The sequence below is a fragment of the Ascidiella aspersa genome, chromosome 7 (assembly GCF_963924565.1).
Source record: "Ascidiella aspersa chromosome 7, kaAscAspe10.2, whole genome shotgun sequence".
In the NCBI taxonomy this organism is placed as follows: Eukaryota; Metazoa; Chordata; class Ascidiacea; order Phlebobranchia; family Ascidiidae; genus Ascidiella; species Ascidiella aspersa.
In genome coordinates, this window is record NC_139453.1 from 20,445,817 (window position 1) to 20,584,998 (window position 139,182).

Below are 139,182 nucleotides of genomic sequence, written 5' to 3' on the forward strand. Positions count from 1 at the left end.
GTTTTCTAATGGGCACCTACGTCATGAATTTAGCTTAATTTATACACATGCTCACGTAAATTCCTATAGTGAATGTATCTTAGACAACCTAAAATATGACTGACAGCTCAAAGAAACAAAAGTGAAGACAATATGTTGTTACGATTAATATAATACTTTACTGTAAAGCAAGATAAGGAGGGCGATATGAAATAATATGGAGCCCAAGGGGGCACTGGAGTAAAAAAGGTTGGGAAACACTGCTTTAGATGAAGATGATGCTTCATTTTCACCTCGAAGAGCCTGCTTATGCTTCGTGGTTTTTAAATGGTCTTAGAGGCTAACACTACCTTTGTTTGCCACAGAAATAAACGTGCCATATCCACAAGTAATGCATTCAGCTATGAAATTAATACGTCCTTTTCTGAAACAAGAATACTTCATGCGTAGCCCATCAGTAAACAGAGTTTTCCTCTTCGGGATTATAATTTTTAGCTTATTTTGTTTTATGGTTGTCTAAATTTAAAGATGATAAAGAAAAATGACTATAGACCAGTGGTTGGCAAACTTTTTTTGTCGCGGCACAAAGCACTGTTTTCAAAGCTATTAAAGGCCTACAACGTAAAATAACTACTAAACAGTGGCGGATTCAGGATATTTGATTTTAGGGTAAAATATTTCACGGTGCATCTTTTCCCAAATCACTGGTATATCATGATGTAAAACATATTATAAAACGAAGAATATAAGCGGGAAGCTAGAATTTGTTTTCCATTACATACAGTTTAAGTTGGCAAAAACTATAGTTCGACAGGCTCTTAGGATCACATTTGGCACGTAGGCCTTTCCAAGCTGAGCAAATTTAAAAATTCTATACCACACAAACTTTTTAAATAAAGTGCAATGAACTATCACGCGGCCCACAACTACATTATATAAACACTAAGCTATTCAAAAGTAACTCGCGGCTCACTAAAAATGGCTTTTCGGCCCACATTTGGGCCGCGGCCCACAGTTTGCCGACCGCTGCTATAGACCAGGCATAGACTAACTATACAAGCTTCTGTAAGAAATAAGAACCTCGCCTACCATATAGTAACACTGATAATAGGCTAGGCCTACAAAACTCAAACTTTTGCTTTATTAATAGGCCTCGATCTTTACATGTGAGGTTTGCTTGCAATTTTTCTGGCGCAATGTTTAAACCAGCAATTCAGCATGTTTAATGGCTACAGCAATTTTTCGGAAATAAATACAACGTCTCGCCTAAAAGTCTTTTTGAAAGTATACGCAACTAACTCGAAATGCGAAAAAAGAGAACAGTCTCTACGGGCCACATAAAATGTTAGAGAACAAATGTAAATCAGGCGGGCCCCGTTTTTTTTTTGCACTGTGTTACATTTAAGGAGGCAGTAAATTGTTTTTTCGAGTCCACACCTCGTCATCAATACTGCTAATGAAAGTGTAATAAACCTACTTCGAAACACGATAAAATAGATAGCGAAAAAAACGAACAAGAAAAACCAAATCAAAATAGTGAAGCTCTCAAGCAGCTAACGACCATTTACTTTTGTGTTTTGTCATACTTCCTCTTTTTAAAGACGAATATCGCTCGGAAGTTCGCACAGAAGATAGCAACAGTAAAAAGCGTAACATAGTCGGGACAGTGTCGGCATATTTACATTAATAAATAACATATCGCGCGCATAAAAGGGCACAATTCACAAATGTTTTGCACGGTTCGTTTTTGTGCACTCCAAAGAGTAATTGCTCGCGGGAAAAAACACTCGATATTCGTAGTTTAGTACTTAACCACGCACTCACGTTTTCCCAGTATAGACCGTGGCCTTTTTGCAAAAAGTACATTGGTTAGATTCGGTTTTACCGCACGAATAAAGGGAGTCATTTGTAACATTGCACCCTAGTTAAACTTTATCTGAAAGCTTCTTAGTTTGTTTTCGATTGTTGAATTGTAGAGGTTGCGGTAAATTTTCTCCCATGGCAGACGTGCACTGCCGCAATTTAAGGTCCAGTGCCATTTTAATTGAGCTTTTGGAGGAAAGAGAATTGTTGTTTGTATTTTTTCGTAAACCGATTTGGTGGAGTTATACTGCTGGATAAATAAATTTAATGTTTGGGTTCTATACGATCGGAACGTTGTTGCGCTACCCGAATCCCATTCTTCTGGGAGACTCGATATTAATTTTATGAATTGGACAAAATCTGTGTTGTTAGGTGTAAAGTTAAATTTATTTACTAATGAGTCATATTGTAGGTATTGGCCGTTTCTATTCAATAAATCCTGGTGAAAAATTATATTGGAATCTATAAGTGATGGCATAAAAAAAACATTTGAGCGGAATTTTACTTTTTTGTTTAGCCAAAGCGGACGGCTGTTTGACTTTGGATCTATAATTTCCAAGAGTTGTTTGCACGCCGTTATTGCGCAACGTAACGTTCGCATAGGAAGTATACGCCTTGTGATTGCATTGTTTGTTCCTATGTTCCCATTAAGAAGCGCTTCTAATCTGTTACCTTGGATAAAGGGGCCTTCGATTTGTTTCCAATCAGCTTCCGCGTTTTCGTCAAGTAGTTTAGAGATCCATTTCGTATGTAAGGCTAACAAGTAATTATCTAGATTGATCATTCCTGCCCCTTCCCCCCCCATTTGCAATACTCGCACTCAAAGTCTCTCTTTTCACCCTCTCCCATTTGGACCCCCATAAGAATGTAAAGAGGATTCGTTTAACTTTTAACTGAGATAAAGCATTTGGGTATATTAACCGGGACAACACTCATTTTAAAGGTTAGGATTGGAATCATGAGGGTCTTGATAACTGTTATTTTTCCGAGAAGAGAGAGACCCTTCGCGGACCAAATATTTGATACTATTTTAATTTTTTTCACAAGTGGTGTGAAGTGTTTTTCAATTAGATCGGCGTCGTTACTCGAGCTAGTGGGAATTTCAACGCCTAAGTATTTAATAGTGCCTGATGGCCATAGACCACTTTGTTCCATGGGTTTGTGACAGTTTTCACGATTTGTTCCGAAAAAAGGGCGTTTGATTTGGACATGTTGACCTTGCAGCCTGAGTTAATCTAACTTTAATGGTTAATAACTTTAATGGTCAATCTGGGCGCACCTGGCGAGCGAAGCGAGCGCAATTCTTTTTTTGGTATACTTTTTTTGGTATATGTTTAATTTCTTACAAGTTTTTATACAAAAAAAATTGCCAAAAATACTAAATAGTTAAAAAATGTATGTCCAATATTTTAAATTCGTTTTCCGTTTGTCCGCGGCGCACTTGTCAGCCTTCCCCGCCACAACGGTAAAGCGCTGTTCTACAAAAGAGCATCAAAGCGTAAACAAACCGAATGTACAAAGATGATTCGCGCGAAGCGCGACACTTTTTCGTCCTTACGTATGGGTAAGTAGTCAAAAAGTATGAAAAATTTAAACATGTCTATCGTTTGTCAAATAGGCGGCGGGCCGGATGAACTGCATTTGAGGCGGATCCGGCCGTAGGTTTGCCTCATTATTATCGCTGATTGGGTCTGGATTTAGGCCGTCACACAGCTAGTAAATGAACTGTTTCGTCACACAAGCAAATAAATAGCATTGTTACGTCACATAAGTAAACACATAGAAAGCAAACCAAGTTTGTCGCTCTAAAACAGTGGTTCCCAACCTGGGGTCCACGGACCCCTTGGGGGTCCGTGAGAAAGCATTTGGGGGTCCGTGATTACCTTGATGAATTTTAGGAAAAAAAAACGAAAAGCGATATTTTTACTTTAGATGCACATGTGTCAAGTTCAAGCCCGCAAGAATAAACTGTACCGGTAATCGGTATGCATTAAGATAAATCTATGCTGCTGCCTACAGTGTGTATACTGTACATTGACCTTACACTACAACACTATATCAACCACAACGCATGTCGATTACAGTCAAATCCGGATTGGCTCGTCTAATACGTAGTACAAAAGCATGCGGTGCAACCAAACTTTGCCTCATAGTGGCGGGAACGACACCACTGCTTGTAGTTGGAGACTGCGCTGTACTGGTAGGCCAGTAGATATGTACCGATAAGCATATAGGTAAGTGGTATGCATAGTTATAGCCAAGCGAGCCCACCTAGGGGGGAGCCAAGAAATTTTTAGGGGGACGCGAGCTCTACTTTAATATTTATTTTTTTTGCAGTGATTTTATTCGTTTTGTTTGGGTTGGGCACCACTCCTACAGCTGTACCATCTTTGTTTTTGTTGCCAACTTTAACATTAAAACTGCAAAAAAAATTCGCGCATCTCACTTTTGTTGACATTTTTTTATAGCAACAGGGGACTCGATCTTTGTTGCGCGAATCCATAATGTTTTTCCAATATTGCCGTTGTATTGTGTATCGTCACACCTTTTGAATCACGATAACGCAAGGATTAGTTTTTGTGCTTGACATTTTTATTTGCGTTCAAATTCACAGCCTTACAACTGTGGAGTATTTGCCCTCACAACACGTTTGTCAATACCAGCTCGAAAAAAATCAATGTGTATAGCACGAGCAATTTGTTGTATGCCCAATGCGATAAGCCTTCTTAAATTACAGTTTAGCGCTAATTCATCTAATAAAATTTTTTTCGCGCTTGGCACGACCCATAACAGACTTCACTACTTTCAAGTTGTGTCAGTGATATTTGCTTAAAAATGCCAAATTACTTTTCGTAGGGGGACACAATGCATAGGAAAATTACCAAAGGGGACGCAGCTGAAAAAAGGTTAAGAACCACTGCACTAATGGGTTTACGCTCGTAGACAAGCAGCACCTGGCAGCGAAAGATTGTTAATAATTATGTCAATTGATGCCAATGGTGTATTCAACTTTTTTTCGTTCTTTCTTTCTTCAACAACAACAACAATTTGACACAGCGCTGTAGTTGAGTAGCTTAATTATTACAATTTAGGTAGGGGTCCGCAGAATTAATAATTTGAATAAAGGGGTCCGTGACAACAAAAAGGTTGGGAACCACTGCTCTAAAACAATGTATGATCAATTAATCATTTATGAGTGTATGCGTACCAGCACAAGCCAGGCAAATAGCCACTTCCTTATTCCTTTTAGGAAATAGGTCCTTAAATATAGGTAAAAATAATATTTGTAATTTTAACCTGGTAATGAATTAAAATTCCCAAGATATGGAACGAATATCCCCAGATCCCAAGACTCGAGGGCCTAGGCTGAAATCCCAAGATCTTGGGATAAATCCCAAGGAGTAGCAGCCCTGGCTGTGCCTCTTCTCAGATTACAAAGTTCCATACACTGCACTGTATTATGCGTGCCTTTTTCTTTCACAAAATCGTCCATAAAACACATCTTCTTCGTCCAGCTCGAATGCCCACATAGTACGCGTACAGCGACTTCTTGCAGTGTAAAGGATTGTTTTTTGTTTATAAAATTTAACTAAAATAGGGAAGATTTAGTATCTTAGCTGAGCGATTTTTTTAAAGTTGAAGTCATACATAAAGGAAGACCCTGTTCTATATTTAAAAGGTTTACATCATACGACAGGACAAAAAACTCTGCGCTTAAAAAAAATCGTCTTTTTCTGCTTTCCTGGTCTCTTGTTTTTCAATTTTTAAATTAATGTGAAAGAAGGCTGCTAATAGTACAATACCGTTTTTTGTGGTTGTTGAAAAAATTATTGTAAACGGACTTAAACAAATGGTGCCTCACCATGTAAATAGGAACCTCATCGCACGTCACAGGTAATTAGTTACGTCAGCCACCCACTTTCCACCACCAACCGACTTTGCTTTCCTGTGATGTGCGTAATTCGATTTTTCTGCTTTATAACGGCTAAAGAGACTCGACTAACGCCATGCTAAAGTGTCTACCGAAAAATTCAAGCTAATGATGAGAGTATTTCTTCCAATTTACGTGTTGATCGCGTTTCAATGGAAAACAGGTAGGCCTTTGTGTGATATAATCAGCGAAATAAAAAAATAATAACTTTACGAAATCAAAATTGTTTGGATTTCATTCAAATTAATAAACCAACTGTATATCAACAACAGAATAATAGGAAGCAAAATTATAGAAGATGGCTTTTTAATCTGGCTTTATATTTAAAATAGATTGTAGGCCTAATGGCATCGGTCTATCAATGCAACGTTTTTTAGTAGTTCTATTTCTTGATAATCCAAAATGTAAAGTACAGTATAGTGCACCTGAAAACTAATGAAATTATATATTTTGGATTAATATCATTTACAAGTTTCAACGTTTATAACTTCTTCATTTTAAGCAAATTCTCGCCGGATAATCACCCAATGGCAATTTGATTTAGATCAGAGGGTCCCAACGTGGGCGGTACCGCCCCCTTGTGGGCGTTGGCGAGTTACGAGGGGGCGTTTTGGGTCTTTTCATGATTTGGGGTGCGCTGAACGCATATAAGGGGCGTTACGTGAAAGTACTTACTGCAAAGTTTTATAAACAGTTCACATAAAAATAGTAACAAACCGCATTGTAATACGTAACATTTAAGCTTAAATGGCAACATTGGTACTAAGAACTTGTAGTTTTTGCACCCATTGTTAACTTATGACGTAACAATTAGCTTTTTTATGTAAGGTTGTTGGTTGTTGTTGCCTTTCACCGTTTTATACGCGGCAAAATGTTTGTTTATTTAAAGCAGTGGTCTGCAAAATGTGGGCCGCGAGTTACTTTTGAATATCATGTAGTTGTGCGTGAAAGACGTACATTCATTGCACTGTATTTCAAAAGTTGGTGTGGCTAAGAATTTTTATATTGTCTCAGTCTTGGCGTGGTTCAGGCCCGCGTGCCAAATGTGGCCCTGAGTGTCTGTCAAACTATATTTTTTGCCAAATTCATATTTGTAAACGAAATCGAAATCATTTTTTGGCGTTTTGTGCGATAAACTTGATTTAGTTGCATAATCCCACACCGGTTTGTTTGAGAACAACGTACGTTTCTTTATATTTATGTACTTTTTTAAGTCTAATATTAGACAACAATTAAAAGACAGCTATCTATTAAGCTACTACAGGCATACATGTAATACCGTATCAGTAAAGCAAGATGGGGGCGGGCGATATGAAATAATATGGAGCCCAAGGGGGCACTAGTATAAAAAGGTTGGGAAACACCGAATTAGATAAACAAACTTTTATGATTGCTTTCGAGAAAAAAAACAATAACAATTTAACTAACAATATTTTGCGATTAAAATGCACCGAAAAAAAAATACACATGCCAGCAACAAGATTAAAGTGTTAAAAAAATACAATGATCACTCTTTTCTCTGCTTGTAGGTGGTGCCCTACTCGATGCTAAAACCGATAAGAAAGTCTACAACGCAACCGAAGGCGAGTCTATTGGTATTTACATAACCGTAAACCTGACTGGTTCACCTCTTACCCTTCAATTAACAAATGAAAATAATGCTGCATTTTTTACAAATGTGAGCATTGGCTCCAATGGAAGCGGAATCATAACGATTTCCGAAATCAAAACACATGATTCCGGGAATTACATATTAATATATGAAGGCACACAAGTCGGATACTTCAGAATACACGTCAATTGTGAGTATTCCGCGAAATAAAGTTCATAACTATTCTAATGTGTGCAAATAGTTTTCTTGCTGTAATAATTAAAAATTATTGCTTGCTGAGGAATTTTTTTTTTTGCTAAGGAAATTTCAAACAAATGTTTGCCATACAAGTGGTATTTTTACTAGCTTTTAAACAACAATTGTTTTGTAAACGTATTTTATTTTAATTAGATTTATCGGGCATCAGCTTTTACCAGCTGACCAAGGATAAATTTGTGGAATACGTCAAATGTGAAGCAAGCGGGTTTCCAAGACCTGAAATAAATTGGATTGTGTCAAATAGTTCTTGCTATTCTACAGGTAATTTTACTTTATTTATAGGTGGGGTTTATGTAATAAAGGGTTATATAACGCAGCTGGTCGGGTTTCTGAAGCCATAACTTATAAACAAACATCCCTAACCAACTATTACTAAACCACATTGCAATCTTAAAATGAGACACGATTTTTAACATTACAGGGAATTTTACTGAAGAAGCAACTATTTACGGAAACTTATCGGACTTAAGTTTTGTTTCAAGTCGTCTGATAAAATTTACTTCTTTAAATAAAAGTCTAACCGGAGAATTCGTGTGCATTGCTAACAATGGAGATACTCGTAACCGATCCTTGCTGCTTCAAGGTATAGTTTGATTTCACTTTACAACGTTTTAACATTAATCTCAACTTCACTCGAATGATAACTTATAAGATGTGATATAATTAATTGTTGCGGTACATTTTTCAGGTAACGTTGAGATCACAAAACATTTATCCACAGTTTTCATTAGCTCAACAGATGCCAGTATTGATTTAAAGGTTATTCCTCAAATATCAGATTCTACCCTTTTGAGGTTCAAGGTTTGTGCAATAAAATCGTATTTATACAGAAAATATATTTTTTATTCTAACAACCAAAACAAAAAAATTCGCCACCAACCATATTTAAGCTACATTAGTGTTTTTTTTTACATCAGTAGTATGTTTTTGGTATAGCGGATTTCTTTTGAATTGATTACTATTTGTTTTTTGGATTGTTTTTATGTCTAATTTGGATTCGCAATGCGCAATTTTAGTTCGGATATTTTAATAAATTAGTGGTTGTTTTTACTAGACGTCCGAAACTGTTAATTTTAGGTACATTTGCATTCACGGCTTCAACAGTCAGTTTGCGTGGACCGAGAATATCTTTTGCTTTACCCACAATTTAAGGTACAAATTTCGGATATTTGCAAGGGAACTTCTTATGATCTTCAGGTATGCCATATGCCATTTGTGGGTTTATTGGTAAGAAAAATATAAACTACAGTATTACGGAGTATAACAACGCCAAAAAAGCATTTTACTATTTAAACTTTTTTTTCTGTAAATTGGTTCAGAATCAAGCAATTTATATTTTTCCAGGTTAAATTGGCAACGGATTATTGTCCTGAAGTGACTGATGTGTTATATAACGATACGATTTTCTTAGGTACGTGAGACAGAAAATACTATTTGTAACTTATAATCTTTATTAATTGAAAAAAGCTTTTTTTTCTATTGCGATTTGGTCCGTTTTTGAACTATACCCACTGCTACAAATATCTTTTTGAAACGCAATACCTTGTTAAATGACCGAAAAAAGTTCGTAAATTAGCCCTTTTTCAAACGTTTACAGATTTTTTTTTTTAATTCTTACAGATTATTCTGATAAAGTTCCAGGAGGGACAATTGCGTCAATTGTACTCTCAGCTTTACTAACATGTCTTCTTGTGGTATTTTGTTGTACCAGGTGAGTTTGGATTACCTAATAACCGATAGTTATAACGAGTATAGGTCGTTTACCCTTTTGTTGTATGCATTTAACGTGTGTTGTTTAACGCACTTATCAACATTTTTGACCTTTACCAATTGATTATCATCAGGATTAGAGATCAAAAAAATAAGAGGATAAAGGATTTTCAGTTCCTTCCTAATATTTCTGCATCTCAAAACACTTGGCGTGAGAGTTTTGCGCCGTCGGAACTAGCATCAAGCGTAATAGAATTACAGGACTCCGCTAGTGTTCACAACAACATACCGGGGCAGTTGCGGACTTCCAAACAAGAAAGTCTTTACCTGGCAGCTTCTGACGTTCCATCCCCCAAACGCGAAAGTCTTTACGTGGCAGCGTCAGATGCTTCCTCCAATAAACGTGAAAGTCTTTACTTGGCTGCTTTAGATGTTTCGTCTCCCAAAAGAGAAAGTCTTTACGTGGCAGCTTCTGACGTTTTCTTACCAAAACGTGAAAGTCTTTTGGCTGCAAGAGGTGTCCAGACACATCAGCGAAGCAGCATGTACAAAGACAAAACCAGAGAGGAAAACAACGTGAAAAAGGTAATTTAAAAGTAACCAACTGTGGAAATTAGTATGTCTGTGATCGGGCCACTAGGTATACATAAAGAGTAGACCGATTCCATCGCGAATTTTTATACTACAGTTTTCGTAACAAATATATTTGGTTGGCCCTTTCGAAGGTATACTCGGTATAATATTCATAATTATTCGATTTGGCTGTTCACCATAAGTTCATTCAGGGATTTTAGGGGTTCACAGAGGTATAAAGGTTCACACCAGTGCAAAATTGTTTGATCCGATTATCAAATATGGGATATACTGTGAATCATTTTTACATATACTTCTTTATATATTTATTAAGTAATGTCGGTAATATTTTCCATATTCTACGTTTCGAAGCGACCCAATTTTCGAGCAGCATACAAACAAGAAGATTTATGTTTGCGTGTTTAGACCAGACCCGATTCACGTAAGATTCAGATCATCCGTAGTGACTCGGATGGTGATTACGCGATCCCCTACACTCCTCCAAAGGACACAAGAGCAAGATCTTTCGAGTCTCTCGTCCCAACTGGACTTGACAGTCAATCAATCAGATCCAACTCTATGTTTCTTATGGACGGATCCGGGTACGCTGCCGCCGAGTTTCGTCCAGCTGCTGAGCATGACGTCGCTTTACGACCTGGCACGTCAAGGAACCGCCCGGTGTCGATGTACTCGGGCCAAATGCGAAGGACCAAACGAGGTGATTACGTCACCATGCGCAAAGCTGTGTCCACTGGTGAGCGAAATATTGTTGATTTGTCATACCATTTGAATTGCATCAGAACGTTTTCCTTTTTTTGCTAATTTATATAAACTTTTGCGAATTTTATATAAAGAAAGATTGCCTAGAAAAGAACACATAGGTATAATGTAATATTCAAGACCCTTAATTTAGATCAGTTATTTTGTTAATGCTTTCTGTTTGGTACTAAGGAGAAACGGCTTTTCACAATGTTAAAGAATATATGCGCTAATATTGAATGTTTTGTGACACCTGTAAACCAGGGCTGCGGAGTCGGTTAAAAATAACCCGAGTCCGACTCCGGCCAAATGTGAGATTTCGTCGTGTCCCGGGCCCGGCTCAGACTCTACAGCGGCTCAGACTCTGTATTCCGCCAATTTACGTAACGAAACAAGGTGGATATTCAGCAATCCACATATGGGTGTCATATAATTCATCCACTCACAATACTGGGTTGGAAAATATCCACCATATGCTATTCCGCCTTCATAATTTACAGTTGCCGGCCATATCAGTTTCAAAACTTGGTACTGCATATGCGCACGTCGGACTCAGGACTCGGGTTGTTTTATTAGATAATCTTGCTCGAGTACCGAGTCCGACTCCAGCAAAACAAACCGACTCCGACTCCGACTCCGACTCCGCAGCCCTGCTGTAAAGCATATCACAATAAATAATTAAAATTTGCATTTCAGGTGATCATTTGTGTCTTCCAAGCTCTCCACGACGACAACGTGCCAGACCATTGAGCCACATATAGAAAGAAATATGTGTTAATAGCAAAAATGAACTCTACTCTTTCAGACAATGTTGATTAAATTTAGTTTAGACTGTATTATGTTTGGAAGCTTGCACGGAATTTTAAAGAGTCGGATGTAACTTTTATTAATGGTCTTCATCTTTCACGTGGAAGGTTTACTTATTTGGCAATAGAACTAGAAAAAGTGGAAACGAATTTAACCACTGTATGTGTTTTCCTAAATGTTAACATTGGGTCATTGGAAGGGAATTCCGATGCCTGATATTTTGGACAAAAAAATATCGCGCGATTCAATTCAATACAAATGATGGCAAAATTTGCCTTTTACATAGAAATCATTGCGTATAGAAGCGCAAATCATGTCTAAAATTCCTATATTATTATTTTTTTTTTTTTTGTAAACTCAAAGCAAAAAAGGCAATAATAAAATATTAAAAAAAAAAAAAAAAATTTTTTAATAATTCCTATATTAATTGAGTGTCGGAATTTTGGTATCGGCACCAATACACCATATAGCGGTCATGTTCAAATGACGGATCGCGATTCGGTTCCGGATCTTTTCAACCTCTTGTGCGGATCTTCTAATGTAGCCTAGTCTTGAAAACATAAACTTTCTACAGTGTCTTATGTAAATATCTGTCAGTGTTGATGAATTTTGTAAAATATCAAGCATAGAACGAGACTTCCAAATTCTAATCTTTGTAAGTGTTTGAGGATATCAGTAAGCGACAGAAAGCCCCAATTCGATGCTATTCTAAGACCTGGCCCGCGGGCCGGATGTGCCCCGCCAATGCAATTCATTCGGTCCGCCCCCTCTTTGACAAACTAGATACGAGTCCATTTCAAATACTTTTTGACTATTTTTTCTAAACAAAAACGTAAGTGCGAAAAAAAGAAAGCCTTTTTCGCGTTCAATATGTTGTAGCTTGTAGGGTACATTTACATAAATAAAGCACCATAAAAATTAAAGCGTGTCTAATATGTTTACTATTCGTATTTGGTGGATCATCATGTTGTCAGGTTTGACTGTGGTGGATCATGGCAGAAATCATTTGAACGCCCCTGCCCTATAGCATAGAAAGACTTCCGATAATACCACTTGGTATTGGCCATCGGCTCGCCGATCCGTTATTATCGTAATGCAGGTGTCGGCAACCCCTGGCATGCGTGCCACTTGTGGCACGCAAGGTGGTTTTGCATGGCACGCCAATTGATTTAACGCGCACGTTATGTGCAACCATTACATCACTACCACATCATTAACATTACTATTACATTACTAACACTAGCGCTAACTAAATGGTTGCACACATTGCCAGTTCGTGTCACAAATAAGTGTCTTAACTATGTTGTATTTAATATTATTTTTTGTGGGCGTACTTGTTGTTTACCACTACCCGTTCGTATTACGTCACAATGCAAAATGACTTTGAAATTTGCCGTAACGTTTACTACGTTAAAGCAGGGCATTCTACACCAGTGGTTCTCAACCGCCGGTCCGCGTCAACTTTCCTGCCGGTTCGCCCAATATATTACAAATTTATATTTCAATTGCAAAAAGCAAGATGTTGAAGGTGGCTTGTCCATCAAATTTAGAACTTATAAGCCAGTTCCATAATTTGCAGCATTGTGACGTAACATAGAGTTAATGGTCTACTTTGGACTTCATCTTACGTCACAATGCTGCAAGTGTTGTGCTCAACTGTTTTAAAGTAGGCTACAACTCGTTTAAATCCTAAACTTTAAGACCAGTTGTACGTGAAAAAAATCAATAGAACCACGTACAACACGTATGATATCAAAAAGACAGCAGCAAATTTCTCATTACATAGAAGTTTTCGTTATTTGCTTTCAAGTTGCATAATTTTGTCATAATTACATTTTGGATTGACTTTAATTTTTGAAGGTCCACCGGTTGGCAAAAATTGTTTTATAATTTTACCGGTTCGTAAGCTAAAAAGGTTGAGAACCACTGTTCTACATTAAAAGTAAGCACGTGTGTTTTTGTGCGACTGAGAAACCAACAAAAAGCGAAACTGATAGTTAACACTTCTAGGTATCGGCTTAAAAGCATCGAAGTGTATTTCGAAAAAGATACATAAATTAGATGTCAGATCACAGCACGGCTGCTGAGTCGAACTCAGGACTCGAGTAAGACCAGGTAAAACTACCCGAGTCCGACGTGTGCGGCATGCGCAGTACCAAATTTCGAAACTGATAAGGCAGCAAACTGTAAATTGTTAAGGTGGAATACCATATGCTCGTGGCATATTTTCCATAACCCTAGAGTGGATTGCGGTATATCCACCTTAATTTAGTTATATAAATTGGTGAAATACAGAGGCTGAGTCGGACTCGGGACGCGATGAAATCTCATATTCGGCCAGAGTCGGACACGGATTGTTTTAACCAACTCCGCATCCCTGATTGCCAGTGCGAAACCAAACATAGAAAAATGTTTGGCACGCGAGTTGTTAACATTTTGTCATTATTCATAAACTGGCACACTGCGTACGAAAGGTTGACAATCCCTGGTGTAATGTATAGTTTAAAATCGAGAAACAGAATAAAAACGAGAAACGTACACGGAGTCAGGCATTTTGTCCATATACAATAAATCACGAACTTCCTTGAAGATTAAAAACCTATAAAATATATGTTAGTTTCAATCGCGCATTTTATTATTTTATGAAAAAAGTTTAAAATTCCTCAATTTTCTTCACCATAAAAGTGAGGCAACTTTCACGACTTCGAGTGATCTTACGTTTTAATTTTAGGAAGACCGCATAAGATGCAATTTTAAATAATAAAGGTAACAGGTTTTAGGGAGGCTTCTGTGAATTTAACCATAAAACTGTTCTTCGATTCTGTGCCGTTTGTCTTTTTTGTTATACTGTTTGTAGGTGTGTCGCCAACTTTTTATAACCCTGTTATTGTGCCGCTTGACGAAAAAAAATATTGTGCCGCTTGACAAAAGTTTGCGGAGCACTAATGTTCGGTATATGTTTTTGTTTCCTGTTTTACTGTGAAGAGATATTCCAAACTTTGAAAAATATACATATTTTTTTTTTATATTCTTCCTACATTTTGTTTGTTTACGATTTTCTGAATCGTACGGTTATATCCAATATACTGTACATTCTGATATATACGTTTGACCATTATCTTGATACTGTAAATGGTAGTATTTTAACATGCAAAAGCCGCCTCTGCTTGTTACGGTAAGGTCGCATCGGCGTTTGCAATTCCAGTGAATTGTCATAGCCTTGTTTTTCTGATTTAGATATTACCCATAAATCATTATCCTAAAGCAGGCAATATGACTGCGTTTATACACTTCGTCTATTTCTGAAATTTATTTAGTTTTGTTTATTATTTTTGGCAATCTATATTTTGATAACGCACGAACCAAATGGAAATTTAAATATCGATTATTTTACAGTTTACTTGCGTGTGTATCATGTAAGACTGTAAACGTTTTCATTTTTTTGTTTTAATTTCCCGAGTCAAATTACATTGACGTCGTTAGGGTTTCTGTTTGTTGTGTGTTTAATGTTTACACAAACCGCGTGTTTGCCTTGCACCGGACTGCCATCGTTCGCGGTCAAACATTGTGGCTAAAAAAACCGGAGGAAGTGATTATATTCAACCCAACAGCCGTTGTTATTATCTATGATTTGTGTATTGCTGAGATAGCTATAGGCTGCCATTGCGACTGGTTCAAACCAGCATGGAGTTTTACACTCGAGTGGTCACGCAATCTGACGAAAATGAACTGAAACGTTTTCTTCGAATGTACACGGAAAATGAACCCGCAGCAAAATTTATTGGATTGTCAAAAGAAGATCAAAAAATTTACAATGACTGGGCGTTGCAGGTTAGACTTTTCTTTTGCTTAGTATTTTAATTGCAGTTATTTTCATAGTTAAGTAAACATTACTGTAATTAAAATAAAAGTTTTATATCTCGTAATGTTTCGTTTTTAAAAATCCACACAGGATACGCGTACAAACTTACGCTATACAAAACAGCAAATTATACAACTGAAGTCCCGTTTTTATAAACGACTGTTTAAATCAGTCCCCAAAGTACGCTAATCTTTATTTTTTTTTATTTAGGATGCGATTCCACAAGGTTTGTCATTAGGAGTCTTCGAGAAAACTTCGGGAAAAATGTGCGGACTTGCTATAAACACAAATGGGGATAATCGAATAGAACCTGTACATGAAGAATATAACAAACAACACATGTCCAAAAAACTTCAGCAGCTTAGTCGGGTATGATTTGTGGCTGGCGTAAGCATTCTATAAGCTTTTTTATAAGCCTAGTTTAACTTTATAAAAAACGAATTTACAAAAGATTTTCACACTTGTTTAACTTTAAACCAATGCGAAACCCTTTAAAACGCTATAGCCATAGTTTTGTGAACTGAATGAATCCGATCAGTGGTCATATAAAGTGTACAAATGCAAAAAGATTGCAGAACAATGTTTGACATGCCATTACTGATTTACTACAAAGTCTACTAATGCAACGAGTTTACAAAAGCTTCATCTATTCGATCAACAAGTAAACAATATGCTCAACGAATTTGGAACACGAGCCCATAAATCTACTACGTTAATTTCAAAGCATGGGGTTAAACTATGCTGGTTGTAAAATTATGATATACAACTGTGGTAGGGAATCCTGCGTTATTTGTAATTGTTGTTGAGCGGCCTGCAACCGAGGTAATTCCACTGAAGCGTCACCATTCTCAGCCAACCCCACTTTTGCCGCCATTGATTGCAGTCGCCATTGTATAATGGAAGTATAATGATTTTTTTAGTTTGATGAACACATGGAACAAGCAATTAGCGAACGATTTAGAGACGAAAACCATCTCATGCTTGAAACAATTGTCATTGACCCCATGTTTTTGCGGAAAGGACTTGCAAAGCAACTGCATGTGAGGTATGTTGTTAGGCTAACTTTAAACTGAAGTTACGGTATATTTGCAAAACTAGTTTATTTTACCGTAGGCTACATATGTATTTTTAATAAAAAACAGCGTTAATTAAGTGTGATATGAAAAAATCCCCTATGGTTGGTTCAGATGTCAATTAAAAATTAATAAATTAAGTTGCGCCTTATGACTTGTTTTGTAATCCAACGCAGAGCTTTCCCTTTTAAAGCTTGCTTTTAGAAAATAACTTTTTAATAGTTGATTAAGTTTCCAAACACCAATGCAAATTTTGCTTAAAAAAATAAATTTCCCCCGATTAGCAAAAAAAACAACAAAGGTCATCCATTCACTTTTAATACCAACAAGGTTAAATTATTTATAACGAATCAGTTAATTAAGATCAGTAGAAATCAAATCACAAGCTTGTAACATATCACAAACAAACAGCAAAATTAATGATGATGGAAAAGTAGGGAAAAATATGTTTCGAACTAACGTAATCAATTTTTATGTTTTTTGCGTCACGCTCTTCTAAAAAAAGAATCGACAGAATCTAGTGTTTCAGCTAAGCTTGAGATATCTATCATGACATTCATATGTTATGTATGACAACCAGTTGCTTCTTGCCAAAATTAGAATGTTATTATAGGTTGATAGGCCTAGTGTTTGTTGTATATTTTTAAACCATTTAAGACTGTAGGCAATGCGTACAAACAGCATTTGTAATAAACCATTTACCCTTACATTTACCCCAATTTGTTGGTACATTTTATTCACCTTGGCCTGAACCATTTCCACTTCAAGAAACTCTGTTCTAAACAAAGGTGCTTAAAACGTATAAACAATGTTTCGTTTTAGCGTTGAAAAACTAGCGGCGGTAAAGGGATATAACCTTTTGATAGCAGTCGGCAACTCGCACTACTCACAAGGACTTCTTCAAAGTTTTAACTTCAAACCAATAAAGACAGTGCTTTACCGGGATTACCGCGATTCTGATAATGATGAGGCAATATTCCGGGACATTCCACCACCCCACACAAGCGCCATGTTGTGTTACAAGAGACTTTTTTCATCTCATCTATAGTGATATATCTGCTTAACAATTTATCTTCTGTACGTTATTTATTGTGTTGCGTTTAAGTGATGTCGATTCAGTTATGTGAAAGATGTGCTATTGTTGGAAGCAAATAGTTTCCTAACATGCATAAACCTGATTTACGTTAACACAATACGTTCTTTTCAATTTTCCGCTTTCTAGTAAGTTTGAATTATAAATTAATTAACAGTACAAGCAGAGTAACGGGGAAAAATCGCATAGTAATGTTTGTTCCTGTGATTCTATTACCGAACTGGTCGACCGTGAGTCAAGTTAGTCACCTCTGTTTATTGCGACTATAGCTATGCACAAAAGCAACTTTTAAGTATATGTATTGTACTGTATCCAATGAACAACGAGAAGTCTACCACAAACCAATATTTTCTTGCAAAAATTCTAAAATGAGACACGAATCAAGAAATGTAAAAATAAAAGTCAGTCTTTTTAACATTTTTGGCGGTTAAAAATGACAAAAAGGATGAAAATATGTTCAAAGTGAAACAGACGGCTAACCTAAAATACTAACGGGTCAAAAGAATGGTAAAAAAACTAACACAAATGTATTACATTTTATAGTAAGGTATTGACTGACTACAAGTAATCATTTTAAAACACACAGTAAAAATTGTTTCATTCTTTAGTCCACATAACGATACACTAGTGGTTTTTAAAGTGGGCGATATCGCTTTCCTGGGGACGAAAGAGAAACTATGGGAGCGAAAACAATAGCGAGGGTTGCAGTAGGTCGATAACGCATAGTCAAGTTGTTTTAACCCAAGAGACAACCTAATCTGAGCATCCCTGATCTGCTAGGATGAGAACCCAAAACGGCGTCTATGTCAGCAAGCTCTCGGCTGGCCGTAATGCTAATACCTTGGTAATAAGCAGTTTGTTATAATATATTTCAATCAGGGACTTGTTTAAAGTTAATTCGTTCACTTGTATATTGCTGCACAAAAATATAGTGAAAAGTTATGATAAAGCACAAAAATAGTAAATTAATCTTGTTAAATTTTCTTGATTGAACTCGGAGAGGTGTTACTTACGTTAGAAATGAACATATTGTAAATACGTTAAAGTGCACAACTTTTATTTCGCAGACGTTGCATGCTTGAAAATGTTTGGATTCACAAAAATTCATGGTCACAAAGAAAAGGCTGTAACATAAACACTTAAGGGAAGCGAAATAATTGTAATTGTTACTGTTTTACGGTTTCTTCGATTAGGGCCGATATACTTTCGATGTTATGTCACATTTAACCACACGTATTCACGCAAAGTGCGAAAAATACTTATAGACTATGCGTTGGCAAAAACTTTCATTGATGACTGTTCGGTGGTGTACGTCACGCCCGGCTGTAAGGTTCTTGTAAACTACACGAACAGTAAAATAAGATTGACGAAGAGCGAAAAAATGTAATATAGCCAAAATATTGCGTCGTGCCTACATTGGAAAAGAGGCGGCGGGTCGAATGATTTCAGTTGTCGCGCCTCGGGCCGTAGGTTGCCCAGCACACCTGATTAACCTATATTTAGCATTTTCGGCCAGTCTTGAAGTTTTTTATTATGTCTTTAAATTATATTTTTAGCAAAAACACAAAATTGTCTTAACACGCCTTAACATCGTGCAATGTGCGAAAGATTTTTATGGGCTTAAGAATACGTTACGTCGACCTCTAATTTAAAAATTTAACCGATTGAACATTAATAAGTTTTATGATATGAGAAAACTTTGCGAAAAGCCACCCAAAAGTTCCTGCGCCTGCGAATCGCAAAATTACAGCATCACTTTACATTCCTCTGAGACGGATGTGCATGGTTTTGCTTTCTGGGCGTCGGGTAGCAGGAATCCTGAATTTCCAATAGTCGTCTGATACGCTACAAAAGAGAGAACAATAAATGTTCTCTTTTTGTTTTTACTTAACACAAACGGTATTACTTATTTTCTTTGAAATTAAAGCATTTGTTATCGATTTTAGTTGTACTTTTGTTTGGTTGCACATTATACAGAGCATTTTAAAGAGCACAACTTACTTTAACACAACTTACTTTTTTCTCTGGTTTGTGAAGATACTTTTACCCAACAAGCCCGCCTGATTCACAGTTGTTCTAACATTTTAATAACACAATTCTTAGTTAACATTTTGTTCGGCCCGCAAAGATCTTTTTGAGTTTGGTTTTGGCCCGCGACTAGAAAAAGGTTGCCGACCTTTGCTGTATACTATATTTTCTTCAAGAAAATAGAAGGGCACACTGTACGGGAAAATGCAAACCGCAAGGTTGAAAGCCATTTGTTTGGGGCTATATAGGCTATCGAATACTTATGGTAAACACCCGAGTATTCTAGCTTGCCATCGCTTGCATAAAAGCAAGGTGTTTGTAAAACGTCAGACCAAGCACGTAGATACTCCATCAAAAGCGCTCGCACCGCGTCCGGATACGACACTGTAGCCTCTGGTGTCCATGGACCGGCTGATGCATACCCTCGTTTCTTTAGCGTCGCAATCATACTGCCATTACCTAATACTGGACCCTCGGCCAAACGTTCAATAATACCACGTCGCTTCAATATGTCCATATGTTTTTAAACAACTTTAGGCCTTTGATTATACTCAGATTATACTAATGCCACCAGCTGAAAAGTTTGTTAAAGTATTATTTGCTCAGTATTTTCCAGAAGTCGACATGTATCTATACAGTGGATAGATCTGTTTTTTTATTTATTCTTTTTTCTTCTCGTTGGTAGTTGAAAGACAATAAGCAAGACAGTCAAAGATAGTTATTTGCGAAAAAAACAATTCTTCAAAACCAGATTGTATTATGGGTGAGAATAGTTCCACAAAAAAGAAATCTTTAGGTGTGGTCACGCACCTGTTCTGGGCCACTTAAGTTTGCTTAGTCAAGTTTTAGGAAAATGCGTTTTTTTTCTGTTAAAGCTTGAACTTAGGTCCGCTGAAATGTACCACATTTATGCCAAACAATGTTATGTCCACACAATATCTTCTTTCTCAACTTGAAGCTTCACGCACCCCTTAATTTGCTCTAAACGAGCGACTTTCGCGGTCAGACATGATTGTATAAATTTGAAAGGCAAATAAATATATATTTAGATACACTTTGCACAGATCCTTAATGTAGCTTGCAAATGAAAAATAAGTATAGAGTGTACTGATTTTGATTTAGCGCGAAACAAATTAGGTTAGCGCCTTTTTACCTGTATTACCAACCCTGCGATTATAACTATAGTATTTTGCTGTTGTCCATAGTTTATTCTGGTTCACATATATCTAAGATTGTCAAATACAACAGTGTTAACAGCTTTGATAAAAAAAGTGTGAAGATCTTAAAATGTTGTTTCAATAATAAAAGTCTAGTTTACAAGAAAATACCGGCATACATCATGCGCGGTCGGCGGTCGCTTCCGCTTAGCTTGTTAGGAGATCCATCGAATTTACAAAGATCTACTGGTGCGCTCATATAAATAAAACAGTAAATAAAACATTGGAAAACACTCGTCTACTCTATTCGAGAACGTGAAAACAATTTTCATACAAGCCTACAGGGACATACCGTAAATTGAGTGAGCTTTCAAATCTTCATATATGCTTACAGCTGTACAAAAATCCCAGGAGAACACTGTCGATCCCCAGCGGACGGTGATGGTCAAACTGTGTGTCGAGGCACACCAGTCTCTAATGGGTTCAAAAGAGGTCGCAGAACGTTTTTGTCATTTCGGAAAACAGCCTATTTGTATCAGAAACCGGCGTACAGGGGGAAAGTATACGAGGCTTTATGAGTGAATATACACTTAGTGTGTACATCTGGTACAAGATAACAGATAATTTTCGATAGATGACTTTGCTATGCAGTTTTGGTGAAGTTATTAGTGTTTTATTTGCATAAAGTTTTCAAAAGCCAAGGCCTTATGGCTTATGTCATGTCGTAAATCGACATCACGCATTTTAAAAGGAAGATACTTTATAACTATAGGGCGATAATGTGTAACCTAAAACGTTTAATTTTTGACCCATACAGAAACTTTTTGTGACAAACTTCTGACATACCAAGAATACATTGATTTAACAACGCATTGCTGTTTAAAAGCTGTGTTTAGTGCTCTATATGTCGTCCGTCTCTGGAGGTAAATGCATTTTATGGTGTTTTGCTGACGGCTGTTGGATGGCTAATTAGTTGGTTTCGCAGGTACCTTATATGCAAAAATCCTAAAGCTTTCTCACGTAAATCTGATTTTACTGTCGTGATTGATTTTTACGGCTTAAAAACATAACAAAAAGGAAAAAAATGATTTTTTACGAAAATGGGTGTAGCCTACGTCAGGGTAAGAAGAATGACAAAAATAACAGAGACCTAGCATATTTTGTAGAAGGAAATGAGCCTATTGCAAGTCACCACCAAAACAACAGAGGCAAAACCGCTTAATAAATTTATCCAAATTAAAGATACAGTACTATAAAGCTATGGTATTCAGCCGGTTAGCGCGAAACGGTTGTTAGAAGGTTCGTATTTTAAGAAGACAAAATGTTTCTAGAAACTGTTTCGAACTTTCTTATTTTTTCCTTATATTAGCCTACTCGCGCGGGGTTACTGTCGTTGATGTTAACCGAAGGTGCTAAACGGCATAAAGTAACGATATATTTTAATTAGTCAGTATTTTATGGAAAATTTTCGTACATGATTTGTATAACTATCTAAAGCGGATTTATCGATAATGCCATAGTATTTTAGTGGTAGGAATCAACAGGTTTGCACCGGCTCTTACGAATCCTTTCCTAAAAGTAAAAAGTTTGCTAAACTGTTTCTTTGACAAATTCCTAATAGTAGATTTAGTGATCCTTACATGCGTCCAAATGCGATATAATTGTTTAAATATCAACGAATTTTATCGTTTATCCAAGTTAAATTTTTTTCGTTTTTAAAACTTTTATGTGACTGCGCCTCGTATGCACAGTGCCTTTGGGCTAACACGATTGCCTCCCAGACAGCAAGCTAAAACGCATTGCCAAGCTAAATGGGGACATTTTTTGTGTTTAATAATAATATCACTCATATGATAGGTTTTGTCCTAAACAAATAAACCTACTATTTACTCTTGTAGAAATGCTTGCTACGTCGAAATCGTGCATGTTGCATACATTTTATTTTGTTATTGAAATTATTTTGTCCAAATGTAAACATTGCGAAGCCTGAAAAACATTATTTACTGAAAAACATTAGGAAGTACAAAAGTGTTTGAAACGGAGTTCTTCGTTAGGCTAATACAAATTTACTGTAATGTTAAATTTGAATACACAAATAGCAAAATATTTAAAAAAGTATAGTTTTAGTGAATCATGGCCTGGTGCCCGCTTTGCAGTTAATATCATATTCACACTTGAGGCTTAATCGTTTAAGTCAAAGCGTGAACCAAAACGCCACACAATAAAACTGCTATGTTTCCAATAAAACTGCTATGGATTCCTTTATGATTCCAATGTGACTGCTTCTAATAAAAGTACAGCTATATACCACTTATTGTCGGTGTTTCGGTATTTGCGCAACTTTTGTGACAGCATTTTCCTATTCCTTTAAAAAATAACGAAATTTGTTTTTGTCAGACGCGAAATATCAAAAAAATGCTATTTAATATTGTTGCCATCTGTCTGTGCTGCATGGCAGTGAGTGACGGTCAGCGATGTAGCTACGTCACAGTACCAGTCTGTGAAACCGACGTCACCATATCTCCCGGAACGTTGATGAACACGAATGGAACCAAGGGCGACCGGGGTCCACCTGGACCGACCGGAAACCCCGGAAAACATGGCCCCAAGGGAGACCCCGGAATAGAAGGGGCGAAGGGTGAACCGGGGGACGACGGGCCGATTAACGAGCAAGCTGTTGAAAAAGTTTGGACTAAACTAAGAGGTACTTTGCGACAATCTCTTAAAAAAGTGTTCAGAATATCCTGCCCGTTGCAATCAGTTTACATGATCGTTATGTTTTGTAATTTTTGTGGTTAAGGTTCGGCGTAAAAACACAATATTTTTTAATTGAACGTTTCAATAAATACTTCGATCGGAGTGCGACTTTCCACACCTTTTCTTGGGCTAAACTCAGAGGTACTTTGCGACAATCTTTAAACAAATGTTTGTACAGAATAGCTTGTCCGTTGCAATTACTATATGATCGTTGTATATTATAGATTTTAGAAAAGGTTCGCCTTTGAAAACGTAAAAACATATAACTTAAACGTTATATTACTTAATTAAATCCAGGCCTTGTATTTTAGCAATTAAATCAACAAGCCCTTTTCGGTAACGATTGGTAAGCGTATAAACGTAAACTTTGTTTTTTTTTACTCTTCTATTGTGTTGAGTGCAGTTGAAACATTTGTATCCCTGGCACACATCAACAGATGTATAGAAAAATGGAAAAGGCACAAATCTTTGTCACAAGCAAACGCATATTAATTCAGATTTGGAGATTCAACTGACGACAAATACAAGTTGTGCTAAATCGTCTATGAACGGAAGGCAAACATTTCGCGGAGGCTTGGAAGCTTATTGCGAAGATGGGTGGACGGTACATATCATCAATATCATAGTTCTTTATACGCGTTTTTTGAAATACCGGTAGTTTTAAAATAACTTGTTCCACAGGGTTTTGTCAGTTGCGGATTTTTTTGCTTTAGGATTTTTAGCTTTAAACGCAAAAATGTAGTTTGTAGTTAATTAATGATTTGTGGGTGGCGTTTGCATACCTTTTCGTGCATTTTTATAAGTGACCGTAATAGTAATAGACACTACGAAGCTAATGCACTTACTTTACGAAAGTTTGTCTTATATTCATTTATATTGTGATTTTAATCAATTGTGTTTAGTTTAGCAAAGCAAATTAAAAACAAATTTCAAAACGACAACTGCTAACTTATTACAACTACTGTTGCCTTCAGGTGTTTCAGAGACGATTTAATGGAATTGTCGATTTCAATCGCAACTGGTATGAATACTCAAGCGGATTTGGAAGTCTTAGCGGGGAATTTTGGCTAGGTTCGAGATACTTAGAAATTTTATATGCAAAATCATTTAAAACAGTGGTTTTTAACTGCCAATGCGTCTGAAGTTGGTGTTGCAAAACTATGTTTTTGGCGAGGTTTGACTGCGTAAACGCAAAAAATTGCTCGATTTCTATTGCCCCTATTTCATGCTAAATTTGGGGGAGTATTTTGAGCACAATAGCACAATCAGTAGTTCATCGCACTCCAGCTTTAAATTATAATGTATATACCTACTTAAATGACGTTTATGCCAGAATTACAATATCTAATCGGTACCTAAAGCACTAAACTAAAATATTGAACAACTCTGTATAATATTGCACAGTTAATGTTTGTTTAAGAATAACTAGCCCTATAGTGTCTTCAAATTTTTGGTTGCCGTTCCGTAAAATTATTCTATATTTTTACTGGTCCGGGAGTGTCAAAAGGTGAGAGGTGAGGAACTAACGGTAGGCCTATTCAACAATTTAAAGGTTTCACTATTTAACGTTTCATAGGTTTAGAAAAACTACACCAACAAACCGCCGCTAGGCAATGCAGGCTCCGGATTGATTTAACGGATTTCGATGACAATGAGGCATTTGCGGAATACAGGTAATATGTGAAGTTTACTGTCGGTAAATTAAACTAAGTTATCAATTTCACTATTTTAAATCACATTTTGTTGCCACTTTTATCAATATAAAAGTCAAATTTAAATCAAATTTTGTTGCCGCCGTTTACCAATATACTAAATGCTGCTTACAAAAGTCTGTACAACGTATATAAAAAGGAAAAAATAAGGTCCCGTACGGTATTTACGTGATTGAAAAAGAAGTAAAACTATGCGTTGTAGCCTATACTAGTCTTGTTAAATTTATATTATTTAAATAAGAAAAAGATTTTGAAAATGATTGTTAACCACATTGATCAAACAGAAATATTTAATGGGCCCTAATTGGGATCGATGGTAGACTATAGCCGCTTTCTAACTTTAAAATGGGCCCGCAATAGGTGTGCGGGTGGTTTTGGGTGAGTATACGTTTTATTCTTCTAATGATTTTTAATAATAATTTATTCAGCTCGTTTTCTGTTGAAAACGCGGAAAACAAATTCAGACTACATATAGCTGGGTATAGTGGTACAGCTGGAGACAGTATGATGCATTCGGCATCCAGCCTCAACGAAATGTATTTCTCAACAAAAGATCGCGACCATGATCGGTTAGTTGACAGAATATCATAATGTATAACATAGAAGTGTAACAAACGTATATAGTTATAACAATCCTATGATCTTTTATTGAGGGCATCGTTCACATTTCTTATAACTCGAGTATTGTGTAGTGGGGCTGGAAGTTGTGCTAGCTCGTGGAAAGCTGGCTGGTGGTTCAACGACTGTTCAAGAACTGATCTCAACGCTCCATGGGGAAGGTCAACTGGTGTCTGGAGCAAAATATTCTGGTTCACCTGGAGGGGCAACAGCCAATCGTTGAAAGCTACCACAATGAAATTCCGATGTGATTGATTGATAGTGTAGCCTACATCGACTGTATTCCCTGCGTTACTATATATAGGTTACAATGGAATCACAAAAAAGCAACGAAAATAGGAGATTGTATAGAAAACTGTAACAGAAAAAAACAGAATATTTTGATATCATTAGTAAGAGACAATTTTGTTTTATCCTCTGTTATCAATCGGTGGGTTTTCAAGGAATTTGTTTGAACAAATTGGCATTTTTCATCCGAATTATTGAAAACAACATTATTGAAACACGTGATAATAGAATCAAATTTAGTTGGGTGCACATATTCGTCACTTTCGGGTCATTTGCTTGATTCCTATAATCAGTAAATTTTAGTTAAGACTTGAAAGGATCAGCAAGCAACAGATAAAAATGTCACGCTATTTAAAACATTTGCTTATGTAACAAATAACGTTTGGTGTATATCTTTTTTCTACCAATTTGTATGCATGAATAATTAGGTTCGTAACATGACTTTATCATCCCAGTGGCCTTGGTTTAAATTGCATGACTTTATGTTTTCTTGTATTGCATTCATTAGATTTTATTTCGTTAAATCTAGGATCTGCTTTATTGAAGTGATATTTGCGATGACACATAACAGGGGATCAAATCTGGTTTAAAAACAGTTTTGTTAATAGATGTCTTTTCAAATGTAGTAATTTTGAAATGCACACTGGTCTTTAAATATTGGAAATTACTTTGCTTATGTATATTTCGTCTTATTAGCCAGCAAGCTATTTACAATGTTTTATTTGGGGTGAGGTGCCTATAATTGCCAATATAACTAAATGAATTATTTTAATGCGTGTTTTAAATAATACTTTGTGTGTAAATTGTTATTCAGATTTGTTGTTAAAGTACCAAATATTTCATTTTCATTTTTTGTGTCATAGTTTACATTATAACATGCTTAAAATATACTTACTTCGTTCTTGTTATATCTTGTGCATTTTACAACCCTAGGACAGCAAATAAATGGAGCGTAATCGAAACAGGCGAATCAACCATAACTGAGTGACAATAGGACCAAGTGCTGGAATTTGCAAACGATGGTTGCCTGAAAACTATACTTTTCATGCAACTACTCTACCAATGTTGGCTAAAGGTCCTGCCAGAAAACCCCGGCCTTGCTGCAAAAGCCTTAAAAACTTTGCTACCATTTCCGACATCTTACTTATGGGAGTCTGCAGGACTTTCTGTGATGGCATCAACAAAAACGAAACCGCGAAACAGACTCGACGCGAGGGACACGTTGCGGCTTTCATAAAGTTCAATAATTCCTAGGTGAGAGCATCCCGTTTTGGCAAAACAAGCTCAAAGTTTTCATTGAAAAAAAGTTGTAATTCCTTTACTAAACATTTGTTTTTTAAACGCCGGTCTGTGATAAAAATCCTAGTTTTTAACCGGTCTGCAGTGCAAAAAGGTCGCCGACCCCTGCTATATATTAAGAGGGGTGTAAACTATTTATACGTAATTTATGGAGCCATAAATATTTTATGGATTGTGTCAAATCTTATCGTTTGACTAGTTTAATTTTGATAGGGCGATATGTTCTCAAAATTGTGTTCATATCTGGATTAGAGTAAGCAGTCATGTGAAGTGCGAATAGATTCTATTAAATAAACGTTTCCCCATGACGAGTTAAAAAAACAATCAAAGCAAGAAAACATTGACGCCAAAGCGTTTATTTTTTAGCAAGAATTTTCCAAAAAAATTACAAATATATATATTTGGCGGAATTAAAAACAATGCTTTGGCGCCTTTGTGAAGCGTGATTCCTATTATTGTCACGTGTTCTCTAAACCAGTGTTTCTCAAACGTTTTCACCTGACTTATTTTCTAAGACCCAACTAAGTACTTATATAAATTACTGATAAATACATTTTTATGAAATGCTTTTAGGAAATTTATATATGTAAAGGATGTTGCACATACAACTTAAAACTTCCTAACGGTGACTTCCCCCAAATAAAATCAAACAGGGAACCCATGGTGATTTTTAAACAGTCGTTCTCAACCATGTGTCGCCCTTTGAATTGGTTGGGTTGACGACTGCACTTTAGTTCATATGGCTATAATTATATTGGTTTCGAAAAGTTAAAAACAGTAAAATAATAACTTTTTATACTGCTACGTTTAATATTTTTGTAAGCGCTTTCTTAAAACATGGTTTTCGATGAGCTTCTTAAACTATCAGACTGAGGTATAGCTTTTTGCATATTTGTGTGTAAACCAAAGCCTGTGGCCTTTCACAAGTCCATGACTTCTTACAGTTTTAACATTGTATTTTCGGTGTTCACAACTACTACGTCTGAACGCTAGACTTTTCATTGCCGCCTATAAAATCAAAATGTCTGGTTTTTCCTAAATATTCTATCCATGAAACAAGTCCATCATCATTTGTGTCGGTTTCCTCCAAAATGCTTTCAACAGCTCCTATACACAATGCAAAAAAGTTTTTTTGTTTATGGTTGTCATTAAGATTGATTGGTTAACACTGAGGATGTCCAAAAATTTTCGATACCAAGACAACAGAGCATTATGTAACAGGCGCGGATCTAGGATTTCAGTTTGGGGAGGGCCATGCATTTTTTTCAGATATGACGTCACAATGTTTTGAGATATGACGTCACAAAAGTATACCATTGCGTGACGTCATAATAGAGGTAAAAATAACATCGGATGGCCGAATAAACTAACTCCGGCAAAATAACGCGAAAAACAGAACTTTTAAAAGCACGAAAAAGTAATAAGGTTATCCTCTACAGTGGGCCGGTTTCCTAGTTTGACCCGGTAGGAAGAATATCGCTGAAAGACGCTACCATGTCTATTGTCTACACATCTTGCTTTTTCCCGAAAAGGCGAGAGCAACCGCACATGCCATCGAAAAAGCGCCGAGGCCACGTCGCAATAACACCATAGCGTTGTCTGCTGCGGTCAACTGTGGTTCTTTCATGACAATTCTCTCAATTTTTAAGTTACTGTAGTTGGTTTTTGCCAAATAAGGTTGCTGGAATGAGCAAAACTCTATATTCAAATCCTTAAACAATAAGGGTCGACAACCTTTGTGTACTAGTCGCGGGCCAAAACCAAACTCAGAAAGGTCTCTGCGGGCCGCACAACATATGTTAAATGAGATTTTGTGTTATTTCAACAATTGTGAATCAGGTGGGCCTTTTGAGAAAACGCGATAAATTTTATAGTTAATCTATTTTAGTGTTTGTTAACCATTTGGGGCAAACTTGGCGAGCGAAGCAAGCGCGATTTTTTTGGTATACCGGTATTTCTTTTAAATTTCTTGTTTTTGTTACATTTAAAAAAAATGGTTAAAAAATATTTGTCGATTATGTTTGAATACGTTTTCCGTTTGTCCGCGACGCACTTGGCAGCTTTCCACAGCGCAACAGTAAAGAAGCGCTATTCTATGCAAAAAGAGCATCCAAACGTAAACACACTGGATGTATGAAGATCATTAGCGCGAAGCGCGAAAATTTTTCGCATTTACACACTTAAAATAGTCAAAAAGTATTTAAAATGGACTCGTGTCTAATTTGTCAAAGGGGCGGCGGGCCGGATGAAGTATATTGGCAGGCTGGTTCTGATACAGATTTGCACTAACAACACAAAAGCTTTTAATTGTACTTGGATTTAAGTTAGTTATTATATAGTCGAGGTCAGCGTACGAATTTTACAATTTTTTTGAAATATTCATTATATGGCGCCATAAGCTCGTACACCACTACAAAACTTAAAAATATGTCTTATTTTGGCGAAAATAGGCCATACTACCTAGGGAACCGCGAAAATAAGCTGCCTATTAAGTAAAAAAAATGTACATATTTTTTAGTTTGGGGGGGCCATGGCCATATCGACCCCCCACCACCCCCTAGATCCGCCCCTGTTATGTAAGTTGGCCATTTACAAAAACAATAATAATGCACCAAATACAAGTGTAATAAACCAATGATATTTTGTTCAAGCTTGGTTTATCCATTGTTGCGTTTTGTTTTTAGTTATACGTCATAGTTGTGTCGCCAAATTAATTACTGCTGTACAATACAAAGTCTGTGAAGTCTGTGAAACGCATGTAAAACATGTTCCAAAGCACTGGAATAAATTCTTTCACTATTTTAGTTTATAATAATTTTAAATATATTTTGATGATAATAATAATAATTAATATTTTTTCGTGTGGTATATGGAACTTAAAACAGGTTTTGTTAATTTTAAACAAATCTTGTAGGTTTCAATAGTTTAACATTTTTGCGCTTTCGAATTTAGCAATTAATAGAGCTAAGTAAAATAATTGATGAAGGTTTACCGTCATTTTTGTGTAAACAGAAAACTTACCAATTAAATACTCCTCTGCGGTTGAAAGTGTATAATTCGCGCCCCCTTTCTCAAAAGATGCCTCACTAAGCGCCATAAATAGTTCGTTTCCGTCTAAACTTCGGTCTTTGTTGATATCGTGCAAGCTATATTAATATACTATCAAAAATAAAAAATAAAATGATTATGTATTTTTTATGTGATTGTATTACCTGAAGAAGTAAAATTCCATATGTTCTTTACTGATGTTGTCAATGGCCAAATCAATTAAATTTCCCAATTCTTTCTGAAGGTGTCTGAAAATTAGGTATCGGCTAGATGCGAATGAAATTGACAGACGAAAAACCACGGGAAAATGAAATACAAATGCATTTTTACATAGCAAACAAATTAGTTTTATCAACAGTTAGCATGTTCATTATTTTTTTAAAAGGCCTATATGATAGCTAAATATTTTGTTTTAACTATATGCCGATAAATTTTAGAAAATAACCCAATGGCATTACGTACAATGCACTCAAGCAGACTTGGACAAGTAGATTTATTTTAGCTTTTTAAGATTAGATTAGAATTAAAATTAGATCGTTTTGAGTTTTCTCAAATTAGAGTAGAATTAGAATTACCGAATTCCTAAAAAATCAAATTTCAATTAGAATTTGAACTAGAATCACATTTATTTTTTAAGACCAATTTAATTTAAGCGCAATTTATTCTTATAAGAACGTGAATGGTAAATATGTGTGTGCTAATTTTCATGCTTTTTAGACTGTAAAATTTACATAGCCTACAAGTCGTTCCAAATAAATTTAAAAATTCTGTTTTTGAACTGAGAGACTGAAAATGCCGTTGGACAAAGTAGCATTTTTTGTAAAATACAAATTAGACTAGAATTAGAATAAGCCACATTTTGCTCTAATTCAATGAATTAGAAAACTAGAATTATCTAGTTCTCCAAGTCTGCACTCAAGCATGCCTGTGATTTTGTTTTAGTACGTTGCAAGTTTAAATAAAAGTAAAAATAACCACGGTAAACGGTGATTGCGGTCGAGCCATCCATAGGAGATTACAAAAGCCCCTCCGTATCTTATCCACCAATATTGACCACGTATGTAAACAGCGGCCAAATGAACATTTAAAGAAAACAGGCAATTTTTTTATGTCGTTTGATTGAAATAAAGTAACTTAAAAATAGTAACCTAAAGTGCATTGATTTATGTCATTACAACACAAAGTATGTGTTCCAATACGAGTGCCCTATATTGTACACAAAGAATACGTCTTTCCGATAAAACTAATTACAACGTCATTAACGTGATTAAATCCCAAAATTTATGAAATTGAAAAATACAAACGTTTTTTTACCACGGTGTTGAATGATTTTACGGTTATATAAAGAGGTTAGGTTACCTTTTGTTGTTTTACTCTTTTCTGTCGAATTTTGCAAACGAGATTGAATACGCTGTATTGCATCAAACACGAGCTACAAATGCGTTAACATTATTCTGGTATTTAATTTGCACCCATTCTAAAATATAAAACTTCTCTAGGCAATGTACCGGTTTAACTCTATGAATACCCCACGTTAGTAACGACCTACTTTCTTATCTACTGCACGACCTACTTTTATTGCAATGCGTGCTGTACTTGAACTAACAGGTGCGCTAAGAACTAAGTGACACTTACTCTTTGTCTTGAATCAATTTGCCATTTTTCAAGCTGTAAGAGGTTCCAGTGCCAAAAGCTTGTTGCACATGAGCGAAGAACGCAATAATTAAAATCATTAAACTTAACATTTTACAGAGGTGAAGCACTATCTTAAAATGTCATTAAGCGCAACCAATCGTAAATTTGAATTGTTGACCGACATCTGCTGACTTTCCCACAATAGTTATTGTGAATAGAACAACTCGTACAGCTTCAAGTCACTAAAACATTGGAAAAGGGTTTAAGACAAATTAAAAGTGTGTGCGTTTTTTTTATCTAAATGTTATTTTGCATTCTAGTCACCTAATTTGGTTTTACCATTTTAGATTTTTAATTTGCAGCGATTGACGATGCAGTGGCCGGTTGCCACATTGATACGCATGATTGGTGACAGCTCTCTTTCTCCTCTCCGGCGCTCGTCAGCGCCATTTTTGCAGAGAAGCGCCTTCGTGTATTTCTTTTTTATGCTGATCTGCTGCGCCTCGAACGAAAGTTGAAGTTGTACAAAGAAATCAGCCGGCAATAAAAAAAAATTTACAATCTATTGCAAGTATGTTAGCCCAGAACATTTTTTAAGTCTTTTAGCTTTGTTTTCCAGTTTCCTAAGTTGTAAAAAAGTCAAAAAACGAGTTGTGTGTGACGAGCTTTGCTGGGCGCGCAGCGCTCATCGTCACAAAAGAGAGGGAAACGCCCGAGCGCCATCTTGCTCTCGTTGGAGAGAAACTGTTAAAATAGGGTGGGTTTTGCTTTCGCCCTGGGCAGCTCTCAAATTCCATTTTTAACGCCAACTTTATCCAATGGTTGATTAAGGAAACGCAAAAGAAAACTAAACATATTGTTTATTTTATTGCTCCCGCGAATTTTTTACCGTATAAAAAAATAAAAATAAAGACGTTTCAGTTTTCGTTCGTTAGCAGTGTGTGAATACGATTTCTTGTCCGCGTGTAAAGCGATTTGCCTCGTACCTAATGAGTATGCGGTGATGTGGCTGGCTCATGAGCTCGCCTACGCCGAGCGGGCATCGTTTTTAGCAAGATAAGAAACGAGGCCAGGAGCCAGCAGACAGAGGGGAGTATTGTCGTTCTGGCTTGCTGGCCGGGCGAGGAAGGAGCATTGTTTAAAGGAAACTGATGGGCGAGTCGGGGGAGCATCTTAAATATTCTGTTTTCGTTCGGAGATTAGCGCCTCTCTTCGGGTGCTCTGGCGAGTGTTTACTTCATTCGCGATGCACGTGGGTCCAATTTTTCAAACGAAAATTAAGGCGCGAGTTTGCCTGAGTTGCCATGCGTACGCTGTGCGAGGGACATCGCAACGCCAAAACACCGACAAATTTCATGCGTGCCTGTACTTTTTTACGCAGGCACGAATTTGCTAAGGAATGATGCTAGCCGGGCCCAACCACACCGGAGTCTACACCGTCAGTATCAACCCGTCTATGACGTCACACGGAGTGTCCCAGTCGGCTCCTCTTACTGTCCCGGCGCTAAACATCCAAGCTCCCACCCAACCGATGCTCTCGCCCAGACCAAACGCGCAGCCTCTCGTAACAACTCCTGGTCAACTGGTCAATGTCACCGCAGTTCGATCTTCGCCAATCGTCAAATCGCACGCTTGCTCTTACTGCCAAAAGTCATTTAGTTCAAGGTCAGCTCACACCAACTGTACTTAAGTCGATTGTTTGTTAATGGAAACTGTTATTTGCATTGTTTGTCATGTCACCTACATTTACTAGTGCCTTGAGACAGTTTGTTGTTATTAATCTTAAACTTGATTTATGGCATTATGTTATTATATAGTAAAAACACAAGCTGTAATTTCCTTTTAAGATAAACTAAGTAATAGTAAGATTGTATTATCCAAAACACCTTCCACACCACAGTTTTCCAAGTATTTAGAAATGTATAATAAAAAATACCTTACATAAACAATAACCTTCACACATTTTAGTAGTTCTAATGTTACATTTACCCTTTAATCTCCCAAGTGTTTCTAGTTTGTTAGTTAAGATTTTTTTGTCATTTAAGCCTAATATTATTTCTCCTAAGATACAATGTCAATCGTCATGAAAAAATCTGTAAACTCAACACAAATGCTCCAGTGGCAGAGGTTGTTGTGCAGCAGCAGTTACCACAACACAACAAGGAGAGTCCAGCTAAGATGTATATGTGCCACTTGTGTCAAAAAACTTTCACATCAGCTGATTCACTCAATAGACATCAAAAGAAATGCAAGGTACAAGTGTTTTATTGAAATAATATACATATCAAAATTTCACAACTGTTTTACACAAACTTTGCCTTTAAATAAATAAAACAGGATCAAAGGGGTATAGTTGGCTTGCCCCATTCTTCTTCTATGGGTTCTGGCCAGCAACGTCGACTTCATATTTGCAAGTATTGTGCTAAAGACTTTAGTACCAAATGGAATGTAATCCGGCATGAACGTCTTTTTCACAAGCCAGGAGATCCAATTGTTGTACCAGAAACCATCCTAAATGGAACCATTGCTGATGTACCAATCCCAGCCCCGGTTATTGGCAAACCAGAAAGGTAATTCGCTACAGCTCTGTAATTCCATCTTCTATATCAGGGTAGGCAAAAACAAAAAGGTTGCAAACCACTCATATATATGGAAGTTTTTAGTACTCCATCCATTTTGTATGTAGAAATGAACGCAAAAAACGGCAGCGCACATTATTTAGTTTAGGGTGTGGGATTGGGTTTGGGTGTTTCAAGCATTATTATTTATAATAAATAATAATACTTGACCCACCCACACCCAAACGCTAACCAACACCTTAACCCAAATAATGTACGTTGCGGTATATGCTATTTAGACCTTCTTTTGTGTTAATTTCCATGTACCAAATAGAAAGAGACCAAAGTTTTTAACTGTACAAATCGGACATATACAATCTCTATTAAAGTAATATACTTCCAATCAGTATGGTCGCCATGCATATCATTATATACTAACTTATTAGGTTACTCTTGCTTTTAAGTCATATTTTGAAAGTGTATATAATGAAATAAATGCCAACCAATAATGTTTATAACTCTCTAATTTCCAAAAGCGATACCTTAATATTGAATTCAAAAGTTTAAACCATGGTCATCCAAGATTGTCACCATCTGGTGCTTTAGTAAAGTAGATGTAGCTCCAAATAACAGAAAACATTTTATGCCTCTTGAAAATATATATATATCTCTATTGATAAATCAATGGTTGATACTTCTGCTGCAATTTTACATTAAAAAAGATTGTAACATTTCTATGATAAACAGTGTTCAGTTTCATGCAAAGTTAATACTTAAACTAGAGTTTTATAATGAAATATGTAATAAAATAAATGTTTAAATTTGCAGTACTGTATATTATTAAAAAAATGTATGTATTGGTTGAGAATAAATGAGAAACTTTGAAATGGGACCTTAAGAAATGTATTATGCAGAAAAGTTGGTAATAGTATTTCACGCTAGCCATTGTGTGTAATGTAACTTTCCTAGATATTATGAGGTAATCTTAAGGGCTAAATCAACGTACAGTAACGTTACACTAATTTTTTTGCAAGATTGTGGATAAGTTGCACAATAAGAATGATGATATATATATATATATATAGTTGTTAATTAAATAAGTTGATATGGTGTCTACAATATTGTTCTTCTGTTTTTTTCTTGATATTATTTCTATGTTCTGCCTATGATTTAGATATTGTCGTTTCTGTGGGAACTATTTTAGTTCCAAATACAATGCACATCGTCATGAGAAGATTTGCACCAGGATCAAAGATGGTGTGGAGATTCAAACAAGCACTCATAACCCAGAAGATTTGCAAAAACCAATGCAGGTTGGCTTTGATCAAACAACCCCTCATAAATACTTTATCGGTTCTATTGAATTTTATGTACCGGTACTATTTAAAAAAACTGTGAATAATTGAAAAAAAATCTAGTTTTAAAATTTGGAGATTTGTATATTCATAAGTTTGTACTATTAATGTGTTAAAAGTAGGGTTGGCAAGCCGGTCAATTGACCGGTCAAATACGGTCAATTGACCGCACTTTATTTAACTGGTCAAATACTCATATTGGATTCAAATGTTGTAAATTTTTGTTTTTGTGATTTGAGTTTTTAATAAACTTGATTGTAACTTTTAGAATTCAAATATAAAGTGGCAGGGTTTACCTGATTCAAACACATGTTCTGTGCTAATAACAAGTGTTTGTAATAGCAAATTAGATTTATTTTGTTTAGAATAAATCCAGGTATATGATGAATCGCATTTGTCATAAAAGGAAATACTAGTCGGGATCTAGAAATTTAGGAGAACCAAATCCCTTGTCTCCAGTGGACCCTGGTGATGATTTAGAAAATTCAGATAGTCGCAAAAGTATTTTTTTACTGATGCATTTACTTGTTGTTAAATTTCGTTAATGAACTTGTTGGCTTAACTGGTTTTGCTTTGTAAGATGGACATGGTTTTGCAAAAATTCTTATTAATAGTCATAAAATTATTGTTTTTTGTTTACAAACCATTGTACTTGAGCCAAAACGTTCACATATTTATTTAAAGTTAAAATCAAGGTTTATTTTGAACTTCAATTGCATTTTGATAGTGTGTATAGTATTTGACCTATTTGACGAGTATTTGACCGGTCAATTGACCGGATCTTATTTGACCGGTCAAATGCCCAACCCTAGTTAAAAGCCATATGGTATTTTAAAGGTGTAACCACGATGTATTGCAAACTAACTAGCACCTAGTTTTTAATTGTTTATTGATTCCAAAAAAGGGGTTTGTAGAAATCAAAATAAAAAAATCAATGCTCCTTTAGGTCGGTTGGGTTAATATTAATGGAAATAATTTAGGAAACCTGCAAGTTAAGTCTATGACTAATTGTACATTCATCGCCATGTTTATTTTTTGTGTTTTTGAAATGATGATTATTGTTTTTCAGAAATCCACATTTTAAGTTTTCAAAAATTTTATGATTTTACATTTCAGGTAATGTTCAGCACTGCACAGTCACCCCCTATTTCGCTCACACTTTCCTCGCAAACCCACCAGCTGCAGCAGCACACACCACAGCGCCAGCAGATAACACAGCAACAGGCACAGCAGCAGCAGCAGCAACAACAAATTACCCAGCAACAGCAACAACAGAACTTGGCAACACAACAGCAGCAACAACAACAACAACAAGTGCAGCACCAGCACACTATACAAACTGTGCAAGGACACCAATTATTGCCTCAGCAGGTACAAGTTAATATTTGCCTTTACAGTGTCATTGGCAAAAAAAAACTAAAATTGAAGCAAAATGTTTGGAATTTAGAAATTTTAATAACTCTATTAAATGTCATTAAATGACACTGATCCACCATGGCAAAATAGATATATACTTTTGTTGTTTTAGCATATCGGAAATTTTTGAGACAGGATTTGGTGTGGCACAATTTTTTTCACTTTTTACATTAACAGTCCAATCATTTTTAATGCATTTCATGTCAATCCTGTGTCATTAATTAATTATTTTGCTTTCGGTTTAGTGTGAAAACTTTCACAATTTTGATTACCAGAAGTACAACAGTTACATATTCGTCGAATTATTACTTAATGTTTTATAAATCATTTAACTCACAATTCCCATACATGAAAATCAATGAAAACCTAATTTCAAACTATAAAGCCTTTTTTTTACTTCTAAGTCGCTTTACTGCTAAGTTGCACACAGGGACATCAATTGACTTTATAAACTTATGTTAAACTATTAAGATTTACCTTTTTAAACCAAAACCACTGGCTGTAATCAAAACATATCTGAAGTTAACATTGTTTTACTCCACTTGTGGAAAAGATTTAATGGAGGGAGCCATAAGGCTGGACCTTACATTTTGTACATGAGAACCCAGCTGGATTGTGTACAGTTCGGAAGTCGGATAATGCTTGGCTATAAAACCTTTTTGCTTTATCAATCATTTTAATACTTGTATAGCTTTCGGGAGTGTTAAGCAAGCAATAAAGGATCTTGGAGAAAAGTATTTCAATTGTATATTAGTAAAAAGTCCAATATTATTTGTACAGACAATGCTGCTGATTGACCCTCACCACTTGCAGCCGTTCCATGTGTGCAAGTTTTGCAACAAGCAGATGAGCACACGCTGTGATGCCGTGGACAGCCAAACACTATCCAACGTCCAAACTGTAGCAACGGTCACTGGACAGCACATGCAGCTACCAGCTGGTTCCTCTGCGCAACTTACCAGCCTTATGGCTCCTGTCATGGCATCTTTGCCGCAAGTGGTATGTTTACTTCACATTTGTTTAGTTGTTGTAAGTAGAGTTTTGAGTACTGAATTTATTGTTTAACATTGAGTTTACATAAAAAAGTCAAGTAAAGTATTAAAACTTATCATGATTATATTTATTAAATTTGCTGGGTTCATTTAAAGATTGTTTAACATCCTTTTAAACCACTTATTTTTTGTCGGTAAATACAATTAGCCTTAGCATTGAGTAAGCAGCTAATGATCTAATATTTTATGCAATATTTAAAACGTTAAAAAAAATCGAAACTAGTGTTATAAATTAATATATGTTACTACTAATAGGCTCTGGTTCAACCTCATGGTCAACTGCCTATGATACAGCAACAAAGTCATTTGCAACAACAACAACAGCAGCAACAGGTTAAACCACAGCAATCACAACAAACAAACCAACTACAGACAAGTACTCGTGGCCAGCAAGGCTCCCAACAGCAACAACAACAACAGCAGCAGCAGCTAGCGCTTCAACAACAACTCAGCTTGCAACAGCACCAGACCCAGATGTCTCAGGGTCAACAGCAGATTACACAGTTGCAACCCATGCAGCAAGTGCAGACGCAAAATCAACAGGTGCAGCAGCCCCAGCAGCAAATCCAACAAGACCAGAATCAACAGCAAAACTTTCCCCATCACCAGCAACAACAGCAGCAGGCAAATGTGGAGAGGCCACATGCCTGTCGGTATTGCGACAAGCACTTTGCTACCAAGTGGTACCTGGACCAGCATGAGCGGATTCACACCGGAGAGGCTGACATGTGCAAGCAGTGTGGCAAGTATTTTGTCACACGCTGGCATCTTGAAAAACACATGCGTGTTCATCTGCCAGGCCAGGCTAGGAAAATGAAAAAAGATAGCCAGACGTCATCCTCATCAGCTGTTGCTGTTGTAAGTGAACAAACGTCCCTACCAACAGAAATAAAAGACCTCCCGTTTTCCCAGCAAATGATCATAGGCTCCAATACAGTGGTTGTGTCGGGCGATGGCCAACACATTGCATCCTCTGTCAGTGTGAGCAGTACCTCCGAAAGCATAAGAGCACTCAGTGAAAGGCCGCAGTCTGCCACATATGTTCTATCTGCAGATCATACACAGTATTTTTTACCTGGCCTGGGTTCGGGCACGCCACAAGTAGCGGTAGTTCCATCATCAGCAAGCCAAGAGCAGGATCATAATGACCAATCACAGCAAGCTTCCACCATTGACAAGAGCCAAATAAGCATCACTTACTAACGTAATTAGCATTACCTTTTGTGTGTTTTAATATTAGATCATGTTTTGGTTCAGGCCATTGAATTTGCACATTAAATCATTGCTATTGCCATGAATCATCTATTGCCAATTTATTGCTTGTTAGGGTTGCCACTAAGGTTTAAAAGAACCTTCAAATGTATTTTAATTGGTTTGCTTATTTAAATGTCTTTGAAAAGTAGTGCCACAGTAAAACAAATTTGTAAACAATTTGTTATGTGTTGAACATGGCATATATACCGTATTCAAAACATGTGGAGTGATTTAGGTGTTTAAAAACCTATTCATTCTTAAAAAGGTGTGGCAACCCTGGTATTTGTGGCTGAAGCCGGATTTAACTTCTTTGTATTGATAATAGCCGCTTAATTAGATACTTTCTGGTAACAATTTAATAGGTATAGGACAAACCATTTTTTTATTCTTGTGAAAAGATAAGGCTTCATTTCTCAACACCAATGTGGTGCTTTTTAGTATCACACCAAATAACAGTTTACACTTATTTTATTACTTTGTTGTAATCATGAGTTGTCTGATTGAACTTTGTTGCAAACTCAATTTAATATTTATCAGGTGCTATTGTAGCTTTTTTTGTAATTTTGTTGTAAATTTAAAGTGTGCCGGTGGTGCTGTTGAAGCAATCTAAATTCAAACAATTAAAATTAGGTTTTCAAACTTCGTTGGAACGTTATTCTTTGTTTGCTTGTTTTTAAGCAATAAAATTCACAAAAAGCACTGAATTGCTTTTATAGCGTTTTACATCCATTGTGTATTTAATGCAAATAAACATTGTACTGGGCTACAGCATGACTGTTTTTCTTTATTCAAGTGCAGATTTTAGAACTTACAAATAAGACAATTTAGTTTTTTTTTAATTGCGCTCAACAATCATATTAATCATGAAGTCCTTATCAAAGATTTTTTGCAATCTTTTTTTAACACCAAACACAATTGTTCTTCCCAGCCGTTCAACAACTTGCTCTTGTTTTGCTTTTGTGCATCCCAACACAAATAAAATGTTTAGAACGCCATTTTCTTCTTTCCACTCCTCTATTGCAACACTTGTAATATAGGGCATTTCGTCTGCAAGATTTTCAAGAAGGGTGGATCGCATAACACCTTTTGCAATTTCATAAGGGCTTTGATCTGTTTGAACCTTACTGTGAAAACGCCACTGCTCGGGCACAGCCTTTGACAGTAAATAACTTTTCAGTTGTTCTAGTTGTTCACCCTTTAAGGCAGACACTATAAACACTTGCTTAAAGTCTGGCCACCCACTACACTGTTTTAGCTCTTTTAGAATCCTATGTTCATTTTGAAGAGCGGTACGTATTTTTGAAACATCAGTTATGTGTTCGACATTCTCAAAAGTTTTGACAACCTCAGTTTTCAAGGGTGGTAACGGTAATGAATCAACAGTTACAGTATTGTCAGGGCCACAGGGCACTCCATCAACCATGCCATTTGTCATGGTTTCGATAATTGGTAAAAGATCCATTCGTTTGTAAATTCTGTCAACCTTGTTCAGAACCAATATTGAGGGTACATGCTTGTGTTTCATTAGATGAAGTAGCGTTTCTGCGTGTAGTCTTCCAGCACTTCCAACACTTGTGAGTAAATCCACAACAACCATTGACAAATGTGCATCTTCCATACACAAATCGGGAAGCTTTGAATGTTCATACTTAAGTTTATGCTTGTTGCAGTTGGCTTTACTTCGAATTCCCGGGGAATCGAAAAATTCCAGTTGAGTGTCCTTTGCGGTAAGAACAGCTAAAGTATTGTTGACTGTGGTATCTATTTTTGTTGATGTTGGAAGCAGTGACGTGCCTGTTAGGGCATTAATTAATGTTGATTTTCCGGCATTTGGTTTACCAACAACTGCAACCCTTAGTCGTTTCGAGTTGAGTGGGTTGTTAGGCTTGCTGGCAAGCAACGTTAGTTGCTCTGCTTCCGAGCTTGGAACGGTGGACTTGTAGTTTTCTAATCGCAGCTGTGTAGAAGTGTGATGCAAAAACTTCTTAACAATCTGAACCACATGTCGAGGCTTTGCCGTTTGTAATTCCAACCAACACTTTGTAAGCTTAGGAACAACTACCATTTTAAATTGCGTGATAAACAATAAAAAGTATGTGTATTATGTTATACATACACTTAACATGAGGTAACATCATGAACCATAGAAACCTTACTAGCTTGATTAAATTAACTTACACCACCACTGATTTGCACAAACCCAGGCGATTGTAGTAGTTATGTTCAACCTCAAATTGAAATTAATTATTGTTTTAAGGTAAATACCCTAGCAAAATAACCATTGGGCTGTTTATATAAAAAAAATATTAGCAATTTTTTTTCGTAAAAGAATTTGGTGCACAAAACATGATATGTGATAAAACATCAGGAATACCGGTACCTATAATACCATATAATTGTATCATTGATCCAATAGAGAGGCTAAAAAAAATGTGCACATTGTGCACCGAATGTGCAGTATTATCACTATAAGCCAAAGAGATTATAATCATGAGGACAAACTGTGACGTAGCCCATTGTTCTACTTTCGACAGCGTTCCGCTCTAATGCATAATAGTAAAACGTAAACATCTGGGCTTTACTTGCATGTTGGTGAGCTAAAATTTTGGAGCAACCGGCTTATATATATTAAGGTTCGACATTTCTGACAGGTTAAAAGTTATGTTTGAATTAAGTGTCAAACTTTCATTGCCGAGTTTCGTGTAAACACACTTAAAAATCCTGTAAGGCAAAAGTACTATATCATATGGTAACACACTCGTTGGCGCGCCAACGTCGTCCAGTTAATGACTGCGGAAGCGTACAACGCGTTGCTGTAGAGTAGACCAGTGGTTCCAAACCGAAGTGCCGGAGAGGAATTTACATTTTTTTATTATTACCAGTAAGCCTTTTGGTACAACTTTTTGTGTTCGCTTATATAGTACCACAATAAACAAAATTTTACAATATTGTTTAAAGTTATTTTTATTGCCCCAGTTTCGTTTATTTTAGCATTACAGTAAAACACTTATTAGAGTAGGGATCTTGTAATACATTCAATTATTTTTTAGTTTTGGTGTTAATAGGCTGCTTACAGCACAACAAATGGTAAAAGAGGGGAAAATTTGAAGGAATTTATTGTGTTTTACTCTTTAAATAATCTGCTCATTCTGTGACCAGAACTTTTCAAGTGGAGGTTCCCAATCAGTTTTCCAACCTGTATAATAGAAAAACAGTGTAACATACTAAATTAAAAAAATATTTTAAATAAATAAATTCTTTTGGTATGTTAATGTCAAATTATGTAACGCACATTACTTCAATAAATGCATGCCAAGGCAGAAATCGAGAAATGTTATTTTTTAAACTGTTAAACCTAGGTGGTCAAAAAGTTTAATATAATAAAAGAGGTCACAGCCTGAAAACTTTGGGTAGCCCTAAACTAGATAAACTTTACCCATGGACAGTTAGCAGTTTAAGGTTTTTTTTATAAGTAAAATAAATACTCTATTCTGTAATGGTTTGCATTATGATCTCACACTATGATCTCATTGTCACAATAATCTTACCAGAGGTTTGTTGTATCTTTCAGGAATAGACTGACTTTTTTTTTTTTCCCCCAGTGTACTGTTGATATGTCTTTAAGCAATGTCCAACATATTCCCAGAATGGCTGAATCACAGTTACAAACGAATATGTGTTCTTATTATAGTTCAACTAGTAACCAGGGCTGCGGAGTCGGTTAAAATAAACCCGAGTCCGACTCCGGCCAAAAAAATAAACCCGAGTCCGACTCCCGAGTCCGACTCCGGCCAAATGTCGAACTATTTTTTATCCATGTTTTATTTAATTGGATAACAGGCTGGCAACAGGACACTCAAACTTTTTCGCGCGAATCGATAATGTTTTTGCAATTTTGCTGCTGTTGTTGTGTTGTGTTATCACATCTTTTGAAACACGACAACGCAAAGTTTAATTTTTGCGCTTACTTTTTTATTTGCGCTGACATCGCAGCCTTACAACCCTGGAGTGAACACGTTTGTCAAAATCAACTCGTGCACGAGCAATTTATTATGTGTCCAATGCTAAAATCCTTCTGAATTTACAGTTTAGCGCCAATTAAACCCAATTTTTTTCGCGTTTTCTCGACCGACGACAAACTTCACTATTTTTAGTTGTCTCAGTGATATTTAATTAAAAATGCCGAAGTGCTCTTCGTAGAGAGGGGGACGCAAGGCACGGGAAAATTACCAAGGGGGACACGGCTGAAAAAAATAAAAATAAAATAAAAAGCAAAATATAAGCTATACATTATAATGTTAAAAAGGAAAACTCTGTTTATTGATGAGCTACGCCAGAAGTATCCGTGTTTCAGAAAAGGACGTGTTAATTTTGAAGCTGAATGCAATATACTTAGATATGGCACGTTTTTCTCAAACGTAACAATTCTACTTTCGTTTTACTTGCAGGCAAGAAAATGTCCTCTTTTAAGGTGCTGAAAATATGGTAGCCCTACTCTACAGCCTGTATTTTTGCCTATTTACGCAACTAAATTAAGGTGGATTTTTTTGCAATCCACTCATATTGATGTCATAATTGATCCACCCGCATTACATGGTTTAAAAATATTTCACGATTTGCTATTACACTTTTACAACTTACATTTTGCCGCCTTAACAGTTTTAAAATTTGATACTGCGCATGCGCACCTCGGACTCGGGACTCGGGTAGTTTTACGTGGTCTTACCCGAGTCCCGAGTCCGACTCCGGCAAAACAAACCGACTCCGTCGAGTCCCGAGTCCCGAGTCCGACTCCGACTCCGCAGCCCTGCTAGTAACTATGAGCAAGTTCTATAAAAATAAACCAAGTGGAGAAGTTTAACATTATAATAACATACTCCAATAGTGAGCAATCAAACATAATATAATTTGCAAAATTATTAACTGCATTCAGTGACATCTGGTAACTACTGATTCCTTAGAAATGCTAATTGTTTGCTTCACTCTCACCAACAGCACACCACCAATAATATTTGCTAGTTAAATATTACACACAGCAAACTGAGGTGCAAAAAATTTTCGTTTGAACGATGTTTTCAAAGAATTTGGTATTAATTTTCAGTTTACGGTATCAATTTCAATGTGTTTTAATTTGTAACACTGGAACAAGTATATAGAAGACTATTTAGAGCAGCAGTACGGCATAAATTTAATTTGCACACTGAACACTGGCATACTGAAGAAAAATTACTGTATGGAAAGTACATATTCTTTAGGATAAGGATATATTTGCGTGAAGAACATTTCCTAAATGAGCAATGGCTTTTACCATTTACCAAGCACAGCAAATTTGTTTATTTAAATTAAATTGGCATACAACCAAATATTATTCCAACTAACTTTATGTAAGAAAAGCTGGCAAATTACTAATTTTTAAGCTTAATTACCACCAAGGGGCAGACAAAATTTTTAACTTCAAAAAATTTTTCGCAAGCTGCATAGCACCACTGCACCCCACCGCTAAATTTGGGATCTTAAACAGTAGTATAGAAATAGATACATTTGTATTCCAATAGTAATGTAAGGCAGTGGTTCGCAAACTTTTTTGCCACGCCCTCGAAAAATAATTTTAATTTGCGGCACACTCATCAAATTTGGAATTCTGGCTTGCAATTTTTTCTAAAATTTGTACACTAAAGCCAATTCATTTATGGGTTTGGTTTACCAAAAGTTGCTTTTTCTGTAATAGGCTCTGTACAGTGTAGCCTACAATGAAAAATACCAATATCATTTACATTAAGAAGTTAACAATTAACACCACCATATAATTAAGTTTAATGAGTTCGGCACCTTGAGATTTACAACAAACTAAGTGGTGTTAATTTAATTTATTAGGCAATTCCTCACATAAATCTTAACGCCTAGAAGTGGAAACCAAGGCGCTCCATCGAATTGGTACGTAGAAAGTAACGCAAAAAAGTCAACAAATACCACAAACCGCAACGCACATTATTTGGGTTACTGTGCGGGTTTGAGTTTGGGTTGGTCGAGCATTATGATTAATAATAAAATAACAATGTTCGTTGCGTTATGCGGCTTTTGTAGACCGTTTTTTGCGTTACTTTCTACGTACCAAATGGAAAAAGCCCCGAAATCAACGACATAGCTCAATCGCGTACATTTTAACAGTAATACACCTTTCAAAAAAGTACAGTAGGGTCCCAAGAAAGTTTAACGCAACTTGTGATAACCTTGCCTGTCCTACCAACTCAATTTTGTAAACAGAAAACGGTTTAAATTAGGACTAGGGGTCATTAAACAACAGATTACGCCAAAAGCGTACATTTTTATAACAGGCTGTTTTTCTTATTGTGAATCAGACCGTGGCGGCTTTCGAAAGTAGAATGCATTGCTTAAAGGCAAAAGAAAAAGTGAGAGTTTTTCCTCATTGTTATAATCTCATTGCTATAAGCCAGCGTTTCTCAACCGGTGCGCCGTGGAAGGTGGCCTGGTGCGCCGCGAGGAAATGAAAAAATTATGCAAAAATTCTATATTAATTTAGAATTAGCAACTGAAAGTGAATTCCAACAATAAGATCTAAATTAACCATTAACGTCGGAATAAAACACAGTTCGAAATAGCTAAAAGTCGGAATAAGACCTAAAACATAGGACTTAAACAATGTTTTGCGTCAATCCAAAGCCCTCATAACGTCACCACTTACTCCCCCAAAAAATCCACTCTGAACCAAAATTCCATCCCTACCCTACCCAAACCTCTATCGAGGGCAAACAGTCCCGTGTCAAAACACCGTCCCCAAAAGCCGCCGTTTAAAACATGGAGCATGTAGGCCTACGTCAACACAACAACAGCCAATGCCACGTACGGAGGCGGCGCCGAATCGTCATAAATACTCATTCCCTGCGGATTTGGATATTATTTAGGCCACTTAGATGTTATGGGCTACCAAAAATGTATTGGGTTTTATGAGGGCGTTGGCCGTTGGTGTTATTAATATGGTATGATTTAACCTTCGAAAGATTTGTTTAATCTAAACTCTGGAATTCAAAATTGATGTATTTAAGTCACATATTCCAATACTTGACTTACTATTTTCTATCTATAAACACTGAACAATATGACTGGATTCGGGTAGCCCTTTCATTGAAATCCTATTGGCTGAGAAAGAGAAATAGTAATAATCAACATATCTAGCGGGATCCAGTCATAGGACCAAAATTAGAACAACATTAATGTCGGCATAAAAAAATAGGTCTTATACCTAATGGTCGTAATAGCGTTTGAATCGAAGTTCATCGGAACAAGACCCAAATGTCCAGAATCAGGTCTTTGCAACCTTTTATCCAACCCCAAACAGAGACAAACACTCCGGCATCAAAACAGCGGCTCTTTTGAAACTAGGGCGCCCAAACCTCCATACCAAAACGGCCGATGCCAAAAATGTTTGCCCCAACCGTCCCATTTCCTGTCCCTACCGTTTTGGGAGTTATTTTTTCTAGTTAGATATTATTCCGTTACATTTTGGACTTAATCCGACAGATTTAGGTCTTATTCAGACAATTTTAGATATCATTCTGTCGTGGTTATTTCTGCGTATTTGGCTCGATGTCGTTAGTCTTAATGCTATGGTTAATATAGAATATTCTGGTTAAAATGTTGTTGCTTTGTGAGTCTTATTGTGTGTTTCCATCCAGCTCTAACTAACATACTGTGTGTTTCCACAATTTACAGTCCAGGGCTGCGGAGTCGGTTAAAAATAACCCGAACCGAGTCCCGAGTCCGACTCCAGCACAAAAAATTAAACCCGAGTCCGACTCCGATCAAATGTGCGATTTTGTCGAGTCCCGAGTCCGGCCCGGACTGTACAACCTGTATTTCACCAATTTACGTAACTAAAATAACGTGGATATTCAGCAATCCACTTATGGGGGTGTGGTATAATTCATTCACTCACAATACATGGTTGGAAAATATTCCACCATATAATATTTCACCTTTACAATTTCCATTTGGCGGCCAAACTTGCCAGCAATCGAAGAGATATAACAAGATATATTTGACAAATTAGACACGAGTCCATTTCACATACTATTTGATTATTTTAACTAAGCAATTGCGCAAATATTTTTGCGCTTTACGCGAATGATTTTTATATGTATTGTTTGTTTTCGTTTTAATGTTGTGCTTTGATCGAGATCAGCGCTTCTTTACCGTTGCGGTGTGAACGGCTGACAAGTGCGTGGCGGAAAAAAAAATTAAAAAAATTGGACATATATTTTTTAACAGTTGAAAATACCGGTATACCAAAAAAACAAATACTGAACTAGATTCCCCTTAAAAGTTATCGCGCTTCTTCAAATTAGATTTTATTACACTTTTTATTAGCAGTTTGGATAACGACGTGTGGACTCGAATTTTAAACCACACAGACGTTTATTTCGCGCTATTTGCCAACATTTTACTGCCTCCTTAAATGTAATTAAACACGTCTTTAAGTGCAAAAAATATCCGAGGCCCGCCTGATTTACAGTTGTTTTAACATTTTAATAACGCAATTATTTGTTAACAAGGTTGCCGACCCATGCTCTAAAAAGTTGCCATCTTTTGACCTAAAACGTGAAACAACGCCATAATAGCGTAAAAATTATTTAAAAAAAAATATTTACGAAAAACAACTTGCATTACAATGTGGAACATATGTACGGTAGAAAAAAGTGTTTTTTTGATTTATCCTTTCTAATGACAAAACTTCTTAAGTCGCTTGTGTCTAAAACTCTAAATCAATGTTACTCAATGAAAAGTTAAACGAGGAATCTATTTCGCCTCAAAAATTGGCATCGTCAGTCACTAAAAAAAACAACACAATGCAAACCTAATATAAAAGCTATAGTAGGCCTACCATATGTAGTCTTTTACAGTGACGTGCGGTGACGTTCCTAGATGGTGAGGCACTAATTTTTTCAAGCCACGCTTTTCTTTAACAATCACAAAAACGGTATCGTACTCATAAAAATAAAAAAATTAGCGGCATGCTTTTGTGGGGCGCAGCCACAATGAAAAAATGTTTATAGAATGTTTGATGTTTACATTCTTTCATTGTGGCTGCGCCCCACACTTTCATGTTTATTACAAAAATAAAAATAAGAAACAGGGAAAGTATAAAAGGCGATATTTTTAAAGAACAGCCACCGGTAGCGTTGCCAGCCAAAAATTTAGGAAGGTGGGGTCTGGGCAAAAAGTTTAAACTTTTGTTGTTTAGCTTTTGCCATTGTATGAACTGCGTATCGAACACAAATAAATACGCTAGCAAACCGTTTCGAGCAGCAATTTACTGAGTTTTAGCGCAATACCAAAAAATCATTCAGAGAGCAAAAACAAAATGACTAAAAAGTAAAACTACACCAATAAGTAGCCTATAGCGAATTTAATAATAACTAAATCGTTTATGACGTAACAGGGCATGACAATTAAAGTTCTGGCATGCCTTTAATCGACTTTTGTGGTACTGCAAAACAAATATTATTTAGAGTACACAATATTTATAAATTTTTAGGGGGTCATGCCCTCTGTGGCCCCCTGGCTGAGCCTATTACAGTCACATCCACTCTTTTTTTTTACCAATCTCTTAGTTGCGTGTTATTTTTTGTCCAGTCGTCTGATGCAAACCTTTTAAATGGGAAACAGATTTGCCTTTATTTATGACTCTAACTTTAGATTGATGGAAAGTGTAAATTTTCCTCCATTTTAGTTAAATTTTATATAAAAAACAATCCTTTACACTGCAAGAAGTCAATGTAGAAATGCTTCATAGCTGGGATGTCACATTTGAGGTATGCCTCAAACTCAAATCCTAGCTAAATCGTTTATCATGTTTTCCGAGAGAATTGGGAAAGAAAAAAGCACTCATAATGCAGTACATAGAACTTTTGTAATCTGAAGAGAGGCACAGCTTGGCACTGCCTCTCTTCGCGTATTTCAACGATTTTGAACACTGATATGAATAACGCAACATAAATTGGAAACAATAATAACGCTTTAGGTATAAAAGTGTAAAATTTGCGGGAGAAGGAGTATGGACTACAGGAATCCATTCAAATTAAAGCACCCAAAAGCATGCAATGTTTACTGTACTTTAGCAAATAATATTTATTCTGTGATAAACATCTCTTTAATATACGTTTTGCTTTGCCAGATGTTGCTTCGAGGACGCTCAAAAATGCCCAAATGCCCTCTTTTTTCGCATTTCGTGTTAGTTGCTTACTTTCAACAAGACTTTTAGGCGAATACTGTAAAATTACTTGTTTAAAAAAGGTTTTCCAACAAATTGCCCGACCAGCCCTATCCTCTTAAATGTTATTGCAAACATTGCGCCAGAAAAATTGCCTATTAATAAAGCAAAGGTGTGAGTTTTGTAGGCCTAGCCTACTATCAGTGTCATTGTAACATTTCCAGAATTCCATAACCGTAGAAGTGTTTAGTGAACTGTTAAAGATTGCGCAATTTTACTTTAGCATTGTGGCCCATAATGCAAATGTTGAAGGCATTTTTTCTTCGATGCAGCCACAATGGTGCTAAGAAAGAGACAGCCTATTAGTTGGATCAGTTTCAAACATCCTGACGGTTGTATATAATTTCAATTATATTTCGTATAAACAATTTTACGATCTAGTTAAAAATGATCATTCCTTTTTGGCAAAAGTTAAGGGAACCGCAAAGTATTCATTGGCTGAATTAAAAATAAATAAATTTGATATGTTGTTTTTATAACTTTTGCCCCCAACTTCCAAGGGGAATGTGAAACATCATCAAACTCAAACGTAACACTTCTACTATCGTTTTACTTGCCGGTAGAAAAATGTTCTCTTTTTGGGTGCTGAAAACATTGTAGCCCTAGTTAAAAGTGTGCCGCGAAATCGTTATTTTTTTCGTGTGCCGCGAGTCAAAAAAGTTAAACCATTGCACTAAACTGTTTAGTCACTTATAACTAAGTGGTCTTCTACAAGCTCGAAAAATGTCTATAAGTTTAATAAGAATAAATGCAGTTTACCGGAAACTAGCAGACAGTCTGTACGAATTTTGTGTAATCGGCCCTCAGTATTACAGACACAGTAGTTTTATTCAACTATGTTATTAAAGTCTGATATTGTTGCAAAATGAGAAAAAAAACAGATAAAAAGATCATTAAACTGTTATTCAAGTTACAAGTCAGAGTTCATAAACGAGATTATGAGGTCATGAATGCTATCAACCAATGATACCAAGAAATGGAAAAATATTATAATTCCTTTGGAAAATGCTATAGAGAAAAGGAAGCAATTTCGTGTAAATATTATACATTTCACGTTAAATTGTTCATTTCCATTATTGCGCTACCATTTTGCATTAAAATGGGTTTTTGTAGTGATTGCGGAGATATGATTGATTTGCGAAATGCTGTCCGCAGAAATGGGTGGAGTGACCCTAGATTTCAGCAGGTAAGTAATAAATATGGGTTACTTTGAGTAGAAGCATGGACCACATATATATTTAGATTTATAATATATTGTAGACTATATTCAAATCCAGTTAAATAATATAACTATTTATAAATATGCTGTTCTGTAAAAAGGTATATTGGGCTACGTTAATCAAGGAAACGTTTGTATAGCGCAGTATTGTTGGTGTTTTTTGTAGGTCCTTTGTTGGGTCTACATGATATTTAATATTGTGACGCTGTTTGCTGTCGAAGTTCCATCGATACAAGGAGTGTGGGCTACTATTTTGGCTGCGGTAAGTGCACCTATGTTTTTTTATAGTAAACATTTCTTACAAATATTACGTTTTCGAAAGCATCAGTGCTCAGCAAGACTCCCAAATAATTGATTAGTTCAGTGCTTCCCAAACTGTGGTACCGTACCACCGGTGGTACGCGAGAGTCCTTCTGGTGGTACGCGACTAACTTCAGCATACGTAGAAATTTGCGCTAACTTTCAACTTTTAAAACTTCAACTTTTACATCTTTAAGAATGGGTAATTTGCAATGTTTCGTTTTGGTTACCTTTAATTTGAGGTTTAACACGTTTATGACGTAACACTTTGCTCAAGATAATAAAGCGCTAATTGTTAGCTGGTTTAGTATTCATTAACTGATAGAAGCAGCAAGCAGGGTAGCCAGCTGTTTAATTTATGGCTTTTATGTCTTTCTGGAATGACGTTTGTTAAACCTTAATACAGCTGCACGCTCATTTTCTTATCTATGTGCTAAAATAGTTATAGTTTGAGATATTCTAGTCGGATGTTACTTAGGTGGTACATGAACACTGTACAAAAGCTCAAAATGGTGCGCGAGAAAAAAAAGTTTGGGAAACACTGGATTAGTTAAATGAAAAACTTTTAGTTATATTTATGGTTTGACTTTGTAGTTAGTTAAGCAAATTCGTCCAATAAAAATGGAATGTTCCTTTTTAGATTGCTAGCGTCGTCATTGGTGCGTTCCTCACCCTGTTAGTGATCGTTACGTCATCGGACCCAACTTTTGACAGCCTAAAGCAAAATATTTACAAAAGCGATCGAATTATTCCCCAGTTTGTCCGATCGGCGACTCATCGTCATGTGGTGTCCAGAGGTTACTGCTTCGTTTGTTTTGTGTAAGTAATAGCAGAAGTATGGTTACCTGTATTTGCGATTAAAAGTTGCTAATCATTTCCGCTGACTTACAATCTATTTTTTTATCAAATTATATTTTGCTTTGGAACAATATTTTCCCAGACACAATGCAAAACATTGCAAGAACTGCAACAAGTGTATCCCTGGATTCGACCACCATTGCCCCTGGATCAATAACTGCATTGGTCGACATAATCACAAGTAAATCGAAATGTATATAGAATTAATTTATAATACTTATTTTTAGAAAACAAAAAAGGGAATGTTGCAACTAATTAAATATATAAAGCGCCTGTTTAAATTTAAGGGAGTTTACTAACAAATAACGCACTATATGGTTTTAATAAAATACATAGCATATTCTTTATATTTAATGTTGATTTGCATTATATTTTTAAGGACCTTCTATGGTTTACTGATTTTATGGCTAACCGCTAATGTTGTGATGCTTGCATCTTGTACCTTTGTCTTCATCAACTGTTTTCTAAAAAAGAACATACTGGCATCAGGTAAACATAAGTAGAATATACTGATATAGCCTAAGTTCAATGTAAAAATATTTCTTTTTGCAACCGTAGTCCAAAATCGGTTTTTGATGAGCGGTAAAGAATTAGGAAAATCGCTTTATATATCTCTGCAGATTTCTATTGGATAAGCTTTGAAAGACATATCGCTGAACAATTTATATTGGGATTCAAGATCGCTTTTCTCTTGTTGGTAACTGGTTACCTCGTATGCTGTGTCAAGTTTCATAGATATTTACGTAAGTAAATATTTCGTTCGAAAAAAATAAAAAAAAATAATAAAAAAAAAATAATATCCAATTCGAAAGTGCAAAATCACACTATTTAAGTCAGAAATCTTTATTTGCGCTTTCGTTTTGCTTAAACCGTATCTTAATCAACGCCTTATTTTATTTGTAAAATATTTTCACAATATAGTAAATGTTTCGGAATACTTTTCAAGGTTGTTGCAAGTTTGCTGTAAAGGTTTGCCAGACAATAAAACATATTTACTTTTTCCTTGTAACACCAATAGTGTTTGAATCTATTTTATAACGGCATAGGTTAAACAAATTTAAATCGTTTATTTTCAGTCAGGGAGAACCTCACCACTTACCGAGTAATCACGTCATTGGGAAATCAGGACGAGTATGTAGATGACGTTGTAGAGGGTGGGGCTAATCCCGAGCCGGTAACAGACTTAGCCGAGATGCGTTTGGGAGCGAGAATGTGCCTCCTCTTTCTTCTCAAGGCCACCGCCATTAATTATCTGGAACAGCTGACCGATCTGACCATTGCTTTCTCAGGTACTTACTTTTTGCTGTGTTTATTTAATGAGAATTGTTTAACAGAGGATTTTCGTGGTGTAAAACCGACCTAGTGTTATTAAATGCATTTGGACCTGGAAAGCCATTTCAACAGATTTAGGCTACTTGGTTTTACTTACACTACGGTATATCTTTTTATAATGATAACATTTTTATACGTTTACAGTTACTTTGCGGAAGTTTACGAGATTCTTTAACAAGAAGTGCAACCCTGTCACGCCCCTCAACACAGACCTGAATGTTTTACTTTCGAATTCACCCGAATAACTTGGACTTCCCATCTCACCTGCGATTGGTCCTGCGCATATTCTAACCTGTTGGTTATTGGATTGGGCAACAATTCGACTTGTAAACCTTGCTGAGCATTGCCCATTCTAAATCAAAACTTTCAAACTTTCTTCTGCCTATCAAATGCCGCAATAAGCATTGTTGCTTCTGGGACCATGAGATTTTAGTTATACGCAATTATTTAAAATAGTTCATTGAACTTTAATGTGAAAACTTGCGCATAGAAAAATTGTGACACAGTTTTTAATGTATCGTTTTAATTTCGCAATTTTCATGTGCTTGCAGTGGTTGATGTCCCGAGGTCTAATTCTATTTATCAAATATAGTTTACCTTCATTCGCCAAATAGATCGCCGAATTTCAATTTACTATCGTGATAATAAATGAAGGGGCAGGCCAGCATGTATTAAAGTTCCACCCATTTTAGAAAGCAGGGAGCATTGCTATGACGTTCGTGAACTATGTCGTCAGATTGAACCATAAGTCAAAAAAGCCTGAAAATTTTCTTAAAGGTAAAGCTTTTAGGCGTCAAGTGAATAACATCGAAATAGACCATTGCAAAGCTCTGTCAAATAATGCACAGCAAATGCTGTTCAATGCAATCGTTCTAAACTTAAGGACCTATTCCTAAAGCAAAAACGAATTTTGAGCGAAACATAAATGCGATAAACTAGGCCTGCGTGGATAATTTTTGACGTGTATACTATGTATTACTCTAAAGAAGATAATACAGTTCAAATTTTGTTAGTTGTAATTCAAAACTGAATTTGATAGGACTTTACCTCAACGAAAATTTTACAAACATCACCACAGTTTTTTGTAAATTTTGTAAACGATTTTTGTACATTTTGTATTCGATATTGACCAACAAAGACATTTTTCGTAATATGACTAGCGTGGCGCTGGTTATGACAATTTAGCAATGCTTTAAACTTCAAAATAATTTTTGTGGTTGGTGAACCTTTTCATAACGTGGGTCACGAACGAGACATTAATCATACATTAAATTACATGGTAACTTAAATGCTTAACTTGCTGCTGCATCGTTTTTTCCACATAATACTGTCTTTGGCTGGTAATTCACAAGTGGATTGAAACGATTTGATTTCAGTCACGAAAATAAGCATTCGCGACTCGCGTATTGTTGACAACCAAGAAAGTTAACAAAACCACAAGTATATATTTTAATGATATTAAAATAATTTGATAGAAAACTTAATTGCGTCAAACATGGTTTTAACTAGTGCCTTATTGCAGATATTTAGTAAAAAATGTATTAAACATTTGTGTTTTGGTTATTTTTTAGTTTGTGAATGGTTACGTTGATTTGAGGCTAGTGGTTCCGCTATCTACTTAATAATGTCCTTTAATAAATTATCTGTATTGAAGATTTTGATTTAATTTGCCGATTTATAGATTATATCAAAGAAGATTAGATATTTAAAATGCACGTTATAGTTATGCACTAATTTAGTGATTTCCAAACTGTATGCCGCGACACACTAGTGTGCCTCGCGAGATTGTCAAGTGTGGCGCGAGACTTTTTGTAATCTCGTAAGACAGAGTATTTGTATTACCAATAAGCACACACGAATAGGAATTTTAGACTTAATTACGCAGTATTCATTACAAATTAATAATTTTGAGATATTTACACAGCCTATAGTTTGTCGTGTGTTAAAAACGATTGTAAAATTACACTATTGTTGTTCAATGTATTTCTCTTAAAAACTTATAAATGTCTGACTTCAATTACGACAGAATAGTCAAAGATATTTTACTCCACATAATGTCATGGTGGTCATTTACTTTTAAGGGGAAGGAGCTTTCTACTTGTTTTTTGACATTTAATGATTTTTACAAAACGACTATAGGCATTCGATAATATAATATTGTAGTACAAGAAGGCAGATGAAGCATCAGCAGCACACGGTGTAGCTTACACCGTTGTCTAATCTTCGTCGTTGAAGAATGTTTCCCTGTAGTTACGGATCGAACGTTGGCGGGAAAAACGCTCTCTTGCCATCACGTTTATAGATGGCGGGGTTAGAAAGAGACCAGACCTGGAAGACAATGTCCAATAGTCGGGCTATATGTGATAACTTTAATGACAGCTCTATGCTTTATTGCAGGGGTCGGCAACCCCTCGCACGCGTGCCAAAAGTGGCACGCGAGCTGATTTTCCAGGGCACGCGAAATGATTTAACTCGCACGTTATACCGCCTTAAGAAAGTGCAACCATTCTATCACTACTACATCATTAACATTATTATTACATTACCAACACTTGCACCAACCAAATGGTTACACACATTTCCAGCTCGTGTCACGAATTAGTATCTTAACTGTTGTATTTAACATTATTTTTGTGGGCGTTAAACTTGTTGCTTACGACTAATAACGACTGGCCGTTCGTATTACGTCACAAGGCCCTAAAATTGGCGTGAAGTTTAGTGCGTTAAAGCAGGACATTCTAAATTAAATGTTAGAACATGTGCTTTTGTGCGACAGGGAAACCAAGCTTAAAGCTAAACTGGTAACACTTCTGACACTTCTGATTTGGCATTGCATGACAAACCTTTTATTTATGTTTATGTTATAGGCCTTCTGAACAATACATTGCTTGCAGATATGATCTGGGAGACATGCATTCAGAAAAATTATCACCCAATTCTAGTTTGCTCACTTGTTGCATTCCTCGGGAATTTGAGGTGCATTTGGATGAGGAGGTTTCATATGGAATCGCTGCAAGATGGTGACTGTAAAGAAGAACATCTCCATCTTTGCGATGTGCTCGCCAATGCAATTTCGGGCACCTGGTAATAAGCAAAAATCCGTCTACACCCACCAAGTGATGGCATTAAATTTGAACACTGAATACGGCATTATATTTTGTTTACCTTTTTTGTGAAAGACAAAGCAAAAGTTTTGTTTGGTTACTGGAAAAACAACGTTATTTTAGTCGCAATTAACAATTAATTGAGAATAAAATAATAATAATTGCTCTAAATCAGGGGCGGGCAACTTCTCCGGTCGGCGGGCCAGATATGGCCAAATGAAATACTTGGCGGGCCGGATTAAGTACTGTCAAAGCTTGCATGTTTTGTCGCATAATAGAGACTAACGTTGTACTCGTTAAACATGGCAACATTTTTTTGCCGACTTAAAGAATAAACTAAGTACAACTTTATAAACCGAAAATCGGTTTGTTTAGATGTTATGAGATAAATAATTACACGTTAGGTAAAAATTTCTCAAAATTATTTCAAGTCAAAAACAATTAAAAATGCACATAAATCGTTATACGCGAGCTTCCAGAATTAACCACCCTGTCCAAGTTTATCGCAATAGGCTCAGCTTCGTTTTTGCATTATACAGTTGTTTATTTCTGATTTGGACAAATGTATTGAACAGTATTTGCTGTTTTTTTTTCTCTTGACAACATTTTCTAAAATAACCAGCGTCTTTGCTTTTTCGGCAATTTATAGTTATTCGACTTTTTGCAATGACAAAAATATCAACTAAGGATTTCAATAATTTTGCATAAACCCGAAAAAATAGCTGATTTGTGTTCGACCGATATCAGTCAGTAAAACATCAAAAACGTGTTGCTGACGACGCTAAGACACTAATGCTGTTGTTTAAAATAATCAATATATTTATAATAGGTCAAAATGTTGTCAAAAAAAATATATTTTTAGGTCAAAATTTCTTTTTTTAGGCCAAAAAATAATCGCCCTACTGATGATGCTGTTATTAGCGAATTATATTTATCTCCTAACAACCAAACATTCTTTATTATCATTGATGTTCAACCAGAATCATTTGTTTTTCAACATTCGGATTTTGTTATTCAAAAGAAAATACTGATTCTTGCCGATTTGAGTGAAAAAGTAATTGGACATTCAATCATTGTTAAATTTGCGACACTCCTTCTCAAACTTACATTTCTAGGCAAATCCATATGAAAATATTTCTTGTAAATCCTTATATAATATGGACCCGGCCCGCGGGCCATATGTTGCCCGCCCCTGCTCTAAATAATAAGTGTTAATATCAGGGGAACAAATAATAAAATACATTCCATTTTCATGCAACTTGTCATTCAAAAAAGCTAAACAAACTTGCCAATAGAGAAAGGCAATAGTTTTGGCGATGGCTTAAACTTCCCATCCGTGATAAACCTTTCTGGTCTAAATTCTTCAGGATCTTCCCAAAACTGTGGGCTGTGATGTATAGCCCACAGATTTGAAATCACATCCGAGTTCTGGAGAAAATTCATTAACATGTAGTCCACAGGCAGAACACTAAACCAAGCATAAGTTCCTCTTGTAACAACAAGGTAGAAAGTTTATAAATAGTCGAAAAAGAACTAATGTTTTTAATAGAATAATTAAAAAATATTCACTTTAGCTTTATCAAAAGCAATTTAAGATTTTTTGACAGCATCCTATCTTGTTTATCAAACTATTTTAAACAGATTTTTTCCATCTAACGCGACTGTTTTAAAGAATAAAATTGGAAAATTATTGAAAGATTTATTTCATTGAAAGACGTAGTGTACTAGAAACTTCGGAAACAAAATGTAAATATGATATCCCTTAAAATTAAAATTGGGTCTATATTTAACGAAATAAAGGCACATTGTTCGCTTTGTGGAAGTCAGTAAGAAATGTCTTTTCGTTCCATGTGTGCAAGGTGTGGCTCCTTGCGGTTAACCAAGTAACAAATGCGGCTAATTGGTATCTGATTAGTTGGCCACTCCTGCAGTCCTGCTCTATAGTTATCAAACGACTTACGGCCGGAATGTCATATCCACTGATGGTTGAGTCGGCAATGGTGCGATGTGCAACACCTTGAGGCCCGGGAGTTCGAAACCTCATGCATTCACTGAACACAGCCTGAAAAACATATCCCAAATATTCTAAAACCATGAAAAAACAGCAAAAAGGACTAAAAATCTCAAAATGAGTTTTTGGCCATCACGATTTGTTTGAACAAAAATAATGTTTTTTCATGTCCAATCTGGAGATCTTAACATTCAATTCGTTAAGGTTCTATTGTTTACAAAATAATTATTGTAAGCAATATAATGTAGTGCATTCATTAACAAAAAGTTTATCAAGAAATACAGAGTTAATTGATATATTTTTTCGCTGAACAATAATTTATTGTTTTTCACCAGAGTATTTTTACCCTTGTGTAATGCATTTCCTCCAAGTGAATCATCTTTGGATGTCCATCTGGTCCAATCACTCTGTCAATTTCCTTTTGAATCTGGATTTGTAATTAATAAATATACATTTTGGGTTAAATAAAACGAAGCTTATCCCTAAAAAGGTGTTAGTATTGCTAATTTAACTAAAATTTATCGTCGAACGATTGCTACAATATTTCGTAAGCCTGGTGACATTTTCAGGAGAAAATGGCTGACAACTTGACTCGAAACATTTTTAGTTTATGTTGAAAATGAAAGAGTTATTCGAAACGTTCAAAATGATACCTACTTCTGTATGGGCTTTGATATTCTTATTACGTCTTACTACAACCTCCAACCATTATGCTCCAAAATTTTTAGTTTAACTTTGGGTTTATATGCAATTTTCCCATAAAGCAATCTTGTACTATAACTATACATACTGGTACCTTATTTTATAACAAATTAGCTCTGGTCTAATATATTTGTTGTTTTAAAAACGTTTATTGTTCTTATGAAGTTTGCGAGTCATTACTTGGAAACGCTACTTTGTAAAACGTTGAAAAAATTCCAAATACATTTTTTATTGGTCCTATGGAAAACATCCAGCCAAAAACGGTAAACAACACAAAGCATTACTTACTTTCTTTTGTACCACGGGCCGGTTTATAAGAAAAATGAAGGTCCAGCAAACGGTAGTAACCGTGGTGTCTGTGCCGGCAACGAACAGGTCTCGAATAAAACCGGTTAGCTCCTCATCTACCAAAGTATAAGTTGAGCACACCAGTAGCCTAAATACAACTTAATCTACGGGGAAAAACAATATCTCAATTAATACGGTAGCTTTTGCTTTTGACCTAACATACTGACACCACATCAGTGGTCACTTATTTTAGGGTGTACCTTAACGCAAAATAAAAAGGGGTTCTCATAGAGAGATTTGCGTTCCGACAGAACGGCGGTAACGTAGTTTTAAAGTGGCTAAACCCGCTTTGAAAAAAGGCGTCATCCTAATCGGTTTATACGAAAGGCGCTTCACGATAAAAAAACCATTTTACACACTATCTTATGTGCTATTCGTACGTTCACTTAAGCAAGTAAACCAGTACGAGGAAAATATTTATTTAAATGAATAAAATTGTTTGATCTTATTAAAAGAAAATAGGAAAATTACATATAAGCTCAAGGCCCGAAAATCCCCGCGTTATTTGCGTTTATCTAATCATCTGAGTAGTTTGTTCGGTTATGAGACAAGTAACCAGCGAGTGCAAAATTCAGATAGTAATTGCCTATATCTCCGAATATTTAGATAGTACTTGTGAACGAATTGCGAACCAAATAGATTGAAATTAACCTGTGAAAACCGAATGTTCCTTTTTCTTATCGATTTCCTGAATAAAGGCGTCGGCGAAATCTCTACAGTCGTTAGGATCGTAACTTTCCCGATGTTTTGCGATAAATCTTCGGACGAGTTTGTAAAGCTGGAATGTATCGAATAAAGTAATGCATTTTACGTGTTGTGATCCAGGCAAGTCATGTGGGGAACTTAAAAAGAATTCCGTGATCTTTTAATTAATGTGAACTGTTGTAAGACATGTACTTTTAATCTTTGTTTGTGGGGCACACCAATTTTCAGATATGACCTCAAATTTACGTCATCACGTGATGTTACAATTTATGTAAGAAGCTTGCTATTTTTTCGTTGACAAAATGCTTTTCTTTTTGTCAACGAAGAACAAGACCTGACGCATAAGCCACATTAAAAAATAGTCAATATCGACTCCACAGCTAAAAGAGGCAGCACCGTAGTCCCTTAAAAAGTTTGCATGAACCGCAAGAAGCATATATAACTTTTTTCTGGTTTAAAAATTAAAAACAACAAAAATAGGTCTAGTGATGAATCGGAAGAAATTAAATTTTGTATTATATCTTAGTCTTTTGTAAAGAGTTGTGCAACGCTAGTATGTGGAAACAGAAAGAGAGAAAACATTACATGCTTTTGGATGAAAATATTTCCTTGAAATGGACTAAACAAGGTACAGACAATCAAAAAAAACTTAAAACCAAAAACTGCATGCATGTATAGGTTATTTAAGTAGTAATGTTTTTTTTTTATATATTTTTGTGAAACAATGTATAAACAACTAATGTTTGTAGCAGAAAATTCTTGGTAAACGTTATACCTTCTCCATTGACTTCGTCATGCTTCCAACTGTACCAGCATAGGGAGGAATAAACCGTAAATAAGGAGCAAAGACCAGGGTCTAAAGAAAAACTTATGTTAGAGGAGTCGCTATATGTCTTACATAGAGTGCAGACACTTTCTGAACGTAGTACATAACATTTTATTAGTTAGCTTGTTTGCGTTTTTGTTCTTTCTATATTTCCGTGAGAAAATAGCAACGGGGTTTAGAAACAGGTGAATAAGAAGTTTGCGAAAAATTATGAAATATTTTAAAAACAATTAATTTAACAAGTCATCAGACACTCTGAACCGCATAAAATTGCGAATCCCATTTTCCTCAAAATAAGTTTGACACGATATACCTATTTTTCGGGTAAACGTTGTCCTACCATGAAAGCGTTGGAGTTTTCTGCAAACCACTCATACATGGCTTTAGTTCCCTCTCTGAATTCCTGATCGTCAAACGAATATCTTTCGCTAAAGCAAAGCCGACAAACAATGTTTGCAGAGAAATGCATTACCAGGTCCTAAACAAAAGAAAGATTTGCACAACAAGCATGTTTTTTTGAAAAAAAACAACCTTTTTCTTAAATTTAAAATATTGAAAAGAAACCCTTGTAAGGCATCCCCGCCTACTTACCCTTACCAGATTGTCAAAACAAGAACACATATACCACTATTTGAAAAAAATCACACTTTGCATTATGTATATTTCAGATCCTCATTTGACCGGCCCTTAATAACATTTTCTTTTTCTTAATAATATTCCCACATATGAAATCAAGGAAAGGGTATATTTCAAGCAAATACCTTGGAAATTGTGTTATATCGATTAATAACTTAAAACATTAAATCTTGGGCGTGCATTAAAGTTGCTACGTTCCATAATTGTATCATGGAATTACTAACACGCTCGTGATTATATAATATGTATGTATACCGTGTTTCCATTTCACTCACGTTTAGTCGGATTGACTGTTTTTTGTATTCTTTCAGTCTGTCACACACGAGCAGGGCCTCTTCCTGTTGTCAAATAAAACAACACGAAACGTTAAAAGTTTATCCGACCATTCATATGAGTTCGTCGTCCCGACTTTCATGTTAATCTCCGTGTTTTACGTTTAAAACAAATGAAAAACATTACACGCTAATGATGTGACTGTTGATAATAAGTATAATCGGTTGGTTGCCTAATAATGTGTTAAGTCAAAATGTAAAGTTGGGATTTTGCTAGCAATGATTTAAGATTTCCCTATTTTGATTATAAATCGATCCTAAACTTATTTTACTAACATATCAATCAGTATACGAAACGAAATTGTTAATTCGCGGTATGTCAAAATGTACCTTTAAAGTCGAAAATATACCTTTATATTTTTTTTATATTTTATCCGATTGCCTTCTCCTCTGATAGATAATGCTTAACGCTTGCACGTTTTAGGTTTTCGAGTGTTGTGCACAAGCACAAAATATAATCACATACTAATATTTTTTGATAATTTGTAAAAATAATCCTTACTAAAACCCAGTTTTCCATCACTTGTCCTTTAGTGCCTAACATACGAAATGCCGCCATTCCAAATTTCCGATTTTCCTTCCACTTCCAACCACTAGTTCCAACGACACCTGATAACAGAGCAGATTTTTAATTCAAATAGTTGACGTTTCAAATGGCAAAACTAAAAAAAATTGAGGACAAGCCTTTTTGTAAAGACTACTTTTGCCTGGCTTTAAAATTAAGGTTTCAAATAGAATACATTACTGTTATTATTGTCACGCTGTCACAGATCAGTGAAAAAGTGTGTAGCCTAAACGTTACTATTATTTAAACTACAATGATAAATTTGAGAATAATCAACCGATGGAACCGCTGAATGTGGTAAACATAACGGAATTGGGACGTCCGGAAAATTCCAATCCGTTTTTGACAAACGCCTGTGTTAGTGGTTCCGGATCACTGATCACAACTGTTAGCTTGCCAAATATCTTGACCCCCATCACAGGTCCGTACTGCCGACTGAGAGCCTAAATTGTACAGAGAATAAATGTTTCAGTAATCGTATTTATAGGGCTTAGCGTCATCATGTACATGGAACGTTCGCTGTTGTAATCGTTGCTTCTTAATTCTACAATAAATTAAGACAAACTATTTAGGTGTATTTTTTATTAGACAATATGTTATTGGGTATCCGGATTACACTTTCCGTATAAAAACTTAGACTATATTGTAGAAAAAGCGATATATCTTAGTGTTTGTCAAAAACACCATTATTTAACGCATATAAATGGCAATTACACTACACACATATAAATAGCTCTAATACATATCTGTGTACTACGTTTACCCTTCGAGCCTTATTCCTTACCATTAAGTCTAGTTCTGGTCGTGACGTCAGCATATATGCAGATCCAATGAGTGGTAGGCCGATGGGGCCGGGGGGAAAGTTCCTCGGGCGTCTTAGCCAATTTCCGATCACCCATATCAGGCAAAGCAAAATCGTAGCCGGTAAAATAAGTGCCTCAAACATTTTCTCGTAATGCACTGTCGTTCGACAAAACAACTAAACCAGAACTGCAAACTTATTTTACTTTACACTAACAGCCTATAAACCTCAAGCTTTAACAATATGCAAAATACAAGCTTCTGTTAACGTCGCCAAACGAGCAAAGGAAATGTCGCGGAAATTCTTTCGTACCAAAAACTGGGTTCCACTATATTTCGCCTTTTTAAATTAAAATAACCCCACCACACTCTTATCTCGTTTAAAAGTGTCGTTTCGACAATTTCCCGAAATTCTAGTAATGTAGCGATTTACGACTTTTATATACATTATATTTTTATCGTCTTCGCAATACTGAAATGTAAATTGGCTGTATGTTAGGCTTTAAATGTTACTTTATTCATAATTTTTTTTACCTTTAAACGATTCTATGGTCTTAAGTCCATCTCAAACATGTACTTTTCGTATTTTATCTAATATATTCGTTTTTATTGAAAAACACCATTGTTTCGTTTTATTGATTTTACTTTGACGTAAAATGAGTATAAGGATACTTTACGAATTGCGAAGAATTATAGGCTAAATACAAATAAAAAGATTTAATTTTATCTTAAACCATTTCATTTTTACCAGCATAAAAAAAAACTTAACTAACATATTTTGACACATCGCGTGTTATACAAAATATCCTCGGTAAAAATAAAGTGCTAAGCCACAAGGCGCAATGTGTTGTCCGAAGCAACGTTCTAATCTCATATAACAACAGTTGGTCACACAATTACTTTTCGGCCGCTGTGTAGCCGTACATCACCCGTCTTCAAACGATAGGCTTCACCGAACAGAAAGCATCATCTTTCCCAATAAAGCCCATTTTGTGGCGTCATTTGTTTGCCGTTAAAGTCGGAACACTTCCCGAACCCCACTTGCAAGCTATTGTGTCCACTAGGACAAAGATTAAAAGGGTAACTGACCAAACAGTAATGCTCTGTGTTTTTTAGGTTGGCTTAAAGCAGTGGTTCTCGATCTGTTTTACTTGTGCCATACTTAAAATAAATAAAAAATTCGCGGCACACTTTTTACAAAACCATACAACTATAATTTTCAATCACCCTTATCTAATTGTTCTAATGGATAGTGTGCATTCTCGCGTGTTTATCTACCATGCTTTTTTGTTAAACAAACAAATATTTTCCAGAATACAAGTTCCGTGGCAAACAGTTTGAGAATCACTGGACTAAGCAATTTAATAACTTAACATAATAAAAAGACAGACGTGTTATTTAAAAATACCTTGCTACTTCACGTCCAGGTTATCGGTAGACACCTCAATATTGGTAACTAAGAATAGTGTGAAGTCTCGCCAACTTTCCTGCTTACTAAGTCTCGCGTGGTTTGCGGCATATTGGAATACCGATAAGTTATTTTTTAAAATAGCTTATAGGGACGCAAGTACACCTATTTCGACTAGAGTGGTCTGATCCTGGTAAACCTAACAGGTTACACGCTTTACACCTAGGTAATGTATTTGTTAAAATAAAAACAACAGCCTTGTTGTCGACCTATGTAGAAAGTTTAAAAAATGTTGAAGACATAATAATGTTCCGGTAAAATTACTGATGAAAATTAACAATCTTAAAAGGTTGTATATACAATTTTTAGTTTAAAATGTAATATCTAAGAAAAATAACTTTTGATACATTACATCGTAAAAAATAAATAAAGCGCCACAAAAAGCAACTGTTCGACTAATCGCGATCGTTAATGTAAAATGCGATGCAACTTTTTGAATGACAATAACCCGGAAATAAAAGCATGTAATTATATTAAAAAAACAGAGGCATCACCAACATGTAAAACCGGCGACAACTGAGTGCACTTTATGTTGGCATAGCTAGAGTAAAATGGAACAACATTTTAGTCCATTTTATTATTTGTCAAAAAAGAACCCAGTTAGGAAAAAATGTTATAGACACGTTGCGTACATCAGCCAATTACGTGACATCGCGCATGTCCGGACATCCACATTTTATATTTCATTTAGCGTTACAGTTGTTTTGTTATAATGGTTTTCAACCTTTGTGTTGTCTTGGCCCCTTTTCAGATTAACCCAGGTTTTATCCCTTGTGGCCCCCTTCGAAAGGCTTTTAATTCTCGTGGCCCCCTAGATTATAGAAAATAGCTAAAGTTTGTGGCGGCATCTTTCTTTCTTCAGGGATGCTTTTTATCACAGTGATTTTTAAGTTTTTGAGGGTAGTAATGGCGCATTTAACATCACCACCGAGCAGTGCAGACACTGCGCACAATTATGGCCGTCTCGTCTAACTTTTGTGAAGCCAAAAGAGACGTAACTCTCGCACCATTTGCGAATTTTCGACATTTAATAACACAAAACCTTGTTTAAGCTTTGTGTAAAAACGTATTTTCAATAGTAAACCTCCGAAAGTAACTGCAATTCAACCTTCCTTCGTTGTGTTAGGCTTGCTTTGACCACTTAACACAATTAATTTTACAACAAAATTTATCAATGGAACAACAACAAATCTATCTCTACGAGCCAAAATGGTAGTATCGTTATTTGACGTTTTCTGAAAAAATGTTTAACTTGCTTGTATTAGTTTTGCTACCATTCTAACTTGCGGTTTACAAACTAATTAAAATGCTGGTTAAACGAAAAATTTTCGTGCACCATATCGCACGCTCGAAAAAAATCTATGACAACTTAAACAATATAAATGCGTATTTTTAGTTATGCACGAAACAGAAAAATATAATTTCAATAAAAATATAAAAGCCATAATATTTGATAAAAGCGACATTTCGCAATTTACAGACGTTTCAGCAATAACTCATGCCATCATCAGTGTAAAAATCAAGTGAAGATAAAAGCGACAAAACGTAAAAAGAAGGGAAATTATTTTTGTCCTTTTTTCCTTTCTTTTTACGTTTTATCGCTTTTATCTTCACTTGATTTTTACACTGATGATGGCATGAGTTATTGCTGAAACGTCTGTAAATTGCGAAATGTCGCTTTTATCAAATATTATGGCTTTTATATTTTCATTGGAAGGCCTTATTCCGATGAATTAAGGACTTATTCCGATGAATTTACAATGGGCCTTATTCCAATGAATTTAGGACTTATTCCGATGCATTTAGGCCTTGTTGTCGAAAACTGTTGTCGAAAACTAAAAAAAAGGGTTCGCGAGAACTAAAATGTTGGGAACCACTGATTTAGACTTTAGGGTAACACCTCTCCAACCTCAAACTTCGCTTTGTGGGAGTGAGTAAGAAATGGAGTGATAGGCTATTCTTTTCTTTACATGTGTTAGGTGTGGCTTTTTGCGGTTAACCAAGTAACAAATGCAGCTCTTGGTAACCGATTGGTTGGTCAACGCTGGTTTAGGCCACCCTACATGGGGTCGCGCCGCATAGGTTTGAGACCACTGGTTTTCATGACTAGATATATTAGGATTGATTCGTAGCTCAAAAATTTAAGAAACCTGCAGAAAGAATACAATAATATAGTGCTCATTTATTTATGTTTGACTTATTTATACTTTTACTTTATAGGAGTTTAGATCACCTCAAACTTAAAATTAAAAAAAACGGCTTTCCTGTGATACATACGCTTAGTCGCCGCAAAAAGTAAAAATACTGATTTATGATGGTTCGCCGACTGTTTATAATTGAGGACTAAACACAGAAAAAAAACGTTGCATTTTGGCGCAGGAAGGCCGGTTTCGGAGTGCCAATGGCAGCCCAATGTATGTTCGTGTGAGAAGGCAATAATCTCCTCGCAGAATTACGTCAATGGCGCTAACGGTCAGGGCGAGAGCTTCGATGCCCGAATTGCATAGCGGTTATTACATACCGCCCACCAGGGACAGCTACGGCGTGCCTTTCTGTCGCCTTTAAAGAGTTGACCGTAAAATTGTATTGAACGCGGATAATTGCTTCGCATGCTTCAATAAAAAGAAAACATTTTTGAATTGTCGATATGTTGTCCAACCGATAGTTTGGTAAGGTTATTTGAGCTAAAGCCAACATGCCTGTGTTGTTTCTTTTAAAATAAAAAACAGCTCCTTTGGTAATTGTGATTGTTTGTTAACGTTTGGGCAGCCTATGCAAGTCTCGACTCGACTTGCATAGGCTGCCCAAACGTTGGTGAAGAATTACAATTACCAGAGGAACTATTTTTGATTTATATTACTATGTCTGGTAGCAATAGTTTATAAGTGGTTGGATTTTGTTTAGTCTGTTTCACTTACCACTTTGCTGTGTATGTGAGTCAACATGAGCGAAAGTTAGTGAATGTGACTAAATGTGAGTGAATGTGAGTGAATGTGGGTGAATGTGAGTGAAAGTGAGTGAATGTGAGTGAATGTGAGTGAATGGGAGTGAATGTGAGTGAATGTGAGTGAATGTGAGCGAATGTGAGCGAATGTGAGCGAATGTGAGCGAATGTGAGCAAATGTGAGTGAATGTGAGAGAATGTGAGTGAATGTGAGTGAATGTGAGTGAATGTGAGTGAATGTGAGTGAATGTGAGAGAATGTGAGTGAATGTGAGTGAATGTGAGTGAATGTGAGTGAATGTGAGTGAATGTGAGTGAATGTGAGTGAATGTGAGTGAATGTGAGTGAATGTGAGTGAATGTGAGCGAATGTGAGTGAATGTGAGTGAATGTGAGTGAATGTGAGTGAATATGATTTAATGTTCGTGAAAGTGAGTTAAGGTGATTTAACGTGAGTGAAAGTGAGTGAAAGTGAGTGAATGTGAGTGAATGTGAGTGAATGTGAGTGAACGTGAGTGAACGTGAGTGAACGTGAGTGAATGTGAGTGAATGTGAGTGAATGTGAGTGAATGTGAGTGAATGTGAGTGAATGTGAGTGAATGTGAGTGAATGTGAGTGAATGTGAGTGAATGTGAGTGAATGTGAGTGAATGTGAGTGAATGTGAGTGAATGTGAGTGAATGTGAGTGAATGTGAGTGAATGTGAGTGAATGTGAGTGAATGTGAGTGAATGTGAGTGAATGTGAGTGAATGTGAGTGAATGTGAGTGAATGTGAGTGAATGTGAGTGAATGTGAGTGAATGTGAGTGAATGTGAGTGAATGTGAGTGAACGTGAGTGAATGTGAGTGAATGTGAGTGAATGTGAGTGAATGTGAGTGAATGTGAGTTAATGTGAGTGAATGGGAGTGAATGGGATTTAATGTGAGTTAATGTGAGTGAATGGGATTTAATGTGAGTGAATGTTAGTGAATATGGTAGAATGTGAGTGAATGTGAGTGAATGTGAGTGAATGTGAGTGAATATGAGTGAATGTGAGTGAATGTGAGTGAATGTGAGTGAATGTGAGTGAATGTGAGTGAATGTGAGTGAATGTGAGTGAATGTGAGTGAATGTGAGTGAATGTGAGTGAATGTGAGTGAATGTGAGTAAATGTGAGTGAATGTGAGTGAATGTGAGTGAACGTGAGTGAATGTGAGTGAATGTGATTTAATGTGAGTGAAAGTGAGTGAATGTGAGTTAATGTGAGTGAATGGGATTTAATGTGAGTTAATGTGAGTGAATGGGATTTAATGTGAGTGAATGTTAGTGAATATGGTAGAATGTGAGTGAATGTGAGTGAATTGTTTGTGAATGTGAGTGAATGTGAGTGAATGTGAGTGAATGTGAGTGAATGTGAGTGAATGTGAGTGAATGTGAGTGAATGTGAGTGAATGTGAGTGAATGTGAGTGAATGTGAGTGAATGTGAGTGAATGTGAGTGAATGTGAGTGAATGTGAGTGAATGTGAGTGAATGTGAGTGAATGTGAGTGAATGTGAGAGAATGTGAGTGAATGTGAGTGAATGTGAGTGAATGTGAGTGAATGTGAGTGAATGTGAGTGAATGTGAGTGAATGTGAGTGAATGTGAGTGAATGTGAGTGAATGTGAGTAAATGTGAGTGAATGTGAGTGAATGTGAGTGAATGTGAGTGAATGTGAGTGAATGTGAGTGAATGTGAGTGAATGTGATTTAATGTGAGTGAAAGTGAGTGAATGTGAGTTAATGTGAGTGAATGGGATTTAATGTGAGTTAATGTGAGTGAATATGGTAGAATGTGAGCGATAGTTGGTGAATATGAGTGAATGTGAATGTACGAAGGTGATATTGCTTGAATGTGACGTATGCGAGTCAAGATGAGCGATAGTTAATGAATATGAGTGAATTTGAATGTTTGCTAATGCAAGTGAATCTGAGTGCATGTGAGCGAATGTGTGTGATTTTTTGTCAATGTGAGTAAATGTGAATGAATGTAATTTAATGTGAATTGATGTAAGTGAGTGTGAGTATATGTAAGTAAGTTTGCTTGAATGTGTCGTATATGAGTCAAATTGAGCGATAGTTAGTGAATGTGAGAGTAGGTAAGTGAAATTGCTTGAATGTGACGTTCATGAGTCAACATGAGCTAGTAAGTTAAATTGCTTAAATGTGACGTTGAACGATAGTTAGGGAATGTGTGTGAATGTGAGGGTATGTAAGTGAAATTGCTTGAATGTGACCTTTGTGAGTCAAATTGAACGATAGTTAGTGAATGTAAGTGATTGTGAGTGAACTTGGGTGTATAAAAGTGAATTTGAGTGCACGTGAGTGAATTTGAATATGGATGAATGTGAATAAATATGAGTGAATATGAGGGTATGTAAGTGAAATTGCTTGGATGTGAAGTACATTACTGTCAATTTTATCTTCTCAGTCATCATCGCACAACAAATATGTAAAAAAAATCTCGATGATTGAGTGAATTTGAATATGGATGAATGTGAATAAATATGAGTGAATATGAGGGTATGTAAGTGAAATTGCTTGGATGTGAAGTACATTACTGTCAATTTTATCTTCTCAGTCATCATCACACAACAAATATGTAAAAAAAATCTCGATGATTGTATTTTTTGAACCGATATATTCGTGCTTCGTATTGCGAAACCAATAAAAGCTGTAAAAGCAATCGTTTTTGTGCTATTTGTTTTGCAGGTTACACACATCGGAGCTGATTTTATTTCGTGGATTATGCAGTACTGTGCTGAACCAAGAGTCTAAATTCGTAAATCACCCTGATTTATTAGTAAATCAGCCTGATTTGTACAAAGCAAAGGTATTTTATACCGGCAGGGTGTAAAAGTTGCTAATATAACAGGTTTACAAGTCTAAATTTTCCTAATACCTCTACAGACCCCTTCCATTACCAGTAGGTTACATTGTACAGTGAAAAACAACAGAACATACTTTTTTAACCTTGGTCGTTTTTATTTAGAAATGGGCAAAGGTTTTAAAACTAGCATGATGTAAAAAGACGCGTGCAAAACAAATGGACCCAAGGTATTATTGTTTAACTAAGGAAATTTTATTCCTATACACAATGTGTATTATCTGTGATCAATCCCTTCTGGAGTCGTACCGACTAAGCATAACGGTACACATAGTCGAGTACACATGATGCCTCCGGAATGTCTCACCGAAATCGATTGGCCTTCGAGATTCCTGATTAGGCCGACTGGTTTCGGAAAGCTCTGCCGAAAGCTTGATATGTGCATCCGCAGAGCTGCGGAATGGCAATCGGACGCAAGACTCGACGGAATCGGTTTGTTTTGCTGGAGTCGGACTCGGGACTCGAGTAAGACCACGTAAAACTACCTGAGTTGCTAGTCCGACGTGCGCGTGCGCAGTTTCAAATTTAAAACTGATTCTATCAATCGTAAAAATGTAACAGAAAATAGTGGAATATTTTTCAACCATGTGTTGTGAGTAAATTAATTATATGACACTCTTATGCGTGGATTGTTGAAAATCGACCTTAATTCAGTTACCTAAATTGGTGAAATACGTGCTGTAGAGTCGGAGCCTGATTTGGGAATCGGAACTCGGGACTCGAACTCAGGTTGATTTTAATGGCCGGAGTCGGACTCGGGAGTTGGATTTGGGTTAATTAATTTTAGGCTAAAACTAGTGTACTGGCATTTTCGACCAGCGTGCCACAAGAGAAACATAAAATGTCTGGGCAAAAATGGGACCTAAAATGCATATAATATTAATAAAAGCATGGTTTGAAAGATAGAATCTGTAATAGCATTGTTTTGTATAACTGATTAGATGAGAAAAAGCTAAGGTTACTTTATTACGTATAATATATTTAAAATAATATTCGATAAAAAATGATTCAAGGCCAATTTTCTGAATTTTTTTATAGAAAATAAGATACGGACTAAATAAAATGCTTTGCGGGCCAAATCCAAACTATTGAGCTCTATTTTGTCCAGGTCTGTTTCATGCATTCGCCAAAAACTTTAGCGAATATAAAGCATATTAAACTGCCCTTAAGGTCTAACCGGGGGTCAAATTTGGGCATTAAATTTCCCGCCCTATAAAGTTTCTTGTTTAAAAGATAATAAAGTATTTTTTAAATTGTCATGCTATTAGTTTTTTTATCGCCAAATCAATTATTTTTTTGATTTATTTTGTTTTACTCGCCAAATCTTTTTTTGATTCATCTTTCTAGCGTTGGCCTGCTTTGGTTTCGTCTTTGGTCTTTGGAAGTTTCGAAACGATGGTGCGAGTAGAAAAGGACGAGGCGCCAAAAGATACGAAATCTCTCTCCACAGTAGAAACCGTTTGCTACCTGATCTATCAGTCGTGAACCATTTTGACAAAGGTGCGCTTCGTTTTTAGTTTTTAGTCATGGTCCTGAAATGTTTTATCAGGCTTTTTGGTGTTGTTCCTAAAAACGTCTTTAGAATTGACTTGCGCATTAAAAAGTGTTTAAAAAGCCTGTTTTTTTTGTAAGACTTTGTTTAGAATAAAAAATGTGAAATTTATTTCTTGCACTTTTTAAGTTATGTTTTTATTTGTTAATGTGTTGGCCAACGCATGCATACTGTTGTTTTCCGAATTGCATTAAAAATACGTCAAATCGTCCGAATTTGAGTCCTAGAAAAACCCTTGAAAAACTTTAATTTAATTCACAGAAATGTGTTACAACTATGTTTGTTTTTTCTCTCAAGGTATTGTCATTTAAAATCGAGCTTTTGAACATTTTTTGTGTTGTAAGCAAGTCATTTTGAAATGACTCGACGATACAAGTTTTAAGCAATGATGCAAGTTTACTTATAAAACATAAAAGTTTTTTTTTTATATAATGAAATCCGATATCGATAATATAGTATACATATGTGAAAAAAAAATCTGCATTGGTTAACGAATATTTTGGTGATACTAATAGCAGTGGCCAGAGACGTAAAGAACATTGCTTTGATCTTTATTAAGATATACAAAACACTTTTTGTAGGTTAATATGATTTTTTATCTGATTTATCAGCCAAAAATCCATACCTGTACATGTTTGAATTGCCCTAACAGCAACTTTTGTCAATATTTTTCGAAATCTTATTCTCCGTTTTCCTATAATTATGGTTGGCACCCACGAATTTACGAATTACATGTTAATGTCCTTGATGTTTTCTTGCCTAACGTATTTTTATCTGCAAGTATATGTTTGGTATTCGACCCAGTATTGTACTTCGTTATTTGACTTTCTCGCCTTAACTGTAGGCCTATGTCACTCTCTTAAAAACATTTCGGTTAAAAAAAACTTGAATTAATACACAAATTACCCTACGTTAACGATAGTTATTTGGTTAAAGAACCTGTCTGCTGATAAAAAGTTTTAATTAAAATGTGTCAATCTCTTGACTCACGTAAACACACTCCTGTTTTATTTTTAGCTTCTGTACTTGCTTAGAAAATATTACCCATAAAGAACAAATTTAATACTTCAATGTAAAATAATATTTTAAAGTAAATTATTTAGTTCACTTGCTATTTCGGCCGACCGACCATCAGCGTTTTGTCAATCTAGTTACGATTTGATAAAAATAATAACTTTCCACACAAATAATTTGTAATTTCAACACTGACAAAACATAAAAACAGCAAATCAGTTTAACAAGTATTTAAATTAAGTTATATGATGTTTTTACTACAGTAATACATATTTTTTTATGTGTTTGCACAACTTAGGAATATATATATTGTTTTGGGAGTCTCCAAATTGGAAGTTACTTATAAAATGAAACTTGTATTTCTACAGACGAATTATCCATAGTAAATCATAAAACAATACAATTACGGTAAAATGTTTGTTTCACTGTTAGCATTCCACGAAAAGATATAATACAATAACCGTTTAAAATAGAAGAAATATAAGGATAATTTTCGTTTTACGGTTTAAACCACTATAAACCTCGATTATCCGACATTTCTGAAACGCGTTTCATATTTTATTAATTTATATTAAAAAAGACAGCTTTCATTAAACATCAATCATTTTATGATATTCTCCAATAATTGTCCGCATATTTGTTATGCTATTTCTCCAATACCTTGTCCACCTTTATGTGTTTCTATTTTACGGTCCAAGCATTTTATCTCGGTAACGTTTGATAGATTTGTCCCTTGAAAAGCGTTCTTTGAAGACAACCTTGTACTCAGGAGAGATCAGAAACTGTCCAGATCTAAACAGTATGTGTTACTGGTGATGGATTTTTCTTTGTAGTTAAAGTATTTTTATCATAACCTCGTGACATGATGAACCATCATGTGTACATTTATTTATAGTATAGAAAAAAGTCACGACTTCGCTCAAACAGACCAAAATGGTTAACTTAAAACGTTCATAAGCTGTATTACCATGTTTATTTTACAACGGGTATCCACTCCGATCCGCTTTATTATCAAAAATCCCTATAATAACTTAGGAAATCACTATTTAGATCAAATTAGTGCAAGACTTTTTCGTTGGCAGGAAAACCTATTTGACATCAATCAACGCCACAAGTGCTTTCATATCGGATGCGCATTTTTAGAACAGAACCAAAAATCCGTGTTAAACATTTTTTTATAGTGTGGATGGCAAGCTATACTTCCGTACTTTGAGCTCTCTTCGCTGACTGTGACGTTTGCCGATTCCTGATGTAAATGAAAACGCTGCAGGATAGAAACCGTGAAAAGGAAGAACTCCATCATTGCGATTGACTCTCCCATGCAGTGACGTGCGCCTATCAGTATTATTATGAAATAAATCAATTTACTGTATAGTGAATGTTAAAATTATGCAACTAAATCAAAAAGCTCGATAATTCTATCTGCCAAATTGATCATAGGTTGGTAATTAGTTTTGAACATATGCATATCTAATGTATAATATTTGACTACAAGAAAAGTGCAAGGCTGATTTGGGAAAGGTATCGACGTCTTAGAATACAGTGGATTCTGTTTTATTATTTTTCAGCGTAATTTTGTTTTAATTTGTACCCAAATTAACCAGCCTTAGTCACATCTGAACCATTTTTAAGAGCAAAATAGCAGTTCGTGAAGTGTTGTAAGTTTTTTAACCTGCTGAAAAGGCGAATGAGTTAGGTGAAGGCTCAAACACCCCATCCTCATCCAGGAATCTTTCTGGGTCGAATTTTTCCGGTTCTTCCCAAAGCTTAGGATCGTGGTGGATTGCCCACAGGTTAGCAATCACTTGGGTGTCCTGGAATGATTAAAATTTTCAAGAAGTAGGCTATAGGAGAACTTATAGTCTTACATTTAGATAACGTCAACTTATTAAGAGGTCGATGGTGCACATTCTTATTAATAATGTAGTGACAAAAATAACAGTTACTAACCTGAATTAAAACTTTGGACACTATACGTTATTATCTTACATTTAAATTGTACTCACTCCCTAATGTAAAATATAAATTACCTTTGGTATGTTGTATCCCATTAGTGTTGTGTCCCTAATGGCACGATGAGCTAGTCCAAGAGGCCCCGGAGTCCGGAATCTAAGCATTTCATGCATGAAAGCCTGTTACGTAACAAAAAACGTTTACATTGCAGTTGGTCTTCGCAAAAAAAATGCAGTTTGAAAAGGTTTGTTTCCCCAGGTGAAATAATCTACCTTAAGCTGTGAATATGGTCGACAATTTGTTTGTTAGAAAACTAAAATGAATAAAGTAATTTCCATGTACAATAATTAAATTAAAATTAACCAAAAATAAGGTACTATTACAAAACCATAGTAGAATAATATTCTAAAACAAAATTTTCCACCACATAAAGACTATGCGCTTTAACAGAGATGTTTGGCATAAATTATTTAAACAATTAACCTCAAACTATCCGTGCCAGTGTTATATGTACATAAGCCAATAAATAACTAGGCTTGACTGCGAAATATTGCCTATTCGTGCAACGGTCAGTATACCTTCGTAAAATGCATTTCCTCTAAATGTGTCATTTTCGGCCTGGCATCTGGTCCAATAACAATGTCAATTTCGTTCTGGATCTGCGAAGAAACATATATATTTCACCGAGGGGTTGGTGGTTTAGTGTTGATCAACGCCGTGGCTTCAAATATACTCAAAAAGATAGGCTAAAACGTTTTTACGCTTGCAAAAAGTCTTTCTTTTAAATCATTAGCTCGATTTACCATTTATCAACGCGTCAAAACGTCTAATCATTTTTATCATTTACACCAAAATGGAACACAAAAATATACCAGAGCCTCAGGCAATAACAATATAACAAATTAGGCCATTTAACGTGGTATTTTTCTTTCACATTAAAAAATAACATAGTTATGTACGAAAAGACGATTTGAACGTAAAATGATAATATAATACCATTAAATCATATCTTAGTTAAGTTCTGAAAGACTATGTAGCTTTAGCCCTAACGTACAGTAAAACTATAATACGACTTTCGAGTTAATTCGAGTGCCATTGCATTAGAAACCCTTAACATTATTGTTTTGCCATCGTGAGGTGTAACCATTAAGACAAGTCCCAAAACTTAGCGGCGTATCGAGATTATATTTTTGACTGGGATCGGATTTGGTTTATTTTTACCCGACTCTGTAGCCACTAGCCATGGTCAAACGATAAGGTTTACAACACGATTGTGTTTTTCTAATTTGTGTTTAGCGTTCCTAATATAAATTTCTCCTGAACTGTTTGAATTGTATTTCTCGCTTTTTTGAATGTGTGCGCTAAATACAAGTTACAGGATAGCTGAATATTGCTCAAAAAATCATATGGCAAAAACGCGAATAGAACTACCGAGGGCTGTTTTTAGTGTTTGTCCAAAATCATAAAAAAGGCTTTACTAGAAATTAATATTATTCCATTTTTAAGTGCCTTGTGAATTTGAAAATGATTTTATTAAAAACAAATATACTTTTTTTTGTCATCTGAAACTCAACATTATTTCCTACAAAACCAACGCCTAATCCATTAATATGTGAATTACATGATACCTTCCGTTGTAATTTCGGACGGTTTAGTAGGAAGATCATGCTCCAGCGCAATGTCGAAACTGTGGTATCAGTTCCAGCAACAAACAGATCTCGTACATAACCTCGAAGGTCATCATCTACCAAAGAGGAATGGTTGTTTTGCCAGACTTACTTATTGGTTTCCAGCAATAGTCTGATTTGTGTGTTGTTGTGTAAAACTTGTTTAATTAACATTAGGAAAATATACTATATAGTTTAACCACCACCTTGTTTTAAAATGTTTACCCGTTTCATCCAGGTGTGATGGAATATTTAACTCGGGTTAATCGTTCGAAGAGTTTAACATGGTGGCAAATAAATTAAAAAATAGTGAACCATTTCTACCATTAAAGACTGTGTTGGGGTCTGAAGCAGTTTTCTTCATCTGCTGCAGATAAGCTTCTACGAAGTCACGGTATTCGTTTTCGGACAAAGTGTCCTTGTGTCTCTGGATGATGGGTTTCATCATATTGTAAACCTACAACAAGCCATATAAATGTTTTGTTATTGATTCAATGGTCAAAAGAAAGAATTTGTTATTATGTTATTGTAAAAGTTTGTATACAATGCAAATTGCTACTAAGTAACTTTATTCACTATATTTGCGGTTTAAACTTCTTAAAAAAGCTCTTCGGTCCTGCTTGATTTAGTCTAATTTCATCAAGCATAAGTGGCAAAAACCTAACTTACTTTTTCCTTTGATTTCTCTAAACCCTCCACAGCGGTTTTGAACGGACGGATATGACGCAGAAACGGCGCAAACACCAACATCTGCAAATAATTCAATAAACAATATTTAACCAAAGTTCAGCTTTTCTTATGACGACTTATAAGTAAACACCGAGCACATTTCCTTTATAAAATGACCGAAATTTAAACAGTTTAATACAGTGCTTCCCAACCAATGGGTCGCGACCCATTGGTGGGTCGCGAAGCATTTCCAAATGTTAGAATTTTCCATTAGTTCGGCAAATTATTGCATTATCATTACGTAACTTTCATGCAACAATGATGTGTTGTTTCGCGAATGTCCTATTTCCTCATTATTTGTTTTTTATTCGTTTGGTCATATTGCATTGTAGGTCGCACAATAAAACTTGCATTAAAAGTGGGTTGCGAACTGAAAAAGGTTGGGAAGCACTGGTTTAATAGATACCATGACAAACTACGGACACTTTTTGTTTGTTATACGGCCTTCGTCTAAAATTGTTGCCCTACCCTGGATTAAGAGATATAGTGTAGTGCTTTAACCCAATAACCCACAATAACTTAAATGTATTTTTTAACTTATTGCTCAACACGACTTTGATCCCAATTTAGAAATCAGCTATTGCAAATAGGCCTACAAAGTTTGTAGTTGTATACCATAAATATATTGGAGTTATCGGCAAACCAATCGACCAGAGCAGTCGAGGACTTAACAAATTCCTTGTCATCGTAAGAGAATCGCTCCCCAACCACCAAACGACAGATCACGTTCGCAATGGCGTGCATCATCAGTTTCTGTGACAAAATCCATTTAAGAAAAATTGTATGAAATAATACTAATAGAGGTGCAAAGAGTAGGTATGCTGTGTTTAGACATTACGTTTTTAAGGCAGACCCAGTTTAATTGCGCAGGCCAGTTATTCATATAAACATTTTTCTGAATTAATTTCGTAAATTGGAATATGTTCTAATAAATATATTGTTCTAAATATGATATCTATATTCATTTGTCGCTTAGTTTGTAGGGGAAATGAGGCCATGGGAATTTTAATTATAGTTTTTTGGCATTTTTAACTACCGGTACATAAAAAATCGCGCTATTCCGAACTACAATTGCTTTACCATTAGGACCACCAAATACAAGTTTGCCAATGCTGTCATTATTTTATTCATGTTTTGCTTGTACCATATAAACATTGTACCGAACTGTACAGACAAAAAGCTATTCAAAACCTCATACAGTGTAACTCGTTAAACAATTACACATTTTTGCCTACGATCGATCAAGCAGAGGATTAAAGCTTACTTAATTTATGGCGTTATGTTATGACTTAATTTTGTAACGCAAGCCCTTAAATGTATTCTTCCCTTGTTTCTTGACAGGACCCGTTAATAAATTATTGCAGGTTTCGCCACTGCATTTATAAGCAAGCTTCTTTGACCAAGCGGAGAATTACTTCTAGCCTCGGTATCAACAACACTGATTGGTAATGTGGGTTGGTCTAATTCATCCTTTTTAGTAAAAGTTAAATTATACAAACACTTTACACACAGCAATTTATGCCTGCTGTATTGCTTACGCTTAGGCGAACAGGCGCTCCTTGTCTTGACTGCAATTCTTCACAGAGACACATACCTTCTTCCTACCATAACAACATAGGCGTTAATAATTAAACATTATAAAAAATACTCAACCTAAAATGCCTTAAAATATGATAGAAAAATACTATTTTGCCTATCAGAAATTCGCTGTAATTTATCTTAAAAACTTGCCACGATCCAATCTTCCATGACAGTTCTTCCCACTCCGAGGTTCCTCATAATCACAATTCCAAATCGCCTGTTCTCTTTCCACTTTGGTCCATCGATTCCAGCTATACCTGAAAACAGAAAATATAAATGCGTTAATTCTGTGGAAAAAGAGATTTAGCAGAAATAAAGATCCCTCTTTTCCTGTTTTAAAATTCCCCTTTTTACGCAATCGTCACTTTTGAGCATTTGTCGAAGTGGTGGGTGAATAACAATTGCAAGCCGAAATTATCAGGCTGATAATTTACCAACGCAGTTTACGAGCTTTCGTTACTGGTGGAGTGCGAAAAAAAAGAAAATTGATGAAACACCAGACTTGCCTTAAGTGCATTTAAGTTCCTATTTTCAGATGACTTGGCCTGAATTTAGTCAAATGAGAAAATAAATTAAAGACTTAGTTGGTTCAAATTGCTATATTTTGTGCAGACAGTCAAATGTCAATTTTGGTATCGCTGAAGATTTAGATTTTGTAGTTGGCTGAACTTTATCTAATTGCAAGGGTTGGCAACTTTATTCTAGTGGGAAAAACCAAACTCAGAAAGGTCTTTGCGTGCCATTAAACTTTAACGGTGAGACCAAGGGAGGGTAACTTCTCTAGTCCGCGGGCCCCATATGGGAAACGCGGGTCGCTCAAAATACAAAAAGGATCTAACTGCATGTACTTGCACTCGATGCAGGAACAAGATTTGTGCCAAGCGCAAAAAAGTTGCTTATAGTTAGTTTAAGTAGCAAAAAAATATTAGGAATGGCTTCCCGCCCAGTTTGTAACGGGCCGGATGATTTGCGTTGGCGGGCCGAATCTGTCCCGCGGGCTGTACATTGTCTTATTAGGTCAAATATATAAGTTGCATGCAGTAGCTTTATATGTTACCCCTTTTGTCTGTAAGAGTCTCGAACATTATGCTATTTGGACGGCCAGAAAAGTCGTTTCCTTTCTTCACAAGTGCTTCCTGAATGGCCTCCCGGGAACTTAATATCACAGTGAAGTTGCCAACTATCTTCAAGCCCATTACACCACCGTATTTCTCGCTGAGTTTCTAGAAAAAATGTTTTTTAACGTTTCAATGCTGTACTGAAATAGGGCTGTGACCTTTGTTTGCTTAGGGTTAAAAACATAATAATTGCCAACTTATTTTTCATAAAAAAGAAGATTTAGTGCAAACGTCCCGCGTTCCAATATAATTTTTTGTTCCAATATAAATTCCTTAAAACACCCTAAATTCTTATAACATTTTAAGATTTTGTTTTAAACGTAGTTTTTCCCTAATGGAAGCATATCTTGAAAATTTGATGCGTAATTTTGTTGCTACGGTATCTTAAATAATAATATGTCATCCGATAAATTGTCTTACGCAGTGCTGCGTTTCTGTCCGCCTAATTGCTTACCATCAGTCCAACTTCTGATCTCTTTCCCAACTGCAAGGCAGACCCAACAACCGGCAGGCCCACCGGCCCAGGTGGAAAGTTCTTCGGACGCTTTCTCCACTGTCTTATGCTCAGTAGAGTGCAAGTGATAGACAGGACGATGATGACTAGCCAGCTTAGCATTTTGATTAAACTAAAAGGAATAGACTGCAGGCAGTAACACAATGGCAAGGAGGATTATCAGATGACACATTATAGAGTTTAAAAAAACGAAAGTAACTGATAAACCAGCCATTTCCAAATTGATAAACTAACGAGCGCTAGTCAATTTTTGATTCATTTTTTCCAATATTATTGTAAAAGCATAGATGAAACAAGTTAGTTAAATATTTTTTAAATTGGCGTTGTTAAACAAATGGAACAATATTTACAACCTACTTCTTGGTTTGTTATCTTTTTTAAACATTTATTGTACGCACTAGTACTATGTATACAAAGTTTAGTTACAACTTTTTTTTTTATTTGATTCGCAGGCGCCTTATTTTGAACCGACGCTTAAACTTTCATTTCTCAAGTGTGTCACAGTATCGTGAGGTGGTTCAATAAACATAATTGTCAAAGTTATGTATGAACCTGCGTTCTATTACAGTGTTAAACATGGTTTCCTAATATAATATTTGCAATTGACTGTATTTTTGGTTTTTATTCTTCTTTTTGTGTGCATTTTGTTGTCAAATATTTGTTTCTTTGTCCTGAAATTTTCGCTATAACTATCCAATGTTTTATAAAGTTATTTTGTCAACACAGGGCATCATAACAACAAACTTCGCATGAAAACATAAAAATCAAAACGAAGTTTCATTTCACTTTAAATTTAAATAATTTTAGAGCTAACCACTGTAAATATAATGACACCATCAAACGTGATGAAGCACGGTTGTGCGAAAGCTCGTCAACAGTTAAAAATATACACTTTGTCAACAGTGTCACTTGTTCTCATGTTTTAAACAAGACAAATGCGGCTATCAACCAAACTGGCCCTATTTCAAATAACCATACAAAAAAATAAAAAAAGAGTGACACCAGTCTGACTAATACCTTTATGTAATACGTATCAAGCCTATTGCTATTTTAAATCTTATTTAAATTTTAGGCGGATCCAGCGTAAAGTTCACCACTCGATCGTCTGACCACAACTGCAGCACGCTTCTCTGCTGTATGGAAATTTACGTTATTGGGAGTTAGAAATTGCAATGATGATTATAGCAACAACGTTAGATGATTTGTCATGATCTGTATGTGTCTCGGCCACACCGGGCTTCATCATGTAAACAGGATAACGCTACAGGCAAGCAATAGACAGATCTCCATGTTTCCTAATCTCGAAGCGGTTAAACGCGATCCATTTACCTGGTATTAACAACGCAAACGCTCTGGTGGCAATATGCACAAGACGGCTTCCTCACATTTACATCGACCACCGGGTGTCTTTAAAGGTGATATTTGCGATGCTGATTGGTTGTCTGATTTTTTCGTCTTAGAAAACGTACAAACATTTTTTCTGTCGGCGTGCTTTGTCACGTAATATTTTTTCCGGAAAATGGCTCGGTGTAATATAACCTGGCTAGAGATGTTGTATTAATTGATTGTTGGTTTATATTGTTTAATTTGCTTTGCATCACTTTACTTCACTAAGCTTATTGCGTATCTTGCTTTTACCTTTACGTTTCGCAATTAATCACTCATTGTTTTACACTTTTTTTTAGCCCTAAAGGAGCATTCCTTAGTTTGAAGCGCAATTGGCTTCAAATAAACAGAGAAGTCTTGTTTTTTGCGTGGTGTGACACGGTCGTCTTTAGGAGCAAGTGAGCTAGCATTTGCGCCAGCCGCATTCGCTAAAAAAAGAAGAGCTTATTTAGCTTTGGCTTTCGCCCCACACGGCCTGTCACACGATAATTTTTTATATTGCAGTTGTGTGCGAAAAACAAGGTTCGCGACAGGCCTTTTAAGCAGGAACCAAAATTTGACGTAAGAGAAATTTATCACTTTGTTATACTTGCATCATTCGTGAGCAAAAGACAAAATAACCTCTTGTTTATCTTTTATACTTTATATTGTGTCCTATCGCTTTACAAATATTTGCGCATGACTTAATTTGGTCGTATTTGTCTATGATAAAAAAATTTTTGTTTATAGTAAAATAAAAAACCTTTCACACAAATTTCATAAAACAAGCACCCAGGTGTGTCTTATATATAATACATAGTCCGCAAGCACGGCCGCGTCGACCGGTCAGTTACTTGGTGCAAATTACTATAGTTCATTGACAAGTTTGAAACTGGAACGTTTAGCATTTTATGAGACTTTTTGACAAATGACTTTTTTTTTTTTTTATAAAATGGAGTTATTTATCTTACGTTTTCTACGTAAAAAAACTAACTTGGTATATTTTGCGTTTTGGGTAATTTTCTAGTTAACTATAATTGACAAGAGTTTACTAATGTTGATAGTTTAACGTTTAATTTTGATGACTTAAGATTTTTTTAAATGACTTGACTTTGACTTAATTTTTTTAAAATGACTTGACTGGGACTGTTTACACCACTGTTAAATACTCATATATATACCGAAGTTTCGTTAGTATCGTGAAACCAAGTTGTAAAAAGAAGGACACATGTAAATAACTCATGCGTGACTGACACCTAGGCTGGTACCGGTAGATGTATTGTTTTCTTTGCGTAGAAAATTTTCTTGTACAGCGGATCGCACGTACTATGCTGCCTCAAAACAAGATGAATTGAATATAATAATTTTAACCAATAAGACTTAAGGTTATATACATGCAAGAGAAAGAACTAGTTTAAATAGCGAAAAGGTGGCTGCCGACTATTGAGCATTGTAAAGCAGTGCGTGTAGATTTGGTTAAACCAAATCAGTGCAGAATACTTTGGATTTAATCGAACAAAACTTTAAACCACACTTGTGTTATTTTAGTTTGTTTTTAATTATTATTTTTGTAGCTGTTTGGTGTGAATTCTGTCTTACCATTTAACAAAACGCGAATTGTCGTGTTGAAGTATGTGTATAGCAACCAAAGAAAAAGTCCTCGACTAATCGTCCTTTGTTAGCTTTTCACTTGTAGAGGAATGGCATTTAAACAAAGTATAAATTATTTACTAATCCAATTTGTAAATCAGCAGCAGCCCAGTTCGCGAGAGCATAAATTGTTTTTCGCATCGTTGTTAAACTTGCAGTTTCGACTTTTTTTTCTGTTTAGAGGTTAGGTTGTCCAATATTAGAAAACAACTCCACAAGTAAGCCTAAAATGGATAAAAAGGTGAAGATAAAAGTAATATATTGTGGTGGATGAGGTTACTTGTCAAAGTACGAAGCTCTCAAGTTGGATCTCGATTCAGACTTTCCTGGTGAGCTTTTCTACGAGCCAGAGGCAACACAGAACACGTCTGGCTACCTTGAAGTTTTTGTCAATGATAAATTGGTCCATTCAAAGAAAAACGGCGATGGCTATATAGATAACGATGCTAAGTATAAAAAGATCACCGCAGCTGTTGAAGCTGTCCTTCAGTAAAATTTCTACACACGAATTTGCAATGTACTAGGCAAAAATATTTTCATCGTCTTTGTGAAATCGATAAATTCAGTACTACCATTGAGTGCTTTGTGCTTTAATTCGTAACCTTGTCAAGTTTATTTTGCTTAAAGTTCTGTTTCTATTTAATGGTTAATATGAATCTTGTGAAGGGCTGCATTTAAAGCTTTGTCAGGTGTGGCCTGGATGTTTATTCTTAATACCATATAAATGTTGCACATGAATACATTTTGCCTCTGCTTGATTTATATTGTCAACAAGTTGTTTTGTTTTGCTGGATTTTGCAGAAAACGTTTACATATTCCAAACACTATATTCCCAAACTCGAAACTATAGGATATTTGAAAGCTGAACTCATGTAAAACGCGATACGATTAACAGGATGTTACACAACAGGATCTCGGTGTGTGGAACAGCTACTTAAAGGCTAAGAGGAGTTGAATGTTGCTGAACAAACACTTATTCGTGTAAAACATGCCAGTTGGCCTACACTATAAGAATGGAATTAAAGTATTTAACAAAAATGGTTCAATTGTGTACCCGCGTTACCTACTTTTGAAGTTACCCTATTAATGCGACAAGTTGTGTAATCTTTAGCAACTAAACTAAAGGACAATGTATTTAGCCATTCTAGTATCGTTTGCAAATAAGTACAAATGCCCTTTAAATAACGCTCGTGAACTATTTTACGTTATAGTTCTTTCTATGTGCGTAAAGTGCGCGACCTGTTTTTTAAATATATACAAACATTAAGTGCACAAAACACGCTCCACAACAGTAAGTCAACCAGGTAGAATTTTATTGTTAGAGCTATGAATATGTACAAATCAACATGTGTTGTATAGGGTTTTGTCGCACCTGTAAAATGCCCAGGCAGTGTTAAAGGAACAAAATGTAAGAGACATGTAGATTTAATTCAATCGTTTTCCGATGGGGACTGTTAATGATTAACAGACTAAGAGTCCTTTCAAAGTTTAACTTGCCGTAGATTTAAAGAAAACCTTAATAGTTATTATCTCTAAAACCGTGTTAACGCAGTAAATCTATTGGATAATTTTACAAAATGCGACTCTTCGTGATGTATGTTTTCTGTGAATACGGTTTAAAATCCAGTATACGGTTTTAAAATCATGTAAACAAAATATATAATTTAATGCCCTAAACGTACGCCTACTTAAATTGCACCAGACAACCCTGCAAAATTATATTATTTGAATCTTTTACTATATAAATGTCATTTTTTCGCCTTTTAGTACGTTTGTTCACGATTGAGTATTTTGTTTAACCTTAAGGCACACTGAAATCACTGCCTGTATAATGCAGATTATTGTGGCTACCAAACATAATATTCGAAGAGTATGCGCCGGTTTTAATAACTAGTTTCAAGGGGTAGCGCCCCCAAAATTTTAGGAACCCCTCTTACAGCATTAAGGGTGACGGGATAGTATACCAAAGTCGCAGTAGGCCTAATGTCGAGGGTATAAAATTAATAAATACATTTAAATGGAATATGCCAACGACTAAGAATACACCGACAATGCTTAACCCAGTGGTTCTCAACCTTTTTTGTTCCGTGGCCCATTTTCGTTGCACAAAAATTCTGTGGCCCGATAAATGTTTATGGAAAAAAACAACTATGAAATAGGTTTAAAACAAAAAAACAGCAGAATATGTTTCAAAACAGATTATTTCTTTAACCGTGCATTAGTGAGATACTAGCTGCTGAACAATAAATTTACATTCCTTCTAAATTCCATCCCAAGCCATTATTTCTGCAAAATTAAGTGTAGTGACACAAATAAAACTTAATTCTTCATTAAATCTAGATTTATAAAATTGGTCTGTGGCCTACTCAAAATGTTCCCATGGCCCACTAGTGAGCCATGGCCCACTGGTTGAGAACCGCTGGCTTAACCAAACAACAAAAACAATGAACCATCAGTATGGGTTACCCATCTTAGGCGAATCAATATTGCATCTAATAGGCGTAATTCAAACAACAAATCCAAATGGTGGACTACGGAAGCAAGATAAAACTTGCGGTTAGAGTGACTTTACACTACACATATAGTAATGATGGAATATTTACTAAATTTTGTGAGGGATAAACGTATATAAAACCCTAGATTCGCACCTATGAAACGACCGCCTGTGAATAAATTTTACCGTAACCGTATGAAAGTAACGCACTAAAAATTTAGATTATTCTAAAAGGTTATGACACGTTAAACATAATCAATTTTGTTTTTATTAAACTTCATATTACATGAAACCGCTCATCGAAAGAGCTATTTAAAATTATTTGTTATGATTGACAGATAAGTTGATCGAGAACTTCATAAAAACTTTGGGTCACTCGATCTGCCTCTTCACAATTAGTTTGCTTGTTTGTAAGAAAGTGTTATCCAGGGCCAAGTGTACATCTTCCACCACTTGTTCAACCACACGATCGACGTGCTGTAGGGACCTGTTTCAAAGAAATAGGTTTTGGGTTCGGGTTCTTATACACAGAGCATTGTTTTACATTATACTGTTCCAAATCAAGGCCCAACAGCTTTATCTGTGGCCTGCAAAACATTGTTTATTTAAAGACACCAATTATTTTCGTCTTGGTGTACCATAATGAGGCTTCGTTCAGTGTTCGTGTAAAAACGCATTTCAAAAAACTTTTAAAATTGAAAAATCTACGACGCTTAACAAAGTAAACTAGACGGGGGTGCGGTTGTTGTATATTTTGTCAGGGGGTATATTTTCAGGGCTTGGTGTTTTTTTTTTAATTTCAAATTTAATTTTTTTTTTTTAATTTTTTAATTTTTTTTTATATATTTTGTATTGTATATTTTATATTATGTATTTGATTTTTTTCCCTAACTTGTTTCTGCAAGCAAAAACAGATATGGGCCGAAAACTTCCTCACTTAACTTCGGGCTTTGATGCGAAAGGGGTTCAAATATGCCGTCGTAGTATTTGGGAAATGATCGAAACATATATTTGATAAATAGAATTTACGTAGATAATGCGTACAGCCGTACAAGCATGTTATTACACTTTGGCCAGCTAACATGTTTAAAAAGCAAATATTATCAATCTCTTAAAATGGTTTAACGTCCATGGTTTGCTATACTTTTTCCAACTTTTACTGGGTAAATTTTTACCATGGCTTGGTCCGAGCTTGAAAGTTTTGCCAATTGAAATCCAATAAACGCAGTGTTCTTAATATTTATTTTAGTATGACGCCATAACGTAGCGTTGTAACGTCCTTCCTATCAATTAATGCATTCAGCTTTATGTTTTGCTTGCTGCGCCCTTGTACAATTTTAATTTGTTTAGGCCTGGTGTTGATATGTTTGATTGGAGTAACATGCGCAACAGGTGCAAATAGAGAGGCGTACACTGCAACCAGATTTCGTATTTATATTTGCGACGCTCAATATGTTGTTTCGTAGGAGCGATAAGTTATTTTACTAAGCGCACCCTCTTTTCAAAAGGCTAGTCGCATGCGTCCACTTTTGCTAGACAAGCCACTTCGCACAATAAGTCACGCTTGGTGTTGATATGTTTGGATGGAGCAACAATTACAACAGGTGCTAACAGAGAGGTGTACACTGCCTCCAGGATTCGCATTTAAATTTGTGGCCGTAAAATATGTTGTGTTGTAAGAGCAATAATTTTTTTTTACTAAGAGAAGCTTTTTTCTAAAATGCAAGTCGCACGCGGCCAGTTTTGGACGAGCCACTTCGCACAATAAAAGTTTCACGCGCGGGACAATAAAGCGCAGCAGGCGTCAGTCCTTCGTCACTTCACAAGCTGGACAAAGCAAGCGAATATGGACATTCTGTATGAAAGTTTATCTGCTGCTAGATGGCAGTCGTTAGCTACAGAGAGCTAAAACGCAATATTTCAGGTTCTTGCTCCCCAAGCAACGGCCCCTGGGGGTGCAGCCTCATAAACTTCTGCAAAGCACCTCCATACCACTCTACGCCATGTCTGAAAATTTAAAGGTTCTACGATGTATACTTTTTCTATAAAGCTTCGGACAAAAATCGGTCTGAAACATGCCATAGAAAACCATAGGAAACCATGGGAAACCAAAAAAGAACAGCGGCAAAAACAAGATATGTCCCGAAAATAAATTTTCGGCCCATATAATGAATAACAAACAAATCTCGGGTCAGTGTTACGAATATTAAATTGAATTATGATATTGAATATATTTATGATAATTTATGCCCTTATCTGTCGTAAAATTTCTATTATTGCAGGCAAGTAGAACAACAGTTATGTCTCCTGCTCGACTTAAGGGCCTAATAAGGAAAACTTATCGGGTTGAAAGTTTGAAGTCATCCAAACATGTTAAATCGGCTGTACGGGCCGGCAAACAGAAATGTTGAAAAACTTAGCGGTGGAGCTCAAACTTTTTCTGTCGAGAAAAAAACTGTCTGACGAGCCGATTTGGGAGCACTTTTACGTTTAATAATTTGGGCACTTACATTTTGAGCACATGGCGCAAAATTTTATCGCATGCGCACGTGGTAAAAATCAGATGGAACACTGATAGGCACCCAAAAACAAAGTTGGTGGAAACCTATTAGGAATAATAAAATGGCAGTTTGTATTTTTTTTACGTAACTCATCAATAACATTTGTGACCATTCAATAAAAACATTTAGAGTAGACATTTTATAGGCATCGGTGTTTCCACTAAGCGTCTACTAGAGCCAACACAATCACTATTTCGCCAGGAAGGTATTGAATATAATACCATCAGTAGTCAGTACCAATCTCATTTCACCTAATTTTCAAAAAAGTGCCCAAATTACTTTTATTCGAGCTATACATACGATCAAAAAAGGTTTAAATTAGTTTTACTTAAGCTATACGTGAAAATAAAATGCCAACTTTTATTCAAGCATTTTTCTTTACCTGTGTGTGTTTTTATTTTAGGAAGTATTGACCGGTATTAAAGGACTACTCGAGTTTTCCCCGTCAGAGGTCCAAATAATGCTTAAATATATTTGGAAATGACATAGCATTAATAATTATGCCTCAAAGTTACGCGGTAATCCGACATGTAGTCCATACGTTGCAAAACACCGAAGGCGCCGGTCGTCCTTAAGTTGTTTGCCACCCACAATAGGATTAATACGCTTTAAGGCTACAGCCAATATGAAAGAGGCATTTAATCGACTTGCGTGGTATAAATTGTTATCTGCGTGACTGTAAAAATCCAACCTAAATTCAAAACATATAGAAAACCTCTTGGCGTAAAAGCGGTAATTTTTTTTAAACGAAATTATCACAGTTATCTGCGTCACCGTAAAACAAGGGCTTTTTAATGCTGTTTTTTAAAACAGTGAAGTTAAAACTTTTACCATTACTGTTTTGTTAATCAAATACAAAATAATTTAAAAGTAAAGAGCCACGCTGTGTGTTGTATTTGAAATAATTTGACTAAATGATCAGTATGAATTTATGTTATTATAAACGAGAGAGACGCCAGTCTAATTTTAATTAAAGCTATCGAGCTATGGCCGTATAATCACTAATACGCATTGTGCTATGTCGGTATATGTTTTCTGAGGGTTTGTGTTATGGTCAATGTTTACAAAATTGTTTAGAGAAATGCAATTTAGCATGTAATCAAATTACAATATTATGTGTTGTGTCTAAAATCGATCGACTAAATACCCGGCTATAACACGCAACACTTGGGCTTTTCGGGAACGAAAATCCGGGTCAGAAATCGATCGGGAATCACTTAATAACATAAACCCTTAAGGATACGACCGATGCGGTAGTAACAATTGTTGCGTAATATTCAAGCAAACGCGTAATCTCGCTGCTAAACTGCATCAACGTAAAAAAACATAATTACTTACAACAATTTTTTTTTGCGTGGTTACATTTTCTAAATTTTGCGTCATTACATATTACAAGACAGGCATAAGGCTTAACATGCTGTTCGAAGTCGTTACTATATACTAAGGCGCCACACTTGAAAAAGTCCGAAGCACAAACTACCAAGCGAAATCGCGTCTCAAGCAAGGGCAATACTTTAAATCAAGAGAGCTTTTTTTCTGTCGAGAAAAAAACTGTCTGGCGAGCCGATTTGGGAGCACTTTTACGTTTAATAATTTGGGCACTTACATTTTGAGCACATGGCGCAAAATTTTATCGCATGCGCACGTGGTAAAAATCAGATGGAACACTGATAGGCACCCAAAAACAAAGTTGGTGGAAACCTATTAGGAATAATAAATTGGCAGTTTGTATTTTTTTACGTAAATTGTAGTGTATACTTAAGTACAAGACTTCCAGCGAGTGTGCAAATAAAGCAATACGATCCTACTTCACACAATTCAAATTGGGCTTGATATTGATCTGTTGCTTTTGATATTGAGTCGATTTCTACTGATTATTACTTCTCAGTGGTTTGATGTTTGTTTGGTTGGAGCCTATACCGCTTTTGACGAGTTGTCGAAATAAAATAATACAAGTGTTTATCAACTCATTTTGCTTTGAAACGCCTATACACGCAGAATAATACGGAACATCACGCGAATTTCTCTGTTCTTAAATAGTGTCCTGTATTGCGCGTTTTTCAGTTTTTCTACTTTTTAGCATGGCTCATTTAGCTTCCCCGAGGAAATTTATGCACCAGAAAAATTTTGTTCAGATTTAAAATATAACTTGGCTCCATTAACCAATGACTCGGCCTCACGGTTTATGATATAACTATACTTTTAGGTTACGCGTGGAATTACCATGATCACTTTTAATATTATCGGCTATAACGCGTAGCTTCAGCCAAGGAAATGACATAAATTTCTAAACTTTTTTAAGTTAGGGCGCACCTGGTGTATCTGTAAAAGTGGCGCACGTGTCAAACAAAGCAAGCACGAAATTTGGGGTATATCTATTTTTCTCTTGAATTGCTTTCAAATTGTTATTACAAATAGGCTTAGTACATTGTCTTATACCAGTGCTTCCCAAGCGTTTTTGTATGCGACCAAAATCTAAGTTTTGTGAACATCTCACAAACCAAGACAATGACAACCAGTATCTAGTAAGCTATAGTTTCAGATTATATTGGATAAAACGAACTCAAATGGAAGCAATCAAACAGTCTATTTTGCAGATTTTTATTGTCACTAGGCGACCCATTGTTTCAGCACTGGCGGCACAATTAGGGTCGCGACCCATACTTTTGGAACCACTGTCTTATACTGTGGGCTCAATAAGCTTAAATAAAATAAAATGTAAAAAAATTTCAAAAAATAAATGTCCAATGTTTGTTTGTTGTTCTGTTACGCACCTGGTAGCCCCTGATATAGACCGGTTTACTCTTGATATAGAGGCGATACAGTTATGGCTTTTAAATTTTGTTAATGTAGAAAAATATCGCTGTTATCTTAACGGATAATTTATTAACTCACATGGTCAGGGCAAAGCCGGTAATTATTTTCATGCCATGTTTTAGGCTATACACTGAAGTGTTAAAACTTGTAAAGTTCGCATTAACCCAACGCCAAGCATAGCGTCCTGCTTATGTTCGGTAATACAATCTAAGGATTCTAAGCTTCTAATCACATGGAAGCTTTTTAACCCTTATTTCGTAAGATGTATAAAAAGCTATTTATCACGTTCCCTAATCATAAAAATGTAGAATATCTTACCTCATCTCGATTACCAAAGAAGACTGCGTCGTTTTTCTTTTTTATTTCCCGCTAAACGCGATACATCTTTTTATAAAACCTGGTAAATTCCATATTTCAAAGTGGCAAAGCCGAGATTACTTTTGAGAGAAAATAAATTTCATTTTTATCACTGTTCATTATTTCAATAGACCAACATTTTTGCAAAGTAGGACATTGTTATTGCATCCGTCTTCTCTCTATTACTGGTCATGGAAATAAATTCATTTATTGAGTCTGTGACTTTATATTAAGCCAGTTGGTGGTATTTTTTTTAATTAAAAGCCAAACAAAGAGTTGACATTTTACAAGACCCTAGCCTGAATTTACAACAGTGAAATTGCAGTCAAATGCAGTTATGAGGATTGTTGAATAGCGTTTACGCGATAAAATGAGGTTAAAGATCACGCCCTTAAATACATTAAACGAAGTATCTCGGAACACGCTATTTGCTTCGCACCACATTATTGGCACCACGCCAGACAGTGCCTTTTTCTCTAGAAAAATTATACGCGTTACCTGTCGTTTGATCTTTCATTGGTTTGTCATAAAGTTCGAAGCGCTTGTAAAAGCGAGCACTTATCCAAAGCCGTTGAATTTAACGACAACAATCTGGAATTTACGACCGTGACAGAGCGTATTGTGTTAACCTGCCTTACATCTGACGTCTTTCAATTAAATTCTTTCTCGGAAATACTAGATGGAATTCGCTTTGATGTTTTTTTTTGTTCGGGAAATCGTTTGGATCAAACATATAGTGGAAATCATTCAGGATATTCTTAACTACTGTGACGAAGGTGGGCACGTCTTTTCAGTTTTTTTTTTTTATTTAAAACGTAGCAGATCGAGGCTGGCCTTATTGTTTTAAATCTAGCAATTTGCCTTTACCTTTGTCCATGCATTTACATTACGTTGACTATTTTATGATCCTTTTTATTACTTTTATGATCTTTTTTTTTTTGTTTGTTTGTTATAATTTAAGGTTTTAGAGGTGTTACTTTTAATACAAAGGTTACATTATAAGGATGTTATCGATTCATGCAAGCGACAAAACGCCTTTGTATCGTTTAGGTTGCCAACACTTTGGGCTGAAATTATTTTAGAAATAAGCTTAGGCTTATTAGAAACACATTACAGTTAAAATCATTTGGCATTAAGTAGACAAATAAGGCAATAATTTCCAGTTCGGGTGGAGGTGTATGCTTACCATAAAGCAAATTACCAATCGATTTGTTATCGGTAAAGAGATATAATAAACAAATCTGTTAATCTGTTTTTTTAAATGTACGACTACAGCCACTTCGTTTTTTTTAGATGTTTGTTTTCTTCAGACAAATCAAGAGTTTTATTTACGAGATTTATGGTTTGTATACTTAACGACTAACTTTTGTCCTTTTTTTAAGTCCCGATTTAAGCATTGCACAACACACCCCGGCTTTACTTTGCAATTTACCTCTAAAATGTGACACATGGGCCTAACAGTGAGAATAGGAAAGTCCGATAGGCTATACTTCATTTTATTTCGATACCTGATATTTTTGGCAAAACATTTGCGATCCTATATCAAATGACGTCATTACTATATGGTGAACAAGCGAACTTTGATGTAATATTTTCTCAGATATTTATCCTTCAAAGTAGAAAAGTTTCCGTTGTATTAAAAGAAATGCTGAAATACACAAATTACATCGGTTTCGGATCGGTAGTGGAATTGGCAAAAGTTAAGGTGCTCTCGTACCCATCTAGAACCTTACGAGCACTCAAAGGAGGCCGCGGAATCGGGGTTGACTAACACTGGCCTACAGTAATATACATGGAGAATTTAATATTTATGGAAGCTTTATTCGGTGCAATATCGCCAACAGCAAATAAAAAAATGGAAAATTACATTAAATCTATATGACGTCAATGTATAAAAAACATACATGATGTCAAGTCAACATAATACACGAACAGTACACAAACTATTTTATAAATTTAATCCGTGTCGTTGGTACTGAAAATATAGCGAGTAAAAGTCATTAAACAACAACGACAATTTTAACCCAAAGATTCAAGGGATTTGTTAAGATACAATAAAACAGACAAAGATGCAAAATAAACTTCTTTACTACAAAAGTCATTAACACAGCAATACCGAAAATAAAAACAGCAATAAACTGTTTTTTGTACGAGTTATAAAAGTTCGATGCATTATGTGCCTGTTTTGTTCTGAAACAACAATTCAAGGATTTAACAGCGTATTGTCTTTCTATAGTTTATCATCTTCAAATTCGCCTTCGACCGTGGTAGCCTTGTTGTCATAGAAACAGTCAGAGTCAATTCCAGATGACAGCGAGTTTTTGTAGGAACCAGCATATTTGTTGTGAATGTCATCATTGTTTTTGGTGTCGACTGTGATTATTATCTAAAATATAAGGGTAAGGGTATATTTGCATTTACTGAACCTCGATAGGTCATCTATTAAGTTAGCAAAGTATAGCAAATCTTAGTTCTGGTTCTGTCAAGCCAAATGAATCACTAGACGAAACACGTACTATGACCTCCTGCCTGCCTCCAATAAAAGCACCGCAATATTTCTGGTTATCGTTACAAATGCCTGTAATTTTGTCATATCGACATTACTCTACGTCATGTAAAGTGGCAACATTAGCACACCGCTTAGCCTATACTTATGACGACACGTAACAGCGCCTTGCAAAAAAAAAGAATTTTACCGCAATGTCCGGATTGCTTTTCTTTTCTGGAAGAACCATCACCTCGACTCCTTGCTCAGACTTTCTGAAGGCGAACCACGATCCAACGCATAATACAAACAACCAGATGGTCATGATGTAAGCGTGCATCACTGCAAGAATTCACACAATTTTGCTATGAGGACAAACAGCAGCAAGCCGATCCTTATTTAAGAAACATCGCGTGAAATACTTTTCTAACGATGCCTAATAATTAGTCGACAAAAGTATTATGCTCGACAATAATGTTACATATATAGTCAGTTTTGTAATGACCTAAGTAACCCTTTTTAAATGACTTAACTTCACTTGATTTCAGTCATTTAGTCAAAATTACTTGACCTGGTTTAGGTCGTTCGGACAAAAGACTTTGAAATAAATGTTTTAATTAAATATATTTGATAAAATTGGGTTGTTTAATTTTTTTTTTTTTTAAAGCAACTTGCCTGCTATATGTTGAAATAATGTAAAACAGTTGAGATACCGGTGCTAAATACACGAACGAGTTAACCAAAATTCTAAGTGATAACATTTTTTATGTTAATGACTTGAATTGGAGTCGACTCGCTCCAATAATGATTTGACTGGGATTTGACTTGTCTTGACATGAACTTGAGGTGTTTTTTAAATAACTTAACTGAAACTTAAGCCATTTTAGAGTGACTTGTTTACAAAACCCGCATATAGTGCTAAGTGCTCAACAAGTAATCGCGCAATATCGTTACTTAGCAACTTAATTTCTGGGAAGAAATTTTAGTTTTCAAATATTTGACACTTTGCAACATGCAATGACTTACGGTAAGCTTGTTGTTTGTCAGGGTAGGGAAAGCCGCAGGGAAGGGCGTCAGCTCTCTGCATGACACCAAGCACAAAGTTCTGAATCGTGTTTACGCCCACCACAAGCTGGAGACAAACGTACTTGCCTGTGTGAATGGACCAAAATGACATGTTTAAACACCCGATCCGCCAGAAAATAGTTTAGTTATAAGCAAAAAGGTCTACGACAATTAGGGCATCCAAAGGATCAAAAAGTCTGACTTTTAGACCTTGATGTCTTGGACAATGCACTAGCTTGTCTTAACAAATCGGGTTTAAAATGGTAATGAGGTCAAAGATATCATACTATGGATACAACAATAAACTATAAATATGTTATCAAAATATCAAAGTCGAGTCCTGCATTTAATATATATATTTTTTAATATGACAATTCTATTATATTACAATTCATTTATCTTACCTCTTATCCCGAAGCCTTGAAGACTTTCTCTTGAAGACTTGCAAAAAATGACAAAGCTGTAAACGGCCATAAAGCTGGACAAACCACCCAAGTACCCAAAGAAACCAATCAGCAGTTTCTGCAAACAACGTTTTTTTTTAATTCCTATAGCATATGATAATAATTTACCATTAATATACCCTGATAATGTATAACTTATACTACATATATTCACTAACTTTCGAAAATGGCAAATTTTACCACAAATGTTTCCAAAGGCATAAACTTTTTTAGCGAGGACACGTTAAAAAAATCGTTTTTAAATTGAAATATATTGTAGTCGAAATCTCATGTAAACCACAAGGTTTACTCACTCCATATGTGATCCTGGATAGACCTTCGGCAATCATCAATGTCTGACAGAAGTAGATAATCGGAAAAGCGAATATGACTTGATGCGCCACCCCGTGAAGCTGGTTAACCCGCGCCCTTTCGAAAAATAAACATTAATTTTGGGCTTTATACCACTGTTGACTTACGGTAAATACTCCACCTTAGTGCACTTAAGTCACTGTTTATAACGTTCTTGACTTAGGTATTTGGGTGAAATGACTTGTATTGGAAGTAAGTGTATTATTTGCTTAATGATATTACAGTTTGCTTGCAACATATCTGGAGTGAATTAAAAAAAAATCTTATGAAACTTTTCTAAATGGCGAATAAAATATTTACCACATATCATCAATCGGGTAAAAAACATTTAATGGCAAGCAATTTCGTGCCAAAATTCCTGCTTACATATGATGAAAAAATATTGCTACTACTTCATGCTGTTCCCAATACTTACATTGACATTGGCTTGTTCCTGCAAAAGCATACAACAAAACAGCATGGAAATGGATTGTGGGAGACGCAGTGCTCGTGGGCAAGGGCGTGCACCATTCCACGCTTGCCACCGTAATAGTTAATCACCAGCTCGCAAAACTTCTTCATCGCAACCGCAAAGTAGCTGCACAAACCAGACGATTAACAGCGAAAACCGTCAATGCTTAACTATTGTTCATTTAATTCGGAAACTCAAACGCTTTTTAATGTACGTCCAATTTGTAACTTCAGAGGAGAAAGCGAATGCGCCAACAAGAGCAGGAATAATTAACTTAAGTCCAATATATTGAGATCAAACTGAGTCCAATACATCCGAATACAACTAATTAATTAAAAAAAGTAAAAAAAAAAGATGTGCATTTTATGACGAATCTACCAGCAACGCTTTGAGTGAATAACGTCACTTAAACCTGCCGTGTGTATGTGTATGGGTCAAGGTTAATTAATGGCTATGTGCTTTGACAATATTGGTTTACGTTGATCATGTTTGTTAAAAGTTCGATAAATGACATGTACAACGCCAAAAACATCGCCAGCAAACACGGAATGAATTTACAGATTTCTTTTTAACTGTTTCAATTTTATTCAACTTACTATTTGTTTGAGATACCGACAACCCATGAAGTTGCCGGCATAAATATGGCCATTGTGTTGAGAACGCCAGCGACCTAAATACAAAACAAAATGTATTAATCATTGATCCGACAAATTACGTCAAAACAAAGCACTCTTCGAAAAAAACGGAGGGTCACGTGTTAAGTTTCATAGAGAAATTGCGTATTTAGAAGTTTAGTTTTTCCAACCTCATTTTATTGTTGACGCACATCGATATAAATAAGTACATCGCTATCAGTTTGGTTTTGAAATTGATGTAAATTTGAAATATGGGTACACTACGCACGGATCTGCAATGTAGCTTGTTAATAAATTGCAAAGCCACAAAGGTCGAGTAGATGGACATTATTTTGATTAAATCGACATCATCTTGTATCATCTTCAGTTATAATATACATGAACTAAATATGATTCAAGCTCGTATCGAAAAGTTTTAATCAAGAAGACGTCGATCTACTCGACCTTTACGGCTTTGCAATTTTAAATTTGATGTAAAAAATTTCAAGGAATATCGTCACTCACCGGAAACGAACCCAAGATCCAGGCGTAAAAGGCTCGTCTTTTCCAATGGCAACCGTCTCTCTTGAAGAAAATCATTAGGTCGATGTAGAGCACAAACATGATAAAAGCGAGGATGGGAACAACCGTCATCGGCCCGATGTAGCTGGGGCCGGCAACTAAATATATGAACAAAATGTTAAAAATGCAACAAGTTAGGTTGATAAGTTACTTATGTTAAATAAACCTAGGTAAAAAGTTTATAAGACTGTGCTAAATACATAAGGAAATAGTAAATAATATTTTTTTACCTAATTATACACCACGTATAAAGAAAAAAGTAAGTTTCATTTTATAATACAAAACGTTTACAGTCATTAATAGGTAGAAAGACAGAACAAACTTTTAGGCTATGGCCAATGCATTGGAGTCGTCGCCATTCCTAGGCAGTATATTTTATCGCTTTGTTTAACTTTTACCCGTACTTGACTTGCTATTTGTTACAAACCAGACTTGGACTAGACTTGGGCAATTTTTAAAAATGGACTCAATTCATTCAAAATGGCTCGTTTTTTATACAATTAAAATCAATGTACCGCGCAAAGGGAGCCATATCCTCGATTACTCTACAGTACATAGGCTAATTAGTGGATTAACCGTAAAATGTAACGGCTATAGAATCAGAAATACTTGACACTAATACATTAAAAAAGACCAAACAAGGGAAATAGGTATTAAAAAAAATTAGGGTCACATAAAAAGCTTAGTAGAATCGTTTACGGTTTAAAACCAAGTCTGGTTTCAAATACAAAAAATACAAAGAGGAGCACACGAAGCTATCAAACCCGTTAAAAGTAACGGCGGATTTTTGTTAAGTAATAAAAACTTTACAAGTACCTACTAGAAAAGCTACAACGCTTACCTTTCAACAGCATTAACAAGGTCGTTGCATTTGGGCTTCCTGGCGCTTTACAACTCCAGGGAAGCCCTGAGGGTTGTGCAGTGGTTCCCTCAGTGGAGTTGCTTTCATTAAAGACCGAGTCTAATATTTGGGGCTCAAAATTATCCTCCGGAAGCTGCCATAGATCAAATAGAGCAGCCATTTGTTATTTTGAGTAGATTTTAGATTGTGGTTTCAAATTTTTACAGAGATATCGACGCAATTTTAATATGTCGGATGTGGTTAAAATGCAACGGCAATGAAAATGTGGTTTTCATGATCGATCTTTTATAGCCGAACCTGTTAAACCTTTACGATTGAAAGATGAACGACGTTGAACATTTACGAGGGGAAAAAATGAGGGCCGAAATGTAGCAATTGAACGTTGACGCGATTGAACAATTTTTATTTTACATTGCAACGAACGAAATGGGTAATAAAATTAATGTTCTACGTATGCAGATCGTTGGAAGTTGTTGACGACGAATCTTCAAAGTAGGATTTTAACAAAATTATGGAGCGTTTTTCCCGAAACAGGTCTCGCAGAAAATGTTTTTCGGGTAGCCACAGCTCAGTTTGTTGTTAACTGCGCTAGATTACAGACTTACCAAAAGATTGCAAAACCAAAAAGATTGCAAAATAAAGACATTCAAAAAGACTCTTGTCCGCAAACGGAAAATTACTACAGAAATTTAGTCAGTTTTATATAAATTTGAAGGCAGAATTAGTTTTCTGGAATATGAAGGTATGGGTTGTAACACAACGTGCTAGCGACATTTAAATCTAAATGCCTCCAGAATATAAAAATAAAAGATGCGATTATTACACTATTACTAACGGTTCGAATGTTACCAGTCAAAAAAATAATAAAAAAGGCAAAAAACTTTACATGTTCCACTAAAGCGCATCGCGTGACCAATATAAAGCTGATATCCAGACTCCGCTGTAAAAGGACTAAAGTTGTTTGGTTTGACGTAATTTTGACGAGCGGGCGCATTTGGGCGAAGGCTTTAATGAGGTCATAAAACCGCCTGTGATGTCGTAATGTGCAGGTGGGATTATTCATAAAATGCCATAAAAAAGCGACAGTCCCCTAATCGGTCAGTCACCTGTATATTGCCCGTAAAACTAATGTTTTACGTGAGCATAGGTTATCTATGACTGGAATGTTATTTGTCAATACGATCTCATCGCTATTGCGTCGGTTTGATTTAATCAATAATTATTTTACCAGACAAGTATTCTTTCACAATACGATTACCACTGTTGAATAATGCGATTTACAAATTTGCAAATATCAAATCTATATTTCATTTCGTTCACTTAATAGACAGCCAAAGGTGAATTCGAGGAGTGGCTTCTCAACTATTTTTTTGGTTAACCATTACTATTAAATAGAAAAAAATACAAAACTATTTTCAGTCAAAACGCGCCGTGCATATTATGTTAGGTTGCTCCATATGAACTCGTCCAATTACTGCCAAATTAATTTATCAATGCCATTATCAGCAATATTCGAATCTCGTTTATGTGCCTATAGTGCGTTAATTTTATTTTTAATTAGACGAGACGTATAATTCAAACTTATTAAATGATCTATCGCGTGACAAGACTTAACTTAAGGTGGATTTTCTTTTAATTAAGTCGTTGCGTTTTTTGGGGGGATTTCGCACACAAGTTTACTTGGTAACAGCAGGTGTTTCTAAGTTTTTATAACTCACGATACAACTTAACTTTGTGATGCTCTCAGGGAATGTTCAATCCCTCCATAACAAAAGTCCTAGTTCCGGTCCTGTGAACAGCATAAATATGATCGTTGCCCGCCGCCTCTTTGACAAATTAGACAAGAGTCCATTTCACATACTTGTTGACTATTTTAACAAGTGCAAAAAATTTTCGCGCTTCGCGCCAATTTCACTTATAGTTCGGCGCTTCATTGCCGTTGCGCCGTGGAAGGCCGCCAAATACGTAACGGATAAACGGAAAACGTATTCAAAATGTTGGACATATTTTTTTTAACAATATTTTTCTGCAATTTAATAAAAACTTGCAAGAAATTTAAAATAAATGCCCCTATACTCAAAAAAATCGCGCTCGCTTCGCTCGCAAGGTCTGTCCTCACTTAAAAATGTTAACAATCACTTAGCTAGATTAACGTTAAATGTTATCGCGTCACTTTACTTCCACCACGAAATTAAACACGTTTCAAAGTGTAAAAACCATCCGATGCCCCGCTGATTTATTGTTACATTAAAACAGTGTTTCTCAACCTTTTTTACTTGAGGGCGCACCTAGAGACATATGAAAACGTGGCGGCGCACCTTGTGAGCAAAGCGAGTGCGAAAGTTTTGAGGTGTACCGGTATTTGTTTTAAATTGCTTGCAATTTTTCATTATATAGGTTTTTTAGTTGCAAATCTTTAAAGGGATTCCATGCAGCCTTGAGACCAAAATTGGAACAACATCAACTTCGGAATGAAAGACAGTTAGGAATAAGGCGTAAATAGGACTAATACCTAATAGTCGTAAAAATGACGAAATTGAAATCAGACCTAAATGTCCCAAATAAGGCCTATACAACCTTTTGTCTAATCCCAAATCCAACCCATAAATATTACTGACTATCCTAATATTTTCAGCCCTAACCAAATTGCTAACATACCATGAGCCAAAACAGGTGCAAAAAATCCGTGGCTAAAATAGCTGCGCCCAAATGTCGACAGCGAACGGCCAATGCCAGACAGGTGTCCCCCAATCATCCTATACCCTTTCTCTACAGTCTTAGGCGTTATTTTGTTCATTAAAGTCTTATTCAGGTTAACTTTGGACTTTTTTCGACATGTTTAGGTCTTATCTAGACTATTTTAGATCTTATTCTGTCGTGGTTATTACTGCACATTTGGCGTTTATGTCGGTGGTCTCATTACTATGGTATCATAGATTATATCTGATTTAGATATTGCTGCTTTGTAATTCTTATTATGTCTTCTACTTTAAATATAACTGTGAAATCAATGAGCTAAGCTTAATAGGAAAGTAAACAATATATATATGTTTTATTTATCATATTTTTCCTTTTGCTCGCGGCGCACCTGGCAACGCGGCGCACCGGTTGAGAAGCGCTGCATTAAAATAACACAAATTCTGAGTTATCATTTTGTGCGGCCCGCAGAGATCTTTCCGAGTTTATTTTGGCCCGCGACTAGAAAAAGGTTGCCGACCCCTGGTATAAATGAATGTGTAATCGTAACCGAAAGTAATGTTCCGTATTGCGTATAAAATTGGTCGTTACTTTCTCACAATTAAAGTAGGATGCGGCCCGTGTGAAAGCAGCAACAATATTAGGCCTTACATATTGGCAAAGGCGCTGTGTCCATAACAAATGCGTATTCCCCGGGCCAAATCATTCTTGTGTATAGCTTGTTAAACAAAATGTAAGATTCCATCAAGCTGGCCTGTTAAAACTATTACATATTATGTTGTACCCTGTGCCATTTTCTTGAGCCGCGTGTTATTCCCGATGATTTAAAAAAGGCATGTTACTAAATAGGCCTATGTAGTAATGATACGGAAATGGTAATATCCTGGCTAGAATGCTAAATATAGTGCGAAAATTCCTAGCTCGGTAAATTTTTACCATAGTTCGTGCAATAACCGTTAAAAACAGACTCTAAATCTGTTGTTTCGAGCAATATGCAAAACTATTTTATGTGCCTAATACGCCACATTTTAAATAAAAAGTTTTGCCAATTTAAATTAAATCAGCGCAGAATTATTTTTGTATGACGCCCTGTTATGACGTAGCTCTGTAACTTCGTCGCTAAACATGCATTCAACTTTAGCAATTTGCTCACACTGCCCTCCAGATTTTTTGCCTTTAAATTTACTGTGGTAAAATATGTTGTGTTGTAATAGCAATAAATTTTTTTTACTAAAAGAAGCATAATTCTAAAAGGTAAGTTGCACGCGCCGCTTATTTCCCCAGTGACAATAAAACACGCAACATGGTGCCAGCCGCATAGCAAACTCAACATAGCAAGCGAATAGGGACGAATTCTGTATTGAAGTTTTCCAACCGCTAGATGGGAGTCGATAGCTACCACGAACTAAAACAATGACGTCACATTATTGTTTTTTGTCTCCCAATCAAAGGCTCGTATGTGTGCAGCCTTATAAGCCTCTTATGTGCATCTACATACCACTCTACGTGTCTAAAAATTTGAAACTTCTACGATGTCTACTTTTTCTGTAAAGCTTCCGACAAAAATCGGTCTGAACATACGATAGAAAACCATCGCAAACCATAGAAAGCCATACCAAACCATAGCAAAACAAAACATAACAAGAAATGTTCCGAAAATAAATTTTCGGCCCATAAAATAAGACCCCTGTTGATGAGCGACATCTAGCGGATAATAAGCGAATAGAATTATGTTGACTACTAGTGTTGTTCATATTTAAAGCAAACACTTACACTACGCTGATCATTACTGAGAACTGGCCATTGTTGGTTACTTTAGAAATCAATTCTCATAGTAACAATTAAGGTTATACACTTGAAAAACAACTATTAAACCAGGGTTTTAGAGTCCGATTCTGGGCAAAAAAATCAATCCTAGTCCGACTCCTGCCAAATAGGAGATTTCGTCGAGGCCCCAGTTCTGAGCAGTGTTCCCACTAGGCGCATTTTTTGCACATTTCCGCAACATTTTCGGCACTTGCGCACTTTTTTCATCTTTTTTAGATATATATATATATATATTATTTTTTTCATATTTTGCAAAGATTATCACATGATATACTACCTTAGGCACCCCATTTTACTGTACAAAAGTTTCGAAAAACCCAAACTATAGTTCCACTTGAGCTACGTACAGACAAAAAGTGTCCTAATTAGTTTGCTTTGGGATATACGCGCGAAAAAAGTGTTTTTTAACTAGGAGAGGCGCTTCCCCCTAAATAGAGCGCCGACAAATTCTCAAGGCGTCGCAAGTACTGTTATAAATAGTTTATATTTTGTGCAGTAATTTTTATAGTTAGATGTTACTCCTGGTGTGATTTATGCCAATATCCGGTGTCATAAAAGCAACCCACTAATTGGACCTTTAGGTAAACTCCCGACCGAGATAAGTAGAAAATATTTGCTGAAAAATCACAAAAAACTATGAGATAGAATTAATTATACTTGACTCACCCGAACCCAAACGCTAAACAGCGCCCTAACTGAAATGATGTGCGTTGATTTAATAATTATTTCAACGCTGAGAAAACGCGCAAACTCGGGTGGGCATAAGATAATTTATATAGGATTGTTACGTCACACATTGATGTACTAGGTCCGAAAGCGTTTATATAATTATAAAATTAACGCACATTATTTGGGTTAGGTTGCATGTTAGCGTTTGGGTTCAAGTGGGCAAGTACTATTGCTGAACTAAACTTTCAGGATACCTACTTTACGGTCTGTCTTATGCCAAGCGTTACACGTGTCGTAACTTTATTAATATAAGACAATGTAAATACATCCATAAAACGCATAAAACAAAAAGAGCGGCCAGCGATACAAAGAGTGCTCTGACGTAGAAATACGAAAGGTTCTCCCAGCCTGCCCAAACTTGACTGTAATCATCCACACAATCTTTACTAAAAGTTTAAGCAATAAGAAAAATGTGTCAGTGCAGAAGGTGGCCAACGATAAGAAGGTATCAAAGTAAAACGTGAAAAGATAATAAATACACAGGTAAAATACAAGTTGCCAAGAGTGAAGGTAAGTAAGAAAGCAAGTGAAAATGCTATGGTGCAAACAACACATACAAACGAATAACATATTCCGTGTATCACATGCGCCTTACCAAATTTTAAAACTGATATGTCCGTCAATTGGAAATTGGAAAGGACGAATAACATGTGTATTGTGAGCGAATGAATTGTAAGACACACCTATAAGTGGATTGCTGAATATCCACGTGATTTTAGTTACGTAAATTGGCGGAATATGTGCTGTAGAGTCAGGGTCGACGAAATCCCACACTTGACCGGACTCGGGAATTGAGAGTCGGACTCGGGTTTATTTTTTTGGCTGCCCTGTTTAAAACTTCAACTAATATTAAAATAAACTTCAAACCAATATAATTTCATTTAGATGGTCTTCCTTTTTCAGTTTCAGAGGACACAATGCATTCCAAATGTAAATAGTTGAAATAGACAAAGTTTGTTCGTCATTCGCTTTTAACCACACCATGCTTTTATAATCAGTTATACAAATTGGTAAGGGATGGCGATCCACTGAACCGTGATCCTTTTTCGAAACGTAAATGTGGCGATCCTTTATGGGAAATTACGAGCTCGCAGACTAAAAATTCTGAAAACCCTGGGTAAACCATGCTGAAAAGATTTCTGCTGAATTCCTGTTATCCCACAGGTTCTCAATCTTCGTGGGAATACTAAATTGGAAATCGTACAAAAACTTTAAATTACCAATCAAGACGATAGCATTTGAAACGACGCAGCTTGATTCTTTTAAAACGTGAGTCATCGCCAAATATGGTTAAACGTGCCCATGATTCAACTTGGAATAAATCTACCAAAAGAAACAAAAATACGTTTTGATAAAAAGTAATTTACAATAGTTCTTTACAGCGAGAAGTTAAATTATGGTAAATTACGAGCAAATAAATTTAATAAAATATCTGTTCTAAACCATATTACAAAGAAAAACCTTATTAAAAAAGTCATAATAATATTTACCTAAACATTTTTCTAAAATATATGATATTTGAAAAGATAGAATCGATTGCATAAAAAAACTGATTTTATTGATCTTTGAGCATCGCATACGTAACAGGTATCAATTACAAGTATATGTGTACTGTATAACCTATAAGAGCAATCCAACACACTAAAAGGTGTAGTTTTTGCTGTCGTTGTAAATTAGCTTATGCACCGACCACAGAACGGCGCACGGGTTTAAGTTGGTGTGTGTACGGTTTGCATTAACAAAATGTTTAATATACGTGCAATAAGCCCAAAAGTGTAAAAATATTCAATAAATAATAATGTTTCAGAACATAAAGCGCACAGCACAACACCGAAATCCTGAAAGTAAGCCAATGATTTGCATTTGTCGAGAAAAGGCGATTTGATATAATAGAAATGTGAAAAATGCTAAACGAAGGAAAAATGCATCAACAAATTAAAATTAAGCGGTGAGAAGCTTATAATTCCCATACTTGTACGACACGTAACCATTAAGAAACACGAGCAAAAACATAATAAAGCAGCTTGGCACAATTACAGATTAGTTCCATTACGCCGTAAGTGATATTCAATTAATAAGAGTAAGATTGCAAAAAAATATTTCACGTTGCACAGTTTAGATGAAAGAATCCTAATAAATATCCCGATAACCCTAAGAATAAACAAAAGACCCGCGAGATGACTTCTAAAACGCAATATTATTTTATCGTTACTATAAACATAGACAAAAGTGTAAAATTTAAACTTGCAGTTAATCAAAATGTACATTACTTAGCCTAAAAACTATCACAAAATTAAGTGAAAATTGTAGAGGCCTATAGTATAAAATTGTTTGTGCAAAATTGTACAGTATAAAATTGTTGTGTTCCTTAAAATAGTAATAGTTAATGGTTGCAAGCGTAAAAAAGCCTAAATAGTGGTTTGCTGCTAAAATAATTTAACTGGTTTTAATTTGTTTAAAGTCAGGCAGAACGCAACTGACTATGAAACAGTAAAAAAGCGAAAATATAGTTTTGTGGCTTTCCGGAAATCACGCATAATTTGAATTAGTTATAGCGCTATCGCTAATCGAGGGGGTTGGAATTACAGGTCAACTGTCTCTTCTTTGATTCCGTTGTTTTGCTGCGGTTTTACTTCGCTTGCATCAGCCGCTTCGCTTGTATTCGGTAGCGCATCAGGGACATCACCGTTTTCTGTTTTTTCTGTGTCATCCTTTTTTAACTTTTTCGTAGCTGGAAGATAAAAGTCAGTCGTTTATTACGGACATTTCTTGTACAATGCGGATACACTCCAGTTAAAATGTCCTAACCATTGATCCTTTAATAATTACATTTTATGCTTAGTTTACTAAAACAAATTGGTAAATGCTTAACAAACTAGTAGGTACATAAAAAATTATTAAGGTCGAATACGTAAAAAAGTATCTATTTTTACAATTTTTTACATGTTGGTCATTAAAGTGTATAACATTGAGATACGTTTCATAAAAAGCTATTGAGCTTTTTCTACAAAAAAACGCGAAAGCGTGTTTAGTTTGGATGAAAATTGTTTGATTACACGAAGACTTGTTATATGAATTTTCGATAACCAATTGACCCGACAATATCCCGGAGATATTAGAAGATTAAAATCATATCAAAAAGTACACTATAAAGGGCAGAAATCGCCGGGGTAAAAATGTTTTGGCATAACTATCAACATAAATACCATATAAATCAGAGACGTACGAGAAAAACATGTATACTCTCTGCATGCCGTAACGACAAGACGCTATTGATCCATCGTACATCCTTACGCAAATACGTGAATATACCCGTAGTCATATAACTACAGGGATACGTGGTGCCGTGGTGTGTTTTACAACATCCACGATTCCACGGGTTCATAATGCGATACACCCGTGATTTCGTCCGCAAACCTTGACAGCTTAATTCGGATAAAAAACGTCACGTTGTTGAATAGATTTGGGTAAAAATAGAAAAGGGTCGTTGGCCTATAAATCGATGGCGCGAAAATGAAAACTAAAGTGATAGCAGCGTCAAGTAGACAGATAGCATGGCGGCGTCGTTATTTGTTAAGACAACACATGAATCACGATAAAGACATCGCACTTATACAGATGCCTGTTCGAGTGGTTGCAAACAAAACACGCGGTCGCCGCCGCTGAGAATGCGGGTCTCAAACATAAGGATTGCGGCTGTATCCGATTTGCGTCACTTGCGTTTCATTTTCCAGTAAATTAACGCAGGCGCCACTTTTCCGCCTCCTTAGCTAATACTGATTGTGAGCCATGTGTTATGATCCACAACCTTTGATCGGAATTTTTTGTCGGTGCATTCGCTGCTACCGAAAAATGTCTACCGCCTCTGAGCAAGTCAGAAAACAAAAAAATGAAATACGCGCAATTTAAGATAACCAAAACCGTGACGATTGGCAGTTAGATTCGCAACATTATTGTTTCAATTACATAAGAAAAACCGAAATAAGAAAAGCAATCTTAAAGTTAAAAAAGTAGTAATCAATTTGTATTTTTAAAGACGTCGTAAGAAAATGAGCTTTCAAAAAACATTTTTAAAATTGCTTCAATGAAACGTTGTTGCCATTAGTTAATATTTTTAGATCATACAAAACGCACTAACGAAACAGTTTCTTTTTCAACAAAATCTATAACACCATGGTGAGCAACCTTTTCTCTTATTTCAATTGTAATTATATTACGTCATGATAGGGCGATTACTTTTGGACAAAAAAAATGGAAATTTTGACCTGAAAAATTTAAATTTTGAAAAATTTTGACCTAAAAATAATTGATTTTAACCTGTTAAAAATACATTGATTTAAACAACGTATTGTTGTTTAACGTACTGCATTAGTTTCTTGGCGTCGTCAATCATGTTTTTTTATATTTTACCGACTACCGGTCGAACACAAATCAGTTATTTTTCGGGTTAATGAAAAACTCGTGAAAATACTCAGTTGATATTTTTGACATTTCAAAAACACAAACAACTATAAAAATGCCAAATTATAAAAATATAGGCGCAGTTTTTGAAATAGGAAATAGGCAATTGCAAATCACAAGCGAAAAAAGACAGCAAATACTGTTCAATATATTTGTCCAATTTAGAGAGCCCTCGGTGGTTAATTCTTCGCGTATACCATATTTTGCTCTAATGAAGATATAGTACAGTTAAAATGTCGTTGAATATAAATCAAAACTACATTATTTTGAAAAAATTGAACGACAAATTTCACAAAAACTGAACGAAAATTTTAAAAAGCTGACTTATAGATGTTTTTTCATTTTGTAAAGAATTTAAGTGCATTTATATTCGATTCCTACTTGAAATAATTTTGACAAATTTTGACCTAACGTGTAAATTTTGACAAAATTTGACTTTTTTAGTTAAGTCAAAACATAATCGCCCTAGTCATGATACAATAAAACTAGTAAACTGATTCAATTTAATGATCGTTTAAACAGTAATCAATGAGAAGTATATAAAGTCCGCCAAATATGTTTAAAATAAAGAAAAAGGAATTATTGGCTATCGACTTATGTTTATAGAGGCCGTATAATGTAAGAAGGTAGTATGTTGTATCGCATTTCTCATTCATTTCGGTCATGGTTTGTTCTAGTTTTCGTTGAAAAAAAAAACAAGGTGGCAAACAATATAAATAACATAGAAACTGTTTGACTCTTGAGTGAGCTGTCAAGAGTTTCGGCAAAGGGAAAATTAAATTGGTAATTCGTGGAAATTTTTGTCTAGCTGTGAAAATAATAATTGGTCAGTGCTAATACGCGAGCTATTTGTCACCGAAACACATTTAATCTAGTTCAAATAAACACGACTAATATAACGTAAATCTTTTTGTGCCTTAAGGAATAAATATGTAAACTTTTTGCTACAACCAAATTGTTTTTTTAAGAAAATACATATTTCGTATTTTTTTAGCATGTAAATAGCAGAAATAGCTGTGTAGCAATTTCACCAAACGCAAATAAAAATGCGCACCCATACAATATTTGAGATTCATTAAATTTAGAACTTTCTGACTAGGAAATAAGCCGTTAAGTTGACAGTAATTTAACAAATAAGGGCAGTGTTTTTAAAAAGCGAATTGCGATTAGACAATGAAGGTGCATATACTTTAAAATGCGAAAGAGTTAATTTTGTTAGTCAAGGAGTGATAATAATGAATAAGAAAAGTGCATTTTTAAGCATTTTTTAACTCGCATATCAAATCACTATATTAGCGGCAATTTTGTGACCTCATAATTAGCGGTAACTGCGAAAATCAAAAGTAGGCGTCTATGTTTCTATACCACGATTTTTTTGCAATATTCGTCATTTGCGAAATCTCTATTTTGAATTGGTGCCCTTACAACACAGAGAACTTGAGCGAAGTTAATAATTATAAAAACACAAGGATGAAAGCAAACCCACCTCTTTCTTTAACAGCTTCGCTCGCTAAACTGATCACCGTTGCCATGTAAGCCAATCCGAAGAGGATCCAAAAGTAGACCATAGGTCTATAGATGGTGGGGTACGTCAAGTCAGGATTTGTACCTAAAATGTTTGACTGACATTTTGCTTTATTTTTTTGGTAAGGCTAACATATTTCCTTCAATTTTTATCTTCGGACTCCATTTTTAGATAATTCTATCAACTGAGATTATTACCTTATAGATTAGTAATATCTGAAAGGATTATTGATCACACAAGTGCTTTTAAACGTTGTCAGAAAGGATGTCCGACAAAATCGGATCGTACTTGTCCGATACTACTATAGTGTCTGGTATCGATGCCGATCCGATAACAAATTTATGTAGAAAGTTTTGAAATGGTTTTATAAAACAATAAAAAATCGGATTGATTTTTGAAAATGTTTCCAAAATATTATTGCAAAACGTAGGAATATCTCTGAGAAAGTTATTTATCACATGACCATCGTTGATTTAATTTTAAAATATTGTAAATGCATAATGAGAAACAAATTCCTCCGAAAAGGTTGAGAGCAATATGCGTTAAAAATAATACAGTATAGCTCTTTGATATGAGCGAACTTGCTTTTTGAAGCATGACCTACCTACAACGTAATCCCCAAATCCGATAGTTGTAAGTGTAATAAACGAATAGTAGAATGCTATATGGTAAGTCCAGCCTTCCACCGCCACGAAGATAAAGGAGGGAATGATGCAGCAAAAAAGGAAGAGGGACGTAAGTGTGATTACAATAACGATAAGCCGCCGCGTCAAACGACGTTTCGTCTGTAAGTACACAATACAAATGTTGCCTTTCTCACAAAGCGGAAAATGGACAATATCAACCGAGAAATTTTGAGGGTTAAAGTTCGGTCAAACAGGTTGACAAACGATTTGTTGCGGCCCAAAAAAGTACGGCCGGCATCTATGGTCAAATATTTGATGACAGAAATTGCCCTTGGTATTGATGACAGAAATTGCACAGGTCCGGTCCATAGTTTGCCGACCACTGCTCTAAGGCTTAAGCCAAACAAAGGGTGAAATAGAGGGTATGGTTCTATACCACCCGGGTATTCAGTGCGTTTTGTACAATTCGCGAGACTATACAAAATTAATAAAACCACCGAACTTCATAATACATGACAGGAAAACTCACAATAGCGCAAATTTATATTAAAAGTGAAAATTTTACAGCTGGGGCCAAATTTACGCTTTATTACATATTGATATCGAGTAACATTTGAAAAAAAAATGTGGGCCTAATGAGATTTAAAACTTAAAACAAAATATTCTTTTAGTTGACGATTGCGTATAAGTTCAACTTACCTTTGATCCCAGTTTCTTGTCCAGTTTTTTAAACACCTTAGCAATTTTGTCACCAATTGCTGAAAACATGATTCCAAAAAACGGAATTCCAACGAAGGCGTAGAATATGCAGAACGATTGACCGCCTGCTGTGTTAGGGGTGATGTTACCATAACCTGAAATCAAAATAATTTATTAATACAAACTATTGTTGGCGTACAAACAAAAGTGGGCGTATTTCAACTGTGTGATTATTATATTAGTTTTTTAAACGAGATTGCAAATACGCCTCGTGTTATTACAGGCGTAGTAGTACGTGGAGTTAGATTCAAGAAAAAGTTAAACATTTATAGTAAACAGCGTAAAAATATATTGCTAGATTTTTAGCCAGATAAACCATGAATGGTATTCGAGTGGGGATTAATAAATGATTAACACATTCTTAACTGCACAGGGACGCCACGAAGTTCCCCGCCTCACTACTGGTGATTGTGAAGATGTTTGTACATGTTACTAAGAATTCGCCATGGCAACAAATAATCCATACTGTACAAACTGTAAGTTTATTATACCCCCGTTATGGTACGATTCGTCAAATTGCCAATTTGGATTTATTTAATCCATGTATGCACAAATAATGTTAATAAATACTTAATTTCAGTTTTTCTAGCATTTTAACTTTAACATTGTGAATGGTAAATGGTCGAAGTTTGTACGCTATATCGATAATAATAATAATCAATATTAATAAAACCCAAACCATATAAAACAACACATATTATTATTCTGTTAAACTGGGTCGCGTTTAAGGCACCCACCTATTGTGGTTGCAACAGTCCCGGCAAAAAAGAAGGCATTTTGCAAATTCCAGTTGTGGGCGCAACTTGGAGTTTGGTTGTTGTTAAACTGCACTCCGTTGCTTGGTGCTTCCCGAATTAGCTGAGAAAACAAAATCATAAGATAATATAAAATAATAAACATATTATATGATTTAGGAAAATTCTTTCATTTAAAATCTGTATTAAGTTACTTTTTTTACAAAGTGAAATGAAGACATATATTGAGAGTGTATACAAGGAATATTAAAACGGCAAAAAATAAATTAGATATTATTGTTAACGGTATTAAACACTTATTTTTAGGTAGCGCATTTTCGTTGCATTTAACAGAAAAAAATGAGGCAAAAAAATAACTAAAAAAGAAAACACTCGTTCATAAAGTATAAGTACAGTATTGCCACTCATAGAATATGAAAATAGGGTTTCATTAGCCCAATATTATAAAATATTTGGTACAATCCTGGGGGTAATTCACCTCGAGTGACCAAGAAAAAACATGCATCAAATTTTTAAAATAGTCTTCTTTGAGTTGTGTGCCCTATAACTCGGCAATTAAGGCGAGATGATGCACATGTTTCATGTCATGCGTGTTATGCGTCTCTTAGTTTTGGTCAATGAAGCTCGGCCTCGGTACTAGTCGAATGCAAGCCGACATGCGTACACCAGCGAATTACTTCCCCTCTTAGCTTTCGACTTTAACTATTGAATTACCATGTGACATCTAAATATGTAGGGCTGAAATTGTTTTGACAAGTACGGTCAATAAAATCAAAGTGGGCACGGTCGTAATTAGGGATTATATTGTAATACCAAAGTTGGTAAAATTGATATTAAATTTTATATAGACCCTCTACCGGTTTAATTCACATAATTTTATATTCAATTAAATAGCAGAGGATCTTTTTGTTTTAGCTTGTCTTTGCGCTATTTCGTATTGCCACACTTTTGGTTCGTAAAATTCTCAGTTCAGAAACCCGTCACACGATCAGGTCGAATATTTTATTGCGATTGGGCACGAAATACGCAATAAAATTAGAAGAAAATTAAAAAAAATTACGAAAGCAGAATTTACAAATTCTTAAACTGTGGGCCGTGACACACTAATGTGCCTCGATGTATTCTTTTCAAAAGAAACGATTCAATTTACTAATAGGCATGTAAGACATCATGCGAGAGTTTATTAAACACTATACTGGTGAAACAAGTATAGGAACGGTTCCGGTAAAAGAAATTTTCGCACAGTTCATTTCGCCGCTCCTTGAGTGTATTTACACAAGATTTTAGTTGCATCATTGTGCACTGCATGAACAAAAACCTTAGGTATCCTAAAGTTTTCCGTTATGACGTAACTTGTGACGCCATCTTTAAAAAAATATATGCATTTCGGTACGATATATTTTCATCGTTCCGGTAAGAAAACTATTCATCTTTGACCACTGATGTACACTGTTTGAAAAAAATGATTATATTATGGTATTTCCTGATTACTGCGCCTTTTTTAAGCCTTTGAATTTTTTTGATTTTCTTTGTGTGCTGCGAGCCAAGAAAGTTTTATAAACACCGTTAACAACCTATAAGAAAATGTATGCGACTTAAGAATTTCAAATCTCTTGTTGTCCGAAATGGAATCACAACTGTTATAGAATATAGATAGAGTGACATCATGTACTTAACTCGTTACAGTAGAGATAAGGCTTATTTTAAAGATAAAATTATATAGCTTACCTTTATTAGATTTCGCAGGTCTTCTCCGGTTAAACTTCGCGTCGCACTGGAATTTACTTTTGCAAAAGCTTTTTCGATTTCCGAAATGGTAGTGGCACACGTATCTTTTTCGTGCGAATATTCTAAAGCGTAGAATATGGACATACCGATCAGCAGGTAGATCGCGTACATTACAATCATAACAAGAATGTATCTCCAACGCATGGTGACTTGTTTTGTTTCAGTTGGCTACAGCTGAACGTTTCACAACTAACACAAATTTATAAACCTTAAATTTTGCCTATATGGTAAATAGCCGAATGTAACAAATTATTATAACTGCATATTATTGTTTGATAATTTCAACCGCAAGCCTTAATTTAAAATTTGTTTCGGCATGTCAGTTTGGCTTTTAACCTATGTTAAATTTTCAGATTTTTTTGTAGCGTAGCAGCATGCCAAACGCTTTTGCGAATATAGTTCATCAGTAATTGATCACATACCCAAAGCAGGATGTGTGCCGTTTCGCATAGACTGAAACCTTCGTACGCATTCACCGTATGTTGATAACACATTGTGACTGTCAAACGTTCCTGAATGGACAGCAGGGCTGTTACGCACTCGTCTATTAAGTCACATGTCTGACTAGTGCTTTCTGTAGTCAATATACTCCGGTTACATTAGTTCGTGGTATATAAATTTGGAAGTTTGGCAAAAGACAAACTAGAAAACAACGCGGCAGATTGTTACATGTACCAAAGCCGAACTTTTGCTCTTAAGAAAAGCCGACTTCACTATTACATCATTTTGGGTTCAAATAAATGTCGTTACGGTTATGCACCATCGAATCCGAAATAGCCCACAAGGCATTCGAGGTTGGATTTAAATAAAGGCGATTCGAACCACTTTCCAGTATTTGTAAACAAATAATATTTTGCTTATCTCCATATCGATTTAGCAAAAAATCACAAAATTCAAGTTTCTGTGATTTCATTTTCGGCTAGAAAGAGAAAGTATGGTCTATACATCGATTGTAAGGTACCCATTTTCAGTTCGCTCAGTTCCTGTTGTCTGAAATGCCACCTAAAGGATGAAGGCAATAACAATGCCTGGCATTTCTGCTTCTTTTGTGTGTGCCCGTATTAGGCTAGGGTGTGAATGGCTGCGTCACAAAGAGCGTCTAAAATTTAAGGCTGAACTTTCTTACTATTTTTATAACTGCTTTTAAACGTACCAAACAACATGTTACACTGTATATAAATGTTGCCAAATAGACATTTTTCCTGTAAATCCGTAGGCGTACACTGTACAGTTGCCCGAGGTGTTGAAACACAGGTACAAAATAAAACTGCATTATAAGTTAGTATCTTGTTTTATGACGTTAGCTTATATTTTAGATAACAACTGTTTGAACTAGTACCAGAACAATTCTAAGTTTTAAAACTTTACGTTTGCGGTTGACCACTACGGCTTATGTGCTATCTAGCATCATGTACTTACACGTGTAGGCCTACTGGCGTTTACTCTCTATGTGATGGCGTTCACTCTTTTTAATCCTTATCGCCTAAAACATAATAATATGAAGATAAATAAATGCATTGCACCATTTTACGTTTTTTAGCACTTAGCTGTTTGTTTCTGACACTATAGCCAAGCATAAATAAACCCTCTAACGCTCTAAATAACGGAACTGGCATGCGGCCAACACGTTTGACGTAGGCTGTAGAAATGATCGCCTGACTTACTGTCAAAAGACGAAGCAGTCTCCACGTAAGACAGTCAGTCACAAGTGCCAAAATACTTTCTATTAACTGATTATGATACAAGCTCTATCGAAACGTCTTAATTAAGATGATGTCGCTACATTATCTATTATCGAAATGCAACAAACCTGTAGTGTAGGTGTACTTAAATCACGACAATTACTGTATTTAAGACTACTATTCTATTCATCCTAAGTTAGGGTTGCCCTACGCCAGGACTTTTCCTGACATGTCAGGGAATTTAATGTTGAAATATGCGTCAGGGAGAAATGGCAAGATCTATTTATATTATATGTCCAGGATATAACCGTACTGTATGAAGTATTTCGCCAATACATTCACAATATCGAAAACGATATTTGTTACTACTAAAATTAGCTTAAATTTTTGTTCTGTTTAGTAAAGAGCTTTGTATTCACAAGACGTAACTTGTGCGTGAAATGTTACGTCACACACGTTTAATACCTTTTAATCAAGTTGTTTTCGCTTTAGAAAATATATGTTGTGTATTGCGTTCTAAACAAGCAAGATTATATAGTTTTTTTTTTAGCAAACATAAAACTACATAAAAAAGGTGTTGGAAACTAATTGTCTTAGCCCATTGATGACCAACCTTTTAGCAAAATGGACCGCACTGCCACTTTAAAACTGTCGATGGGCCACTAAATTCAAAGGGTGACGTCATAAAACAACTTTAAGAGAAGAGGCACTTGTCCTAACATGGAATTTCAAAATGCGATTATCAATACTGTTTATCAGTGTAATATGTTCTTACTAGGTTAAAAAATAGCCTATACATTATCCTTTGCCCCCCTGCAAAATTTTCTGCAGGCGTCTCTGCCCTATATCCTAAGTACCGGTACGAACGCGTTATAGAAATTGTCCACTACTGTGTTTGTCTATTGATATTAGTTCATACGAATGTTTAATCGTACAGTCTGAGTTTTATTCACCAAAAAAAGTTGGGAATCTGTATCAGGGAAGGGATAGACCGAGAATGATATAATTTCAGGAGATATAATGGCTTACTTGGAAGACGAAAAACAAAATCTTAACGAGACCAATACACTGGATTGCGAATGCTATGAACCCTGTACTAAATCGGCATTTGAAAAAGTTTCAATTCTTTAACGAGCCAACAGTTTCCCTTATTCATACAGTTTCACAGAAGGTAGGGCCACCATAAGTCCTCTTTTAAGAAGATTCGTTCATTTTTTCTAAGAAAATTTAATGTCCCACAGAGGAGCCTGGAAATGCCCAACTGTCCTTTGTTTTTAAATTTTTACTTTTTATTTTGCTTACCTTTCAACAGAGATATAGTTAAGTCAAATTATTTTTCGGTTGCAGAACGCGTTCTAATTATTTTTCTGGTGAATTTAAGAAAACAAATTTCTCGTTTTTTGTGTTAGTTAGGTTGTTACTTTTGCTAGATGTTCGATCAACTATCCAAAAAGATGTGATAAATTCTTTAAGGGTGAACATCTATTTGAATTGTACTTTTTGTACTTTTTTTTAGAAATCGTCCTCTGTTTTCGCGATACAAATATGGTAGGCCTATACACATGTGCACAAATTTGAACGATAAACTCCGGTTTTCTTGATTGCTTGTTTTTGACGATCATTATGACGTAACTTTGTGTCGTCATCTGTGTAACTAACATGCTTTTCAGTTAGAAAATCTTTCATCATTTCGCTAAGAAAATTAGTCTTTACCAGAGTTTGATCAATTGTAATTGATGTAATTAATTAAAGTTTTTAATGAAATTGTAATTGTAATGTAATTGAGGCTTTTTCCTTCTGAAATGCCTCAATTACATTATAATTACAATTAAAACTCATGTGGCAAGTAAACTTGGCAGCAAGGACGAAGAGAGTTAAATCCTTTAAAAAAGTCAAAGCTGCTTAACTTTATGGAAGAAGGTTTAAAATAGAAAAAAACAAAAAAACTCAGAAAGTGAAGTAGATAGCTTTTGGGGAAGAAATTTTGCATTTTAATGAAGACCCATTAATGTATTGGAAGAATAAATCAGACGAATTTCCCACGCTTGCTTCTTCAGAAAAAGATTATGCGGGACTAACAGCAACAACAGACCCTTCAGAAAGAGTTTTTTCAATTGCGAGTAACTTTTATACGGCAAGAAGAAATTTACTGGGGTCAGAAACTTTTTGCAGCCTAATGTTCATTGAGTGCAATCCAACAGATTTTGAGAAAGTGAAAATATAAATACAAACCAAAATGTTATAATTTGTAATTAATTAATAAAATGTTTTGTTTACGAATAATTGTAATTAGTAAATAATTTTTAAACACGTGGCTGTTATAATTGTAATGTAATTGAAAGATTTAAGGGAGTAGCCTAATTGTAATTGAACTGAATTAATGTCATTGATCCAACTCTGGTCTTCACCGTTTCTTGTTACAGCTAAAAGCCAAATATAACCTAATAATTCATAAGGGTAAAGTAAATGGGATATATTTTGACCAGGCAAGTATCGCACCACAGCAATCGTACTAAACTCAGGTGAGATAGTCATCCAAACAAAGAAAAATTTTCCGCGACAGACAATCCAATGAATCAGGCAAGCCAGAAGATTTTTGTGCGATGTCAAAAATCACCATCTAAATCTCGGAATTTGCGTATTCATACACAAGCTCGGCAGGGTTGCTTTAAATAAAACTATTTGTTCATTAGTTTTGGAATACAAGCAAACATAGAACATTTTAATAATCTTTACCCCCGCCGTGCGGAAGCCTGTATATATAGATGTGTTTAACGATTTTTTTTATTTTGATGGAGTCCTTTTTAAAGGAGAATTGGTGACGACTTGCTTTTTAAGAAAACAAAACCGACCTAAAATGAGTTTAAAAATGGAATCATAGTCTTACATGAATAACCTTTTATCCTTGTTTCTACGTTCTTTTATACATCGTTTATATATGTTTTTGAACTAGATATTGCCATTCGAAATTGTGTTAAAAGAAAATAATAAAAAATAGTTAAAACTTTGTTATTCACACAAATCATACTCTTTTGGGTGACCAACTAAATATGTTGAAATTAACTGAAATCAAATTATAGATTATTAATAAGGGTGGGATTTTACTCCACATTCGTTTGATAAACACTGAATGAAATTGCACAATTGCTTCAATGGATAAGGACCAGGGAAAGAAGTGAAAATAGTGATTCGTACTGGAATCTGGTAGAAATAGTGAGCCAATATTAGACACTCTATTAAAATGTTTTTTCGTTCACCGTCTTGTGCAAGGCTGATTTGGTGGGTTCGCAATAAACATCTTTATGGTCTACTCTACCCAGTGGCTAAGCTGGAACGGTCCGCTAAAGATATGTTTTTTTCAAGAGGCCATCTTCTATAGCTGCATCTTTGTGCACGGATGTTAAGGTTGCATGCTTACGAGATTCGTTTAATGACGTAAATTTGGGGCGTCATTCCTGAAAATTTTCATTCGTTCCTGAAAATTGTCAAATTGTCAACACAAAATTTTGCACAAATAAACATAAGTATCTTTGCTGTTTACACTGCACAGGTTCTCCGTCAATCGCGAAAGAAAAAATGATATTTTTTTACTTTACCCCATATGAAGCGCCACGTAGTGTAAATTTGAGTCAAAACATTTAATGTTATTCCTTTTCAACATCACTTTCCATCTATCGCCTATACAACTAACTATTGCTTTTCATAACACGCCAAATGGCTTAATAAACTCATCATAATTATTTCGCACATTTACTACTTTTTGATGGCATGTTAAATGGCCAAGATTACTTGTGGACATTATCGGCTAAAGCAGTGCTTCTAACCGGTGGGGCGCGACTCATTGGTGGTTGGTGGTGGGTTGCAAAGCTATTTCTGGTGGGTCGCAAAGCATTTCTAAATGTTACATTTTTCTACTAGATCGGAAAATTATTGCATCATCATTACGTAACATTTATGCAACAATGTAACAAATATACGTAACACTTAGATGTGTTGTGTCGCATTAACTATTTCAGTACGTACGGCAGTAGTAAATATGCAGGTTTTATGTGACTGATAATCTTATTTTTAATTAGTTGCATTTTAAATTAATGCTATACAAGGGTTAATGTAATTTATTTGAACTCTCTAATTTTGCTTGATTCTTTTTATATTCACAAAATGGATAGTTTTGAGTTTTGTCGTTGATTTGTTTTTATTCGTTTGGTGTAATATCTCATTGTGAGTTGCACAATAAAACCTGCATCAAAAAGTGGGTCGCGAACTGAAAAAGGTTGGGAAGCACTGGGCTAAAGCACGTAGCTTTAGCATAACCTATACGACATGACACAACATACTATGCAATAAGTAAATCACAGCCTATGGCTTCTGATATTTTGTGCAACCACGCAAAATTAGTGTAAAACTAGCGAAATATCACCACCCCAAGTAAATACTTTACATCAAATTGCATCGCTTGGTCAACGTTGGTAGATTTTTTCATACAAAGATTAAGGCGAGTTCATATAAACATTGGTAAATACCAATTTAAACAAAATGAAAACAAGAAAGCCAAAACTTGCATAAAACAAAGTGGCCGATAACAACAAGAACGTGATTGCAACATACATCATCTGCCCAAACGTCTTCCACTCGCGCCACTGGGGGGCCTTGTATTTCTGTTTGGCCTTCTTTGTTGCTGCCCAGCGCCGGAGGATTTCTGGCTCATTTTTACCACAAAATACAAAAGTCCAAGAAGAAGAACGCCCTGAAGGCCAAATATGAGCAACACGGCAAGAAACATTACTGTCATGATGGGTTCCACTACATGGCTTCCAACGTTCCATCTTGGTATTCCCAGTTCAAGGAGTTTCTGGTTCCAGGTGTCAAATATGGTGGGTCCGCCATCTGGGTTGTTAAAGACCCCACCCCGGCCTTCATATTGGGGGTCATCATTGTTGGTGTTGTTTACATAACCCTACAAGAAATGAAAAAAATTAGTACCATCTAAAATCACCCTAAAGTAGGGGTTTCCAACCTGGGGCCCATGGCCCCCTAGGCCCTAGGGGACCATAAGCTTTTTTCAAGGGGGCCACGAAAAATTCAAAAAAAAATTTTTTTTAATTTGTCATCTCTAAGTCTACTCCACTATAACAAAAGAAAAAAATGAATTTTATTAAAAATTCTAGTACAGCAATAATCTACTTCTTGAGCTTGAGTTTACTTTGTTTTACTTTTAGATTAAATAATATCAATATTTTAAAATTTGTGCAATGACCACCCCTGCTAAAAGAAGGAAGCATTCTATTAAAGTTATCTAAGCTTAGCTTTACATATCTACATCGCAAAGGAGTGTGTAAGTCTGCAAACCACATCATTTTAACCACCGATACTGTTTTTTTTTAATTAAAATGACGTTTCTTATTTTTTTCAAAAGGTTGAAAATAAATAGGGGGGTCATTAATTTATCACAAAATTTTCTGGGGCGGCTACGGTGTAAAAAAGGTTGGGAACCCCTGCACTAAAGGGTACTACACAATAGAGCATAATTAGAGTTTTGTGATTACGAATAGTAAGCAAATTAAACAGGACATCAAAAATTTACTTGGGAAAAATGACAAACAAATTTGTAATTAAAACCTAAATTTTATGAGAATTATATCTGGAAAAGGCACAAATAAGCCTTACTTTTTTACCTCTAAAACAATGGTTAAAAAAAAATTATAGAACTAGTTTAGGTATGTAATTTTAATAGTTCTGATTATCCTTATCAAGAAACTATTAAAACAATTAGCAAAATTTTAGTTTTGTGCATTGGCCTCAACCAGGGTGTAGTTGCATTCTGTGGTGCTATTTAAATGCTCAATGGTGCTGACAAAGTGTTGGGAAATCTCTAAGAAGGGTGTTTTGCTCTATTAAAAAGCCTTTTAATACAACTCTTTTATGTACAATTAGGGCAGTTTTTCTTAACACACCATGGAAGGCTGCCAGGTGCGTTGCAAATAAAAGAAAAAAAAATAATATAAAACATATATTTTTTTACTTTCTTATTAAGCTTAGCTCATTGATTACACAGTACTTGAGGGTGAACACACAATAAGATCTACAAAGCAACAATATCTAAATAAAAATAATCTAAAATACGATAGTATATGATAACAGACATAATAAAGCCAAATTCACAGTAATACCCACGGAAATAAGATCTAAAACCGTTTGAAAAGGACCTAAACATTTTGGAATAAGTCCTAAATTAATCTAAATAAGGCCAAATGAACAAAATAACTGTAAGGCGAGGGTAGTGGAAGATTGGAGGACACCTGGCTGGCTTTGGCCGTTTTGCTGTGGACGTTTGGGTGCCGCTGTTTTGGCACCAGATTTTGAGAGTTAGTGATAGTTATGGGTGGGGTTTGAGGTTAGATAAAAGGTTTTCTAGGCCTTATTGTGGCCATTTAGGTATTATTCTGACTATAAGGTTTTAGTCCTATTTAGGCAATATTCTTAACTGCATTTTATTGTGTCGTTGCTGTTATAAGATATGCAACTACAAAGCCTATGTAAAAAAAATTGAAAGCAATTTAAGAGAAATACTGACTCAAAATTTTGGTAATACTGGGCAGCAAGCGTATTTTTTTTATTCCGCCAACAGACAAGCAACATACTCACATATCTGTTTCTTGAACTAGTATTGTTTTGTGGTACTCTTGGGTCATCATCCTGGACTATTTCACCATTGGCTAAAATTCTAACCATTTTTCACAATTAGTCTGACCTGTAAACATATAACAAATATATTTTATATATAAAATGGACAGTAATACAAAATATATCTTTGTATGCAACGCATAACATGACACCCCAATCAATATTGATTTAGTTGGTTGAGTATAAAATGAAAAGTTGCAAGCTCTTGGAGCTTTTCAGAGGTTTATGTTGTTTTAGAAAAAATAACTTCAAAACACTTCAAAAAATCCTACATAAAAACGCGAATAAAGGTTTCATTTTTGGCAACTATGTATTATAGGTATATAGCATAGGCTACTCCAGTAAATCAGTGTTTCTCAACTTTTCTGCCTACATACCACCTAATGGCTTTTTACTGTCAATGTAAACCACTTGGTCTTGAAAGAAACGAGTTTACTTAAAGTTACGTATTGGCAAAAATTAACACTCCCAGTAAATTTATCCACGAACAGTCGAACATGTATAACAAGTTGAGAACCACAGAGTTATTTAAATAGATGTTAGTAATAAATAACAACAAGAAAAATTATAATTTCTATGAGAGACACAATATAAAACATATACATATTTTTTATGAAGTTACATAGATTATATACTATATATATTAGTCACATAAAAGAGTGGTATTGACTTGTGAAAGCTTGATGTATGTAAATATATACCAAACAACACCAATCAAACGAAAAACTCAAATATAAAAAAACATTGCACGTAACCTTTATAAATATTAAAGAAACATGTCTGATCTTAGTATCTAGATTTCACCAGACAAATGTTTGAGTTGTTAAGGATTTGAGGTCAACCTAATTTATAAACTTAAAATTATTTTAATTGGTTAACACCTTCCAAGTTAGAAACTGCTTGACACAGTTCATCATCAGAAACATCAAACACATGATTGTTTGATTCATTTTCTTCAATTAGCATAACAGACAACAACAAATCATCATCTGAAATATCAGACAAAAGTTGTACATTTTTATTCTCTTGTAGAGCATTGGACATTTCACCATCAATGACAACTGATTTGTTGCTGTCAATTACCTCAAGGGATTCCACAGTTTCCAATAGTAGGCTGTCATCACAATCAGCAAATAAATCTGTCTTGCACTGCAGCACCTTTCTAACTATTTCCAATGGGAATGCAATTGGGTTTGACCGAAAGTCAATTTGCCGACAAACAGGGTCATAGCATTTCTGATAAACAGAGAGGTTGCTTAAGTCTGCCACATACATAATGCCATTGCTTTTATGTTCACGTTGAATATTATGACAAAACCTACAATTTTTTATATCATATAATATCATGTTATTAGATGAAAAGTATGTCCATTTCTTAACTGCGCCATTTGGATTAGTAACTTGTACCACTTCTACAACAAATTCAAGTATCTGTTTCAAAACTGACTGAAAATTGTGATCCGGAATTTCAGGCAAATTAACATTTGAATTATGACTAACAGTAGTTAATTGGTCGCTTTTAGTACTTATAATCCTACTGTTAGATTGATGTGGTGAAAGTGCTGCCATTTCGCAGATTGTTAGACAATCATTATATTTTACATTCGTAATAAGCGATGCTAAAAATATCAGTTGATTGATGGGTGTTATTTTATCTTTCATAACCTTCCAAGGTTTTAAAGAATTACTGTGAAAGACACAGCAAGAATTTGATGGGTCAAGTTGTTGCAGTTTAAATTGGCATGATGCAGCATGACTTAGTTCAGTTGATTTGCCCAACTTACTTGACAAAAATAACCGAAAATTACGATTTTTAGTGTAAACTCCCTGATCAACAAATAGCTCTTTGCTGTCATCAGCTTTGGTAATCATCAAATGATGGAGGTCAGACAAACCATACAAATTAGTAGATTTATCAGTTTTACTACTTTTTATATGTTCTAATAAGTTTTTGCAAATAAAATGTACAAAACAACCGACTTCTATGTTGTTTTTAAAAACAGCATTCGGAAGATGCCAAATCAGATGTTGACTAAACTTTAATGAAGTTGTTGAATCCAATTGAAGAACATTTCCAATGCCTGTTATTATGTTAAACTCTTTTAGAATACAATGTCCTACATAACAAATCCAACTTTTAACCATTTGATGTCCATCTTTATCAATGTTTGTGGTTTTGTCGAATTCCAAATCAAAGTACAAATGACATGCAGTTTCAGCTTGAATAACTTCATAGAAGTGTCTTTTCCCATAAGGCAAACTTTTATAGTAAAACCAAAATTCATCAATTCCTGAGACTATAAACTTTCTTGCTCCAGTATTGCCAATCTTTGTCAGGGCATTTTCAACAGCAAACACAAGGGTTTCTTGATTTAACGATTGTGAAAATCTTATAGCATCGTTTTGCTTGTAGAAAACACTCCACACTGGTGCTTGGGCATGTGTTTCACTGAGCCTTGGTTTGTAACTCTTTACAACTGGATGTGTTTCATAGTGTTTACAAAGTTTTTCCAGCCGAAGTTTTACATTTTTTGGCATGGCATTGGGATCATTACCGATGTAATCTTGAATAAAAAACGTGTTTTTAATGTTAAATGGCGCCAAGGTCACGCAGTGAATGGTTGTGAATAGCTGGCCAAGTTAAAACAAAAACAACACCATCCACGATTTAGTTTCATACTTACCTCAGTCCTCAACAGGTTTTGTAATTGGTAAAAACAACTTGTTTCTGTGACTGTGTTGTTTAGGAATTAGCGCTGGTCTACAATTCTATCACATTTTCGTCCGGGGGTTATATTTTGCTAATATTATTTGGGTTGGGGTGCGGGTTAGCGTATTAGTTGGGGTGGGTCAAACACTATTATTACCGGTAATGTAATTCTTCCATATTTATTTTTTCCTTCAATCTCTGTTTTGACATCTTGTTTCGTTACTGTAAAAACAAAGTGGCAGGATTCTAGCAATAGAATTATTATATACTTCCACATAATTATAAAAGTATAACAACATAATGCAAAAACAATGGCATACTGCCACGTGCAGTGCCCATTCGGATGTGTTTGAAGGCGTCTCGAGACACTTTTAAGGAAGGGGCCGTACGCTATTCCTATCCATAACGCTCGCTCTATCCATCGCGTCTACAAGAGAACATTTCGGGGTGGGGGGTTGGCTCTCGACCGAGCGCGAAGCATCGGGAAAGCATATGTGGACGTGCGTTGTGACGTAACTCCGTCTTGCGCGTGTGTAGATTCACCTATCGAAGTAGATCCGCCAATCAGCGATCGAATACCGGACAGAATGAACCATCTCACACATCCACGATTATTTCATTCGCAAGACAATTTGTACCTTTGATAATAGAATATATTTTCGTTTGTGGGGCTTGCAAGTTAAATGTTTGCAGTCAAGTAGGCTAACTGTTGTTGAAAACAGTGTGAGTTTATAAATCGCGTAGACTTCAGCATTGAAAAAAGTTTAGCAATTAATGTAAAACGTTGACCGAAAAACTTTTATTTATTAACCTAACTTTTTACACGCTGGTTAATTTGGATAATAATGAAGACATACAGTAGCATTCGTATCAGAGATAAGATTAAAAGGTGTAGCCGCCTGAAGAGATAAGCCGTAGTCTATACCTCAACCAGTATCAAAGGTTGATCCAGGATTTTTATTGGGGAAACATGCAAATTTTTGTCAGACATGACGTCACTAATTTACGTTAGAATGTGTTGTTCTCTAGCAAACTCGTTCGCAAGTATGCGAATCACATAATATACAGTGTAATCGCACGAAGTAAAAAATATGCGTTTATAATTCACTGAAAAAAAGTGATGCGTTTATAAATATTGGCACACTTTAAATTATTAGGATACGTTACGCCTTGACACATAAAAGATATTCGCGCATTCTTTGAAATAACGACATTTAACAGGAACTACACTTCATTGAGTTTAACGCGAGTAGGGGAAAGCGGGGAAAAACGGACCCCTCACCTTTCACGTTAACGAAAATTGCCAGCGTCAATATTTGTTTTCTGAACAGTGACTATCGTCGAAAAAACGTTTGTCGACAAAAATCAGACTGATTCGATTTTGCACAAACCAGGGAGGGGAGAAAATGTGTTTGGGGATATTGATATAAGGATAGCGCAGTAAAATGATGCGTTTATTAGTAAAGTTCAAGTATAGATGGAGTTACTTTTTTCGCTAAATAATTTGTAGGTAAGGGTGTGTTTATTAATCCGAAACAGTTGGCGTTTCAAGTTAAACGATTTTAAAGAAACCAGGTTTTCATGCGACTGATAGTGTTGGGGCAAAACGGACCACTCACAAGTTAATCTGTTATTACTAGCCTCAAACTGCACTGTTTGTATTTTTGATTAGCCAAATTGAATAAAATTAAATAATAAATCATTATTTTATATGTTTAGATCAGTTTTGTAGGAAGGCCACACAATCAGAAATTTCAGCAATATCTGTTGTAAAAAAGCTCGACTGCTATTTGTTTTAATGCTTATGAGTTGGTATACATTAAGATAAATATAAGGCAGTTTACGTACGGTACGGCCTATTTATAACCATGTAACTTATAGCGAGTGACAATGCTACCAGTACTTAGTATAGTGCTAATTTTGTTTGTTTTTTGTATGTTTTGGCTTTTATAGTATGTTTTGACTTTTATAGTTAAACATTTTTAAGCTATAAAGGCGCCATGTATAGCATTACTTAAATTGTGACGTCACGTTGTGACGTAACTTGTGACAATATCTCTGAAAATTTCTACTCGTCACTTGAACACAAATCCTTGATCCGGCATTTTTACACAACAAGGCACATAAATTATATTTTATAAGTGGGGTCCGTTTTGCCCCGTGAAAAAATCGACAACAAAAGTTAATTTATTCAGAAGGTATGCTTCTTTCAGTTGTTTTTTTAGCATAGGAGTAACTTTCAGTAAGACCTTTCGGTTGATACGCTATTCATCAAAAAATATTTTGTGAAACTCGTAATATAGAATTTATCCCTTAAGGGGTCCGTTTTGCCCCGCCTTCCCCTACTATGCTCAAACAGGCAAAATCAGGAAAAGTTATTAGGCTAAACCAGGGGTCGGCAACCTTTTTGTAGTCGCGCGCCAAAGCCAAACTCAAAAGTTCTCTGCGGGCCGCACAAAATGATAACTAAGTGTTATTAACATTTTAGAACAATTGTGAATCAGGGGGGCCTTGGGTAGTTTTTGCACTTAAAATGTGTTTATTTAAGTTTAAGGAGGCCGTAAAGTGTTGGCGCAAAGCGCGAAAAAAAGCGTTTGTTTGGTTCAAAATTCGAGTTCACACGTTGTCATCCATACTACTAATGAAAAGTGTAATACAACTACTTAGGGGAACGCGATAACATTTAAAGTTAAGTTAGCTCAGTGTTTGTAAACGCTTTTAAGTCAAGGCACAACTAGCGAACGAACCAAACGCGATTTTTTTTTGGTATACCGGCATTTCTTTTAAATTCTTGCAAGTTTTTATTACATTGCCGACAATAAAAAATAAAAAAATGTTAAAAAAGATATGTCCAATATTTTTGAATACGTTTTCCGTTTTTCCGCGACGCACTTTGGTTGCTGTCCACCGCGCAACGGTAAAGAAGTGCTCTATAGTTTAAAAGACAGCATCAAAACGTGAACAAACCGGACGTAGAATGATCATTCGCGCAAAGCGCGAAAATTTTGAACTAATATAGCCTAGTTAAAATAGTCAAAAAGTATGAAATAGTGTCCAATTTGTCAAAGAGGCGGCGGGCCGGATGAATTACATCGGCGGGCCGGATCTGGCCCGCGGGCCGTAGGTCGCCGACCCCTGGGCTAAACCTTTCCTTAGCGTTATAAATTTATTTTTCCTTCAGCAGTATAGGTAATTTATTTTTTTTAATTAACCTTTACAGATATGCTGGGTAGGATAGAAAATTACTGCTAAAATTGCAATGTTAGTTTGTTATCGGATAGACACAGATACCACCCTGCGGTATCCAACGAATACCGGTTCTCCAACTTAGCATCTGATATTCTATCAGCTTCGAAGCGATACCAAATTTAAATTTCCCAAACCATGTATGTATAGCGCCTTTAAAATACTAAACATATTAAAGGCAGTTAAAAGTTCTCGAAAAGCGCAAAAATGTTTGGTGTTTACAGAAGTTGGCAAAAAAATAGCTTCTTTTCGGGGAAGGGTGCAATCTTTTAGAAAACTTACAAATAAAATGCTTTCATTATTCTATATACATTTATAGATTGTCAGTTTTAGGTTTACCGAGGCTACTATAGGATGCTTAACCCTAACCAGAGATTTAGGCTATAAACTGGTTTGGGAGTATAGGCCTATAGTCAGGGTTACCGTATGCTTAGACCAAATAATAAGCACGCTACTGAAAAAAATAAGCACACTACTAAAAAAAATAGGCGCGCTACTGAAAGCCAGGGCCAGATCCAGGATTGCGGGGGTGAAATCCAAGCTTTCAGGAATAATCCAAATTATGGGCTCCGAACTTGCTTAACTGCGCGAGTGCACGTCAGACTTGTGTCAGGTATAGTCTTACTCGAGACCCAAGGACCCAGTCATATGACCAACTCCAGCTAAATGAATCGACCCATTTGAGTCTCGAGTCCGACTGCCACTCTGTGGCCTTGTTAATTAAGTTGATTGTCTTACACATGTTAAGGCTACAATGCAATAAACAAATTTAAAAAACATCGCTAGATTCTAAAATAGAAAACATTTCTAAAAAACTACTTTTTCCAGTAGTTGAATTTAAAACAAAGCGACTCGTGTAGGTAAAGCGACTCGTGTAGGTAAAGCGACTCAAAAAGCTCATTAAGAGATGCGAGCATACGAGCAGCTTATATTTAACTCCGCTGCGTCTTAACAATGTTTGACCAAAATATGTAGGCTTTTAAATGGACTTACAATATAATAAAGCTGACAGTTTTTGTGATAGGGATACGATTTTTTTCAAAGTTATACGTAAAGATTTTTCATACTAGGATTATTATCGCTATAGATTCTAATTATATGCAAAGTCAGGCTAATGAATATACCCTAACAAGGGTATGGTATGAAACCAGGCCTTTTGGTTTTACTTGGTGTTATTGTAGGCTGGAAATAAAAAAAACGTATATTTCTAAGCGTGACAACTCAGTTAAAAAAATCTTTAGTTTAAGATTAAAACCGTTTTATTCTAGAATTTGGTTCAGTGGTTTTCCGTGTAACTTTACAGTCTCAAGGTTTTATGGTGGCAAGTTGGGTTGTAAAACTGATAGTTTAGAACAGGGGTCGGCAACCTTTTTCTAGTCGCGGGCCAAAACCAAACTGAGAAAGGTGTCTAAGGGCCGCACAAAATATTAACTGAGAATTGTGTTATTAAAATGTTGAAACAACAGTGAATTAGACGGGTCTCGGATCTCTTTTTGCACTTAAAAACGTGTTTAATTAGATTTAAGGAGGCAGTCAAGTGTTGGCGAAAAGCGCAAAAAAACGTTCGTTTGATTTAAAATTAGAGTCTACACGTCGTCATCCATCCTACTTATGAAAAGTGTAATAAAACTACTTTAAGGAAACACGATAAATATAATATTGATCTAGTTCAGTGTTTGTTAACCATTTCAAGTCAGGGCACAGCTGGCGAGCGAAGCGAGCGTGATTTTTTTGGGTTATGTTAATGTTATGTTTTAGTTATGTTTTTTTGGGTTAATATATTTCTTTTAAGAATTTAAGACCGGTCCGTAAGCTAAAAAGGTTGATAATCACTACCTACATCATTCCGTTATCTCTTTAAATGAAACTTTTACTTTAGCTGCATATTTATGCACAAAACTGAAGGACAACCACAGATTTCCAAAGATAACCGTTTTTGGTGACGTCATCTGTTGAACACCCGCGCATAATCCATGTGTAATATTCGTACTTCACTTTAATAACAACCATATTGATTTTATCACATTTGGAACTATTTTTGAAGTATTAAGAGACTGAATCAATTTTGAATATCTACAAAAACAAATCCATGGTGTTTCGTTGTGTTTAACTAAACGAACAACTAGTTGTTTGGATTTAGAAAAGAGATAACCATAAACTTTTATTGTTATTTTTTTTTATAACGAATTGCAACAAACGAATTGTGTGCAGACAACACTTGCTTTTCCATTTAAAACAAATAGATTGGTAATTAACTATTCATTAACCAGCAGGTTAACTTCCACTCTTAAAAATAACTTTGATTCGTTGACAAAAAAAAACATTTTGTGGTTGTTGGTAAACGTTGACCAAATTAATCTTGCGAAGTAGTATATTTAATAGAAATAGGAGGCAACCATTAGACAAGAAGTTCAGTGGGTATGTTGAGATCAAGTATTGGATGATTCTGAGATAACAGGACAAAAATGTTTAACACAATCCCATCGACCACAATTTTCGCATTGAACACCAGCACATTTGTCTATTTGCTACAGGCGTGATTATTGCCCGACAACCATTAAAGATTGTAAACTCCAAATCTCTCCATGAACTTAAAACATTGGGTATCATTACCAGGGGCAGGACCATGAACTGCAAAAGATTAAAAACCGTTGCGTCTGATGGTTCGGTAAATCGATAGCCTCGTGTAATAAATTAACGCGAGGATTTAACGATGGTTCATAAGTATTTAGAATTGAAGTAACGCGGGAAGCCTGCGTCGTAAATCGTTATTTGATTATTACGTGGTCTCGGACATCAGCGACCTGCGGTCCGCGATACCTTCTGAAAAGTTTTAAAATTAGTATAAGCTAAATTGTTACCCATTCATTGCTAAATAACTTGTAACCCGCACAGGAAAGCAAAAAAATTCCAGGGGCTAATGGTTGGGCAGGGGTGTCTTCAAAAAAAAAACTCGATTCGCTATCTGATAACAAAAAGTCTTCTACTGTTTTTTTTTACTTAAATATTCAATGTGGTTTTTAGGATACCACTTAAACTGTTTTAAGGATTTGAGGGTTAGTAATCATCAGTTGCCAATCTATTTAATACTTGACACATTCAATAATACAGGATGTTAAAATGAGGTATCTTTATTTGGCTGTGTTGCGTAAAGCAAAAGTTGTTATGAAACGCACAACTCGGTGCCAACTATTTGACTGTGTGCTATCATGCAAAGAAATCACACTTCGCACTTAGATAGCAAAATCGTCACAAGACGCTAAAAGCGATCAACTGGACAAATCATTTTTCGGAGGGTTCCCACCCGTCATCACACGGAGCACTTTCAACCGGTGCGCCGCGCCGTTTTTTTATCTCTAGAAAATTCGACCCAAAGTTTAAAATCGGACAACCTTCTTCTTCTTTTTGGCGACTTTCGGAGCCGGATCGACGTCCTCGTAAAGGCTCATTTCGTCATCGACACTTACGTGTACCGCCCGACTTCGCTTTCGGTCAATTCCGGCCGACGGAGGAGCAACGGACTTGAAGCGGTATGCAGTGACCTCGTTTTTGACCTTGCGATCAGGACAGTCCTTCTTGTAGTGTTCTACGGAGCCGCAGAGCTGGCAACAACCGCCGTCGGGGTAAAGACCTCGGGGGTTGTCGGGGCAGGACTTGGACAGATGGCCTACCTCGCCGCACACGAAGCATTTGGCGAAGAGAAACTCCTTTCCTGTTAACGTGCGGTAAACAGATTACGTTGACCTTACTTATGTATGATTCAAAGCTAAAAACCTTGACAAGGTAGCTCGAACATTCATTTTTAGTTATAAAAATTTACATGTAAAACAAAGGTTCGTTATGTATATATAACTTATTAGATACAGTTTTTCCAAATTGGAATACGAGAAATGGTTTCGCAATTTAGTGAAAAACATGTTATATGCGTTACAAAATACTAAGTACGTCCGTCGGGGCAATTTAGTGGCGAGAAACCAGTTGGGCAATGATAACAAATCGAAGACAAGTATTCTCAAAAGTCACTGTGTACAAGTCATTACAGGACGAGTTATCCATCATATTTAAAAAGCCGCATGCGTTAAAATGTGTGGTATACCGTTTAACGGTTCTTCAACTCAACCTTATATACCTACAAGTCCTACATATTAGATATACTAGGGTGGGCCGGATTCGGCGATAATATAATCCAACTTTTATTGTGGTCATGGATGTCGCCGTGTGGACTCGCATATTGCACCAGAATTTGCATTTTTTATCGCGGTTCGCGCTAGCGCAATGTTGCCTTCTTTTCAAATGACGTAATTGGGCTATAACACAGTGGCTGAAAACTAAATGTTGAAACAATAAATTTGTCAGTTCAAAACATTACGACCCTCCGCGACCTTTCTGATTGACTTTGGCCCATGACTAGGAAAAAGTTGCCGACCCTCGTTTTCTACAAATCAATGAAAATAAACTGCTGAAGCAAAATATTAGCAATGAGATATATACTATATTTTCGGCAAACGAACTAGCCGTGCTTCAAAAGTGATATGTAGTCAAAAATATATATATTTCGGCAAACAAACTAGTCGTGCTTCATTAAACGCAGGTTGTTATTATTAATATGGTCATTTCCTGTTATTAATATACATCTTATCATCCAAGCTTGTTGGATTTAAGAGATATCTTTCTCACAAGATACACGCCAATACCCAAGCAAAAGCAACACAGTATTCAACAGAAGTTTGGTAAAGTAACACAACAAAATGTAGTCTTGCCTTTAGTGACTTTGGCAGTGCACACTGTAGCCTTGTGTTCTGTTGAACCACATTTGAAGCATATATCAGTTCCCTGTTCAACATCATCCTTCAGCATTGGACAGTCAGCCATACCATGACCAGGCATTCTACAGTGAAAGCACACCTGGGACATAAAAGTAAATAATTCATAACCAAGTCAGTGATATTGTGATTATGGTAAATCACAACCCTGATAGTACAAATACAAAATACAATCCTAAATATTTTCAAGCACATTGATGCAACACATACCCAATGTAAATCATTATATAGGTCTGGGTGCGAAACATTTTTAACCAAGAATTTAATGGCACATTTAAAATGACATGTTATTATTACAGCGTGTTCTCAGAATCCGAAAATCAGTTAGGCAGAATCTGGTCGATGAAAATGTGTTTAGCTAATCCTCATAACACATATTTGACCCATGAGTTAATCTGAATACACATATTTAGACCATTGGTTTAAAAGATTGCTCACCCCTAGTATAGGTTATTGGTAAGCTGTAACAAAAACGACTAAGATATCACTTAAGTTGACTAGGAAGACATACAGGTTTATAGTATTTTAAACTTGTTTTAACCTTTTTAGCCTCCATTTGCCGAACTCTCTTTAAACGTCGATTTTCTCTTCTTTTGTCTTTTTTTACAGCTGTTTCCTCAGCATTTTGTAATTGTTCTTGCCTCCAACTCTCCAATAATGAGGATTTTTGAGCTGGGGTTAAACATATAATTTAATTTGATTAATGCAGATTTTAATAATAAACCTGACATTTTGGAAAATCAAAGCTTGATTGAATATTTTTTTTATTTTGACTGACAATGTTATTTATAAAATTATAAAAAAAAATTTAGTCCTTGTACATATAATTCAAATTTCATACATACCAGAAGGGTCATTGACCTTAGATGTGGCTTTTTGCTTTTGGAGATCTTTCCAAGTGGATGCTTGGTGTGTTGATGCACTTTTGGTGATTCCAGCTCTTGCCCATCTTGTCATTTTTGTTTTTGACCTATTTGCTACCTAGGCTATTACATGCAAACTGTCAAGAGCCTTTAACAAAGCAAAATGGCAGTAATAAAGTTGGTCCAACTCTGTACTGTCAGCCAACAAACAAGCAATTCTACTTTGTGATGGTCGATATACATTATTTATATTTTTATTACAATTTACAGAAAGCATAGTATCATCTATCAATTCCATGAACAATGACGGAATGATTTAAACGTGTTCACTTCAACAAAACTTAATCAATTAAATATCACTTTATATAAAGTTAACATAAGTAAGTTGAAGATATTAACATCTTTAAAGCACACATTTTTAAACCAATATCATAGCTAGTAGGACTTTTTAAGTGTGTATCGAAAAGCTAAATCATGTTTTATAGTAAATAGTATACACAGTATAAAAAATAAAGAATGTGCGCAAAATTAATAAAAAAAAATAGTTTGTAACACTGCTTACTTTTTACAGTTAATACACACAGTGAACCTCATGACTAGGACACAATCAGTCAGAAAACATCTTCACTGCACAATACAGGGGTAATATTTTTAGGTAATGTCAAGAAATTACTATATTTCCATATGTTATTTCCATATAAAGTTCTCCAGCCACAACTTTAAGGCAAACTTAGTCCCAGTGCTTACCCTTTCATTTCTGTTATCCTTGATTATGCTAAGCATTGGATCAAAAGGAATGTGATTAGTTTGTATTGTACATCCATCTGTTATCGTTGTACCATGTAAGCCATTACCATTTAATACTAAATGGTGACAGCACTTTGAAGAGCATGCACTGTGTGCTTTATTCAATGAGAATTGTAAATCTGAGGCAACTATCTTCTCTGCAAGACAGGCACATATCCATGCAGAGCATTTCACTTCATCTGCCTGGAGCTTTATTAATGAATTTACTTCTGCAGATGTTTTTTTGCCTTTAACATGCAGGTACACAACAACATGATGCCGCCTTGGTAGACCAGAGTTCAGCCATGGAGGGTACACAGATTCCCAAAGGCCAACCAGCTTGGCTGAGGAATTATGGTCTGTACCTGCTGGAGGCCTAACCCCTATTTCTTCATACATTTCTCTGAAAGCTGCCTCTTCAAATGTCTCTCCAGGGTCAATGTGACCACCAGGTGGTACCCAAACATTGGGAAATGTCCGCATATGTTCTGCTCTTTGCGTAAGAAGGATGTTGTTGTCAGAGCTCTCATATAATAACGAAACCCCAACATTGACCCCCCGAAGACGGGTCTGGGGGGATAAGTTCAGCAAATGATTTTCATCAAGCTGTTTGATGGGACAAAACGGAGGCCTAGCAAGGATGCCACAGCTGTAGGACTCACCATTTTCAACAGGGGCTGAGAGAATTAGTCTGTTGTCCTCCAAATAACAGGACACTTTGACCTCGTTAGCAGAGACTGTTGATCCAACATGCTCTCGTTGCAAAATGTCAACCAGGCTTTCAGAGAACTTTGCAACAACTGAAGTCTCAGCATACCTAGGGATATGGTGGACCAACAGTTTGACTGCTTTTGCCATGTTTTGCTTTTCAATTTAGGGAAAATCCTATTATAGTGAAGTCTGCAAACTGCTTACCAATAATAATAATAAATTAATGAAAGATATCTTGATGATACTGTAATTAAAAAGCAGAACGCCAGTTGTGTATGATTATAATTTTCATAACTCACAATTTAAAACAGGTCACCACATTTACAAATAAAGACTTGAAATACATAAATTAATTGTTAGAAAATAAACAGTGTTCGGGCATAAATAATAATAGTCAACAGTCTAAATTAACCACCTCAAACTTTTTCCGCATATGTTAGCAATATAAATCTTTAAAAACGTCCTTTGAATTTTACCAAGCAATGTATATTACTAACAATGTGGTTGACTAAACTTCGTAACTAGCAACTGTTCATTTTTGCTTGTCTCATTAAGTATTAACAAGTAACAGAATCTCTATCAACGCTTCGTCCTCTTGACAAGGAACTCTCCTGTCCCTCGAAGAAATTTCTATGAGCAAATATTTTTTTTGGTTAGCGTGGCTGTGAATATTTGAGACTGACCTGTTTATATGTTATTGGGCCGAGGCAGGGACGCAACCAGAAAATCAAAAAGGGGTTCCTGAATTTTCAACTTAGGGAATTCCCCTACATTTCGTCTGATTTAAAAAAAAATATAGACGTCATAAAACAGTGACAGTATGACGTCATAGAATGGTGATTGCAAGACGTCATAAACAAACTAATCAGAAACAGCCAAATACGTCCAGCAAAAGCCACCACGTGCGTCGTCGACAATCCTGTCAGGCGCCAGCTGCGAAACCAAAGTGTGCAATCGTTAACTTCAGGCGAAAAAATAAACCAAGACCGTAAAATATGTGTGATTAATTGTGGTAGAATCACACATAATTTCGACTATCAGCGAAGGTTTCAAGTTCCATGAACGGAACTAGCGCTAAATTACAAGCACGCCACCCGCAATACTAAACGAAGAACGTTTTTTCCCGGGTGTTAATATGCCACGATTAGCGCAACATCTGCGCCGAGCTGTGTGCCAAGTCAGATAAATTACAAGCTGCGGTTGAGGAGAAATAAGTTGTGTCCATTGCACACTTAGCACGTGGTCTTAGAGTAGGGGTCGGCAACCTTTCATATGTAGTGTGCCAGTTTAGGAATAATTTCAAAATATCAACAACTCACGTGCCAAACATTTTTCTATGTTTCGTTTTGCACTGGCCAGAAATCCGGAGTCTGTTAAAACAACCCTAGTCCGACTCCGGCCAAATGTGCAATTTCATCAGGTCCCATGTCCTGCTCAGACTCTACAGCCTGTATTTCACCGGTTTATCAGTTTCGAATTTTAGTACTGCGCATGCGCACACGTCGAACTCGGATAGTTTTACCTAGTCTTACTCGAATCCGACTTCGCAGCCCTGCTGTGATCTGACATCCAGTTTACGAATGATCTGAGGTCTATTTACGTATCTTGGGAGACGCCATTAATCCTCATTTCATAAGTTAAATTCTGTAAAGACCCTGCTAAAAAAGGAACATAATACTGTGCCCGCTATTTCGGAATGGAATATACTTCGACGCTTTTTAGTCGATGTCTAGAAGACATAATTGTTAACTATCACTTTCGCTTTTAGCTTGGTTTCTCATTCGCACAAGAACTAGGCTTGCCATTTTTTAGAAAGGTAAATCCGGGACGCATATTGAAAACTGTAAATAAACTTAATGTAAACTAATACACAAAAAATGTATACAACTAATTAACTTAACGGTGTTGCGGTTGTTTTATATTTTGTCAGGGAGTATTTTCAGGACCCTATTTTTAAGGGTGGTTTGTCTAAGTAATTTAAATTGTAACCGAAAGTAATTTTCAGTATTGTGAAAAAAATGAGTCGGGTAAATACGTTCTACAATTAAAGTAGGATGCGGCTCTCGTGAAAGCAGCAACAATATTAGTCCGTACATGTTGGCAAAGGCGCTGTGTCCATAACAAATTCGTATATCCCCGGACCAAACCATTCTCAACAATAGATTAAACAAAATGTAAGATTCCATCAAGCTGGCCTCTAAAAATTATTACATATCATGTTGTACTTTGCGAAATTTGCTTAAGCCGCGTGTTATTGCCGATGATTTAAAAAGGTAATTTACCATGTTACTAAAAAGTAATGTTACGGATAGCGTAATATCCTGGCTTGAGTGCTAAATAGTGCGTAAAGTGGTAAACATTTTAATTTTTTCTAACTAAAACATTTTAATTTCTCTATTCGTTAATTGTTATACAGCATATATGTTGGTAGTCCCTGACTATTTTTTTGCTTATTGTGCCTCAAATGGGTTAACTAAATGCTTCTCCACAAATGGAGTCACATTCTTTAGCCTGTGTGGAAGCAGCATTTAATCGTAAAAACCATACTGCGTACAACTACAACGTAAGTAAAATCTCGTTCGAAACTGAAAATTGGTTACTATTAAAACCTCCGCTTTAAATGCGAAATTTTGCAAACTCTACCTAAATTTTGCGCGTTAACCGACACCAAGAAGTTTTTAAACATATAAGTCTTAAGTTGGAAACATTAAAAAAAAAGTTAAGGCAATCAGTATGTTGACTTCAATTTGATTTGTAATGCTGAAAACCCGCGACATTTATCGATATAGAATTACTAACAAACGCTAAACTTTAAGTTGTAACAGCAATTGTTTACACTTGAGTAATATTCAAGCAAATAATACTGGCATCAAACTGCGTCATACGTGAAAAAAAATCTTTTAAAATAAAAATTGCTTAATGGTGACCGGGTTGCGACGGCGCTCGCTTACTTTCCTCAAAATGATATCTCCCAGCACCCGCCGGATAATATCCATTTAAATTTATTTACTCACCACACACAAAAAGAAACTATAGCCCCAGCAACCTCACCCCCAGAAAAATATTTCTTAACACTCGCTGGAAAAATAATTAATTTATGTTAAAAAATTTTGCTTGACAGCCTTATCAACCAAAAATGAAAAGTAAAAAGTATTACTTAGTTTTGAGAAAGAATTGCTATATGGCTAACTCAAAAGTTTTTACATTTTTTAATTTTTTTTTTGTT

General features: G+C 35.6%; 15 protein-coding genes across 16 annotated transcripts; 5 read left to right on the forward strand and 10 right to left on the reverse strand.

Annotated features, from left to right (window-relative positions):
* The first annotated feature begins 5,831 nt into the window (after nucleotides 1-5,831).
* LOC146138245 (uncharacterized) lies at nucleotides 5,832-11,820 on the forward strand. Its single transcript, XM_083394079.1, has 11 exons — nucleotides 5,832-5,936; nucleotides 7,303-7,575; nucleotides 7,776-7,904; nucleotides 8,065-8,226; nucleotides 8,332-8,444; nucleotides 8,721-8,840; nucleotides 8,988-9,054; nucleotides 9,264-9,354; nucleotides 9,488-9,938; nucleotides 10,353-10,680; nucleotides 11,382-11,820. The coding sequence occupies exons 1-11, from the start codon at nucleotides 5,882-5,884 to the stop codon at nucleotides 11,444-11,446; spliced, it is 1,854 nt and encodes a 617-aa protein (XP_083250205.1). The 5' UTR covers nucleotides 5,832-5,881; the 3' UTR covers nucleotides 11,447-11,820.
* A 3,356-nt stretch (nucleotides 11,821-15,176) lies between these two features.
* On the forward strand, nucleotides 15,177-17,475 carry LOC146138246 (uncharacterized). The gene is made up of 4 exons (XM_083394543.1): nucleotides 15,177-15,323; nucleotides 15,565-15,723; nucleotides 16,275-16,399; nucleotides 17,250-17,475. The coding sequence occupies exons 1-4, from the start codon at nucleotides 15,177-15,179 to the stop codon at nucleotides 17,473-17,475; spliced, it is 657 nt and encodes a 218-aa protein (XP_083250669.1).
* Nucleotides 17,476-23,106: 5,631 nt separating this feature from the next.
* Nucleotides 23,107-26,988, forward strand: LOC146138247 (ficolin-2-like). Of its 2 annotated transcripts, none has more exons than XM_083394092.1 (6): nucleotides 23,107-23,409; nucleotides 23,960-24,066; nucleotides 24,437-24,533; nucleotides 25,039-25,135; nucleotides 25,603-25,743; nucleotides 25,867-26,988. In XM_083394092.1, the coding sequence occupies exons 1-6, from the start codon at nucleotides 23,121-23,123 to the stop codon at nucleotides 26,045-26,047; spliced, it is 912 nt and encodes a 303-aa protein (XP_083250218.1). In that variant the 5' UTR covers nucleotides 23,107-23,120; the 3' UTR covers nucleotides 26,048-26,988. The 2 variants fall into 2 exon arrangements, with proteins under 2 accessions (XP_083250218.1, XP_083250219.1); XM_083394093.1 differs by having other exon boundaries at nucleotides 25,888-26,988.
* Nucleotides 26,989-28,355: 1,367 nt separating this feature from the next.
* Nucleotides 28,356-32,172, reverse strand: LOC146138248 (multiple coagulation factor deficiency protein 2 homolog). The gene is made up of 4 exons (XM_083394544.1): nucleotides 32,063-32,172; nucleotides 30,592-30,675; nucleotides 30,401-30,525; nucleotides 28,356-28,486 (listed from the first exon to the last, which is right to left on the reverse strand). Exons 1-4 carry the CDS (start codon nucleotides 32,170-32,172, stop codon nucleotides 28,356-28,358), a joined length of 450 nt encoding a protein of 149 aa, XP_083250670.1.
* Nucleotides 32,173-32,549: 377 nt separating this feature from the next.
* On the forward strand, nucleotides 32,550-40,454 carry LOC146138249 (uncharacterized). Its single transcript, XM_083393281.1, has 8 exons — nucleotides 32,550-32,633; nucleotides 33,444-33,727; nucleotides 34,129-34,315; nucleotides 34,400-34,632; nucleotides 35,795-35,933; nucleotides 37,092-37,346; nucleotides 38,172-38,390; nucleotides 38,699-40,454. The coding sequence occupies exons 2-8, from the start codon at nucleotides 33,462-33,464 to the stop codon at nucleotides 39,644-39,646; spliced, it is 2,247 nt and encodes a 748-aa protein (XP_083249407.1). The 5' UTR covers nucleotides 32,550-32,633; nucleotides 33,444-33,461; the 3' UTR covers nucleotides 39,647-40,454.
* LOC146138250 (GTPase Era, mitochondrial-like) lies at nucleotides 40,215-41,795 on the reverse strand. Its single transcript, XM_083393282.1, has one exon. The coding sequence runs from the start codon at nucleotides 41,760-41,762 to the stop codon at nucleotides 40,533-40,535; it is 1,230 nt and encodes a 409-aa protein (XP_083249408.1). The 5' UTR covers nucleotides 41,763-41,795; the 3' UTR covers nucleotides 40,215-40,532.
* Nucleotides 41,796-55,562: 13,767 nt separating this feature from the next.
* LOC146138251 (cytochrome P450 2J4-like) lies at nucleotides 55,563-63,935 on the reverse strand. The gene is made up of 13 exons (XM_083394071.1): nucleotides 63,708-63,935; nucleotides 63,201-63,366; nucleotides 62,861-62,967; nucleotides 62,302-62,364; nucleotides 61,731-61,868; nucleotides 61,340-61,420; nucleotides 60,511-60,637; nucleotides 59,800-59,915; nucleotides 59,156-59,236; nucleotides 58,759-58,860; nucleotides 58,088-58,226; nucleotides 56,646-56,775; nucleotides 55,563-56,022 (listed from the first exon to the last, which is right to left on the reverse strand). The coding sequence occupies exons 1-13, from the start codon at nucleotides 63,867-63,869 to the stop codon at nucleotides 55,911-55,913; spliced, it is 1,524 nt and encodes a 507-aa protein (XP_083250197.1). The 5' UTR covers nucleotides 63,870-63,935; the 3' UTR covers nucleotides 55,563-55,910.
* A 9,958-nt stretch (nucleotides 63,936-73,893) lies between these two features.
* Nucleotides 73,894-81,268, reverse strand: LOC146138252 (cytochrome P450 2B2-like). Its single transcript, XM_083394545.1, has 13 exons — nucleotides 81,107-81,268; nucleotides 80,592-80,757; nucleotides 79,685-79,791; nucleotides 79,492-79,554; nucleotides 78,569-78,706; nucleotides 77,894-77,974; nucleotides 77,549-77,681; nucleotides 77,186-77,301; nucleotides 76,136-76,216; nucleotides 75,635-75,736; nucleotides 75,277-75,418; nucleotides 74,813-74,939; nucleotides 73,894-74,396 (listed from the first exon to the last, which is right to left on the reverse strand). The coding sequence occupies exons 1-13, from the start codon at nucleotides 81,266-81,268 to the stop codon at nucleotides 74,291-74,293; spliced, it is 1,524 nt and encodes a 507-aa protein (XP_083250671.1). The 3' UTR covers nucleotides 73,894-74,290.
* A 3,098-nt stretch (nucleotides 81,269-84,366) lies between these two features.
* LOC146138253 (selenoprotein W-like) lies at nucleotides 84,367-84,939 on the forward strand. Its single transcript, XM_083394206.1, has one exon. The coding sequence runs from the start codon at nucleotides 84,411-84,413 to the stop codon at nucleotides 84,672-84,674; it is 264 nt and encodes an 87-aa protein (XP_083250332.1). The 5' UTR covers nucleotides 84,367-84,410; the 3' UTR covers nucleotides 84,675-84,939.
* A 9,701-nt stretch (nucleotides 84,940-94,640) lies between these two features.
* LOC146138254 (organic solute transporter subunit alpha-like) lies at nucleotides 94,641-99,444 on the reverse strand. The gene is made up of 9 exons (XM_083394546.1): nucleotides 99,264-99,444; nucleotides 98,366-98,520; nucleotides 97,823-97,896; nucleotides 97,191-97,352; nucleotides 96,718-96,832; nucleotides 96,365-96,482; nucleotides 95,922-96,047; nucleotides 95,107-95,237; nucleotides 94,641-94,796 (listed from the first exon to the last, which is right to left on the reverse strand). Exons 1-9 carry the CDS (start codon nucleotides 99,442-99,444, stop codon nucleotides 94,641-94,643), a joined length of 1,218 nt encoding a protein of 405 aa, XP_083250672.1.
* A 6,635-nt stretch (nucleotides 99,445-106,079) lies between these two features.
* Nucleotides 106,080-114,665, reverse strand: LOC146138255 (potassium channel subfamily K member 10-like). Its single transcript, XM_083393932.1, has 6 exons — nucleotides 114,392-114,665; nucleotides 112,646-112,766; nucleotides 111,849-112,003; nucleotides 111,128-111,308; nucleotides 110,485-110,607; nucleotides 106,080-107,268 (listed from the first exon to the last, which is right to left on the reverse strand). The coding sequence occupies exons 1-6, from the start codon at nucleotides 114,593-114,595 to the stop codon at nucleotides 107,120-107,122; spliced, it is 933 nt and encodes a 310-aa protein (XP_083250058.1). The 5' UTR covers nucleotides 114,596-114,665; the 3' UTR covers nucleotides 106,080-107,119.
* Nucleotides 114,666-120,588: 5,923 nt separating this feature from the next.
* Nucleotides 120,589-126,118, reverse strand: LOC146138256 (protein FAM241B-like). Its single transcript, XM_083393188.1, has 3 exons — nucleotides 125,685-126,118; nucleotides 122,779-122,884; nucleotides 120,589-121,090 (listed from the first exon to the last, which is right to left on the reverse strand). Exons 2-3 carry the CDS (start codon nucleotides 122,863-122,865, stop codon nucleotides 120,743-120,745), a joined length of 435 nt encoding a protein of 144 aa, XP_083249314.1. The 5' UTR covers nucleotides 122,866-122,884; nucleotides 125,685-126,118; the 3' UTR covers nucleotides 120,589-120,742.
* On the reverse strand, nucleotides 122,885-125,691 carry LOC146138257 (DNA-directed primase/polymerase protein-like). The gene is made up of 2 exons (XM_083393187.1): nucleotides 124,713-125,691; nucleotides 122,885-124,676 (listed from the first exon to the last, which is right to left on the reverse strand). The coding sequence occupies exons 1-2, from the start codon at nucleotides 125,353-125,355 to the stop codon at nucleotides 123,679-123,681; spliced, it is 1,641 nt and encodes a 546-aa protein (XP_083249313.1). The 5' UTR covers nucleotides 125,356-125,691; the 3' UTR covers nucleotides 122,885-123,678.
* Nucleotides 126,119-132,056: 5,938 nt separating the features above from the next.
* Nucleotides 132,057-134,600, reverse strand: LOC146138258 (uncharacterized). The gene is made up of 4 exons (XM_083393640.1): nucleotides 134,442-134,600; nucleotides 134,138-134,268; nucleotides 133,534-133,678; nucleotides 132,057-132,485 (listed from the first exon to the last, which is right to left on the reverse strand). The coding sequence occupies exons 1-4, from the start codon at nucleotides 134,551-134,553 to the stop codon at nucleotides 132,151-132,153; spliced, it is 723 nt and encodes a 240-aa protein (XP_083249766.1). The 5' UTR covers nucleotides 134,554-134,600; the 3' UTR covers nucleotides 132,057-132,150.
* A 2-nt stretch (nucleotides 134,601-134,602) lies between these two features.
* LOC146138259 (m7GpppN-mRNA hydrolase NUDT17-like) lies at nucleotides 134,603-136,240 on the reverse strand. Its single transcript, XM_083393639.1, has one exon. It carries the CDS (start codon nucleotides 136,101-136,103, stop codon nucleotides 135,147-135,149), a length of 957 nt encoding a protein of 318 aa, XP_083249765.1. The 5' UTR covers nucleotides 136,104-136,240; the 3' UTR covers nucleotides 134,603-135,146.
* Between the last annotated feature and the right edge of the window lie 2,942 nt (nucleotides 136,241-139,182).

Bases quoted from the DNA above. Each gene is read 5' to 3' on its own strand.
- LOC146138245 (XM_083394079.1), top strand. From the start codon at position 5,882: ATGATGAGAGTATTTCTTCCAATTTACGTGTTGATCGCGTTTCAATGG. The intron at 7,905-8,064 runs GTAATTTTACTT...TTAACATTACAG, and splicing joins TAGTTCTTGCTATTCTACAG to GGAATTTTACTGAAGAAGCA. The intron at 8,445-8,720 runs GTTTGTGCAATA...TGTTAATTTTAG, and splicing joins CTACCCTTTTGAGGTTCAAG to GTACATTTGCATTCACGGCT.
- LOC146138246 (XM_083394543.1), top strand. From the start codon at position 15,177: ATGGAGTTTTACACTCGAGTGGTCACGCAATCTGACGAAAATGAACTG. The intron at 15,724-16,274 runs GTATGATTTGTG...TGATTTTTTTAG, and splicing joins AACTTCAGCAGCTTAGTCGG to TTTGATGAACACATGGAACA. The intron at 16,400-17,249 runs GTATGTTGTTAG...GTTTCGTTTTAG, and splicing joins GCAAAGCAACTGCATGTGAG to CGTTGAAAAACTAGCGGCGG.
- LOC146138247 (XM_083394092.1), top strand. From the start codon at position 23,121: ATGCTATTTAATATTGTTGCCATCTGTCTGTGCTGCATGGCAGTGAGT. The intron at 23,410-23,959 runs GTACTTTGCGAC...ATATTAATTCAG, and splicing joins AGTTTGGACTAAACTAAGAG to ATTTGGAGATTCAACTGACG. The intron at 25,744-25,866 runs GTTAGTTGACAG...AGTATTGTGTAG, and splicing joins AAAGATCGCGACCATGATCG to TGGGGCTGGAAGTTGTGCTA.
- LOC146138248 (XM_083394544.1), bottom strand. From the start codon at position 32,172: ATGTTAAGTTTAATGATTTTAATTATTGCGTTCTTCGCTCATGTGCAA. The intron at 30,676-32,062 runs GTAAGTGTCACT...CCTAATTTTCAG, and splicing joins AAATTGATTCAAGACAAAGA to ACACCTTCAGAAAGAATTGG. The intron at 30,526-30,591 runs GTAATACAATCA...ATATTAATATAG, and splicing joins ATGGAATTTTACTTCTTCAG to CTTGCACGATATCAACAAAG.
- LOC146138249 (XM_083393281.1), top strand. From the start codon at position 33,462: ATGATGCTAGCCGGGCCCAACCACACCGGAGTCTACACCGTCAGTATC. The intron at 37,347-38,171 runs GTACAAGTTAAT...TTATTTGTACAG, and splicing joins ACCAATTATTGCCTCAGCAG to ACAATGCTGCTGATTGACCC. The intron at 38,391-38,698 runs GTATGTTTACTT...TACTACTAATAG, and splicing joins TGGCATCTTTGCCGCAAGTG to GCTCTGGTTCAACCTCATGG.
- LOC146138250 (XM_083393282.1), bottom strand. From the start codon at position 41,762: ATGGTAGTTGTTCCTAAGCTTACAAAGTGTTGGTTGGAATTACAAACG.
- LOC146138251 (XM_083394071.1), bottom strand. From the start codon at position 63,869: ATGTTTGAGGCACTTATTTTACCGGCTACGATTTTGCTTTGCCTGATA. The intron at 62,365-62,860 runs GTAAGGATTATT...ATTTGACAACAG, and splicing joins TGATGGAAAACTGGGTTTTA to GAAGAGGCCCTGCTCGTGTG. The intron at 59,916-60,510 runs GTTAATTTCAAT...ATACTTTGGTAG, and splicing joins GGAACATTCGGTTTTCACAG to ATGAGGAGCTAACCGGTTTT.
- LOC146138252 (XM_083394545.1), bottom strand. From the start codon at position 81,268: ATGCTAAGCTGGCTAGTCATCATCGTCCTGTCTATCACTTGCACTCTA. The intron at 78,707-79,491 runs GTAAGCAATACA...ATTTTGTCACAG, and splicing joins GAGCGCCTGTTCGCCTAAGC to AAACTGATGATGCACGCCAT. The intron at 74,940-75,276 runs GTTAAAAAACTT...TAATACTGATAG, and splicing joins CTCATTCGCCTTTTCAGCAG to GCGCACGTCACTGCATGGGA.
- LOC146138254 (XM_083394546.1), bottom strand. From the start codon at position 99,444: ATGGCTGCTCTATTTGATCTATGGCAGCTTCCGGAGGATAATTTTGAG. The intron at 96,483-96,717 runs GTGAGTAAACCT...CGTTGTTTGCAG, and splicing joins TATCCAGGATCACATATGGA to AAACTGCTGATTGGTTTCTT. The intron at 95,238-95,921 runs GTAAGTCATTGC...GAATTCTTGCAG, and splicing joins TGACAAACAACAAGCTTACC to TGATGCACGCTTACATCATG.
- LOC146138255 (XM_083393932.1), bottom strand. From the start codon at position 114,595: ATGCGTTGGAGATACATTCTTGTTATGATTGTAATGTACGCGATCTAC. The intron at 112,767-114,391 runs GTAAGCTATATA...TTGTTTTCTCAG, and splicing joins ACCTGCGAAATCTAATAAAG to CTAATTCGGGAAGCACCAAG. The intron at 107,269-110,484 runs GTGGGTTTGCTT...TTTATCTTCCAG, and splicing joins CGAAGCTGTTAAAGAAAGAG to CTACGAAAAAGTTAAAAAAG.
- LOC146138256 (XM_083393188.1), bottom strand. From the start codon at position 122,865: ATGGTTAGAATTTTAGCCAATGGTGAAATAGTCCAGGATGATGACCCA. The intron at 121,091-122,778 runs GTGAGTATGTTG...CATTTCTTGTAG, and splicing joins CTAGTTCAAGAAACAGATAT to GGTTATGTAAACAACACCAA.
- LOC146138257 (XM_083393187.1), bottom strand. From the start codon at position 125,355: ATGCCAAAAAATGTAAAACTTCGGCTGGAAAAACTTTGTAAACACTAT. The intron at 124,677-124,712 runs GTTTGTCTGACC...TGATTACCAAAG, and splicing joins TAAATCTACTAATTTGTATG to CTGATGACAGCAAAGAGCTA.
- LOC146138258 (XM_083393640.1), bottom strand. From the start codon at position 134,553: ATGACAAGATGGGCAAGAGCTGGAATCACCAAAAGTGCATCAACACAC. The intron at 134,269-134,441 runs GTATGTATGAAA...GTTTAACCCCAG, and splicing joins TAAGGTCAATGACCCTTCTG to CTCAAAAATCCTCATTATTG. The intron at 133,679-134,137 runs GTTAAAACAAGT...TTTATGTCCCAG, and splicing joins GGCAAATGGAGGCTAAAAAG to GTGTGCTTTCACTGTAGAAT.
- LOC146138259 (XM_083393639.1), bottom strand. From the start codon at position 136,103: ATGGCAAAAGCAGTCAAACTGTTGGTCCACCATATCCCTAGGTATGCT.